General features: G+C 54.5%; 10 protein-coding genes across 16 annotated transcripts in view; 5 read left to right on the top strand and 5 right to left on the bottom strand.

Moving 5' to 3' along the window:
- The first annotated feature begins 7,950 nt into the window (after positions 1 to 7,950).
- Positions 7,951 to 11,667, top strand: CPLX3 (complexin 3). Its single transcript, XM_074837632.1, has 3 exons — positions 7,951 to 8,663; positions 9,009 to 9,096; positions 10,491 to 11,667. The coding sequence occupies exons 1-3, from the start codon at positions 8,503 to 8,505 to the stop codon at positions 10,713 to 10,715; spliced, it is 474 nt and encodes a 157-aa protein (XP_074693733.1). The 5' UTR covers positions 7,951 to 8,502; the 3' UTR covers positions 10,716 to 11,667.
- Positions 11,668 to 16,255: 4,588 nt separating this feature from the next.
- ULK3 (unc-51 like kinase 3) lies at positions 16,256 to 19,886 on the bottom strand. Of its 2 annotated transcripts, XM_074837592.1 has the most exons (16): positions 19,759 to 19,886; positions 19,367 to 19,507; positions 19,045 to 19,165; positions 18,824 to 18,928; positions 18,580 to 18,723; positions 18,406 to 18,488; positions 18,152 to 18,307; positions 17,969 to 18,074; positions 17,789 to 17,829; positions 17,570 to 17,672; positions 17,391 to 17,455; positions 17,194 to 17,272; positions 17,064 to 17,104; positions 16,941 to 16,988; positions 16,804 to 16,858; positions 16,256 to 16,542 (listed from the first exon to the last, which is right to left on the bottom strand). In XM_074837592.1, exons 1-16 carry the CDS (start codon positions 19,858 to 19,860, stop codon positions 16,526 to 16,528), a joined length of 1,407 nt encoding a protein of 468 aa, XP_074693693.1. In that variant the 5' UTR covers positions 19,861 to 19,886; the 3' UTR covers positions 16,256 to 16,525. The 2 variants fall into 2 exon arrangements, with proteins under 2 accessions (XP_074693693.1, XP_074693694.1); XM_074837593.1 differs by lacking the exon at positions 18,824 to 18,928.
- A 1,007-nt stretch (positions 19,887 to 20,893) lies between these two features.
- Positions 20,894 to 34,629, bottom strand: SCAMP2 (secretory carrier membrane protein 2). Its single transcript, XM_074837355.1, has 9 exons — positions 34,487 to 34,629; positions 29,245 to 29,325; positions 28,498 to 28,587; positions 27,380 to 27,497; positions 26,511 to 26,639; positions 25,838 to 25,997; positions 25,190 to 25,291; positions 22,564 to 22,681; positions 20,894 to 21,525 (listed from the first exon to the last, which is right to left on the bottom strand). Exons 1-9 carry the CDS (start codon positions 34,541 to 34,543, stop codon positions 21,379 to 21,381), a joined length of 1,002 nt encoding a protein of 333 aa, XP_074693456.1. The 5' UTR covers positions 34,544 to 34,629; the 3' UTR covers positions 20,894 to 21,378.
- Positions 34,630 to 34,795: 166 nt separating this feature from the next.
- Positions 34,796 to 38,593, top strand: MPI (mannose phosphate isomerase). Of its 2 annotated transcripts, none has more exons than XM_074836832.1 (8): positions 34,796 to 35,047; positions 35,471 to 35,598; positions 35,903 to 36,103; positions 36,187 to 36,328; positions 36,496 to 36,678; positions 36,798 to 36,971; positions 37,120 to 37,328; positions 37,799 to 38,593. In XM_074836832.1, exons 1-8 carry the CDS (start codon positions 35,035 to 35,037, stop codon positions 38,015 to 38,017), a joined length of 1,269 nt encoding a protein of 422 aa, XP_074692933.1. In that variant the 5' UTR covers positions 34,796 to 35,034; the 3' UTR covers positions 38,018 to 38,593. The 2 variants fall into 2 exon arrangements, with proteins under 2 accessions (XP_074692933.1, XP_074692934.1); XM_074836833.1 differs by having other exon boundaries at positions 34,842 to 35,050.
- A 311-nt stretch (positions 38,594 to 38,904) lies between these two features.
- On the bottom strand, positions 38,905 to 43,932 carry FAM219B (family with sequence similarity 219 member B). Of its 2 annotated transcripts, none has more exons than XM_074836835.1 (6): positions 43,321 to 43,932; positions 41,918 to 42,020; positions 41,524 to 41,614; positions 41,037 to 41,114; positions 40,735 to 40,783; positions 38,905 to 40,188 (listed from the first exon to the last, which is right to left on the bottom strand). In XM_074836835.1, the coding sequence occupies exons 1-6, from the start codon at positions 43,681 to 43,683 to the stop codon at positions 40,033 to 40,035; spliced, it is 840 nt and encodes a 279-aa protein (XP_074692936.1). In that variant the 5' UTR covers positions 43,684 to 43,932; the 3' UTR covers positions 38,905 to 40,032. The 2 variants fall into 2 exon arrangements, with proteins under 2 accessions (XP_074692936.1, XP_074692935.1); XM_074836834.1 differs by having other exon boundaries at positions 38,905 to 40,191; positions 43,321 to 43,922.
- Positions 43,933 to 44,064: 132 nt separating this feature from the next.
- COX5A (cytochrome c oxidase subunit 5A) lies at positions 44,065 to 52,650 on the bottom strand. Its single transcript, XM_074836838.1, is given in 6 exon segments — positions 44,065 to 44,227; positions 45,896 to 46,018; positions 47,387 to 47,508; positions 48,590 to 48,706; positions 52,363 to 52,579; positions 52,582 to 52,650. Coding segments are annotated over 5 exon segments (639 nt in total). The 3' UTR covers positions 44,065 to 44,227; positions 45,896 to 45,904.
- Positions 52,651 to 54,439: 1,789 nt separating this feature from the next.
- RPP25 (ribonuclease P/MRP subunit p25) lies at positions 54,440 to 56,512 on the bottom strand. Its single transcript, XM_074836836.1, has one exon. The coding sequence runs from the start codon at positions 56,119 to 56,121 to the stop codon at positions 55,474 to 55,476; it is 648 nt and encodes a 215-aa protein (XP_074692937.1). The 5' UTR covers positions 56,122 to 56,512; the 3' UTR covers positions 54,440 to 55,473.
- Positions 56,513 to 63,230: 6,718 nt separating this feature from the next.
- On the top strand, positions 63,231 to 75,988 carry SCAMP5 (secretory carrier membrane protein 5). The gene is made up of 8 exons (XM_074837339.1): positions 63,231 to 63,355; positions 65,044 to 65,121; positions 65,410 to 65,538; positions 67,884 to 68,040; positions 68,804 to 68,905; positions 69,127 to 69,244; positions 69,363 to 69,553; positions 75,857 to 75,988. The coding sequence occupies exons 2-8, from the start codon at positions 65,115 to 65,117 to the stop codon at positions 75,861 to 75,863; spliced, it is 711 nt and encodes a 236-aa protein (XP_074693440.1). The 5' UTR covers positions 63,231 to 63,355; positions 65,044 to 65,114; the 3' UTR covers positions 75,864 to 75,988.
- PPCDC (phosphopantothenoylcysteine decarboxylase) lies at positions 73,332 to 92,310 on the top strand. 3 transcript variants are annotated; one of them, XM_074837342.1, is made up of 5 exons: positions 73,332 to 73,431; positions 81,414 to 81,509; positions 83,877 to 84,005; positions 86,051 to 86,219; positions 91,035 to 92,310. In XM_074837342.1, the coding sequence occupies exons 3-5, from the start codon at positions 83,937 to 83,939 to the stop codon at positions 91,118 to 91,120; spliced, it is 324 nt and encodes a 107-aa protein (XP_074693443.1). In that variant the 5' UTR covers positions 73,332 to 73,431; positions 81,414 to 81,509; positions 83,877 to 83,936; the 3' UTR covers positions 91,121 to 92,310. The 3 variants fall into 3 exon arrangements, with proteins under 3 accessions (XP_074693443.1, XP_074693441.1, XP_074693442.1); XM_074837340.1 differs by lacking the exon at positions 73,332 to 73,431 and adding an exon at positions 75,871 to 76,023; XM_074837341.1 differs by lacking the exons at positions 73,332 to 73,431; positions 81,414 to 81,509 and adding an exon at positions 75,871 to 76,023.
- Positions 92,311 to 120,470: 28,160 nt separating this feature from the next.
- C12H15orf39 (chromosome 12 C15orf39 homolog) overlaps positions 120,471 to 128,590 on the top strand; it is an 11,429-nt gene continuing 3,309 nt past the window's right edge. The window contains exons 1-2 of one of the 2 annotated variants that reach the window (XM_074837333.1): positions 120,471 to 120,553; positions 126,066 to 128,590. The exon at positions 126,066 to 128,590 is cut by the window's right edge and continues 713 nt beyond it. In XM_074837333.1, coding sequence (XP_074693434.1) covers positions 126,126 to 128,590 — 2,465 coding nt within the window. In that variant the 5' untranslated portion in view covers positions 120,471 to 120,553; positions 126,066 to 126,125. Of the gene's footprint in view, positions 120,554 to 125,390; positions 125,947 to 126,065 lie in introns of those variants that run through there. The other variant, XM_074837334.1, reaches the window with a different exon arrangement.

Consider the following 128,590-nt stretch of genomic DNA (forward strand, 5'->3'; position numbering starts at 1 on the left):
GGCAAAGCTTCCCTTTAAGTCAGGATTTATCTTCCACCCTTGAAGATGCTTGGACCAGGCAGGGGAAGGTCTAGGGGCTGAGCTGTGGACCTTGTCCCTTGCCCTGCTTGACTCAACCAAGGGGCTAAAGACAGGACCCCCCATGTCCTGGACCCCCAACCCCAAAGCAGGTGTCCCCACAGGGTCCCTGCTCTGTTGAAGAGTGTTGGGTGGAGATGATGTCTAGCACACGGGGCTCAGCAGGTTTAAAATAGTTCCCTTCATCCATGGAGAATTATTCAGCGTTAAATGATGAGCAGGGCATCGGCTTTACCGGCTGCCTGGTTTGCAAGCTGGAGTTGGGAGCTTCGGGTCTATTTTGGGCCAGGATTGGGACCGAGACTCCTCTTGGGGGGGTCGAAGGAAAAAGGGGGGGGGGCTCTGGGACAGAGCAGGCACAGCTCAGCTCTGGATGGGATGGAGGATGGAGTGACACAGCCTTCAAGAGCCCGTCGGTGCAGAGGGGAGGTGGCAGTAGCTACAGAAGTTGAATGCTCCAACCCCCTTCCCCTGAGACCTCAGGGTGGCCGATGGCCGGAGGGGACAGGACAGGGATATGATGGGGCTTGATCCACCATAGGATTTTGTTTCCCCTGGACTAACCCCTCCTTCTCTTGTCCACATCCCCCTCCCCATTCCTCCTAGTGCTCTGGCAGGCCCCAGCCATGTAAGCAGCTTTACTTTTCGGGCTTATGAAGATTAAAGTCATTTACAGGCAAAGCCTGCAAGAAACATGGCTTTTGAAATGGCAAAAAATACGCAGCACCTTTGTATGATGGTAGACATCAGTGAGCAGGGAGGAGGTTTGGTCCAGCTCCGCATCACATCCCATCGGGTCCCCTTGCCCTGGGTTACCGCTGGCTGGCAGACCCCTGCCAGCCATCAAAAAAAAGGGAGAAAACCTAACCTGAAACTCATTTAGACCTTTGGTTTTCCTCTAAATGGCACCGTGCTGCCGATCTCTGGGACTGTGCCCAGTCTCATGGGCAAGAGGGGGGCTTTGGGGGTGTTTGATGCCACACCAACATCCTCAGCATCCTCTGGGATGTAGCTGGCGGATGCTGAGGGAGGACGTCTGTAAGAAATCCCATTCTTTACTGCAAAGAGCAGAGCTTAACACTGCCAAGCCCCTCCTGCTGCCAGTGTCCCTGCCTCAGTTTCCCCCATACAGGGCTGTTTGCCCCTGACTCCTGTCTCGGGGTCCCCCCTCCCTGCTTTGGGCTGCTGCCCCATGATGCACAGCCAAGGACAGCCTGTATCCCACCAGGGGATTTCTCCCCAGGGATTTGGGGGGCTGTTTCCATCACTGGCAAACCCATCAGCAGCCCCAGCGTGGGCAGAGGGGACAGGCTGCTGGCTCCCATGTGACACCCAGGGGCTACCGTGGCTTTCAGGGGCTGGCTCACAACATGTCCCCCTCCTCCTCCTCCTCCTCCCATTGGCGATGAGGAGATCGGCACTGGGCCCAGTTGTGTCAGCTCCCATCCTGCCTCAAGTTCGCAGCGTGAATCATCAGCGGCAACAGCAGGCAGGGAGTTATTCCTGCTGCCTGCGAGGCCAGCGCCGCCGAACGCCGGAGAGGCCATGCAAAGGCACAAATGGACCTTGCCTCTCTCCCTAGGCCTTTGCCACATGGCGTGGAAGGAGGGCAGAGTCACAGGGTTTAAATAGCTCCTGAAAATTCAGCCTCTGCTTCTGGTAGTGCCTCTCCTCAGGAGCCCAGCTTGGCCTGGAGCTCAGCGTCCCAGCCAGCTCAGGGTACCTGTGGGCAGGGACCAGCCAGGCCAGCACTGACCTGGTGCTCAGAAGCTGCAGGAAGTGAAAGGACAATCTCTGAAGTCACACGTGCTTTGCTCTTCCTTCCCTATCCATCACCTTGCTGGCTTCTCCATGTGCCCCCCCACACCCCTGGACTCCCTGGGGTCACCCAGGCCAGAGCATCTCTTCCAGCGCCAGCGCTTGCTGCCTCTCGGTGCCTGTCGCTGCCCCCTGCTCCCTGCAGACACCTCTCCCTTCTTCATCACGGCTCTTTCCTTTAGCTTTGGCTCTTCCTGAGCGCCTTCCCCTTGTCCCAGCCCTTGCCTGCCTTCTCCCCTTTATCCTGAGAGCCCCAGAGATGCAGCCAGCCTTCCTCTCCCTAAACAAACAAAAAACCCAGACTCACTTCAAAAGAAACCAGAGCGCCCATCTGTTCTCAGCGCAATTCCAGCTGCAGCAGTCGCTCGCTGCTTCCCATTTCCCAGGGTTGCAAAGCCTCCATCCCAAGAGAAGGGGGTGTAATGCGCCCGGGCAGGCCCCCTCCCAAGCTGCTCACTGCTTAATTCCCTCAGCGCTGCTTGGAGCAAATTACCAGCGCTAATTACGGCCCGACGAGGCTCCTTCTGCTCCATCCTTGCTGCGCAGGTTTCCAAACCCCTGGCAGACCTCGCCAGCATCTGTGCGCTGCCTGCACCTCCTCCCCCTCCGCGACTGACTTTATCACGAGGACTATTTTTAGCGAGATGTACAAAGCCATTCCCGTCACCGTTCGGTGTCGTTCACCTCTCCAGCTCCGCTCTCTGGCTTTTCCTTCTGAGCACTCCAGGAAATGAAGGCAAGGCTGGAAAGATCCCCCGTGGGAAAGCTGTGCGTGTGTGTGACCGTGTGTGCGTTTCGGCTGGCGTGTGCCTTTGCTCCGGGCTTGCTTTCCACCACCGGCAGCGAAGCAGCACATGGTCTCCCCATGTGCCTGTTTACATGCTCTGTGTGTGTCTGTCCGTGTGTATTTGTGTCACCGCTTGGGTGCAGACTCTGCCCTGGGAGCCCCCCCGCACCCCCAACCATCTCCTTCTTCTTCCTCAGCCCCCAACAGCATCTCTCCTCCCAGCACATGTGCCGGCAGGGATTACAACCGCCCCGATCTGTGCTGTGTGACCTGCTCCTCTGCCTGGTTACCCTCCTCTTCTGATAACGCACCCGCAACATCCTCAAACCCCCCCATCCCTTGGGGCAGAGGCTGTATGTCCCCTGCACACAGCTCTGACAGGACCGCTCCCACCCCACCCACCCCAAACCCCCCAAAATCCTCTGCTCAGAAATTATGAATCTGGGCAGCTCCGTGCTCAGCCAGCCGCTGTGATAAGACGAGGGGGTCCAGAGGGAATTGAGGGGACATCTCAGCAGCATCCCCCTCCTGGTTTCCCTTCCCAGGTTCCACCCGGAGTCTCCCAGGGGACGCTCTGCCAGGTCACCCCAGGGCGAGGAGGGGGACGGCCAGCCAGAGGTGCTGGGTTTGTCAGGGCACCTGGCTGTCACATCTCCTCCTGCCTAGAAACAAATGGGGAGGGCCTGAACCTTTCCGTGGGCTGGCACTAAACCTCCCCGGGCAGCGAGGGCTTTGATGCTCTTCGGTTTGCGGGGATCTGAACAGAATAACTTGTAGTGCACGTACATGTGTGTATATACGTGTGCGTACCCACAACAGAGATTTAAGGGAAATATATCACACAGAACCGTATAGGGTATTCACTATCAGAATAATACTAGCATTATAAAACTTTTTAGTTAATACTGGGAAAGAGAAGAGACGGGCACGACCTTGTAAAGGACTTTGCAACTTCTTCCTTCATGCCCCCTCTCACGCTCAGCCTGCGCTGCCACAAGCAGAGGCAGTGACATCCCCGCTGAGGACTGCTCTGCAGGCGCATGGATGCACGAGAGCTCGGGATGCCATGAAACACAAGATTTTCAAAATAATAAAAACTCATTACATGACTCAACACGTGACATACGGCCTATGCGATATAGAGCGCTCTCTGAGTATAATTAAGGCTTAATATCAAATAAGAACAGTAATAACACACACACACACCCTTTGGGATTTCTTCATCCTTAGGTGATGATGACAGATTTTCAGAACGTAACGGCTTGGTTCTATAGGAGTAGGAAGGCTTTACATTGAAATGGCCTCCCTGGGTCATGAAAAGGGAGCTTTGATTTCATTTCCATACAGAGCTGGCTGCTGCGTTGCATTTCATCTTCCTTGGCCAAGACAAACTCCAGACACATTTAGCTTTATTTAATTACATTCAAGTAACATGAAAGGAAGTAATTTTATTTGATAATTTACAACAGCCTTACCTTAAACTTTCTTTATTCACTATGTTAATGGCACGGTGGCACCTTTACCCCAGTGAGTGCTGGGCAGAAGAGAACCCACTGCCCTTTGTAGGGATGTTATGCTCAAGACCTCGGGATATTTTTCTCCTGAACTTTTGACAGCTGAAGCCTGCAGTGGTCCGTAACAGCGTCAGGACCCTGGCCAGGCTGTTCCCCCGAGGTCCCTCTGCATTCTGCCCCCGCCCCAGATCCCAGTGCTTCAGCGCCTCAGCATTTTCTTAATAACTTCTTAGTAGCTGTCACGGAGTCGTAGTTACCTTCTTACAGCTAAGTAGTTTACACAGAGAAGCTGATTGTGCTGGGGAGGATACACAACATACTTTCATCGGCTGCTCTATGGAAAAAAAGATACTTCAGCAGAGATTAATTAGTATTGAGGTTTAATCAGTGGCTGCTCTATTGCTTTTTTGTTGTCAGAGACCTCAAAGAAAGGGGGCAGGTGTCCCCCACTGTCCCCAAGGCAAGAGCCACCCCACCGCTGGCCGTAGCTCTGCTCAGCGTCTGGGTCCATTCCAGAAGCCACCGTCATGGGGCGGATGTCACTGAGCCTTGTCCCCATGTCTGGATCAGGTGGCTGCCCCGGCTGGGTGGCAGCGATGGGCACAGCAGGGTACCCCTGTCCCCATCCAGTTGGGACATCCCCATCCACAGGTGGGACTAGCAAAGGTGACTCTGCTCCTCTGGGTCAGGACTGAGCGCGGAGGTCCCTGTGTTTGCAGTGTCTGTCCCCATCACAAGAAGTGACAATCAACTGCCAAGTGTAAGCCTGACTTATCCCAGCAGAGACGCTGCCTGCTTTGTTTAGCAACGCCTCTCATTTCCTCCCTTGTCACGTCTCCAGCACACACACACGTCTTTCCAGGATTAACTCACCTACTCAGGGCCTTCAAAGGTTTAAACCTTTGTGTTCCCCTGGATTTCAGGCTGACAAGGATCAGGTCACGCTCTTTGACGTCCTTATGGCTACTGCATTGCAACTCAAGGTCACAGACCCTTCCCCTCCCACGCACAATCTACAGGACAACTCTAAGAACCAGACACTCCAGGAAATCCTGACCATTTCTGGTCCCCTTTGGGGGTCTCTGGAGCATCCCTCTGGTTGAGGGAAGGGCTTCCAGGTGTGGCTTTGAAGCCAGTTCTCCCATTACCTGGAAAGAAGAGCTGAAATGATCCTTCTCACCAGGGCAGAGGAAACTGAACTACTTGCATCCTATTCAAATCAGGTGTCAATGCTGAGAGAGGATCCTCTTAACTTCCACTGGCTTGTCTGAGGCTGGCTGCTACTGGGGGACGTTTCATCTCCCTTCCGACTAATCCACGGAGATGTGTGATATAGCATAAGCTAATATAATAGGTCAAGCAAGGATTTACATCTCATTACTGCAGGTTAGAGTCCTGGGAGGAAGGATGAGTCATTCTTACTTGAATATATTTCAGGGATAAGGAACAGTTCAGCTGCCCGAAGAAAAGCAAATGGGAAATCAACCACCTTGAAGCATCACCATGGGCTCGATCACCAGCCCTCTGCACCCTCTGATTTCCATCTCTCCTCTATCTCCAGATGGGACACTGGCCTTTCTGGAAAGAGAGGGGGCCAAAGAGCTAAGAGGATGGGAGAGGTGCCAGCAGCTGCAAGACCTTGCTGGAGACCTCCTTTGCCTTTAGCTCCATCCCTACAAAACCAGTTCCCCAACCACCCTGAGCTGCAAGAGGCTGCAAAGGTCAACCTCATGGTCCCCCTCCGTGGGGCACGTCCATGGTGAGTGAGCATCCCTGTCACGAGTGACTGGGTCCCAGCTGCTGCCGGTAATCGTGTGCTAATTTTCACCCAGCTGCTTTGGCCAAGCATTTCTGCGCATCAGGAGCTGTTTCCTCTTAGTTTCTCAGACAGGGAGGCTACATGGTAGCTGACCCATCTAACCCAGCTGGAAAAAATCGGTCCTGACTTCAAGTCTCTTACTGTTAGTGAATGTTTAGATAGAAATCCGGCCTGAGCAAAGCTCCTAGGACCAGCCACGTCAAAAGTCTGCTCTGAACTGACCCAAGGCTCAAACCTGCCCGGCATCCAAGGGCAAAGCGGCTCTGGGACACAAGCAGGGATGTTTTTCCTTCTCTCTGTCCCTCTTTTCATCCAGTCCTTGTCTAACTGACAGCCAGAACTTGATCACACTGTTGGCAATGGGACGTCTGCCGGGGGCTCTCAGCCTATTTCTAAGCAGGTTGTGAAAGCTCACTGTGGATTAAAACGTGTTTTCCATGGGCTGTCAGTGGGAAAATTCTTAGGGGGTCTGCAGATCGGTGTGAAAAGTGAAAATCATTGCTTCAAACAGTTGGCAGGACTCATGAGCAGACAGCTCCGTGTTGACTCAGGGCAAGCAGCAGCCACACGGCCATCTGAGTCGGGGGGAGGTGATGTGGGTGACGCTGGAGTTGTGCCCAGTGGTGCCTCGGAAGGGTCTCCCTCAGCCCAATGGCTGTGTAGAAAGACGATTTGCACGTTCGAATGAACTCAGGGGAACTGCTGGCATCATTCAGGGGGCTTTTCCAGGATTTAGCCATGGCCCCAGAGAGCCTTCACCGGGGCAAATCCCCTTTTGTCACTTCCAAAAGTGGCCTCCAATCCCTAAGAGCAGCACCTAACTGCTGACCGGATTATTATCCAAGAAAATGCATTATTTTTTTTTTTAAGTTTTCCTTTTAAGACAAATTTTTGCCTGGTGCAACCTTGGGCAAGGGGGGAAGAGAGAAGATGAGCCAGCTCCCCCTCCCTTTTTCACTTTATTGCCTGATGCCTGTTCCATCATTTTAATCTGCGGAGATTGTCTTTAAATTTCAGAAATGAAATGATTTCCCGCAAGCCGGGATTGGGGTTTGGATCCGCACTCATTTTCTGTGAGTGGAGAAGAAAAAAGGGAGAAATGTGTGTTAAAGCCAGGCTGGCCATCTGGAAGGGAGGTACGTTTCTGATGCCATTAATTGCTCGCTCCCCAAGGCCTGCGATACGGCTGCAGCCAAAGGAAATAGCAGGAGTGGGAGTGGGAGTGGGGAGGCAGGAGAGCTGGAGGGGCCGAGGGGATTATGCAGCGAAATCAGTGTCTGCTCTGTCCTCAGCCTCCTGATTTAGGTGACCGATGAACGCGTGGGTCACAGGGCTGGCTCTGGTACATCAGCGAGGCAGTGTTTGTGCAGCTTTTATATCAATTAATATCATTAATACCACTAGGAAAGAGAGGAACAAGCTTCTGGGCACGCCAACCCTTAGATCTACCAGCAAACAACAGTTGCACTGGTGTATGGTCCATATGGCTTTTACAGAGTGCGAAATCCGGTTTTTCTTCCAGCCAGACCCAAAGGATGGGGAATAGAGTGAGGGAAAAAGCTGTTGCTGGGGGTTTGCTCCAGCGCAGCCCCTCGATGGGATAAACCAGCCAGGCTGTTCTATCATCGCTGTCCCCAACAGCAGGAGACGGGGGCACGGTGTCCGGGGGGGGTCGGGCAGGGCTCACGGCGGCCCCCACCGTGCCCTCACCCCCCCCACACTCCGCGGGGCCGGTCGTGCGGGCTGCGCCGGGAGCCGCTGCTTGCGGGGCTGGCGGCTCCGGGGGCTCCGTCCCCGCTGAAGTTTCCCCCCGGGGGTCGCGGGACTCTCCGTGGTCCCGGCGTGGGGTTGGGGGTGGGGGGTGGGGGGGCGGCGGCTCCGCCTCTCGGCCGGGCGGGGACCGGGGCCGGGCGGGAGGCGGTGGCGGGGCCGGGCGGGAGGCGGTGCCGCCGCCGCCGCGCACACACCGGAGCTGTCCGTGTCCCGGTGCTGCAGCGCCCGCCGCTCCGCTGCCCTCCGCTCCGCTCCGCGGCCAGCCCGGCCCCGCCATGGGCGGCGAGGCGGCGCGGCCCCGCTGAGCCCCGGCAGCCCGGACACCCCCGGGAACTCGGCTCCGCTGCATCCCGGCTCCTCCATAACCCGGTGCTCGGGCAGCCCGCGAGCTCGGTGCCACGGCGCCCCGGCAGCCCGGACACCCCCGGCAGCCCGCGACCTCGGCTCTGCTGACCCCGGCTCCTCGACAACCCGGTGCTCCGGCGCCCCGGGAGCTCGCACCCGCAGCACCCCGGTTCCCGGGACCCCCCCACTCCCGGCACCCAGTACTCCGGCTCACTCCTAGCCCGGTCCCGCGGGCTCCCCCATAACTCAGCACCCCCATCTCCCCCGCTCCTCGGTACCCCAGAACTCCATCTCCCCGTTAGCCCCGGTTCTCCCAGCATCCCGGTCCCCCCGCCCCCGGGCTCCCCCGGCCCCCCGGGACCGCGGCCATGGCGTTCATGGTGAAGAGCATGGTGGGGGGGCAGCTGAAGAACCTGACGGGTGGTCTGGGCGGCGAGGAGAAGAGCGAGAGCGAGAAGTCCCCGGCTGAGGCGCAGGGCATGACCCGCGAGGAGTACGAGGAATATCAGCGGCAGCTGGTGGAGGAGAAGTAAGTGAAACCGGCACCGGGTACCGGGGGATCCCGGTGGGGAACGGGGTGCTCCCTCTGCAGCCCCCCGTCCCACCCATGGGAGGCTGGGGGGAGGCAGCGCTGGGGGCCGCAGGGCTGCGAGGGAGTTTAATGAACCCCCTAATCCCTTAATCCGCTTCCTCGCCTGGGAGATGGGATTGTTTTCTTCTTTCAGGCTGCGCTGGGCAGGGGGAGGAAAATCTGGGGAACTGGGACTTTGCAGAGGAGATGGGGGGTACCCGGGTTGGGGGGGTGGGGGGAGAGGTGCTCAAACGCGGGGACTGGGGGCCGCAGCTGCCGGTAACGGCCCTACGTGGTTCACAGGATGGAGAGAGACGCCCAGTTTGCCCAGCGCAAGGCGGAGAGGGCCACGTTCAGGTCCCACTTCCGAGACAAGTACAGGCTCCCCAAGGTACGGCCGTGCCGGGCAGGGTGGGGGGCACACAGGGAGCCAAGCGCCAGCACAGCCCTCAGGGGGGGCTTGGTGATGGAGTCACGGGGGGACAGACAACACCGCTGCTCTGCAGGGAGGGGAAGGGGCACCGGACCCTCTTGCCTGGGCAGGGTTTAGGGCTACAAAGCCCACGTGCAAATCAGTTGCCCTAAAAAGCACCCTTCCACCCAAATCTTGGCCCCTTCCCATCACCCCTGAGCACCACAAGCCACCAGCCCCAAACAGTGGGACCCCCGACACTTATCACACCCCCCCTCTGCCTTGCTTGATCCCACTCTTCCTCTCTTTTGCCCCCTAAATCCAGCTGGATGAGGGAAAGCCGCCTTCGCCCCGGACTCTCAGCGCCGTAGCTGGGAGCGGAGCCCGAGTTACACCTTCCCAGCTGGATTAGCCAGCTCCTTTCCCCGGATTATTTGGCAGACATTTCCTACCTAAACTCCTATTTTGGAATTTCCGCCTGATGAATTATTCACTAGAAACAATTTAATCAAGGGATAATTCAGCCATTCTTGGAATTGCCACAAGCTCTTCTCTCCCCAGCCCACCCTTTATTCAGCAAGAGTCTCTCAGTGGTGAATACTCTAAATTGGAGCTGGGCTAATATTAGTTCAGGAAGGTCAGCTAAGCCAAGTGATATTGTTCAGATTGTTTGATATTGTTCAGCCAGCCTGGATGCACACCCCACTGCTTCTCACACCCCTTTTATTGCCAGGAAATAAACAGCTGGAGAATTAATTTTTCTCCTGCCAAAAGCGAGAAAAGGCAAAAAAAAAAAAAGAAGAGATGGAGATTTTTTTTTTTTCTCCAGGGGAAACGGGGATTTGTTCAGATCTGGCCCCCCGATCCTTTTGCTGCTTTCATGCTTGAGATGTCCCTTCTAATCTTTCGACAAGTTCCTTCTGCTCATCACTGATCCCGCTTGGCAGCCGGCTGCCTCCTGCAGTCTCCCCGTGGCTCTCCAGCGCAGAGCTGACCCTGATCTCCGGTGGGCGCAGTCATTAAGCACACGTATACCTTAATTGGGTGCCTAAACCTCCCCATCCACTCTAATGCGAGCTGAAAGCAATTTATACTGATGCTAGCACACTCGGGGTTCCGTCTCCGCTCTCGCTGTGTCTGTTGGGGTGTGCCCAGGCTCTGCTGAGCCGTGTCCCCTCTGGGTCAGTGTCTGACCCGCAGCACGAGCATGGCTGTGAGCCCCAGGGACCAACCCACGTGGACCTTAAAATGGGAAGAGAGCCCAAAGCCCAAGCAGACACTGCTGTGAACCTTGCACGTGCCTTTAGTGCCTCCAGAAGACCCTCTTCCCACCCGCAACATCCCCCGCCTGACTTTCTCCTGGCCCATTTCAGAACGAAACGGATGACAACCAGATCCAGCTGGTGGGAGGGGACGTGGAGCTGCCCAAAGAGCTGGCCAAGATGATCGAGCAGGACAACGAGGAGGAGGAAGAGAAGAACTCGGTTATCGGCCAGCTCAGCAACATCCAGAACCTGGACCTTGACTCCTTGAAAGACAAAGCTTCGGCCACACTAGAGGACCTGAAGCAATCAGCTGAGAAATGCGCCGTGATGTGACGCGGCTGAATGCCCCCTCCCCGTCAACGTGACGGTGGGGGAGAAGGGAGGGGATGCAGCGAAGGGTCTGGCGGTGGCTGTTGCCTGCAGCGGGGACCCCACTGATGTTGTCACCCTTGCCTTGTGTGAGTCGGGTCCTCCTTCTGAGCCGTGTGAAGCCTCAAGTCCCTGACCCAAATGTCCCTGATGTGTGGTTTTTGTTTTGTTCTCTGGTCTGAGGTTAGAGCAAAGAGCCAGCATGTCCCCCCCGTACCCCAACGCCTCCTCCTGTGCCCGTGGCAGTGAGTGTCTTTAGCGAGAGCTGGGAGGGTTGTAGGGAAGGAAAGCCCCGAGTGACCTCGGAGTGTTACTGAACCACATCAGCACGGGAAGGCAAAGGCTCTCCAGCAGAGCTGTGGCCATACGCCGTGTCTCTGCCTACACACTTCAACCGAGCCTCCTAGAAATGACAGGGAGGCTCCAATTTGCTTTGCAAGGATGAGGCACAATGTGAAATACCCCCCCGCCCCAGCCTGCATCCCATACCCGTCACACAAGAAATGACATCTCGTCCATGCAAGAAATACCAACTGCTTTTTCCTTGAGGACCCCCCCAAAGGAGCCAGCTGGGAAGGATCCCATTTATTCCAGCAGGAAGGGGGTTTTGAGGACCAGAGAGAGAAAACCTGAATTAATGCCAGCGAGGAACAAACCCCCGCCTCGGTGCTCATCTGAACCCACAACAGCCCCTCCCCAGAGTGGCAGTGTCACACCCTCCCTCTCCCGGGGTGGGATCCACTCGTGTCCTTGTTCCTTCCAGGAGAAGAACAAAGTAATAAGGGAAAATCTCCTCCTTTTCTGCCGTGCTGTAGTTGTGTGCTGTGCTCAGTTGAGTGTCTTTCCACCTCCTATGCTGTCCCCGTGCCATGGTACTGTTTAACCGGTGGAATAAATACCAGGAGATGTCTATGCATCTATTTCTCTCCTCGAGCAGTACTTTCCTGATAAAGGTTTTGGGGTGCCCCAAGGTATGAGGGGTGTAGAGAGATCAAGTGCATCCCCTCTACAGGGCAGGGGGGAGCTCAAGGGAGGAATCTCTTGCAGCATCATCCGGAAGAACACATCATGCCTGGTTGTGGTCGGGTGTTTTGCCATGTTTCGAACCGAAGGGATGCTATGAGCGGCTCTTTGTCGGCAGCCAGCTTTAAAAGCAAACAAAACCCCCAGATTTCACAGATTTTTGGCTATTTTAGTAAAAAGCCTCAGAGCACTCACCAGCTCCCCGCCTCAGTCTCATGGGCACTGCAGGGTGTCCACGGCACTGCTCTGAGCAAGGACATGTCTCTGTGGGGATGAGACCGTGATAAGTACAGGTGTGACTTCAAGCCGGAGCAGCTCTGGCCTGCCGACATCCCCGTGGGTGATGGGCTCCTGCAGCGAGGCTTCCTGGAAAAACTTGGCACAGGCTGGGAATTTACTGCTCCAGATCCCAGTGGAGCAGATTAACTGCTATTTGCATTTGCAGGGTAGGTGGGTCATCCGGGAAAAAGCAGGGCAAGGTGCTGGGAAGCTATTATTATTATTATTATTATTATTATTATTATTATTATTATTATTATTATTACAGCAAGGATGCTGGACCAGGCCATGCCTGAGGCTGCTGGGCTGAGCAAAGCTCCCTGGTACAGCCAGGAGATTGGTTCCTGCCCCCAGCCCCCCAGTGATACCATGCTGGGGCCAGGTTGTCCTGAGAAACTCCCGCTACCCTCCAAAGTCAGAGGTTGTCTCACCTCTCAGAGGAAATCAGCCACCGCTCTGGCTGCAGGACAGACAGCCAGAGGTAGCTCAGGCTCCTGGCCGCAGCTCAGGTGTGATGCTCTGCCCACGGGGACACACATCACGTCATCCCATGGGGACACACATCACCACAACCCTCCAGCCCCAGCGACCAGGCTGCTCTCCAGCCCTGCAGGGACCCACCAGCAGCTCCAGGGAGATCTGCCCCGGGCAGAGCCCTGCCCAAGCCCCCCACAGCACTGGAGGCTGGCAAGAAAGGAGAAAGAAGAGGGAAGATTGGCAGAAGCAGCTTTAGCTCTGAAAGGAGATCATACCTGACGAGGCTCAGCCCAAGCTCATCTAATCCCCCACCAGGAAAGGGATAGCAGAGAGCAGGCGCTGACCAAGCCAAGCCCTCCAGCCTGCCTTGGCTTTTAAATCCCCGGCTGATGGCAAGGCCTGATCAATAAAACACCCTGCGGGTGAGCGGGACCCCGACTGCAGCAGAGGGAGGGAGATGGGGCTGGGGGATGCAGCCCTTTGGTTCATCCCCACCCATAACCAGTGTAACCTCACCAGGACACAGCCTGGACCCTCTCCCCCACCTTTTATTTTGCCCCCCTTCCCCGCTCCCCCAGCCGCGGACCTTCGGCTGTGCTCCGTGCTCGCTCCCGGCCCACGTGCCGCCACGCAAAGGCCGCGTGAAGCTCGGCGGGTTTATTTTAGGAGGCACCATGACCCCCAGGCATGTGAAAAGCAAGCAGCACGCGCTCTCCCCGCTTGGCTCCGCGATGTGTTAAGCCTCAGCAAAACGTTCCCGGAAAAGCGTCGTGAGCTCCGAGGATGCTCCGAGCCCGCAGCCCTGCTCCCGTCGCTGGCCCGGTGCCCGTACCGGGGAGGAGAGTTTGGGGTGGGGGGAGCGGGGGCAGGCAGCCCTCCTCCTGCCTGTCCCCTGCCCATCGAGGCATGCAGCCCGTTTGCCAGCAGTCCCCACTGCCAGGTCCCCGGGCATCCCTGCAGCCGAGCACCCCGGCTGCCTGCACACCATACGACTGCTCCGGGCATCAACACACGGGCTAGAAAACCTTAAAGCTAAGATTTAGTGCAGATTAAAGAAGAAAATCTATTTTTTCTCATCTACACTATAAACGCCTATATAATGCCCTCACCTATGGGGCCAGGTTTGGGGTGGATTTGTCCAAGCAAGCCCTTGCTGGCTGCTGGAGGATCTCTGCCAGCAGCAGAATTTATCCATAAATACCCCGTGGGTGGGCAGAGCTCCTGCCCTCCTGCACCGGCGTGGAGCAACCCCCCAGCATACGGCTGCAGGATCAGGCCTCCTGTCTGCTGGCGAGCGCGGGATGACGTGAGTGGTTTCCCCAGTGGAGAAAGCATTAAATGAGCAGTCGTTAAAGCACCGAAACAAATGAACCGGCATCAAAGGATGGGGGATCTCCGCTGAATGCTTTGTTTTTCTTTTTGCAGGCAATTAAATCTCCTTGCAAGCTGCTGCAGGAAGGGATGGCCCCATCCATCCCATGGCAGCATCGCTGTGCTGCTGGGCCAGATAGTGGGATTAATCCGGATTAAAGAGCATGGGGGAGAGCCCGGGATTGGCTCCACACGCTGACCCAGCTTCCCCCAACCCTCTTTCTTTAAAGCCCATTAAGTGAACTCACATCACCGAGTAACCCACGGGGTGGTACAAGGAGGGTGATAAACCCATCTGCCGTCCCTGTGTCCCTCCCCAGGTGACAAGTCAGACCCAAAAGCTGCCCCGTGAGCGATGCCGGGCTGGAAAAGCCCTTTGCAGGGAGGCAGGACCGCTTTGGCATGTGTCCCCACCGGGCTTTGCCATGACACGGATGGGAGAAGGCGGCCGGAGCATGGCAGCGCTCGCTCCTCCCCACTGCGGCCGAAGCCGTGCCCAAGTGACAGAGGCCACCGCCGGAGGTGGCCCCACGCTGCCGGGCTGGGGACTGCTCGCTTCGTGCCTCCCGCCCTCCAGCCTGCGCAGTGACATTTGGGCGAGCCCTGATGCAGAAAAGTCTCCCATCCACCCCGCCACAAAGCCGGGGCACCTCGAGCTCCATCACCCCCAGGGGAGTGGCCGGAGCTTCTCCCCGCTTCAAAAGGTCCCAGATTCGGCCACGTCTTCGACAGAGCGTAAAGACAGATGCGATTATCCGCGCCGGCTGCCGCAGCCAGCCGGTTCAGCCATGCCCGGCAGCTCTGCGCTAGCCACGGGCCGGGGGAGGGCAGGGGCTTTGAAAGCTCTTTAAAGCCTCAGGATATAATCTCTGCTCAGAATAATAATAATAATAAAAAAAAAAAAAAGACATAAAAATGCCTTGCCACATCTGCCCGGGAAGCTCTCCAACAGCTTGGGAATGGAGCAGCTGGCAAAGGACTAAAGGCTGGGGCTGCAGTGGCGGGGGGAAAAACCACGTTACGGGGCAGCATCTGGGGGGAAGGCAGTCTCAGGAGGAGCTTTGCTGGGGCCACGGCTCAGACCATCCCTAGGGCCCCCCAGAAATCACCCCATCATTCGCTCCAACCCCTCTGCCTTTCCCCTACACCCCCTGCCTAGCCCAGCCGTTCCTCACCCACCATAAAAATCTATTGAAGAAAATGTGATTTTACGTAATCTTTCATGTTGTTCTGCTTGATGTTTTACATGCACACACAAAAAAAAAAAAAGAGATCTGAAGCGAAAACAAGGTCAAACCTTGCTTTGGCTGCCTCATGTCCCCAGGGAGGACGGGGAGGTAGGGCGCTCCCAGCGAGTGCTGGCAGAGGGGAGGAGGGGACTCCCCGGCTCCGGTCTTGGGCAGAGGGACAGGGACGAGGGGTCCCCAGCCCTTCTCGATGGCTCCAGGCACCCCAGGCTGGCTCTTGGTCCTAGGCTTGGCTGGAGATCCCTCTTGGGTCTTAAAGCACAAACCCAAGACTGGAGGAGTTGGAGAAACCAAAGTAAGTGTTTATTAAAGACAATAAATTACATTCCCTTAAAATACAGTAGATTTTGAGACAAGTCCCTTGCTTTGCAGGACAGACAGACCTCACCGCCCCAGATAAGTGACTTCTGGAGGGCTGGGGGGGGTTCCTGGGAATATAATTTGGATATTCAGGTTGTCAGAGCCCTGAGGAGCAGAGCAGGCAGGAGGCCGAGGCTCTGCCTTCGGGGAGGTATCGCTGTTTGCAGCCGTGCGACTCTGTCCCTGAAGGTGATTGATTTCTGCTCATCTGTTTTACTCGACCCGCGGAGGAGCATGCACAATCCGTTAGTCCCCGCTGAGCACTGCTAACACCTCATGACACAAATGACACACACAGTCAGTACCTGTCAGACTCCAGTGTTTAGGTTTAGGAAGCAAAAGCCTCGACCCTGACGCTCCAGCAGGGTGCTGGCTGGGCTGGGACAGTGCAATTGGGTGCTCGAGGCTGGATGAGCGGCCGTGGGCGCAGAGAGGTAGTTGCTGGGTGAGAAAGGCACAGCGGAGGGCAGGCGCAGGCAGCGTCCCCGACCCCCTCCTGCCCGCTGCCACCACCAACAGCCTGGAGCTACCGGCCGGGTTTTGTGGGTCTGGGCTGTGCATATGCTCAGGGCTGCCCCAGAAGAATTTGGGAGGTGGAAGAAACATCCAGGCAAAAAGGCAAGAGACGTATGCGACTGGCAGGGGGGATATTCTGCCAGAGCCCGGTGACAGGACAAAAATACCCAGCCCGTCACAGGCAGCAGAGGGAATTAGAGTGGAATAACCTGTCCGCCGCGTCAGGCAAGGCTGCAGCAGCAGACGGTCGAGGCAGGGCTGGGAGGGGACTCTGCCTGTCGGGAAATGAGTGGATGCCAGAGCCCGGGGAGAGGGGCAGATGGTCCTGCGGACCCTCCCGTGGGACTCTCCAGGCGTGGGAGCCCAAGGGTGAGCCCCCGAGGCCGTTACCCCGATGCAGTGGGGACAAAAGCCTCGTCTTTCCTCCACCCCGCCGACGGCATCTCTCTGCACGGCCGTGCCAGGGCGGTGAGCAGCATCCCGCCAGCCGGCTCCGGGGCCTCACTGCAAGGTACAGCCTGTGCCGGGGGGACAGAGGACACTCACTCGGCTGCACACACCCTCATCACCCAGCCAGGGTGGGCACCCGGGTGCAGATGACCCCATGCCGAGGGTGTGTGGGGTGAGGATTACCCACGGGCAGGAACATCCCCGTGGCTGCTGCAGCTGTAGGGACGCTCCCCACTGCAGGACGGCAGCCACGCGGGGGGACGCTTCCCCAGGCCCGTTTCACCAAACCCTGTCTGATGGGACAAGAGGGGACAGAGATGGGGACTCACTGCTCCGGACGGGCTCCGCCAGCGCCTCCTTGCCCATGGACTGCGCCTCCCGCATCTGCCAGGGGAGAGGATCATTTTCCATCCCGCAGACCCCCTCCCTGGCATGCTCCAGAGCCCCCCCCCCCAAGCAGCCATACCTTCATCTGATCTTTGAGGTACTCGGCTCGGGCCATCAGGGTCTGGATCTGGTGGAGAGAGAGGAAAGTCCTTTCAAAGCCACACTAAGGGGGACATGCCGCTGTCCCACGGCTGGCACTCACCTCCGCGTGGAGCAGTTCCCGTCGCCTCCCTGCAGGCTCCGCTGCGGAGGGAAGAGGGATGTGCCCTCAGCTTAGCCACGGGCGCAGGATCCGTCCCTGCCCCACAGCACCCACCACGGCCACAACTCACCGGCCAGGAGGAGCAGCAGCTCCCCCAGACTCTGCTGGTAGAGCTCCAGGGTGTCAGCGTCATCTTTGCCTTCCTCCTCCTGCAAGAGACCCCAGGACCGGGCTGCAGCTGGGAGATACACCGGCTCCCTCCCCACCCGGGTTTGCTCCTTCCCCTTCCACTCGAGGGGAGAGGGGACCCCCAAATCCACGGCTCACCTTAGCGATGGCAGCAGAAGCCATTTCCAGCGCAGCGCAGAGCCGAGGCTTGTCCTTGGCCATCTCTGCAATGGGAAGCACCATGGGGAGGTGGGGTACCCTTCACCCCAAAACCCCACCAGGTGCCCCCTTCCTGTTCTGACAGCGGGGGGGGGGGGGGTGTCCCCAAAAAGTGCTACCTTTAAGGAGCTCTCTGGCCGGGTTCCCTTGCTGCAGGAGGTTCTTGCTGCTGGAGGTGACCAATACCTTCAGCTCCTCTGCTCGGGAGATGTACTGCCCCACCTGCCCACAGTGCGGGGGGTGAGGGGACCCCCACCACAGGGGACAGAGGACAAGGGGGGACATCTTGCTGAGCAGGGGGATGCTGTCCCCTGCCTCCCCAGGGATTTCTGGCTCACCTTGGTCCGGATGGCTTCTTTCCGGCGAGCATCGCTTTCATCTAGGGAGGGGGAAGAGTGATTGAACACTGGGGTGGGTGGGCTGCAAACTGGGCCTCCCCAGGGGTGCTGTCTGCCCCCTCCCCCCAAAATGCACCCAGCACCGCCCAGGACCCCCACAGACCCCCCAGGAGGACTCACAGTGCAGAGCCGGTACAAAATACTCCAGGGCTTTGCAGTAGAGGGAGAGGGCGGCGGAGGCGTCCCCCTCCTGATCTTTCTTCACCGCCTCCACCACCAAGTCAGTCTGGGGGTGACAAGGGGGGTGCTCAGGGCTCGGCCCCGCTGTGTCCCCAAGGACCAGCACCCCAGCACCCCGCTCACCGCCTTGCAGAGGCTCTCGGGGCCGGGGACGTGCTCCATATCCACGAAGGGGTGGGCAAAGAAGCACTCGAAGGAGATGCGTTTCACGGGGTCCCTCTCCAAGAGCTGTCCTAAGAGATCCCGGCACTCCGGGGAGAGCGGGGGCCGGCTGGGCAGCTGGGGAGGGAAGGGGGCTGAGACCCCCGGCCCTGCCATCGCCCTGGCACCAGGATGGGCCGCGGGAACCCACCCAGCTCCGTCCCATCCCACGTTACCTCGACAGCCCGGTTGCTGCGGATCTTCTCCTCCAGCTCAGCGAAGGAGCGGGAGGCAAAGGGCGGCTTCCCAAAAAGTGCTTCTGCAGGGGGGAAAGGAAGCGGCGAGGGGAGATGGAGAGGGGGAAACCCACCCCGAGCCAAGCCCTGGGGCAGATAAAAGCAAAAGCCCACCGTAAAGGATGACGCCCACCGACCACAGGTCCACGCGGGCGTCGTACTGCTGGCGGCACACCATCTCGGGGGCCATGTAGAGCGGGGAGCCCCGCAGAACGTGCTTCTCGTCCCACGGCGACATGTACTGCGCAAACCCGAAATCTGCGGGGGAGAGGGCGAGGAGAGCTCGTGGGGGGCGAGGAGAAGGAATTTTCTCCCCCCCCCCGCCTCACCCAGCTCCTCTGTGGGGACCTGCCCTGACCTGCCAGCTTCAGCTGGGGGTTCTCCGGGGCACTCAGGAGGATGTTCTGAGGCTTGAGGTCCAGGTGGGAGATGTTGTGGTCGTGGAGGAACTTCAGGGCGCAGGCTGGGTGGGCAGACGGGCACGTGGCAGGGGGGACACCACCGCAGCTCTGCCCCCCCAAAATCCCCAGGAAGGGTGCCCGACGGAGCCGGGGCGGGCAGCGGGCAGGGTGCCCTTACCGAGCTGCTGCAGGAAGATGCGTGCCACCTTCTCGGGGAGGATCCTGCGCATCCGGATGAAGCGGGAGAGGTCCCCGCCGGCACAGAACTCCATGATCAGGTAGATGTGGTCGCTGTCCCACTGGGAGGCAAGAGGACCCCGTCACGCCACCCCGGCCGGTCCCAGCGCATATCCCACCCACGCAGGGTCCGCCTCGACTGGTTTGCCCAGTTGCTGGCACGGAGCCCCCACGGATACACCCCTGGGGAGCCAGGATGGACCCTGGGAGCCTAGCCAGATGGGTGCTGGCTCAGTGCCCCCTCGGGAAGCCCCCAGCCCCACCTGGAAGTCCTTGAGCTCCACGATGTGCGGGTGGCGGATGGTCTTCAGGATCTCGATCTCCGTCAGCAGGTTCTCCACCGACGCCCGGTTGAGGCTCCTCTTGTTCACGCACTTGATGGCCACCACCTCACGCGTGTCCCTCTGCCAAGGGGGGGCCAACCCTGGAGCCCCCCCGTACCCCCCCACCTGAACAGCCAACCTCGGGGGTCCATCCCCAGCCTGGCAGCGGGGTCCCGGGTGGGGAGGAAAGGTGGCAAGGGGGTGCCCGGCTGGGGGCAGCGGGTTCCATACAGGGGCTATAGGGATGGTACCTCACACGGAGGGCTCTGAAAAGGGGGGTGCCACGGTGGGGGGCGGCAGGAGGGGGACACCCGCAGCGGGCGCGGCCCTACCTTCCTGTAGGCCTTGTAGACGGTGGCGTAGGTGCCGGCGCCGAGGCGCTCGGTGAGGATGAACTCGTCCAGGCGCGGCGGGGCCCAGCCGGCCCCGGCCATGCCCGCCCCGACCCCGGCCCGGCCCCTTCCGCCTTCCCGGCGCGCCCCGGCCCTGGCCACGCCCCCCGGACACGCCCCCGCTCGGCCCTGGCCACGCCTCCATTGTAAGCCACGCCCCCCGCCCTATCGTGGTCACGCCCCCCGCTCGGCCCTAGCCACGCCCCCCCCCCGGGAGGAGGGGCGGGTGCGTTTTGAGCATATTTACATTTTATTATTAATTTTATCTTTTTGTTTTGTTTTTAAATGAAAAGATCAGACGCGAGGAAAAAATACAGAAGGAAGTGGGTGTAAAAATGGCGATTTCTGGATGAGGAGGCTCCTCTGGCCCCCCCAGCAAAGGATGGGGGCACAAAACACAACGCCCCTCCTGGACAGGAGGAGACAGAAAGCGGCAGCACAAAGTCAAGTCTGCAAGTAAAACCCCCGCCCGGGGCTGGAGGCCACGGCGTGGCAGAGGAAACTGTCCCCATCACGCCCTGCCCCAAGGGACACGTCCCCCTCTGCGCCACATCCGTGGCCAAAGGGACACCCCAGCTCAGGACGCAGCTTCCGAAGCTAAACACACATCAAAGTAGTTCTTTCCCAGCTGAAAAAAGTAACATGTGGGAGGAGGAAGGCAGGGAGGAGCTGTCCCTGGAGAAGAATCCATTCGTGCTCCCGCCTGGCAGGCTCTCAAGGTTAGCTGGAGAGGGACAGCGCGGTGTTTGAGCTGGTGTCTTCAGCGCCACAGCTCCCAAACAGCAGAGATGGCAAGTCAGAAATCACTTTTCCCCTCCTTCCCTCCCTCTCCCTCGTTTAAGGCCACAGTGGAGACTCAGCCCCCTCTGGTCCCTTCGCCCCCTCTCCGTGCCCAGGAGCCCCAATGGCCATCATCTGCAGGATCCATGGAAGCGGAGGTGGGGGGGGGGGGATCTGCCACTGGGGAACAAGGAGAAAGACATTTCCCCTCCTCCCTAATCCCCCCTGCTCCCAGGTTTTCCCTCGTGCCATGTTACCCCAACTCTCAGGAAGCAGAGCAGTTAAGAGGTCAAAATGCAGCATCGTGTAAGTGTAATAAACCAAAAGTACAGTTTCTGCTCTTAAAATTAATGACATAAACTACATGCAAGTTACAAAACCCCCCCAAAACAGCAGATAATCAAATTCTTCATAGCAAAGGCCAACAGAACAGAGTAAAATCAAAACCTGCTTCCCCTCGCCTTCCTGCTACAGACAGGGCGAGGGGAGGAAGAGAGACAAACACTCAGTATGTCCTGGATAGAGAAATATATTTGCTTCAGAGAATGTCTCCCCTATCTCCCCACACCCTAAAACAAGACAGGGAAAACTAAGAGTCATGAACGTAGGCCAGCTGAAGCTAAAAAAACCAGACCTCTTCTCATCTGGAGTCGGCATCACAGAGTTAACATGGTACCCCCGAAAAGTGCATCTTTAGGAAAAAAAAACCAAAAAAAAAAAAAAAAGAAGGTTGGGGTGATGATGGCAGAGGAAGCGAGGGGGAGGCAGCCCCGGGAAGGACTAGTTTCCCCGGAAAGCACTCTGTGCAGCTGAGGAGGCCGCCCCAGCAGCTGCGTTCTGGAAGCTCCGGTTGGTGAGGATGCCTTGGGAAAACTCTTCCTGAGCCCTTTGGAAACTGGCTCCCGTGCGTCGATACAGGGAATGCACCTGGGAAACAGGAGAGGAAAAGAATCAGCGTGCAGTCGTGGGCTTGCTGCGCACACCCTGCTTGCCAGCTTGCTCTTCCTCAGCCCCGTCACTAACCAGCTCTCTTGGCAGCTGGAGAGGATGGGCTGGAGCCACAGGCTCCATCTCACCCGGCACGTGATGCTGCAGATTTCAGGAGACCCTCATTTATTGTAAAATGTGGAGCTCTCAGTAAAATGGACTAAAAACTCCCCTCCCCGTGCTGTGATGGTATGGACACTTAACTCCTGCATTTACAGACACTTGCGGGGCAGGGACCTGAAGGTGCCTGCAACTACAAGCATCAGCTATTTCCTTGAAGACACAATTTCAGAGAAAAGGAGGAGGAAGCAATAGAAACAGGACCCGTTCAGCCTGTCCTTGCCTTCACCAAAGCTACATTCCTGCTGTTAACTGCAGAAACGCAGCCCTCGTGTGGTCGATCAGAAGGAGGAAGGGGGCGCTTGTGTTTGGGAGCCAGCAGGAAGGCACTCGTTTGGATCCCACCAGGCTTTGAAGAGTCCCACAACATTGTGGTAGCAGCAATTGTAAAGCCCTGGATACCCAGCTAAAGCCGCCTCCACTCAGCCAGCTCTGGACTGACTCAAGCTAAAGAGAGGTGCAGGAAATTTGATGTCTGTGTTTGATGAGGGTGACCTTTGGGACCTCGCGGGCCATTTTCTCTGGACAGCAGCCAGTGCAGCAAGCATTACTACACCCTCCTTTATTCTAATGTGCCTGGTTAATGTCGTGCCTTACTGAAGCATCTGTGCCTCTTGTTCCCTCCCCAAAGGCTGCTTTCCCACCTGCAAGTCCCCTTAGTGTTCCAGCGACTTGGCACCGATGCAGGAAGCACAAGCAAAAATACTTCCATTAAAAGCTCTTGACAGTGCCCTGATTACCTCTTCAAAAGCAAGCTAATCCCCAGACAGATGAGAGGAGGTGGCAACCCCGAGGTACCCTGGGAGCAGCCTGACCTGTGGATCAGCCAAGACCTCGCCTCGCCTCCGAGGCACTCACCTGCTTCAGGAGGAAGAGCGAGAGAACCGCGCACAGCGTGAAGAATCCTGCCACCACCATCATGATAACAGCCACGGCCAGGTTCCCGTGCAGCTCCGACAGCGCCGCAATCCATCCGCTGCAAGAGAGAGGCGAGCGGGGTGAGCACGGGGAGCTTTCGACCCTCAGGATGAGATGGAACAGCAGGAGAAGAGGCAACGACAGTTGCACAAGAGCCTTAGGGGGAAGGTTACAGGGAAGTGCAAAACCGAGCATTAACGGCTGTGGAAACAGGGACCCAGAGCTCATCCAGGCACTCGTTTTGGGGCCAGAGTTTCCATTATCATTTTTAGAAGCAATTCACCTCTACACAAGAAAATCAGGCTCACCCCACCCACGTTACAGCCCTGGCCCCTGGCCCACCCCCTTTAAGCAGCAAAGTCAATACCCTTGGCACCGCCATAGATCAAGTCACTTCCACAGGCACCTTCTCAAAATTTGGCCAAGTAGTGTAAAGATAGGCTGGTACATCTAAATTGGAAGAGATCAGCTGGCAGATCTGGAGCCTAGATCTACGTGTCACCGTGACAGCTCTGCGTGGCCAGGGATGTAAGTGTTGGGAGGTGGCAGAAAAAAGGAAGGAAGGGATGAAGTTAGAGCTACAGAAAGGAGGAAACTGGCAGTTGTTGAAGGGAAGGGGCAGGAAGGATGCCAGGAATTATCACTGCCTGGCTGTGGGCAAAAATACCAAGACACCTCACTCAAAACACCTTCCTGGGTGCTGGAGAAAGGAACCTTTCCAACTGCTAAACCAAGCAAACCATGTGCCACCAGGAGAGAGGGAATCAAGTGAGCCAAACCGTCCCATTTGATGTGCTGCACAACTTCTTCCTCATTACAAGGAAGCGGAAAGGCACACCATGCACTACAGCCAAAAATAAACGCGCTGTCTGGCTGGAGGAAACACAGCAGAAAGCTCAACACACGCTCTCCAAAGCCAGACTAAAAACAGAGTGCCCCCTCCCAGTCCCCCATGACTAAGGCAGCACCAGCTAGCAGGGGAGGGAGCAGGACAGCTTTGCCCATGAGCCGTTCTGCAGGCAGCGGGCAAAAATAGACAGCAGTTTCACTGCGCTCATCACCTGAAGACTCCCCCTCAGGAGAAAACCCACTAGCTGTTAACCTTTTCACTGTTCACAGTAACTCCGGAATCTGATCTGCGGCCAACGCAGCAAGGCGAAAAGCAAGCCTCTGCTTCCACTGCAGGGGGCAGCTGCTGACAAGAGGCCTGTTGGACCCACTCCAGAAGCCCAGACTCATCCTTCTGCACAATGCCATGAAGAATGGGTGAGGGTAAAACCCTCTCTGCTTATTTTTTGAAGCACAGCCCACCGACAACACACCTGAGAGAAATTCAGGAAGAGTTTGGGGACCAAATCAGGCTGCTAGCAGCAGTACCAAGTTAAGCCATACCCAGACTCTGGGTCAGAGATCCCTCACCCCCACCCTACAGCCTCCATCAGGAAAGGCTCCATTTTCACAGAATCACAGAATCATCTCAGTTGGAAAAGACCTTGAAGATCATCCAGTCCAACCATTGACCTAACATTGACAGTTCCCAACTACACCAGATCCCTCAGCGCTATGTCAACCCGACTCTTAAACACCCCCAGGGATGGGGACTCCACCACCTCCCTGGGCAGCCCATTCCAATGCCTGACTACCCGTTCTGTAAAGAAATACTTCCTGACATCTAGTCTAAACCTTCCCTGGCGCAACTTGAGGCCATTCCCTCTTGTCCTATCGCTTGTTCCTTGGTTCAAGAGACTCATCCCCCCTCTCTGCACCCTCCTTTCAGGGAGTTGGAGAGGGCCAGGAGGTCTCCCCTCAGCCTCCTCTTCTCCACACTAAACCCCCCCCCGGTCCCTCAGCCGCTCCCCATCAGACCTGTGCTCCAGACCCTGCACCAGCTCCGTTGCCCTTCTCTGGACACGCTCGAGTCATTCAATGGCCTTTTTGGAGTGAGGGGCCCAAAACTGAACCTGCTCATCGAGGTGCGGCCTCACCAGTGCCGAGTACAGGGGTAAGATCCCTTCCCTGTCCCTGCTGGCCACGCTATTTCTGATGCAAGCCAGGATGCCATTGGCCTTCTTGGCCACCTGGGCACACTGCTGGCTCATGTTCAGCCAGCTGTCAATCACCCCCCCAGGTCCCTCTCTGACTGGCAGCTCTCCAGCCACTCCTCCCCAAGCCTGTAGCGCTGCCGGGGGTTGTTGTGGCCCAAGTGCAGCATAAGGCAGATGCGGTCAACACTAGAAGCTCAGCATCAAGAAGGGATAAATATTATGTGTAGTAAGTGATGGGGAAGGCAGCAGAGGAGGCATGGAAGGTTTCACATACTCCTTTCAGCGCTGGCCCGCAACAGCAGCAAAAGTATGTGCCTTTGCTGGGACTAGGATGGGAAAAGCAGAGGAGAGAGGCAGCCCAGCTGGGACCTGCCAAAGCTGTGTCAGAGGAAAACCACGGGAGAAAGAACAGAGAGCTGTCAGAAACGGACCCCAAAGCTCCTGACAGTCACAGCCCTGGTGAGAAAAAGCATCCATGCAGGGCTGTGGGCTGACATGGCAGCCTGTGAAACCAAGCTTACCTGTCTCCCCAGCCAGGAATGCCGACAGCCTGGATGATGTAGATTGCTATTTGGCAGAAGAAGATGAAAAAGAAGACGAAGAAGCTGAAGGAGCTGTCAGACCTGCAGAAGAGACAGCAGGAGTGAAACCCAGGACATGATCCCTGCACAGACTCCCTTCTCTAAGAGGAGGGGAAACAATTTCGGTGAACTCCTTTCTGCTGGGAAAAGCTGCTAAGGGGAGGTGATTCCAGGGGAAAGCTGCTAAGGGGAGGTGATTTCAGGAGGAACTTATGCAGCAACACAACTTACAACATGTCCACTGCGTTATCACAAAACCACCGCTCTGCCCAGTGTAAGGTGGGGTGAAGGCAGCTTCCTTAACACACGCAGCATGCTCAACACATTAATGTGCCAAACAGGTTCTCAGAAATTAATAAAAAAGCAGGACCTGATGACTGGCTAGGCTTGGGGTTCAAGACGAAAAAGGACCACCATAATTAAGTTCCACCAGATACTTCCAGCATGTTTAGGAACAAATGGGTTTGATCTATTTAACAATGCAAAGAGCTGGAAGAACCCTGCAGGCAATATATGATTGGAACAGATAAAACCAAAGCTCCTCCCACTAAAAGATACATCCCCATTACAGAAGAAAACAGTACTTGCCTGAAAGCCTTGTAAATTGGTCGGTACCAACAGAGAAAGGCACAAGGGGTGAATAAAATAAACCACAGGATCGAGAGACCAAAGTCTACTCCTCTTTCTGTCTGGACTGTGAACCACGCCAAGCAAGCAAGCAGGTTTAGGAGCAGGGTAATCGAATGCACTGTTCAGGATGGGGGAGAAAGAAAAAACATCAGTAAGTCCTTGGAAAAGTCAGAAGCAACCCTAATCTCTCACTGAGCGCATGAAGCTCTGCAGAAATTAAGGAGACTTTGGGTCATCTAATTTCCTTGCCTCCCCTGAAAGGAAAACAGAGCTTAACCTAAGAACCTCACCAATCCTGCTGCTTACACCCAAATCTGAAATCTTTTCAGAGCACCAAAATTGACAAATATGGTTGAGAGTGGACGCAGTCTCTGAACTGTGCTATCTCCTGTCTTTCAGTCTCAGGAGAGTTGTTCATGTCTCCACTAAACAATAATCAAAACTGTCATGAATGAGCTATTCCCAAAGCATAAACTTGGAGTCCTTTACATTTGCCTTCATAAAGAAGGAAGAAAGGCATTATTTTACCCTTGCAGACAACACCTACAGAATTTACTGGAGGGCAAAGCTCAGCATTTGATACAGAATCTTCTTAGAAACAATTTTTATTGGAGTTCAAGCTATTACTTACACATCCACAAGTAATACAGCATCTTGCATATCCGCTGGTAGTCAGCTGGGATGTCTGCAGAAAAATCCTGATAAAAACACGGCTTGATCGGACACTTCTTGGGAAGAGGTGGCCAATTGTTCTGCCTCGCTGTGGAAAGGAGAAAGGAGCAGTTCTTCACTTGCTCTTCTCTCAGTGAAAGACTACTTCGCACACCATAATTTGCAATTAGCCATTCATATATGCTGACATTAAAACCTTGGAAGAGGCTAGGTCTTGGTAAGTAACTAGGTTTGAGCAGGCAGCACAGCAAGGATGTGTTAACTCTGCTGGCAGCAGCGAGGCAGACCAGCCTAGTTTGAGGGCTTCCCTCTGTGGGAGGCAGAATTCCCCTGCAACAGCCAAAGGGCCATCACAACTCGGCACAAGCCCAGATTCAGCCATTTAAAACCAAGATTAGGGGAAAATACTGTTTTGCTGTGGTTAACAGAGCCTTGAGACTGGAAAAAAGCTTTATTGCTCTCAGTGAAAAGCCTTAACATGGCAGCATCACACTACAGCTCACACACGGATCCAAAATTGGTGTTTGAGGAACTTAGCGTGGCCAGACGCTGAGAGCACGCTCGAGGGCAAAGACCCATCAAAGCTGGTCTCCAGCACCTCATCTCTGAGCTCATTTCCCACCTTGCAAGCTATGGGATGACAGGTACAGTCCCAGGAGGGTTGCCACAGCTGTGAAGGACTAGAGGAAAGACACATGGCTTCGAAAAAAAAGCTGCCTGCACTTGGACGGGCTGAGCTTTCATCAAATCCTGACAAACCAAGCAGGCCAGGCTTCCCTGGGCATCACGCTCACCCGCGGGCAGGGCATTGCAGGAAGCAGTACTCACGATTAATGCTGGCTGCATTGTTCTGCAATTCCCTTTCCTTCTTCTCCAACTCAGCTGCCTTCCTCTCTAATTCTGCCTGCTGCTGAAGAAGCCCAGCCTGCGCTGCCGCAGCCACAGCCTACAGTAGAGGGAGAAGAAGGTAAGTCCTTCCCTAACCGAGGCAGTGGCAATACCACCAGCAATCACACCGGATGCCAAACTGGAAGGGAAGCAATGGCAGTTCAATAGCAAGGGTTGAGGACGATTTGAAAGCTGAACACCCGTGGCTGATCTGAAACATCTTGATGTTTTCTGCCTTACCTGCTGGAGGATGAAATCAAGATCAATGCAGAACTCCAGACAGATGTTCTTCTCTTACCCCACAGGAAGACAGGGCTGGAAGAGCCCTCAGGAGACTATCCGGTCTGTTGCCCATCCTCTACACCCTTCCCTTTCAGTAAAGCTACGCTTTTCTTGCAGCTTCTTCTACCTCCCAGTTCGCCTCATTGCTCTAAGTGCCTTGCAACAGAGCAGCAAGCAGGACTCCTGAGTTTACCAGGACAATTCTCCTCCCAGCTAGGAGAGGAGGTTCAAAGGCAAGGCAGGACAGCTGTCTACCACAACTCTTCAGCATCTCTTCTACCTGTTTGCTATTCTGAGAACTGATCCTTTCTCCTAGCAGCCTCGGCTTCTCTGCTCCTTGGATGAGGTGATCCTGGCAGTCGGGTACTTGCCAGCCAGTCTAAGCAGTGGCTGCAACATATAGCTAGACTGCATTTACGCTCCTGGAACCGAACATGTCTGACCAGTCACCAGAACTAAGCTAAAAGTATTAGCAGGATACATTTCAGTGTTTGCAGAGGGAAGCCAGAGCAAAAAGGATACAAGGCAAAGCGAGCTCTGCCACCAGAGGGACAGGAAAAAAGGCATAAAAAGAACTGAGTGTACATATTCCCTATAGAGATCTGCTTCACAAGGCAGGTACAAATGCAAGTTTAAAAGACCACCTGCAGCTTCCCACACGCAACTCCAGCAAATCCCATTCCCCTCCTATTCCCACGTGCCTCCCGAGGCCCACGGGAGCTCCTCCACACTCTCCAGCCCACTCTTGGGAGGGCAGCGGTGAGGGGTGGCCATACCTGGGGAGTGGGCTCCACAGATGTCTGCAGGACAGCAGGCTGCGAGGGGCCAGAGGGCTGCGTGGCTGGCGTCGTCCGCGCTGCATTTGTCTTAATATAAATCACAAACAACAGGGCAAAAACATTACACGTTCCTTCTTTTAGTAAAGGATAGTTCAAGTTTTAGTGCTGCTAAACCAGAAAGCACTAGCAGGAAGGAACTCTGTTTTCAAGTTCCTTAATGCACTGGGGAGCAGCGCCTAAGGATTATGGCTGTTAGGCAAACAAGAAACAAAAAGGGATTTTGATCAGTTGTTTAAACCACAAATATTGCTCTACCCTGGTTTCCTGTTCTCCTTTTCCCATCTCACACATGGCAGCAGCCCGGAAATAAGAACTAAATTCTTGCAGCGATCCATCAATGGTATCGCCAGAGCAGTTCAGCTCCCAGCCCAGAGACCAAATACATATTGATGTGTCCTGCCACAAAACATCTTCCCTTTCACACTTCATATAGCTTTACAGCGAGCCAGCAGAGAGTTTGAGAGAAGCTGTTCCACGCGAGGAGAGAGCTCCAGCTGGGAGTTTCTTAGTGCTCCAGTGCAGGAGCAGTTACATGCAGCTTGCCACGCACGCAACAAACTACTGCCCACGGGGAAATCAGCTGCAAACACCTCACTCTTTCTTTTAAGCTGCACCTATCAAGGGACCTTCTGCACTGCTAAAACCACCACCAAGATACCTAGTGCAAAGACACGTGGCACATACCAGCTGGGAGCTCTCAGAAAAGGGGTTGAATTCATCCAAGCCACTCTGGCTAGTGTTTGTGAGCTGTGTCACCGAGGGATCCTGAAAGGAAAGAGCAAAGACAAATCAGCATCCGACACAGGTCATCATTAGCTTCTCTGTTACCCACGCTGCCTGCCTTCCATCCACTTGTTAGCTGGGAACAGGATGGGGTGAAACACACCCCCGCCACAGGCAGATGGCCTTGGCTGGCAATGAATTTAAATAACCAAGGAGATGACTATCAGCAAGGCAAGATTTGTGGGCAGAAGTAATCTCCTGTTCAGCCAAGAGGTACATTTGAAGAACTACAACAAGCTTTTGGCACAGGAGCCCTTTCTGCAGATTACTACCACTTACCTACAGCGAGTTATTCCTGATTTCCAGAGACCTGAAGGGGGACGTGAATTCATTCACCCACAGTCAGAATATTGCTGGAGACCCAGGACTACCTCCCAAACCTCACTCACACCACAAAGCGGGCAAGGATCCACAAAGCACAGCAGAGCCTCACAAAATGAGTTTCCAGGTTCAACTGGTTCTGGCTAATAGGTGTCAGCTGCCACCCAAGGCATTTGGACCAGCAAGTTAAAATGCCAGTGATTGCTCTGAAAAGGCAAGACACCCAGAGGTGTGACACCAATTACTTTTGGAGGTTTTACAGCTGCATTCACCTGTACTCACTGCATCTCCTACTTGTCTCCATCAAATAGTCTGATTGTTTAGAAAAAGGCTCTCAGCACCTCTGCAAAAAAAGCCTTCCTTCCCTCACCTGCAATGCGCTTAGCTATTTTTACTTCTTCCTTTATACACACTACTTTCCATAAAAGATGCCTCTTTAATAGCCAGACTTGGACCTCTGGAGCATTTCTCTCCACAGTTATTAGAGAAACAAGGTACTTTTTGAACTCGGAAGTCCTACTGTGAGAACAGCCTGGCTATCTGATAGCTGGGTGTGGGTGAGAAAATAAATTGGCTTTTCATCCCTCCCTCCCCCAGCAACTCATGTCTCGAGATCAGTCATTTTAATTTTGCGGTTAACGGGGTGAGAAGCAATTGAGGCTGCGACAAGGTGAGAGCAGAGCAACCGAGGTGTGCAGGGCTGACTGAGTCCGTGCGCTGCAGAAAAGTCATGTGGCTTGTCTGAAACCTGCTGGAGCCATTCCCCGGGGTTTTAGCGCAGCCTTCTGCTGAGCAAGATGCATACAGAACAGTTAATGAGTAACTTCACACATCTCCTCGATAGCAGGCACTCCCTACGCAACAGGTTGCACTAGTTTATGAATCACCCTGGGCTGAGGGATCTCAGACAAGGTTTTGGATGCTGCTGGATGGAAGTACAACTCCCCGGCCAGGCAGGGCTATAAAAAATTGGGAGCACCAGCAGAACCGCCACGCTGGAAATAAAGGCTGCAAGGATCAAGGCAGAGGTTTTATTTCACTACTCCTCCTCTGGAGGCTTTAGCTTAACCAGTTTTACAGACACATGAGCTGCCGACACCAGCTTACAAGTCAGTTAATGCACGACAGCTACTGCATGCTAGCACAAGACCCTTTAATCCAGAGCAGGCGAGGTCCCAGCCTGACTAAAGTCCAGCAGAAGACAACTGCACAAGGAAGAGAAACTCCCGTAAAGGTATGGGAAAAGGAAAGCAAAGGTTGCATAACCACTTTAAAAGCCTGAATGGTCAGGCTGGGAGAAAAGGGCTCAGAAATAAGGAGAAACACTAGAATACCGAGGTGAAACACACATTTCTCTCTTGCTGTCGCTCCCTTCCATTCAAGCAGAAAGCCCCTGAATTAAGGGGAGGCTCACCAGCGCAGCACTGCTATCGAAAGGGCAGGCTGCCCTGAGCAGGGCAGGGAGAGCAGCACCACTGTTTCACTGCTTCCAGCTGCAGAACAGTTTGATTTCAAAGGGAGACGACCTCTCATCTTACCGTGTAGCTTAAAAAAAAAATAAATTACTTAATTAGACAGTACAGCAAAGGCAAGGCAGCTCAGCTTAACTCACTTGCTATTGTGCAAGTGCGTCTGTAATAGATATACGAAGAGCAGGGAATTTGCAAGAAAGCTGAAGTGTGTTTGGACATGTGCCTCTGTGCCCTGGATAGGGCAGGAAGGAAAACAGCAGCTGTGAAACAGAGAGTGATAGAAAGGCACCAGCTTCCGCGAGCCTGGACTACACAGCGTGAAGGATGAGTAAGCATGAGAAACAGAGGAGATGAACGAGAAGTTGCCCACAGAATTCATACTTTGGTTATTTTCTGCAAGCTACAAAGGAAAAGGCAGCTGACCCTCCTGAAACAAGCACCAGCCTGAACCTTTATGCTGTGAAACACGGAGAGAGGGACTTAATTCCAGCACTTGTAGCCACATTACCCAGCTCCTCCTCCAAGGAGCTAATAGCACCCTCCTCTGCTCCAAAGGTCCCACACACCTTTCCTTTCAGAGGGTGTAGTTGTCAGGGCCTCCAGTTAAACTCAAGCAATTCTTCTCAACTTCTTTCCTGCTTCAGAGCTAAGGAAAAGCCTGAGCACCTGAAGGCTCTCTTACTTCTCCAGCTATTCCGCTTGACTTAATAAGTACGTCCAGCCACAAACTTCATGCTCACAAATCAGTTGGATTGATCTGCAGAACGCCAGCGAGCAGATCCCCATTTGTTGCCCTTCCTACTATCGCTTCCTCAAGTGACAGGGATGTGTGATGTCATTTGTCATGATTTCACATTCCCCAGTGCAGAGTAATTTCACGTTTCGACCAAATTGCACTGACATGAAGATTAAAACTGTTCTCAAATTGTTTAATACAAATACAAAGTTGCTGTCACACTGTGCCAGCCGACAGAGCTGCTTAAATATTTTGATACAAAAGATTTGTGCAAGAAATTATATTCTTCCATTTCTTTCTGTTCGCACAGGTTAAAGAAACAAAACAAAGAGATGCCTCTAGATGAGATCAAGGCAAGAGAACTCAAATGAGAATCACCTGGAACTTAACACAGCTGTTTAAATACTGCCAGTCCTGCAGTCAGGCCACCAGTGTGGGACCTCAGAGCGCTGCCACTGCCTAGAAGATGCGTTGAGAGAAAGCTCAAGGATTTTATTATCAATATCTCTAAAGAAGATAGAAGTTTCCAGCCCTGCCTGAAGTTGGCGTCAAAGTTTTGGAGGTAGCTGCCACTTATAGTAGGCTACTGAATAAACAAAGGCAGTTAATCATCTCTTGTTAACCAGTTACAATAAGTAACAGAAAGAAGAGCCAGAGATATTTTTAGCAGGGCCAAACTAGCTTATTTTATACCAAGTTTATTGAACATCATGAATAAATTCTCCTTAAAAGGCAAAGATGCCCAGTTATGTCAGGATTCACAGAGTATGAAGCGCTATACTGGGATCCACAACAAGGAAAGACAACCCTGGTGCTCTGCCCGAGAGATAATCATCAGCGTGACAAGGCTGGGAGAGTGAAGATGCTTCTAGTCTTTCAGCAAGACCTCCAGAGCGTGTGGAAGGGGATGTTGGTGCCTGCTGGGTGGGCAAACCGTTCCCCCAGCCCTGCACAGCACCGAGCCAGCAGGTGGATCCAAACCCCAGCAGGGAACGGGCTCGTTTCATCAGATTTACTAGGCTGGGGCAGCGCTGTCCTACATTGCAAGATGCCATTTTCAAATCAGAGACACAGGGCTTTGAGGGTCCAGGCAGCAGCAGTCAGAGATTCCTCGCATCCAGCTGCTGATGACTGGGGGAATTTTTCTTTGAAAAGAAGGGACGAAGGTGAACACAAAACCTCACACTCTCAAAAACAGGCTATAAAACCGGCCACAAAGACCAGCTGTAGCCGCAGAGAGTCACCAGACTATCACAGGGGCATCCGTACATTTGTCCTCATTAAAAAGTAAGGCTGACATCAGAGTTACCTGTTGTAAACTGCATCCAATCTTTTTTGTTTAAACAGTGAGTAAGTGCGAGCACTGCCCTGTTCAGTCTGATACCAGGACAGCTTTAATGTGCATAACACAGCAGAATCTTTACTTCCTCAGTGCCAAAGCAACAAATCCCTACATGAAGAGCAACTGTTCGTGTGAGCCGTGCTACGTTCCCCCCGTGGAAGGAATATTACAGGAATGTGGTCATCCAAGCCCTTTCCATTCCTGAGACACACCAGAGCACGTTAAAATGAAAGTGAGGAAGATAAAGGATTTTTTCCTTCCGATTTCACTTTGATTCCTCCTAACACCGAGCCTGATCAACAAACAGTTTCACTCTGGCTTGGCCATGAAATCAGAGGTCAGGAAATCAGCCCTTCCTGCAGATTACAACCCAGCCAAGCAGCAAAGGTAAGGCAGCGTCCGCAGCCGCTTACTGATGAAAGTGAAATCCCAGACACTCATTTTCACACCCCTGCCACATGAATCAGGTCCAAGAGGCCATTCCCAGCCAACTCCCTGCATAAATGACCCCACGTTTCAGAGCACAGAGATTAATCCCATAGAGGACAAACCCAGTGGAAGTCTCCAAGGCTTTGGCTCCTGAGAACCACAGCCAAAGGATGCATTTTGCCTTGTGGGCTGTTTTAAGAGGACGTTAAAAACAGGCCCCGCAAAGACACAGCAGTCGGTTACACCGCCCTGTGGCACAGCCAAGAGAGGTCCCTCACCGGATTGTTTTTAATACCTCTACAACCCAGGCGTCCACAACTATTTCAGCATCCTCCAAGGCAGGGGCAGACCGCTGGCGGTCAACCCGCCTCTCCAAAGCCTGGAGGGGGGGGGGGCGGGCTGAGGCTTGAAGCCCAGGAGATGTGAGACCCCTCCTCGAAGGGAGGAGCGGCCCGTTCCGGGGAGAAACGGGGGCTTCCAGCAAGCGGCGGCGGGACGGGCTTCCAGCGCCTGCGGGCAGAGCCGGGGCGCACCCCGGCGGGGTCACACCGCTCCCCGGTGAGCCCCGGGCGGCTGGGGAGGGGGGCAGCGTGGCGGGGACCCCCGGACAGAGGGGGATAAGCGAGGCGGGGACAGGACGGCCCCGGGGCGGGGGGGGAGCAGCCGGGGGTCCCGGCGGCAGCACGCCCCCCCTAATCCCGCCCCCTCTCCCCCATTGGCCGCGGCGGGGAGAAGCGGCGCCACTATTGGCCAGCGACGCTTCAGTCAGTGCCACGTCCCGGCGGCAGGCAGGGGAGGGCCGGGGCAGGGGGAGGAAGGGGCCCGCGCGGGCCCCGCGCCCACCTGGAAGGGGTTGATGTCCACCGGGTCGGCGAACGGGTTGGTGTCGAAGCCCGACATGGGCGCGGTCGCCGCTGCTCCGCTCCGCGCTCCCGCCGCCGCCGCGCCAGGCACTTCCGGGGCAGCCGGGGCGCCGCCAGCCACGTGACCCGCCCCGCCAGCCACGTGATCCGCCCCGCCCATCGCGCAGGCGCCTTGACCCCACCGCGACGAGCGGGTCCCGCGGGGCGCGGCCGCGTGACGTCACAGCGGCGACCACCGCCTATGGGAGGGAGCGTTACCCCTATCGGCGGGGGCACGTCTAGCGGGGCCGGGGGGGTGTGGGGGGGGTCAGGCTCTGCAGGGGGTGTCCCCATAGCGCCCGCAGCCCGTTTCCCCGCCCCGACCCCGCGGCCGTTCCTGCGGGCGGTGCCGGGCAGCGCCGCCCGCTCCTGGGTGCGCGTAGGGCGCTGCCCCGCCCAGCCGGGCCGGGGGAGGCGGTGCCGCCGCCGGAGCAGCCACCGCGGGACTACGGCTCCCGGCCTGCCCTGCCCTGCCGCGCCGGCCGAGCCATGGCGGAGATCCGTGGTGAGCGGGGCCCGGGGAGCAGCAGCGGGGCGGGGGGGCACCTTGGGCCTGCAGGCTGTCCCCAGGGGAGTGGGATCTCCCGTGGGGATGGGGACCCTTGGGTGGGCAGAGCACGCCCACGGGGTTAGAGACACACACACACACACCCCCCGGGGACTCCCAGGGCGGTGGGGCAGAGGCACCACGACCCCTGCCCGCAGCCCAGGGACCCCCAAGCCCCCTATAGGATGATTTAAAATTGCTCTCCCCAAATACCCCCTCCCTGTCAAAGCTCTCGGTCCCCACCCTGCCCTGGCGCCCTCTCACCCCGCACCGAAGGGCTTGGAGCTGCCTGCCCCACCACCGGGGTGCCCGGGAGGGTTTTGTGGGGGGCAGAGGGTCATTTCTGGCCCCCCATAAAGTCTGGCTTCCCTCCCGCAGTGTTCCCCCTCTCCTGTGCCGTGCAGAGCTACGCCTGGGGGAAGGTGGGGCTGGAAAGCGAAGTAGCCAAGTTGCTGGCCAGCAGTGACCCCCTGGTCCAGATCCAGCCCAACCAGCCCTACGCGGAGGTGAGTGCCTGGCCACGTGTCCGTATGTCCGTCCCATCTGTGCGCCCGTCCCAACTCTCACCATCCCAGCTCCAGCCGTCTCAGGGAGGGATGTGGACCCCCCACCGGTCCCAGTCCCCTGTAGCCCTGGGGGGCTGCGGGGCTGCCCCAGGGGAGGAGGACAGGAGAAGCCAGGCGTGACTCAGCCCCTGAGGGAGCGGCCTTGGCCGCATCGATCGTCTCTGGGGCCAAGCAGCCTCGAGAAAAGCCCAAGTCATCCCCGTTGGCTGCCCAGCTCAGGGGTCCGTCTGTCTGTCTCCTGCAGCTCTGGATGGGCGCGCACCCCCGGGGTGACGCCATCATCCGGGATAACCGCATCCCCCAAAAGACCCTGGGCCAGTGGATCGCTGACAACCCCGCTTGCCTGGGGGTGAAGGTGAAGGAAGCCTTCCAGGGTCATCTGCCCTTCCTCTTCAAGGTGCTGTCGGTCAACACTGCCCTCTCCATCCAGGCACACCCCAACAAGGTAGGGAGAGCCCCGGGGGGGCAGCCCCAGCCGGACCCTGTGTCCCTGGGGAGGTCACCCAGCTCCTCTGCCTCCCTCCCCAGGAGCTGGCAGCGAAGCTGCACGCCCAGTTCCCCGAGCACTACCCCGATGCCAACCACAAGCCTGAAATGGCCATCGCTCTCACCCCCTTCGAGGGCTTGTGCGGCTTTCGGCCGGTGGAGGAGATCGTCTCCTTCCTCCAGAGTAAGGATGGCGATGGAGGGCGGGCGTGAGGTCAGACCCCGGTGCCACCTTCCCTCCCTGCGGCGGGTTCAGGGTGGGGACAGTGGCTGTGTTACCTCGGGATGGGGGTGCTGGGCTCCCCCGTGGTGGCAGCCACCGGGGGTGACTTGGGCTGGCCACCCTGGCAGGCGTCCCTGAGCTGCGGGCGCTGATCGGGGAGGTGGCGGCGGAGCAGCTGGAGCGCAGCGGCAGTGACGACCCCCGCGGCGTCTCGGCTGCCCTCCGCGTCTGCTTCACCCGCCTGATGAAGAGCGAGAAGAAGTTCTTTGTCGACCAGCTGAACATGCTGGTGAAGAGGATCTCCCAGGAAGGTGGGTCCTGTCTGCCCGCCGCGGCCCCCCCAGAACAGTTTGGGGGGTGCTGTGTTTAGGGGAGGAGATGGGGCACCCCCCCAGCTCCCTCCGCAGCGTTACGCCTGGTTTCTGCGCAGTGGCGGAAGGGAAGGACACGTCGGGAAGCAACGGGGACCTGCTGCTGCGGCTGCACTCCCAGTACCCGGGGGACATCGGCTGCTTCACTATTTATTTCCTCAACCTGGTGAGGCTGGAGCCGGGGGAGGCCATGTTCCTGGGAGCCAACGAGCCCCACGCCTACCTGAACGGAGGTGAGCATTGTGGTGGGCTTTCCTAACCCAGAACCCGGAAGAACTGTCCCCCAGGGTGGCCACGGTCTCCTGCACAAGCTTGGACCACCACCCCCTGGGACACGCAGCAGGGCTGGGGTGGGCTGACAGTGCTGCCTCATCCCTGCAGACTGTGTGGAGTGCATGGCGTGCTCGGATAACACGGTGCGCGCTGGGCTCACCCCCAAATTCATCGACGTCCTCACCTTGTGCGAGATGCTCAACTACACGCCGGCACCCAGCAGCTCCAAGATCTTCCCGGCTGCGCAGAGCCAGCTCGACCCCAGCATCTACCTCTACGACCCACCTGTGCCAGACTTCGCCATCATGAGGATAGAGGTGAGCGGTGACGGGTCTGCTCTGGGGACGTGGCGGGGGGACGCCAGCTTTGTCCTGGCCTGGCTGTGCTCTTAGTAGGACATCTCGGTGTTGGCTGGGGTTTTCTTAGCACAGGTTTGCTCGCCCTTGTAGTTAGTGCCCCAGTGAGGATGGAGGGATCCTTGGGGATGCTTGTGTCACCCCTAGGCTGTGCTGCAGGCTCCTCTCTCTCCCCTGTTCCCCCTGCACAGAGCTCACTCACCTTCTCCAGCAGTTGTGGGCAGGGAGAGGACCAGGAGGAGATCTCAGGGGTGCAGCATGGGTGTCCTCAGCTAAGCTGAGGTCCCTGGGGTTGGGCTGCTGCAAGGTGCAGGGTGGCCAGGGCACAGCAAAGGCTGCAGCAGGGTGGGAATGGGATGACCCCCTTCCACCTCTCCAAAGAGAAGAAAAGCTGGGGAATACTCAAGCCACAGTGACCCTTTCCATTGCAGATCCCCTCCTCCATCAAGCTGTACCTCGTCTCTGCCATGGACTCTGCCAGCATCTTGCTGGTGATCCAAGGGACAGCCGTGGGCACCTCCACAGCCGCAGCCTCCGAAATGACTCTGCGTCGTGGCTCTGTGCTCTTCATCTCCGCTAACGAGAGCATCTCCCTCCACCTCTCCTCGCCGGATGGGATGCTGCTCTTCCGAGCCTGCTGCCTCCTCTGAGCGGGACCCGGGACGCTTCCCCCCAATCACTCCACATTTGAGTAGATAGAAACTGGCCTGGGCAGAGTCATCTTGCTTGGAAGTTTCCCCTCCATCTATTAAACCCCCAAACCAGCCCACACCCAATGTATAGAAAGAGCAATTCCACGAATCAACTCCTTGGACATGGCACGGAGCAGAGCGGGCAGAGGAAGAGCATCTCCCCTTGCAGCTTGTTAGCCATGTCCCTGTAGCATCATACCCTCTGGGTGCTGTCAATACCACACGGCAACTCCTTTTATTTTTTTCCCCCTTCCGTCTCGCCGAGAAGCAGCAGGGAGGCCTGAGGTCTGCACTCCAGGTCTCAAGCATCTCTGCCCGGCTTCTAGGAGCTGCTGCTCCCTCCTGCAAATGTGATGCTGAGGCTTTCTGCTGCTCCTGGGTGCCTGGTGGGCTCTTCCCAAGCCTGGCCGAGGGCAGGCAGTCCTCTGAGCCGTGTCACCCCTTCCCCAGCTGTAAAAGGGAGCTGCCTGGGGTGGGTGACGGAGCTGGAGGGCCTCCAGTGCTGTGAATAAAGTGGTGACTTTGTCCTCGGCACAGGGCAGCGTGGTGTAGGGAGCAGGAGGAGGACGGGGAGAAGCACTGGTGTCTGCAGGGCTCGGGGACCAGAGGAGACTGGGGGCAGCTCCAGCATCCCCCCGGTGCCGGCTGCGACCTTCCCTGCATCGCCCCGTAGCAGCAGCAGCCTGGGCAACATGGCAGCTCCACAGGGAAAGAGGACACAGGGGTAAAATGTGACAAGGGAAACCAGATTGCTCCAAAAATGGGCCAGGGAAAGGAGCCCTCCCGAGGGCTGCTGCGGGGAGCAGGGCTCAGCGCCCTGCCATAGCACCAAAACACCCTCTGAGTAACGAGATCCAGTTTATTGAGTGCTCCCTTTAAGAAGTAAAATACAAAAAAAAAAAAAAAAACCAACCCAAACTGAACAGTTCAGGTCTCTAGACATAAATATTTAAATAAGGTTTCTTTATAAGAAGCTGATTGTCCTCTATATAGTAGAGCAGGACCATGATTTAAGGCAGCTTTTAAGGTTCACAGCAGGGAGACTCCGCAGCCACCCCAAATCCACACCCAAAAGGAACTGTGCAGAGCTGGCACGGGGGGGTCTGGGCTGCCCCGTGCCAGCATCAGCTGGAACAAGCCATTAGCTCCAAACCCAGGACTTACTGGGTCCCTGGAGAGGCAGAAAGCGGGGAGCTCCCAGCCCAAGCAGTAGCTGCTGGTGGATATAACAAATGCAGACACTTAAAGCTCAGCAGCCTGCCCCAATCCGGTCCGTTGGGTTCCTCCCATCTTCTCCATCGCAGCTGCAATCTTTGGTTGAGATCAGCCCAGGCTTTGGGAGGAGGGAACCCAGCAGCAATTAATTGCAAGCAGCATGAGACAGGTAAATGAGGCAGCTCTCTGCCAGCCTGTGCTGACCCCAGCCTCGCTGGCTTGGCCTCAGCCTGCCAGGGAGGAGGGGTGACTGAAGAGAAAATAAATAGAAAAAGGGTCTCAGGGCTTCCCAGCCCAGTCCCACACCACAACAGTTCGACCCCCACCTCTTAGGGAGGGCTGGGAAAGGCAACCTGTGTCCAGGGCCAGTTCGTAATCCTCAGCGTGGCCCGTCAGAGGAAAAGAGGAGGTCAGGCAAACCCAAGAGCATTTGCTGCTGCACCTCCCCAATTCCTTCCCTCTACACTCCCATGGAGGTGCCCAGGCTCTGCCTCTCCTCCCTCCCCACCCCAGCCAGGCGACAGGTCCCATCCAGGCCATCTAAATGTCACCATGCCACCTCTCCCTGATATTGCTGAATGTAAGGAAAAGTCCTTTGGGTTGGTTGGTTGCTGCTGCTCACCACGAGCAGCATCACAGCATCCTTCCGTCCTTGTGTCACCGTCCCAGCGCGGGACACAGACACCAACAGCCATCCCACAGGACAAAGAAAGTGCTGGCTTTTGACCTGTTTTTGCACAGCCCCAGGCGAGCAGCATCTACTGGATCACACAGGAGAGATTTTCTCCAAAACAACAGGGGCAAGAAGAGGAGGCGACAGGTTTCGGGGGGATGAGATCCAGATCTTCGTCATCGGGGACCTCATCGAGGTGGTACCCATCCTGCAGCAGCTGCCGGCTCAGGTCCTGGTTCACCTGCTGGGGGGAGCAAAGGAGGCAGAGCTGGTTAAAATTAGTCCCACTTTAGTTAAAATTCAGGTCTCAGGGCTTACAAAGGGTAAGGCTGCGAGCAAGAAGGGCATCATGTCCTCCCTCCACATGGGGAGGAGCAGCACAACCAGAGCAGAGGAGACATAAGCAAAAGATCAAAGAGCTTTTTCTGGGCTGCAGCACCCTGACACAGACCCCATGCACCCCAAAACACCCCATGGGCTACGACACTCTTGTATATGGAGCTCTTCAGCTGCCCCGCTGCAGGGTCTGGGGGTAGACGATGCTTTAGGTGCAAAGGGTGAAGCTGTGACAGCCAGCTGGGGCCTGCAAAAGGGAGATTTATGGGTGGCTTAAATGTATCAGGCGGCAGAGGCAGCAGTTTGCAAAGCAGAGCTCTGCAGGATGAACACACACATACACACCCCGTAGGGTGATGCTTCATTCCAGCCCCTATACAGAGCCCGAGGTGTAACAGGGCCAAGGGAACCCGCGGGGACCGCGCTGTCGGGGTCAAACCCCTGGACTTGCCTCGGCGGAGGAGTAGCCCGAGGAACATCTGGATCCCAGCTCCCCGTCACTAAGAGAAGGAGGAAACAGTCACAGCCAGCCAGGAAGCAGTGTCCTTGCTTGGGGTGCAGACAAGGGAATCTCAGGGGGGGAAAAGGGAGCCGGCAGCGTAACCCCAAGGGATTTGTCAAATTTGGGACAACAGGAGTGTTTGGCTGCTAAGAGTTCTACAAGTGACAAGGAAAATCAATCCCCCAAAAAAGCCAACTCTGAGCCTGCAACACCCCCCACCCAAAATCCTGGGATATTCGCCCAGTCCCCACCTGTCCGAATCGAGGGAGACCAGGTTTTCATCCACCGTCTGGCTGAGCGCTGTGTAGCCCTTGTTAAACTTCACCGACCTGCCAGAAAGCGGAGGAGTGAGCTGGTGACAGGGGTTTTGATGTGAAAATGCAGCCACAGAGCTGGTGGACTGAGGAGCCAGGGCAGGAATCCCTGTCCTGAATGTCCTCTCCCACCCAGGAATGGTCCAGAGCCACCACCAGCTAAGAATAAACTCCATCTGAGCTCTAGGCTACCCAATTAAATCCTTAACACCAAACCATCCCTAAAACAAAGAGAAGCAGCAGCATGGCCCTTCGCAGAGCAACTCCTAAGTTTTGCAGGAAAAGTGCTATATTTTATTATATTGGATGCTTGCTGGCCGCAACAGAGCCAGCAGACTAAGGTCCCAAACTCATTTTTTAATCCTCCGAGCTCCCCAGTCTCCCTAAGGAATGTGAAAAGAGGAAAAGAAAAACAAGATCAGACCTTTTAGCCGCCGGCTTCGGCTGGTGCAGTGTGGGTGCCCCCAGCAGCCCCTGCCTTCGCAGCGCTGCCTTCGCCAGCTCGCGCTGCCTCTCTGAAAGCCAAGCACAGGGGCAGAGCTAAAAATACCCAAACACTCCCCAAGGGTCTTTTTTTTTTGGGGGGGGGGGGGAGGTGAAGCATTGCAGGTCAGTCCTAAGGAGAGCATGGGGGCATTGCAGTGCTTTCCACAGGCAGCGCCCACAGGTTCTTACGGGGTTTTTTTAATGTGGGTTTTTTATTATTTTATCCCACCAAGGAACAAAAAGGCTTTCGTTCGCTCCGACCCTGGGCGAGAGGCACAGATGTCTCCCCAAATCCCGGCAGAGTCCCTGGGACAACACTGAGCATCACTTACGGAGCTTGGCGTGAATGGAGGGAGGCTTGCTCATGATGTACGGTCCCCTTTTCTCCACCGCATCCGTCGCCTTGTTCAGCTTATTGGTTTCAGCCCAAATCAGCTAAAAAAAAGGAACAAAGCACATTTAGTATCATCTCTCTATGGGGATGAAGTAAAGCAGAGTCATCTCAGAGCATCTAGTCATTCTTGGGAACTCAACGTCAGCTGGGGAGAGCTGGGATGGGACGGCTCCTCCTCCCCAGCCCTGTGCTGCGGCTGGAGGAGGGAGAGGAAAAGGAATAAGCAGATCTATTAGCAGATGAAGGGATTATTTGGGAATGGCGATGCTAAATTAAAAGCGCACGTGGTGACCAGCAGTTTCTTTGCAAGCTTAATGCCAGTAATACTCAGGACAAGATGTGATGGAGGAGATTTAACTAGCAGGTTCATCAAATAAACAATAAGGATACTTTATTTGAACTTCTCCACAGAGTTTGAGTCTTTCAAGCTTCTCCCCATACAATAATAAAACCACATCATTAAAATGAAAGCAGTGTCATATAATCAGGTCTGAGAGTCAGGGCTTTAAGGAAGAGCCTGCCCTGTCTGTAAGGCATTTATCATCAAGGAGAGCCAGCACTACTCAGTGACAACGGGCAGGAAAAAAGTTCTATAAATACAATAATTAATGAAGAAAAGAGAGGAAAATTCAGAAAATGGGAGACAGAGTCAGTGCAGGAAGGACAGGGAATTAGAGAAAGCAGTTAATGAAGAAACAATGCAGAAGACCTGGGGTGGTGATCGGAGAGCACAAGCAGGATTAGCATCAGTGTCTTAAGCCAGAATTAGCAAGGCAGAGCCTTACACACGGGAATAACTCTGTGCACAGGGAGTTGGGGCCGCCTGGGTCAGTGGGGTTAACCAGGCAGGCAGCAAACTTCTGCCCGCTGCTCCCTTGTATCCCCTGTATGTGCTATACCCCTCCCTGTGCAGCCCCTGCACACGCTCTGCTTTACACCGCCCCTGCCCTACCCTGTGCCACCACACGTATAACCCCCTTACAGCCAGATGCACACCCTCTACCCCTATACTGCTCCTCTGCATACGCCCCAGCCAGGCCCCACACAGACCTCAGCCCTACACCACCCCCATGCACACACCCCATACTGCCCCCACACACACCCAGCCCTATACCACCCCATGCACACACCCCATACTGCCCCCACACAGACCCCAGCCCTATACCGCCCCCATGCACACACCCCATACTGCCCCCACACAGACCCCAGCCCTATACCACCCCCATGCACACACCCCGTACTGCCCCCACACAGACCCCAGCCCTATACCACCCCCACGCACACACCCCAGCCCTATATCCCCACGCACACACTCCACAGTGCCCCCGGCCCCGCACGTACCCCCGGTGCCCGCCGCCCGCCGGGCCTGCTCCCAGCGGGACCGGCTCCGGGACCGGCTCCGCCGCCGCCCGTCGCCATGGCCGCCCGTCGCCCCGCCCCCTCGCCTCTCCCGCCAATGGCAGCGCGCGGCGGCGGGATCCAGCCAATAGGAGGCGGGGAGGTGGCGCGCGCCCCCGCCGCGCATGCGTAGTGCGGCCGGCGGGCAGCGGCAGGGGCCGGCGGGACGTCCTGCCCCACACGGGCCTTGCCGCGAGCCCCCTCCGCACCAGGGAACTGCTTCCTGTTTTCCTGAAGAATTTCCCTCTTCCCCTCTTTTTTTTTTTGCCGGAGCCGTGGTGGGAAACAGGCTCTTGAGAGCAGCATCTCTCCTGGCAGGTGCGCAGGCAGGGCAGCGGGAGCGCGGCCCAGCGGACAGGAGCCTCCCACCCACCTCGGACGCTTCGTTAGGCCCCGACTTCGTCACGGTGAACCGACTCCGCCAAGGGCAGGGAGAGCTCTGCAAGCCCTCCTCCTCCTCCCCAAAGCTGTGAGTACAGGAGGGTCACCATGCCCTCCAGACACATCCTTCCTTACCTTTCCCTTCCCGAAGGTGGAGCTAGAAGCCACAGACGCACGCTTTGCCGGGCAAATAATGATTTATAAGCTCTTGCACGTACTCTTTTTTACAGTTATATATTTATAGTTTGTGTCCTTCTTTCCCCGTAAAAACAAAAAGAAATAACCACACAAGCCACCGCTACCACATCAGTCAAACCAGTTTTTCCTTTATTAGGTCCAACTTCACATCACATATATTGTGACTCAATAAAGGAAGAAGTTCTTTCAAATAAGGTAATATTTTAACATTTGTGTCTTCAGGCGACTGTGTACAATCAGGTAGCATCAGTAAAATGCTCGAGTAATGCACCTGGAACAGAAAAGAACAGAAAAGCCATTAAAGGAGCAGCTCAGTATCTCCACAGAGTTTCCATGGTGCCTCAAATGAGTTATTTCACAGAATCATCTCGGTTGGAAAAGCCCTTGAAGCTCCTCCAGTCCAACCATGAACCTCACCCTGACCGTTCCCAACTCCACCAGATCCCTCAGCGCTGAGTCAACCCGACTCTTCAACCCCTCCAGGGATGGGGACTCCCCCCCTGCCCTGGGCAGCCCATTCCAACGCCCAACAACCCCTTCTGCAAAGAAATCCTTCCCAAGAGCCAGTCTGACCCTGCCCTGGCGCAGCTTGAGGCCATTCCCTCTTGTCCTGGCGCTGGTTCCTTGGCTCAAGAGACTCATCCCCCCTCTCTGCACCCTCCTTTCAGGGAGTTGTAGAGGGCCATGAGGTCTCCCTCTTTTTTATTATTTATTTTTATTTACACTCAAAGCCCAGTTTAATCATACTCAGCCCCCAAATGCAGTTACTGCATTGCCAGCACAGCTGTCTCAGTACCCCCCTTGCACCAAGACATCATGTCCCAGGGCAAGGAGGAGGGCAGGGACTTAAAGATCCAGAATTAAGTACTATTTGCAGTCTGACACCTGATACCTCTATTCTAAGCACAATATCAAAAAAAGAATATGACACTGGCCATCTCCTGAAGAAACTGAGTTAACAGACTGTCTTTACATAACTTTACTTCCACAAGGATTTTTATTTAGGGCTTAATTTTAGTCTGGGATTAGAGCACATTAGGTCTTGCCTACACTTAATGACAGATCCTCATTAATCAGAGAAGCTGCTGTTTAGTAACAACACCTTCATGTGTTGCAGCTCATGCAAGAAGCTGGTATTTATGATGATCTAAATGTCATTGTTACAGCTGGTTTCAAGTTTAGAAAGTACTCAGAAGTTCAGCTCTAAAAAGCCAGCAAAACAAGTGGCTTTCCGAGACTTGAGGCCGCTACAATCAGGACAAAATACTACATGCACTGTCCCTGAAATTATCTACTGAGGCTGAAGGATATTCTGCGCACAGATCGGTTAAGCTCTGGCTATGCTACAGCTGATCTGTTCATTCTGTAAGAGAGGAGCCCTCCAAAGTACAGAAAAAAGATGCTATTTTAAGCGTAACATGAAGAAACTTCAGTGTTGTTGGGTGACTACCATCAGTGGGGCCCATTTTCTAGCACAACCTAGTAATTAGTGTCCCAGTTTTCTAAACTGGCCAGACTGTGACAATAGAGTGAAAGTTTGTGCATTTCCAGTGGAAATGATCCTGCCATTTGCTAAAAGTGCTTCTGAGGGACAAGCTGATGAGGAGCAAAGGTCAACGTGCTGCCAACAAAGTGCTGCAATACCCATTGTCGTGGCAACTGCTATGTAGAAACTTCTGGGAGGTTGGGTATGGTTGCCAACCACCCTATCCCTTCTCAAGCAACCACACTGTTCTTGTCCTAAGCCTTATCTGAAAAGGGTTAGTACCTTTTCAAGGAGACCTGTAGTTATAGAGATATCTGGAGAATCACATGACAAGCTTGAACTTCACAGCATTTCAGACCCATGAAGGCAAGGAAGAGGACTCTGTCTTTGCCAGGAGAGTTTTGGGTACAGGAGTCCCATGCCAGGAGTCTCAGAAGCAACGGCATCCCTTACCGATAAGGTTTATGCTTTGTCCAGGCCCAGTTCCTCTGGAGTGGAGATTCCCAGTTCACTCAAAGTTGGTCTAAGTTCCTGGATAACGTAAGGATAGATTTCCTTGTGAGGTCCTGCCTTGTCCTAAATAAAAAGGAATGATGTTATTTTGACAGCAAGCATTTGTCAAGGTCCACCGTACAGCGCTCAGGTCTGCAATCAAGACAAAAGGGTCCGTGGTCTGATCCACCTACTGCAGGACAGGAGAGCACAGCCCAGCTTTAACTGGGCACCAAGTAAACAAGGCTTGTGTACAGCAATACTGGAAAGTTCTCCTACCAATTCACCGTGGCTGCAAAGCACCCCAGAATAATGCTGAACTCCCCTCTGGGGGATCTGCAGATTATTCTTAACACTTGACACCTTTCCCTCACTTAACATCAGGCTGATGTGACCCGTGACGTGTGTGTGTCACCACACAAAACTAAAGGCCAAGCCACGCTCCTTCAATGAGGGATGCTTTGCAAACCAGCCCAAAGACCGCTTAGACCTTAGGAAATGTGACAAAAATGATATCCAATCAGTAAAATGGGAAAAGTAAAATCAGCTTTTGGGCAGACTTTGGAGAAAATTTAACTTGTTTGGAAATCAGGGGAAAAACATCACCGCTTGAGTAATATTTAGGTGGAGCTTCAGGACGAGCAGATACTTGTCCCCAGGTTCTGATAAACTGAGTCGTCCCCTAGGTGATGGGGACAAAAGGATGGGGGGCAGGTGGGGTGGGAAGAGATAAGGAAAACATACAAAGATGCTTCCATTGGTCTTAGTCTCTAAAACCCCTGAAAGTTTCAGTTCTACAGAAGAATGCAGAAAGCAGAAATGGCAGACTGAGAAGCAACTGATTGTGGAGTAAAGTGTGAAGCAAGCGTATCTGACAGCTAGCAGCAAAGACCTCCACACCAGTCCTCACTTGTGGCAAAAAACAGTTGTAAGGGCAGAGCTGCTGGCTTCTGCGACTGAAACAGAACTCCTGCCTCCATCCCCACCCACTTAACTCCCCGTTAAGTGAAGGCTGGACTCAGGTTTCAAGGTGCTGGTTTATGTTGTTTTTCAAGGCTATGCAGCTTCCTGAGTTACTACTCCCAGCCAGCTCAGTATTCAGTCCTTTAAGAAGCCAGTAAGCTGCCTTCACTGGAGATATTTCTAGTAATGCTTATTTTAAAAAAAAGGGCAGAAAAATCCCTAAAGACATTCCCACCTAAGTCAGCATCAGGAAAGGAAATTGTGAACATACGGCTGTTATGCTTGAAGCTGTGCTGTTCAGTAGTCTCACCTCAAAACACTTATTTCCAGCCCCCGAGCACGCGCTCATAATGAAGCTATTGATTCTGGCAGCAGGAAATTGTGGTTTCCCTTTGCACCACTAACAGTAAGCCAAGAAAAACTCTTCTCCTGCTGGGCTCTCAGCAGTGCGAACACAGCAGTCACACCCGAGGCTGCCGTTCCACTCACCTTTACAACCTCTAAGATGCGGACAGCACTGGCAAAGTCATTTAACCGTCTGCATGCCCTCAGAGCTGCATCGATGATTTTTGGTTCCGGAACCAGGTCATAACCCACAAGCGTGTTTATGCCTGTGGATACAAGGAAACACCAAGAGGAACTTGGTATCAGCTCATCATGCTATCAAAAGGAACCTGATGAGCATTATTTCGCTCCACCTCATGAAAGAATTAAGCATTATTGCAACACTAGCTGCCATTAGAAGCTGACTACAATTTTCATTGCGATTTTGGGGAGACGCACACACACAGCCAAGGGTTTTCTTTTGCTCTTCTCCCTCTCGCTGTTGCTCATTACTGTAGATTTTAAAATTTTAAGTGGATTTCATGAAATCCCAGTGGGCCAGTTTCATCCATGCTCCCAAAAGGAGTCAGTGTCTGTACCACAGCCCATCGCTTATGGAATCATTAAGAAATCCAAATGACTTCATTCCTACAGGTGTAATAAAACTAGAACTCTAGCTGCTGTCTATTCCTTTCCTCTCCTTTCCAAAGGAAGAGCCCAACACCTAGTCATCCGGGTGATGCTGGAATGATCCCTCTGGCTGTTATGCAAACACATTTTTGAGCCCTAATTGAGGTAGTTTAATAGGAGCTGGCAACTCCACAGCAAATAACAACTGGAGACAACCAGACAAACAGTGAGTTGTGGCCAAGCCATTAAGTCCAAAGAAAAACATGTGTGGTTATACACTAAGCAACAGTTGAGCTCAAATACACTCTCCTCAGAGCAAACACTTCTCTCCACCCAGGTGTTAAAAATGCATATTCTGGGGCATGAAAACTTACAGAGACTGCACTCCCACCGCCTTGTACCCCTGCTCTCCCTCATTCTGCATGCCATGGTTCCTTCCAACTCACTTGTTTGGTTGCTGAGGTGCCATCGCCTGCTGCAACAGGCTCAGAGCTGAGCAAACAGCAGCACGCCAGCCACAGGCACGCCCGGAGCAGCCAGATAACTCAGAGCAAATAAGGCTCACATAGTGCCTTGCCCCAACTGGGTATTTACAGGATTGCTCTCCTACACCAGCTCCCAGTTTTCACTATTTCTGCTCTCCAATAGCAAAGTGAAAATAAGTTATTTCTGGTCACAAAGCTATTACAAAGCAGCTATAATTACTCCATGTTACTCTTCCCTTTTCACTCAACGTACCTTTCCTGAGCTCCCAGGCATCAATATCTGGCTTGTTGAAATATGTCACCCAGCGAGCATCAAATTCTTCATCTGATTCTTGTGACCCATGAGAGTAGCAGCGGGCATGCAGTACGGCTGAATGCAAAAAGAAAGGAAGAGACTTTGAACAAACAGAAAATAACTGTACAACTGTATTTTAGCCCTGACCAAGAGACCAAAAGCCAAAAAATACATATTTCACACACTACGGTCAGTCCAGATCAGTCCTCAGCCTGGATAAGCACTGGATTAATATAGCTCACTAAATATCGGTTGCTTGTTTTGTGGCAAAATGTGTATTTTCCGTTCTACACCAGACTTCCAAAGTGTTCCCAGACCCTTTGGTCAGAGCAGGATTTAATGAAAGAGAAAACCAATTCTGTATAACCAGTCCTTAAGAGAAGTTTTCTGGGATCCCGGTTTCTGTAAGATACAGGAATCTTCCCTCTTCCCAGAGACAAGCCAGCCAGAGAAACATAACATACATGTACTTCATCAACAGATGTCCTTGCAACCAAGTAGCATGATCATTCTGTTCCCCAGACACAACCCTTCTCAAAACCACAGGACTTGTCTGTGCTGTGAGTTTAGCCCCATGAATCAGTTTTTCCAGTGGCATTCCTGCCAGAAGTAAAACCCTATACCCTATTAGTTATACCACTATCCACTTAAGATGAATATACTGGTTTATTCTGGAGTATCTTCCTACTCCTGAACCGATTCTGTAATCCAGGAAAAGCAGATTTCCCAGCTAACGGACTGTGATGGGTGACTCAATAGCAACAAGCTGCAGGTCTTTGATTCCACCATGAGTTCAGAGCAGATGAAGGCTTGTTTTGAAGTGGTTTTAGGAATCTCTGCAAAATGACCTGAGCCCAACTAGAAAGGCTCTCAAAAGCAAAGGACCGAGAGCTATTTCTTCCAGCAGTCTAGTGAAGGGGTTGAAGGAGGAAAAAAAAAAAAAAAAAAAAAAAAAATCACTGCTGTCTCTGTGTCTATCCAAGATAAAACTCCTGGATCTCAAGGTTGTAATTGCACTAATATTTGATAATTAATAAAGCACAGAAGTGGATTGTAGTCCCATGGACAAATAAGGCTGATACAACTGTGAACTCATTTCTTCCCTCAACAGTACTCTTTATCACAAATTGCCTTTTTTTTTGCAGGTCTTTTTTTTTTTTTTAAGCCAGAAAAGTTGGAACAGTTTTCTAAAAGGCACTAAAACCTAGGGTACAGCCAGCTCCACCCACATCAGAGCTGTACTGGGTCCTCCCCACACAGCCCGAGCACTCTGCCTTACCAGCAGAACAAGGCCCTGCCTAGAGACTGCTTCCCTCCCCACTGGTAATTGCACTCCACTAATATTTGCAGAGAGGTCATACACCAGATATGACCTTGCCAGTTTGAAGCTCCACTTCAGAGGAAGTCAGATATAGCTAGTCACTTTTTCTTTCTTAACCCAGCACAAAGCACTCATGCTGACCAATTAAAAAGTTTTATTTAAAAGAAGAAACTCCCGAACTGGGTTGTGTATTTTTGGCATCCTTCCAGATGCACTTTTCTGCTTTGAAGATCATAGTGAACAACATACTGCAAAGCTGCATCCTAATTCTACATAAAATATACCGGAACAAACCACAACAAGTTCAAGTTCTCATTAAGTGACAGCTCCATCTGAATGCAATCCAGACTTTTAACAAAAGTTAACACGGACTGACATTTCAGCTGCAATTCTGGTGTATGTACTGCTTCTCAAACCATGAAAATATTTTCATTTATCTATGTAATAGGTAAGGGAAAAGTAAATGACAGACCAAGTCAGAATTATAACGCTCTTTTGCCGTTCTGTAAGGACACTCCCCATCCTCCCCCAGCTCCAAAACAGACCTTTGACCCTGCTTTCTCCAATAAATCACATGCACAGCTGAGCTCAAAGCAAGAGCACTCCTCTGTAAATGCTCCTGCATGCAGGCAGGGCGTGAGAGGACAGTGCTGGCCGTTTCAGGGAGAACACTTTTCTCCCCCTAAACACAACGGAAATCCTACAGAGAAACAGCAGATCTCAGTTTGAGAAAAGCCTAGACTGAAGTTCTCGAATGCCATCTTTAAGTCGAAAAACTGAAGTCTCTTTCCACTGAGCCCTGAACGATTCCCTTTAAACAAAGGAACAACTTGGTTAGACTAAAAGGATCCTGAAGAAAAATAAAAAAGACCACAAGAATTTGAACTGTGGATGCGGTTTTTAATTGCTGCTACGTTTCTTTATCACCCTTGGTTTTCCATACTAACGCTTATGTCCATATATTGGAGACCAGACTCTGAACTGCTCCAGCCAAGCAGAAGCACCGCAGGAGCCAGCCGGGTGCCTCACTTTTCAGTGGGGTCCATCAAGGTCACCGTCACACGACATGCGTGACAGTCCAACCACACTGACCCATCCGCGTGGAGATTCCCAACTCAAGGAAGAAGCAAAGGGCAAATATGTTTGCAGAGACGCATTTTCAAGAGAACCCAAGAGAGTCTGAGAGGCCTAAAATCATCTAATATTAAACACGTTGAAGTGCCAGAATTTGTCAGCTTTCCCTGTTAACGAGCACGGAAGAGAAACACGCATCAAGAGAAGCATTAATTTACTGAAAAAGGCAAGACTGGCAACAAGAAGCTCAGGGGTGCATGTGCACTACATACAGAACATTTTGCAGCGTTATATAACACAAACCTAAACCCACGGGCACACAAGATGAACACAAAGCATTACATCTGTCGAAACACAACCCCCCGAGGCCACCGGCCAAGCAGAATCGGGTCAGAAGGGCTAAGCGGGGCGTTTGTAATACAAGACCTTGGAAAAGCAGAACATGGAGCCTGCTCGTTAGCAAAGGCGTGGAGAAGCGACGGCCACGAGCAGCCAGGGTTCAGCAGGGTACAAAGGCACTGCGAGCAAAGAATCTTAATGGATTTTTTTAATAAAAAAGTTTAAGAAGCATCCAAGAAATCCCAGCGTGCAAACAGAACGACCAGCACTTATTACTCTGCATTTTTTTTTTTTTTTAAATGCTGCAGTACACTCCCTAGGGCAACTGTTTAATGCACACGTGCTATAGGAGAGGCGCACACAGGCCTCCGAGCGCGTTAAACACGGTCACCATCTGTTAATTAGCTATTAATTGAGATACACAGGCAGTGCCTTCGCTACAGTCTCGGTATTGGAGCTCTGGTTCCCCGGCCAGCATTCACGCCGCACCGTCTGTGGCTGCTTTTCCTCCTGTTAATTGGGGTGTTAATAAGGAAAGCGACAGGAGGCCGCCAGTGGAGCAGGGCTGGCCCGCTCCCGGGGCCGGGGGGGGGCTCGGTGCCCCCGGGGCCGGGGATGAGCTGCCCGGCGGCGGAGGTCACCTCCGACCTCCCTCAATGTCACCTTCGCGGGAGGCCCGGGGAAAGCGCCGCCGCCCCCGCTACAGCGTCCGGGACGGGGCCCGGCGTCCCCCAGGAGGCGGCGGGGCCGGTAACAACGGCGGGGGGGCCAGCGGGGGCGGCGGGAGCGGGGCAGCGGCAGGGCTCGGCGGAGGCGGCGCGCACTAGGCCGCAGGCGCGGCCTGCCCTCGAGTGACGCCAGCGGGTCATTGCAAGGACACGGCGCCGCCGGCCGGGCCTCGCCGCCTCCCACCGGCCGGGGCCCTCGAGGCCGAGCCGAACCGGGCTGGGGTCGGCGCAGGCGGCGGCGGGCGGGAAGGACGCGGGCGGCCGCTCACCTGCGGGGCCGGCAGGCCGGCGGACGGCGGTACGAAGGCCGGAGACGGCGCAGCGGCGGAGGAGCGCGGCGGCAGCCAGCATGGCGGCGGGGAGGCGGCACCGGGCAGCGGGGGCGCGCGCCGCTCGCTCCTGGCACCGGACGGCGCGCGGCGGGGCGGGCAAGGGAGGGGGGAAGGGGCGGCAGCTACGGCGGCGCCGCGGGGACACACCGCGCCGTCGCGTAAGGGCGGGAAGGCCGCAGGGGGCGGGGCTTAGGGCGTCGCCCGCGGGGCGGGGCTGGCCGCCATTTTGTGGCGGGGACGGCGAGGTGCGATCCCGCTGTCAGCCGCTGCCGCCGGGCGAGCGGGCGCCCTCGGTGAGCCTTGGGGGCCGGTGTCTGTCCCGCTGCTCGTCCCGCTCCCGCACAGCGCAGGGGGGACCACAGGGAAGCGAGGGGGCCCTTCCCGGGCCCGGCTCGTGCGGCTGCGTGCTGCCAGCTCTGGCAAGGGAGAATCGCCTGACTTGGAAGAGGGGACAGTGGGGCCCAGCCTGGCTCTGGCTGCAGTACCCAGCAGCTCTCCAAGGCTCTCTGGGGCTCTGCCCCGCTGCCAGACCTGGCAGCCTCCCTCACAAACCCCAAACCTCACAGACCCTGCGGGCAGGGTGCTGCCCTCAGCCCCCTGTCACCCCATGTGCCTAGAGGGCTGACCCAGCCCTAGCTCTCGGTGGGTCTCAGGGCGCCACTGGGCTCCCAAAATCACCCCAAAAATTCCTCTTTGCTGGTGCCTGGGGTTGTGCCTCGGCAGTGCAGCACAAGATCATCGTGATAATTTTGCTTGCGGTGTTCCTTTAGGACTCTGTGGAGCCAGATGTCATCGTGCTATTTAAAATGCTTCATATTTTGGGTTAGTCTTTTTTTTCTTTTAATCATTTTTTTCATGCAGGAAATCCTTGGTCCATAGCCAGCAAAGTGAGAACTGCAAAATCCCCAGGCTCCTATTGCCTCCAAGATTGGAAATTGCCTGCATATAAAATCAATTAAAAAGAATTTTGCACATTAACAAAATAATGAGAAATGAATGATTTTTTTTTTTTTTTTTTTTTTTCCCCCTCTCCTTGCTGGGAGCAATGTGAGACAGCAGCAGTGGGGCATGGTTGGGGAAGTGAAGGGCTGTTAGTTCTCAGCATAGCTGTGACAGTCTTTAGTGTTTACGGAGGGTTTTATTTATTAGCATGATTTTTAAGTACATTTGGAGTAGGAGCCCATACCCGGTGCTCTGGCTCGTGTGTGGGGCGGAAGGTTGAACCTGAACCAGAGAGAGGAGTCTGGGAAGAGCGATCGCTGGGATGGAACCCAAAGCTTTCCCAGCCCCAAACCCGCAAAAAATAATCATAAAAATACAACAGTTGGAAATGACTGTTCAACTACACGGTGGCAGATAAGCGAAGTGAATCAATCTGTGGCAGGGCAGATAAGCACGAGCCTCTGGCCGGGAGGAGCAGCTGCCTGCTGAGGGAGATAACAAGGTCATTGCTAAACAAAACAGACCCCTGCTTCCTCCTCCTCCTCCTCGCTCCCCTGGTTCTCTTTTCATTCCCACTCCCAGCCAAGCAAAGCGCTTGCCAAGCAAGCCCTTGACAAAAGAGGGGCTGCTTGCCATCCCCGGAGAGCAGGAGCGAGGCGGGGAGATAAGGCGGCTGGCTGCAGCTGGAGCATCCCTCCCCGCTGGCTTTTGGGAAGGGTACGCTCCTTAATACCGATTTAATTCATCCCGTGGTGTACCCGGGGGCTGCCTGAGCTGGGTCAAGGGGAACCGGGTGGATTGGGGCTTGCTTGGCCTCCCATAACCCATCCCCTGCCCTCCCCGCATTGCCTTGGTCCCCGTGTGCCAGCCAGGGGGGCTGGCAGGGGGCTTTGCCAGGCTCTGCCGTGCCGGTGGGTCCGGGCTGCTGCCAGGGCACGCAGGCGGCCCCGGTCCCACCGAGGGATGGGTTTTGGCTGGGATCCCCTCGTCCTGGGTTGGCCGCAGCCCTTGCTGTGCTGATTGGTGCCGTGGTCAGCAGCCATCATGATCCCCCCATTTTCCCATAGACATATTTCAACTGTTTCTAAAGAGCTTTTATTTTCCATCCATTTCCCTTTCCCGCCTGGAAGAAGCTCCAAAGGGCTTCCGCAGGGAGGCAGCCCGCGGTGAGGGCTCTGCAGCCAAGCCCATGACCCCAAAACCTCCCCATCCCGCATCAGGCACCACATCCAGCCACCACAACAGCCCACCTAATGCTCCCACCACCACCAGCTCCCGACATCGGGGCTTCACCCCAGCTCCAGACCCTACAAACACCTCCAGGAGAGCAAAGACCTGAATATCTGATGAGGGAAGAAGGAGAAGGATTGCTTTATTTTCCTCTGCTGTCCCACAGGTAAGCAGTGCAGCGCTCAGCTCCATGGGCACGGGGAGGGAGCGACCCGTCTGCTTGTTTTTGTGTTTTATTCGGGATGAATCGCGGCGCTGCGGGGTGCTGAGCCTGGCATTAATAAACCTGACGGTTCCTCGCCGGGTGTAATTGCAGCGGTTTTGATAATGAAGGCATTACTCCAATGGGCTTGGGGCAAAACCGTCACCTGATGGTTGAGACATCGCAATGGGGAGCGATGATGTGCAGCCGAATTCCCCGGTCCGGGCACCCCTCGGTGAAAGGTGACGGGTGCTCTGCCTCCGTGGGAGTCACTGCAGAAACGGGGCTGGTGGTGGCATTGCCCCTGGGTGGCCGAATGCGGGGTCAGCAGCTCCCCCCAACACATCCTCCCCTGCTTCAATCCATAACCAAGAGCTGGCAGGTTTAACCCTTTAAGCCTCACCCCAAATCTGGCGACAAGGTGTGTCCCCCCCCAGCAGCAAGTCCTCAGGCATGGGGATCAGCTGGTGCAGTTGCAGCGAGCGGGGATGTGTTGGGGGGACCCTGCAGCACACCGCTGACCCCGGAGCAAGCATGACGCACTGCCTTTATCCACAGCAAAGCAACTAAAATACCCCCAGAGCTTCTCCAGCGTACAATCTCCTGCCTATGTAGAGGGCATATTCCTGCCTATATACCCGGCGCACGGCTGGCCAGGGTGGGAGGCGGTGGGCTCAGTGGTGGTGGTCCAGCTGGCGGTCGGTGGTCCCCGAGCCCCTCGGGTTGTCGGGTACCTGTACCTGGAACTTCTTGGTCAGCAGCTCCTCGTGGGGAGGTGGCAGGGGGCGCTTCAGCCCCTTGGCGGAGGAGCCCGACGTGTCTTCTGCATCGCAGAGCTGCGTCCCCGGCCCGTGCTGGGGCTCCGGGGGCTGGTAGCCCGTCTGGTTGGGATCCAGGGGGTCTCGGGAGAGCAGGATGCAGATGGAGGGGACGTTCTTGTGGACGGTCAGGTTCTGCGCTGGGCCACCGGGCAGCGGGTCCTGGTTCTCCCAGACCTCCAGCAAGGTTTTGTAGCGTACCTTGGTGACCTGGTGAAGACCTCCCAGCTTCCGCTTCATGATCTCCACGCAGGTGATGGTCTTGGTGACTGCCCTGCCACAACCGCTGAAGACGATCTGCCGACTGCCCTTCAGCTCCATCTGGGCCATGGCAAAGTTCATCAGGTTCCTGATCTTGCTGCCCTCCTTCACCTTCATCTCCACCACGTCTGGGGGCAGGTCGGGGAAGGGCAGTGGGCTCTCCTCCTCCGACGTCCTCACCTTTCGGAAGTTCTCCATCCTGGACTGGGTGACGGGCTTGGCTCTCTCTCCTTCAGCAGCCATCCTTCACCCCTTGCCGGTGGATCCGCTCAGGCTCCTAGCCCCCCAGGACCATGGCAGGGCTGACTCCGCTGCCCTCCAGCTCAGCCCGCAGGAGGACTGAGTTTAACCCTGCGTCCCTGGGACCACCAGCCCCTTCCCCTCTCTTCGCCCAGGGCTGGCTGGAGAGGAGCCGGCAGCAGGCTCGGTGGCTGTGCCAGAGGCTGTCCCCCGGTGGGGACGGGGCTGCAGGATCCCCTGGGTGCCCCCGGTTGCTGCCGGTGGGGACAACGGCCGGCTCTGGCTCTTGGGGGTGCTTGGGCTCCTCCGCTCCCGCTGCAGCACTCGCTTCTGCTGCTCTTTGCTTCATTCTGGACTTCAGCAGCCCCCAGAGCTGTTCTGTGTAATTAGCAGATCCTCCCCCTCTCCCTCCCCTTCCTCCCCTCCTCCTCCTCCTCCTCCTCCCCTCCTCGCTCAGCCTCCCATCCCAGCGCCCAGCTTCTGCCTTCATCCCTGCCCAGCACCGAGAGCCAGGGAAGGTGGAGGGGTGGGCAGGGAGCCCTGGTCCCCGGCCGGGAGCATGCAGGCAGGGAAGCAGCAGGCAGGGAAGGGAAGGGAAGGTGGAAGGCAGAGGGAGCAGCTCACTCTTGCCTTCATGATGCTGCCGGAGTCCTGCCCCCTTAAAGAGAACCTGGTCCCTTCTCTCGGTGTTTGCTCCGCTCAAGGACGCCAACTGCTAACTGGGAATGTCAGCAGAGTGCGGGCAGCCGGCCTGCCTGCCTCCCTGCCTGCCTGCCTGCCTCCCTGCCTGCCTGCCTGCCTCCCCTGCACCCTCTCGCCGACAGCATCCCCAGAGGGATGAGGAGTCCCGGCCACGCAGCGCCCGGGGATGGCACGGAGATGCAGGAGGTACTTCGGGAAAGCTGGCAGCCTCACCTCAATCCTTATGAGCCATCAGAGAAGCTACTTCAGCCCTGGGACCCGCAGGCAGGAGAAGCCCTGGCAGATGGCATCGCGTGCGCGGCTGCCTGCCCAGCGGCTGTGGGGCTGAGGCGTGCACCGAGCATGCCGGGGCTCTGCTCCCCCCGATACCCCACAGCCTCAGCCCTGGCTCTCCCCGCAGGAAAACCTCTCGGTCCCAAAAGCCCCGAGGAGCAGATGTCACGGCAGAGCCGGTTTTCACGGGTGATTTCTCTCCCCACTCCTCCTTCCCCATCCCTCCCTCTCCCTGCTGCTCACCCAGACCCTGTCTCTTGCTCATCTCCATGTCCCCAACAGGGACCTGCCCGCCATGGGATCACCGTTGTATTTACTGCCTGAGCCCCTGGCAATACACCCCAGGAGACACCTATTGCAGGCCAGAAAATCTCCCCTTTCTGCCCCCAATCCCTTCCCCGTGGCAGAGGCGATGTCCCTGCCCCAGGCTGGCCCTCTGCCTGCCCCTGTCACCTGCCTGTCCCCTGCCCGCCCCCGGCACCCCCAGCCTCCCGCCCAGCTGGCTGGGGGATCATTGCACAGTGGAAAGACATGCCGAGTATTGACTTGCAGTCAAATCTTATCGGCCTCTGGAGGCCCCTGGATTGTTTTCACTCCGAGCAGGGCTTGAAAAAATACATAAATAAATAAATCAATCGATCCGATGCCCACGGAGGTGAAGGCTATGGCAAGGCAGGATGCAGCCGTCCCCTCCCGGCCAGGGCGAACCCCTGCATCCCTGAGGTCCCCAAAGCAGCTTTCTCTGGGTACCACTGCCCTAAGTAGGGGGTGGGCATGGGACACCCCCTGATCCAGCCACCAGACTGGAGTCCGGGTGGGTCTGTGGGTGACGGGAGGACAGCCGCGGTGTCTCACCCACATGGGGTGAGTTGCTCCATCAAAGAGCAGTGCCCCACTACGCTGGAAAACCCAAGGGGATGGAGAGCACCTTTTCCTGATCCAGCTAACAGCCCATGAGGCCCCTTCGGTGCAGAGGGAGAAACGGAGGCAGGGCATGCGACGCTCCCAGGCTCACCCCCAGCACCGGCGGTGGATTCAGGCTTTGAGCATCCCCCAAGTCCCGCCCGGTGCTCTGCGGTAGCGAGCATGCCTCGTTGCTGTGCTTCCACCATGAATCCCTCGCTTGTACGAGACAAAACGACATCATTTTTCCCCCTTTCCGCTTGAGGACTATTTGTGGCATCCTTGCAGAAGGCCCTTGGCTCCTTCCTCAGGCAGGCAGGGACAGATTAAGCATCTCAGGGAAACTGCTGCCTTCAAAAGATGCTAAAACCCTGGGAAAATAATCAGGAAGGATTGTAGCAACCATTTGCAGAGCGTGTGCAGTCGAGGGAGCTGAGAAACCCCTCCGAGTCGTTATTCAGGTGTGCAAACAGCCACGGGCAGCACAGGAGGGTTATGTGGCCACCACGGGCCGACAGTGCCAGGGCTCCAGGTGAGCCAGGGCTGCTCGGTGCCAAGCCTGCAGCCCGATGAATCCCTGGTGCTGGGTGAACCATCGAGCCCTTCTTTCCTGGCCCAGGAACAGCTCCTGCCTCCCGTGGCCCATTTTTCGCGGCGTCAGACGATAGAAGCGGCAGCGGTTTCTCCCCAGCTGCCTCTAATTGCTGCTTAACAAACTCTGCTTATTGCAGCCTCCAAAATGGAGGCAGACGAGGTGCAATCACAGCCAAGGCTTTCTGCAGCCCTCAAAGGGCTGCGGAGGGTGCGCTCCCCCCAAGGCAAAGGCTGCAGCAGCTGGGGAGAGGGAGGGGGGCGTTAATGACAGGGTCTTGCTTTCCCTTTGCAGTGCTTAAAATGTAAATGAAATGCATCATTAGCAACTCCATTGCTAATTACCATCTGAAGCCATTGTCAGCGTATTTGTTGGAGCACAACAGAGTGGATCGTTATTCCAAGCAAAGGAATAGCTGAAATGAGCTCAGCGGCAGTGAACGGTGGGGTGGGAGGGGCGGGGGAGTGGGGATGGGGCACAGACAGCCCCAGCTGTGGGGGCACCACTGGGAAAGGGGATAGGGAGCTGTTTAAAATGGAGAAGAGGCAAGCTGTAAAGGCAGGAATGGAGGAAAAAATAGGAATAAAGTAATTACACCCTGCCTATCATCTGTCTGTCCTCCCTGAGCATCCACTCTGGTCACGCTGGGACTCAGGGACTGGTTTCTTCCTCCCTTTCCTCATTACAGTCTCTCTCTGAGCATCCCATGTCCCAGTGCCATGGGCTGCCAGCACCCCACAGGGCTGGGGGTCCAAACCCTGGGGGGTTCCCCATCCCTGTGGGACCATCTTGCCTGGCCCTGACCCCACAGGAGGTGTGAGCTTGGAAAGGCCATTTGGCAGAGAAAAGAGAGGAGTGGAGAGGGCTGCAGGGGCTGGCACAGAGGCAAAGCTGACAGCAGCCATGCCCAGCCTAGGAAAGGGGGAGAAAACCCCAGAAACATATTCCTAATGGAGAGGGCAGCTGGAGAGGAGCAGTAACCCGAGCCCCTGTCCTCTACCTGTGCTCTCCATATTTTCTTTCATCCAAGGTGACCCTGCATGGGAGTGGGTCGGAAAGTCAAAGCATCCGATACAAGGAAAGTCTTGGTGCCGCCATCCATCTCTGCGTCACATCGGCCCGGCTCAGGTCTCAGGCACTCATCACGTTGCACTCAGCAGCAGGCTGATGCCCGAGCTGATTGCAGCCCTGGCAGGGGGTGGGTGCAGAGGGACCCCCAGGGTGCCACAGCTGCAGGGATCCCCTGCCCTGATCCTAAACAGGGTCCAGGAGCCACCGCTTCCCAGGGCCAGCACCAGAGGATGTGACCCCAGGCTCTCTGGGGTGCAGGAGCTATCTTGAGATGCCAGAAGAAGCCCAGGAGCATCCTAGGGTGGCACCAGCTCTCCACTAACTGAACCAGCAAGAGAAACCCCTTGTCCCTACCATAGGCAGAAAATGACAGAGCTCAGGACAATCCTTATTATGAGCAGACAGACAATAAAAGGAAAAAAATAAAAAAACCTTTTATAGGACAAGTCCCTTTGCAAAGCTCCAGCACAATGAGCGGGGGGACATTAATGCCCTCAGGGCATTAATAAACCCTAACGGTGCTGATCAGCCCCACCTGGGACCCCCCACCCACATTCTGCCCATGGCCAGGAGCTCAAAGCTCAGATGAGGCCTCTTGGCCCTAGTCTGAGCTATGTTGTGGCTGGTCTTTAGATCAGCTGCAGCTATTTTTGTCTGGTCTCTGCTGGTCTGGACTCCAACCCATGGACTGACCCTGACCCTGACCCTGACCTGCAGATTAACTTCATGGCTTGGCTTTGAACCTGTCTGCTTGCTGTGAACTTGCTGGTTGATCTGGTTTCTTGGTTGAACCTGACCATCCTCCCCAGCCTGCCCTGCTCAGGTAGTGTGGGATGGGCAGCGAGGCTCTTACCCTGCCCCCGTGTTATCGCCTTGGCTCCCCAGACATCCCCCGTGATCAAGGGGAGCAGGTACCCGTTTGATTTCTGAATACCTCTTCTTGTGAAGCCTACGGGCAGATGGAAATGTGCTGCCGAGGGCAAGGAACAGCTCTGCAGTTTGCCATCCCAAAAGTCTCAATGAGGTGGGAAGGTGCTGGGGGACTTGAGGCAGGCAGAGAAGCGGGTAGGGAGCAAATCCAGATAAAAGAAAGCTCAGGAGACAAAAAATAAGGGACACAAAGCAGTTCCCATGGTCCTGGGCCCAAGGGTGGGATCCCACAGCAGATCTGTGGTGAAATGGGGACTGAGCTGAGTCTGCCAGGAGATCCTCCCTGGGGAGCGGGGCTGGGGCTTGCGGCCAGCCCCCCACCCCCGGGGTGCTCCCTGCCTGCAGGCAGGGCGGTGCAGGCAGGGTGCTGCAGGCAGAGCCAGCGCAGCACTCCAGGTCTCAGAGCACCCCCGTGAGGTCTCACACATGGGCAAGCAGCAGCGCTTGGCAAGAGTGGGGATCCACCACCACGTCCCCTTCTCCCCTGGCTGTTCGTGTTCCTCCCCTCGCTCCCCTGCTGTCCTGCAGGGGATGGAGATGGGTGCCCGGGGGTCCCACGCTCTGCAGGGAACAACAGCTCAGAGGCCAAGACCCAGAAGGTGCTTAGAGGGGACAGCTGGGTCCTCAGATATGGGGTCATCTGTGGCACGCTTATTTTCCTGCTTCCCTCTATTTTACCATCTGTGAAGTAGGTGTTTTCCCCGATTCTGGCAGGTTTCCTTCCTGGCCTGCCCACAGAGCGATGCTGTTCATCTGCCGAGGGTGCTTAGCGACCAGGACTCACCGGCACACAGAGGGATTTAGCTGCTCCCCTGCCCTGCTCTTCACACCTTCCCATGGGGGGACACTCTCCTTGCTGACAGTCCGTGCCCGACACTCGAGGTTGGATCTCAGGAAGGGAGGGCGATTTAGTTGTCAAATAAAACCAGTTTCGTGACATTGCACCAACATGCTCACAAGCGCAGAGGTCCAAGTGGTCTGCACAGGGCTCCTTGCGATGACACTGAGGACAAGGAACGCTGCCTACAGAATCCTCCTCGTGTTGCTTGGAGTCCTCAGGCTGATTTGGGATTTATGTTCCCTTTAGGAGCTTTTTGTCCCTGTCCTAGACCACCTGTGAGTCAATCCACCCCCTTCCCCTGCCCTTTGCATCCCAATCTCAACATCTCTAGCGAAAGCAATCATCATACCCTCTGTCCTTCGTGCAAGCCATTAATTACTGCGGGGAGCAGCACTGGGTGTGCAGCAGGCCACCACGGGAACCCCGGCAGGGTGATGGGGACGGTGCCTTCAGTCCTGCCTGGGACAGTGGGAAATTTCCTGCTCTCAGGAAAAGTGACGTGGGATTTCTGATGCCGCGGTGGGCACCCTGCACGGCTGAGCTGGGAGATGGGGACAACCAGCAGCACGGCAGCTCCTCCAGCAGCCCTGGGAGTGGGACTGGTGGTGACCCAGAGGGAGAAATAACTCCTGTTGTATCACCAGCACGCTCGCGGCAGCGCCTGGCTTTTCTTAAAGTATTTCTCCTTAAAATACCAACTTCCTCATCCTGGCTTGCAGACAATGGCAAACAGCTTGCGCCCTGCAAGAGCAGCTCCTGTGCTTTGGGCAGGGTGAATGCCACAAAGCCCCCAGGCACACGCACACGCGTGTGAGCTGCGTGTGGGTGTGTTACGGGCTGCTGCAGCAGCTCCGTTGTGCTTGGTTAAAGGATGAATAAGGTGGTTTAAAAAGTAGTAATAGTCCCAAAATGCTGGAGAGTGTGACAGCTGTGACACAGAGCTGAGAGCGGGGCAGGGTGGGCAGACACTGGCCCTGCAGGACCCTGGCCTGGAGCGCAGCAGGGTGTGGATGTGGGGTGCTCTCAATTTGGTCCTGCCGGTGGGATCTGCAGGCTCTGCTTAGCCTCTGGGGTACAGTCAGGCTGCGCTGACCCGGGCCTGCCTGCCCTGCCAGGCTCTGTCCCCCAGGGCCCCCGCCCCATGGAGGGTCTCCCCTGCCCCGTTATGGGTCTCCTCTGCCCCATGGAGGGTCTCCCCTGCCCCATTATGAGTCTCCTCTGCCCCATAGAGGGTCTCCCCTGCCCCATGGAGGGTCTCCCCTGCCCATGTGGAGCTTACCATGCCCATGCCCCATGGAGGGTCTCCCCTGCCCCATGATGTGTCTCCCCTGCCCCATGGAGGGTCTCCCCTGCCCCATAGAGGATCTCCCCTGCCCCATGGAGGGTCTCCCCTGCCCAATAGAGGGTCTCCTCTGCCCCATGGAGGGTCTCCCTTGCCCCATGATGGGTTTTCTCTGCCCTATGTTGTGTCTCCCCTGCCCCATAGAGGGTCTCCCCTGCCCCATGGAGGGTCTCCCCTGCCCCATAGAGGATCTCCCCTGCCCCATGGAGGGTCTCCTCTGCCCCATGAAGGATCTCCCCTGCCCTATGATGGGTCTCCCCTGCCCATGTGGAGCTTACCATGCCCATGCCCGATGGAGGACCTGTCCCGCCTCAGGTAGGAATTACTGCACCCCTGCCCCGGGGCGACCCCCCCACCCCACAGAGCCCCCCGCCCCTCCGAAGCCCCGCCCCTCCCCGCCGGCGGCAGCAGGACCCTGGACAGCGGCGGCGGCGGCTCTCGCGAGATCTCGGGGCGTCCCGGCGGCGGCGGCGGCGGAGCCTCGCGAGAGCGCGGCCGCTGCGGCAGGAGCAGCGCCAGGCGGGGGGCGGCCGCCGCCACCCGCCGCGGGACGGCTCTGCCCACGCCGCCACACGCCACGGGGGTGAGTCCCGGGGCCCTGGGGAGGGGGCGCCGCTCGTGGGGGGACCGCTCGGGTGCTTCCCTCGGAGGGGGGCGACCGCCCTCTGAACCGACTCCCCCCCCGCCCCCCGTTGCGCCCGGTGCGTGGGGTGCGCGGCCCTTCGCCCGTGGAAACCCACGGGCAGCAATCCCCGCCGGGGACGGGCATCGCCCCGCGGGGCTGGCACCCCCGGCACCCGGAGAGGATGTTGGGGTTTCTTGCTCGGTGTTTTCACGCGTGTGGTTCGTTGCAAAAGCCTCCCCCCCCCCCCCCCCCCCCCCGTTTTGCAAAGCCTTCCCCCAATTTGCGGCCCTCCTCCGATTTTGCAAAAGCTCCCCGGATTTTACAAAAGCCCCTCGTTTTTGCGAAGCTCTTGCAGCGCCAGGGCAGGTGTCGGATCGGGGGGCACGCCCGGCCGCGTGTCCCCGCTGCCGGCACACGTGCGTGGGGGCCGCGTCGCCGAGCCGCTGCCTGCGGAGACGTCAGCCGCGCAGGCAGGAGCGCAGGCAGGAGCGCAGGCAGGAGCGCAGGCAGGCAGGCAGCTCGTATTTATAGCGCCGGGGGGATGGAGCCGTCTGTGGGCTGCCATCGGATGTCGGTAGACAGCACGCCGGCGGAGCCGTGGGGGTTTGCTTTGCCTGGGCTTTGGTGCTGGTTGGGATGGAGAGCGGGGGGCTGCCCTGGCAGAGACCCCCAAATCCTCCAGAGAGCCCAAAGCTCTGACCCCTGGGACCCCGTGGCATGAGAAATGTGTTCGCTGCTGCCGTTCCTCTGCCCGGGGTAGCCTGGGAAAGGGCAAAACCTGCAGGCAGCACCTGGCAGAGCCACGCAGGCAGGTGGGGATATGCAGAGTGACCATCTTCACGCTTATATTTAAAACCTCAGCTCTTCATTTTTTGCTTTAATTTTGCTTAATTTTCGCTGCTGGGATAGGGGTGAGCATGGCATGGTCTGGGACCATCCTGGGATGCTGAGCTTCCCCCTCCTCCCACCTGCAAGATACCGTACAAGGTGCCAAATGACATGAGTAATCATTAAGCCGGCACTCAAGTGACTCATTAGTGACAATCACCACTGATTTATTTTTTTTTTTCCAGCTGATATTTTCAGCTGATTTCCCTGCTCCCTTTTGTCCTGGTTTCTGGCTTGGGCTTGCAGAGATGGGAGCTGCGATGTTATCAGGAGACAGCCAGGTAGTTCCCTGTGCTGGAACTCTTTGCAAAAAGAAAAATTAAAAAAAAAAAAACAAATTGGTTTTGGGCCAAGTAATGAACCTGAAGATTTCAAACTGCACACAGCTGCCTCATCACTCGTGGGGCCGTGTCCCTTCCCCTGCCATCCAGCCTGGCCCCTCTCCCGGGGCTGGATGTAGGTCAGTCGGGAGTGGGAGGTTAAGCCCGCGCCCTGCCCCACATCTCTGGATGTTCTCCTAATCTTCCGCCTTAACTGGTGCATAAGCCTGGGGCTGGAGGAGCTGGGATTTGTTCTGCTGCCAGCCAGGTGCCAGCAGTAAGCCTGGATGTGTGAACAATGTAGAGTGTCTGTGTAAATAAAGCAAACTGCCTTCTTGCAGCGCGGTCCTTGAGCTATGTGGAAGGGAGGGAAAGGTGGAGGCTTTTCAGGGAGGTACCTGACCACTTCACATCACTTTTTCTCTCGTTTTCCTCCAGCTTTGGTAAAGCTCCCAGGGTTTTTTTTCCCTACTTTTCCTGTGGAACGGAGAGGCTGAGCGTGTGCCAGCATGGCAGGTACGGGGGGGTCTCTGGCAGGGCTGCCCCTCACCTCTGAGGCCCATCTGGGGCTTTACTGGCTATAATGTCCCCTTGTTAGTCCCCAGTGGGGTTCCGGGTGTCCACGCTTGCAGGATCCACGTGGCCACCGGGGGCTAAATTTGTCTTGATGCTTATGGGTGGGTGGTTGGTGATTACAAGGGGAAATCCTTAATTCCTGCGTGAAACTCCTCAGTTCTTGGGGCTGAACAAGTTTTGCATTCAGCTCCATGCAGTGCCCAATGCTGGTGAAACTTTTTATTGCAGAAAAAGTGAACAACTTCCCTCCCCTGCCGAGGTTCATCCCCTTGAAGCCATGTTTCTACCAGGACTTCGACGCGGAGATCCCACCACAGCACCGTACCATGGCCAAGCGGCTTTACTACCTCTGGATGCGTGAGTCGCTGGGCGGGGAAGGGCTCGGGCGGGTTTGCCTCCCCAAAGGCTGCTCCTCTGGAAGTCACTGGTTGAAAAAGCAGAGCAAGGTCAGGGGAAGTCCTTCTGCCCCTCCAGGCCTCGGTGTCTCCTGTTAAAACCCACTGGGGATGGGATGGGGGCTGCAGCATCCCGTGGGCTTCAGCCCTTCCAGCCTCCAGGATGGAGGCGTGGAGCTGGCTCGGTGTTGAAGGGCCATTGGTGACCTTGACGTCCCGCTGAAGCCCGCTGCGAGGAGGAGACGGCTCAGCACCCGCGTGTCCTGCTGCCGAAGGATTTACTCCCCTCTTTGTCTTGCTCAGCTGCTGGCCTTGCCCCACCAGAGAGCTGCCAAGCCTCCGCTGGCTTTCTTTGGCAGCGGGGCTGGGGAAGGGATTTCTCTGCCACCCCAAGCTCCTCGTGAGCCCTTCGGCAGCGGACCGAGGCTGAGATGCCACTTGGACTGGAGGGCCAGGGTACCTGCTCCCCAAAACAGGGGAGCCCAGGGCTTCCCCCAAAGCTGGGTCTTGCCTGTTCTTCTTGCATGCCTCTGTGTGCCGTGCTGTGCTAACAGAGCTGTCACGATCTTCTAACTCTTTGAACTAGCCTGGATCTCTCTTCACACAAGCACAGAATCATCAAGGTTGGAAAAGCCCTTGAAGCTCCTCCAGTCCAACCATGAACCTCACCCTGACCGTTCCCAACTCCACCAGATCCCTCAGCGCTGGGTCAACCCGACTCTTCAACCCCTCCAGGGATGGGGACTCCCCCCCTGCCCTGGGCAGCCCATTCCAACGCCCAACAACCCCTTCTGCAAAGAAATCCTTCCTAAGAGCCAGTCTGACCCTGCCCTGGCGCAGCTTGAGGCCATTCCCTCTTGTCCCCTGGGTGGGGAGAAGAGCTGGAGGGACAGATTGCACCCCAACATACATGAAAATGTTACTGAAGATGATGCTAATTGCTGTGTGCAGCTCGGAGCAAGCTGGCACCATCGGGTTGTTTTGGGGTTTTTTTTATAAGAACTTAAGTTCCTTAATCAGGTGTTTTCCCTGAACTTTGGAAGCATATCAGTGCCAGGAAGTGCCTTGTGCTTTGGAGGCAGGTTATGAGGAGCTGAGCTGGCACCAGAGAAGTTTCTGCTTTTGGCACAGCTCCAGGCTGGCACCCCTGGGGCGGTGCCTCGCTCTGGCTTTTGGGGGCTGCATCCCATTGGGAAGGTGACCCTGGGGTGACTTCCCCCGTCATGTCAGGAGGTAGCTTTTCTATGAAGGGGTAGAAAAAAAAGGTTGTGCTTCCCTGGAGAAGCTGTCTTGGGGGTGTTAAATTCCCTCCTCATCTCAATCTGGCTGTTCTTGCTCTGCTTAATTTAATAGAGCTTGGTTCTTGCTCCAGTCTCCCACAGCACAAGCACCAGCTCTCTGAGCCAGTCGCTTGTCTGTTGGTTTCTGTCTCTGGAGCTTCTCTCTGGATCATTTTCTCCCCAACTCCCCTGCAAACACCCAGCCAGACGCAAGCGCAGAGAGGCTGAAAGATCCCTTCAGTGTCCTTGGGGGCTTTAGGGAGCAGCGAGCGCCCGGTCAGCCTGGCCAACTGAGCTCCCTTTCTTGCCAGCTGCAGCTCTCTTGCGGGTGGCGGTGGGAGGGTTTTAATTCTCGTCGAAATAATGAATCATTCTCAAAAATCGGAGGCGTCAGAATGCAAATGAGCCTTCTCTGCTTTGTCCTGTGTCTGCTAAGCTGGGCTTCATAGTAATAGCCCTTGTATCACTTAACCCCGAGCAGGGGTGGGAGAAGCAACCACCCCCCTGAACTGGTGAGGTGGGGGCTGGGAGTTCAGGGCTTCGGCTCTCAGCTCAGGGAGTGTTAGCTCAGGGGACTCCAGCTACAGTTTCACTGAAGAAGCTTGTGCTAAAGGCAAGTGAAAAAGCTTCACTTCCATTCCTCCAGTTTCCTTCTGTTGGTGGAAACATGCCCTGACTTTCCGGCAGTGGGAGGATACAGCTCTTCCCCGTCCTCGGAGCCCCACAAGCCCTGGGCCTGCTTAAGACATTACAACTCTGAGCAACGTATTTTTTTTCCTCCTGTTCCTCAGCTGAGGTTAGAGCCCCTTTGGCTGAGCCAGTCTGGGGATGCTCCCTGGACTCAGCCAGCTGAATTTAGGTTAAGTTAAGGGAAATCCAGCTAGGGTAACACACTGCTGGCCAAACCCACTGGAGGCCAGCCCCGCATGGGCATCCCTGGGGTCGGGGATATCTCTCGTATCACACCGACGTCCTTGCGTACGCGCTACTGTGCTCCCTCTGTGTGTGTGTGTGTGTGTGTTTGCAGTGAACAGCATCACCTTGGCGGTGAATCTCGTTGGCTGCCTCGCATGGCTGATTGGAGGCGGTGGAGCTGTTAATTTTGGACTGGCAATTCTCTGGCTCATTCTCTTTACGCCCTGCTCCTATGTCTGCTGGTTTAGACCTATTTACAAAGCTTTCAAGTAAGTGGTCACACCTGAGCCTGGCTTCTCATGGTCTTTTTTTTTTTGTTTTGTTTTCCTTCCTAAACAGTTAGTGCTTAGCTTGGGGCATTGCCTGAATACATGGGGGAGTTTCTGCTCTTTCTGTCCAACCCTTTAGCTTTATTTTCTAACCTTCAAAGCAAGGGTTTTGGGGATTTCCCGAGGGTCAAAACCCTAACCATGCCAAAGACACCCTACGTGTGCCTCTGTGCAGCGTCAAGGGGGAGTGGTGAGGATGCAGTTGGGGTGCCAACTTTCCTTCCCCTCCCACCCATCCTTGAGGCTTCTTTTGTATTTTTTCATGAGTCCTTGAGGTGCTTGTATTGATTATCCATGCTGCTGAGGTTGGTCCCCAGTGCAGTACCCCCAAATCTAGAGAACCGGGGGTGCATTTATTCCCCATGAGGGATGGTTGAGTCTGACGGTAGGGTGGTGTGAGCTGAGGCCCGTGTCCAAACACAGATGCCCTCTCACCTGATGCCCAGAGCTGGCCAAGCTGTGGGGAGGGTCTGATTCCCCGTGGCTTTCCCAGGTGCCCCTTCACCACCTTCAGCCTCTCGCAGATTCTCCCTTTTGTTTTGCTCTGGTGCCTGCTGTCTGCAGGCAGCTCTGCTTCTCCCCACCCTCTCGCTAAACCACAGCTGCTTCTGCCCCGGAAGGGTCTGAGATGTGGGAGCATCTCCTTTCCCTTGCAGTGCAGCGGGGATGGAGGCAGAAGGAGTGACCGAGCCTTCTCTTGCAGGACAGACAGTTCCTTCAGCTTCATGGCCTTCTTCTTCACCTTCATGGCCCAGCTGGTGATCAGCATTATCCAGGCGGTGGGAATCCCTGGCTGGGGCGTCTGGTAAGGAAGATGCTGCTCTCGTGTTGGGTGCAAGGGCAGTCACCGTTGTGCTGGTGCTGTGGCCTCGTGGTGTTTTAACATCCTCAGTGCTTCGGTAGCTTCTCTCCTTGTGGATGATGGATCGAGGAGCTGGGAGGGGTGCTGGCAGGCTGCGCCGTGCAGAGCCAGCTGGGAAAGCCCCAGGCTGCTGAATTGAACCGGTTGTTTTCATCTCCTTGCAGCGGCTGGATTGCAGCGATTTCCTTCTTTGGGACCAACGTGGGGTCGGCCGTGGTGATGCTGATCCCCACCGTCCTGTTCACGGGGATGGCAGTCTTCTCCTTCATCGCTCTCACTATGGTACGGGAGGAGAGGGGGTGCCGCATTGCTTCGGGGAGCCCTTGCCGCTACCCTGGAAGGTCAGCCTGAGCTGCAGTTGCTCAATGCCTCTGGATTTTCTCTCTCCAACCTGCTCCAGGTACATAAGTTTTACCGGGGGAGCGGCGGGAGCTTCAGCAAAGCCCAGGAGGAGTGGACCACGGGGGCGTGGAAGAACCCCCACGTCCAGCAGGCAGCACAGAGCGCGGCGATGGGGGCGGCGCAGGGGGCCATGATGCAGCACGAGACGCAGTACTCGGCCACCCCAAACTACACCTACTCCAACGAGATGTGAGCGGCAGGACACTGTCCTCGGGCGAAAGATCTGGGGGGGAAGGGAGGAGGAGGAGGAGGAAGGCTGAGCCAAGTTTCTGCAGCTATTTCAGAAAGTAGGAGTGTACCATAACGGTTCTTATTTTCCCGTTCTTTGTAATGAGATAGTTTTGGATTTTTTTTCTTTTTTTTTTTTTTTCCCCTGTTGTTGTCTCGAGCTCTTCTTTTCTCCTTTATTTTTCATTTTGAAGAGGCCGTTGAGCTGACCTGCAGGGCTCTTGTCATGTGTGGTAGTAAGTGTACGTTCACGTGTCTTCTTTTTCCCTGTGAAATAGTGTATGGTGGTGGTTTTTTAATTACTGTGGTGATAGGTGTACGTTAGAACTACATCAGCCAAAAGCCCCCCACCCACCCCCAAAAAGGAAAGATAAAAATAGCAACCAGCACCCATCTCCCCTCTTGAAATAAGCCCAACGTGTGTGAGTTTTCTCCTTCAGTGGTTGTGTCCAGCCACTTGCCATGTCTCAGCAAGGGCAAGCAATCCAGGGAATTCTCCCTTTTCTTCTGCTTTTTAACTAGCAGGTGGCTGGCTGATTTAGCATTTGAAAAACGAGGGGCGGGGGGGAAAGAAACCCTCAATCCTGCTGTTGATATGCTGGAAGCCAAGAGATTCCTATCTACACCCTGGCTCAGGATCTACAACTTCTCTCAGTGTGTGGTGTTGTAAATGAGTAGTTTACATTTTGATGTGGAAGACCAGTATTTGTGCGTGACTGTGGGCAGGAGCCCCGGCGCACTGTGTGTGCGTGCGTGTGTGCATGTGTGGGGCGTGTTGGGGAGCAAGGACGGGTTTTCCCTGCGGGATACAACTGTCCCGTTCCAGATTCTGCATCCTGAGTCCGTTTTTTTTAAAGGCTTCTGTTTTGAAAAGCGGCTATAAAATTGGCAGAGCGTTTCTCAGAGGACCTATTCTTGGGTAAGGTTTGCCAGCCTGTATGCAAGCACATACAACCAGACTATGTAAATAGCGAGGCCAAGATTTGTCCCTCTTAGCTTTTGAGGTGTGCACTAATTTAAGGCTCTTTAGGAAACCTCCAGGCTGGCGGGAAGGATTCCTGCTCACTTGCGCTTCTAAAAAGCGCAGTGAAATGTGGCCATGTATTTTCCTGGTGCAGAAATCCCTCCTCCTGTCAGCCCTGAATCCCTGCCCGGTTAGGGGAGGTCGGGCTTTAAATAATGATTTTGTACCTTAGTGGGAGGCAGCTGAGCTCAGACTAACACCTCTTGGGCTGTGGCAGACGGGGAAGGTGACCAGTAGACCCTGGAAAGGGTGGGTTTGTAAATGGGAGCTGATGGACGCTGCAGGGCAGGAGTAGGGAAAGCTCCTTTTTAGAGATGCTTTTCAGACTCTAAATGCACTTTAAATAAGCCAGATTTTTCTCCAAGTCCTAGAAAAGCAGCCCAAACAGAATCTAATCCGGCCCCTTGGCTCAAGTATCTCTTGCCTGCTGCAGGCAACAAGCTCGGTGTGCCAGTGCTTATGCCCACAGCCAGCCAGAGCTGTGCGAGTCCTCAGCCCCTGGTCCCCTGTCCCCTCTAGCTGTCCGGTGATGCTTGTCTGTGACTCCTACCCACGAGAATCACCCCGAAGAGGAACTTCTCCTTTCCAGCAAAGCACACCAAGAATAGTTTCCTTTTTAAGGATATCACTTCAGTCACTCTGCAGTAGGCAGTCGTTTCTTGACAAGACTAAAATGCAGCTAATGATAAAATGCCTGTCTCTGTGTGTGTGTTTGTATATATATATATGTATAAAATGTAAGGAGAAAAGTAATCCTTTGCTGAGCCTATTATGTACTTAATCAGGTTTAAATATTGTGCAATTCATTTATAGCTAGCCTAAAACTTAACTATGCCAAATCACATGCTCTGTCATCCATGTCTGAGAAATGATGAATTAAGTGACTTCACCTTTTGCATTCACAATAAGATGCATAAATAACTGTAACGAGCTATAACAGACATTGCTTCAGCATCTAACCCTCCTCTCTGGTGTGTCTCCTGAATGTGCGAGTGCCCCTGTGGCTCCAGCCTTCCTGCTCGGCCCGCAGAAGCCAGGCAGGATACCGTATCCCCGCTCTCATTTGGAATCTGTGACCGCTTTAGGTGGGGACTACCTCAGTTGTGAAACCTGCAGACCCGCAGGGTGGGAGAGCCGATGCCGGGTGTTTCCGTGGCAGGGTGAGGAGGCAGCTCCGCTCTAGAGCACGCTTGAGGTTTTACTGACGGCCTCTGCTGCTTTAGCGAGGTCTTGCTGTTGCTCTTCACATCCCAGAGTTGGTGAGGCAGAGCTCTCTGCCTTTCTTGCTGATTATTTGTAGGTGACTACATTGGGGGGATGCCCAGGGAGCATCCTGGGAAGGGTCGGGGACCGCCCACCATGCGCTGCCCCAGATCTGTCATGTTTCTGCTTCAGATAATAAACCAGCGGTCCTCTAACCCACTTCCCCCCTGCCAGCTCTCTGCAGCTGCGCCGAATTGTGTCGGAAAGGTTTCACTCCTGGTCTGTAATGCCTCCCTGGGCTCATCTGTCACCAGGAGCTGCCCCCTGCCTCCGGCGGGGATCCGGACACTGCACCTCTGCACAATCTCCGCTTCTCAACCCTGTTCCCCCCACATGCTTTTTTTCCCCCCCTAGCAGTGAGTTTTCTGCTGCCCTCCACCATTGCTAAAACCTTGCCATAAGCTGGAACCCTCCCTTCAGCAGCTTTCTGAGCAGCTTGAAACCACCTGCCTGCCCTTGCAGAGCTCCCTTGCGGGGGCTTTCACAGAATCATCTAGGCTGGAAGGGATCTTGAAGATCATCTAGTCCAACCGTTAACCCAGCACTGACAGATCCCAACTACACCAGATCCCTCAGCGCTATGTCAACCCGCCTCTTGAACACCTCCAGGGATGGGGACTCCACCACCTCCCTGGGCAGCCCCTTCCAATGCCTGACTACCCGTTCTGTAAAGAAATGCTTCCTAAGAGCCAGTCTGACCCTGCCCTGGCACAGCTTGAGGCCATTCCCTCTTGTCCTGTCGCTTGTTCCTTGGTTCAAGAGACTCATCCCCCCTCTCTGCACCCTCCTTTCAGGGAGTTGTAGAGGGCCAGGAGGTCTCCCCTCAGCCTCCTCTTCTCCAGACTAAACCCCCCCAGTTCCCTCAGCCGCTCCCCATCAGACCTGTGCTCCAGACCCTGCACCAGCTCCGTTGCCCTTCTCTGGACACGCTCGAGTCATTCAATGGCCTTTTTGGAGTGAGGGGCCCAAAACTGAACCCACTCATCGAGGTGCGGCCTCACCAGTGCTGAGCACAGGGGTAAGATCCCTTCCCTGTCCCTGCTGGCCACACTATTGCTGATACAGGCCAGGATGCCATTGGCCTTCTTGGCCACCTGGGCACACTGCTGGCTCATGTTCAGCCGGCTGTCAATCACCCCCCCAGGTCCCTCTCTGACTGGCAGCTCTCCAACCACTCCTCTCGCCGATATAAGGCCGAAAAGCCCCCCTCGGGCTGCCTGGGTGAGCTTGAGGCGCGGCCAGCGGACCCGGCCGCACGCAGCGCCCCGGGGGTGGCGGGGAGCGGGGCGCTGAGGGGCCGCCATTGCAGCGCGCGAGGGCCGCCCCGCCCCGCCCCACCAATCAGCGCCGGGCGCGCGGGGCAGCACTTCCCAGCGTGCCCTTCGCCTTCCGGGGCGCGGCGGGGTCGCGCCCCCGTTGCTGGGCGACGGCGGGCGGTGAGGCGGGGCGGGGCTTCCGCTGGAGCAAGGCCGCGGCCCGGGCCCGGCGGGCGCCGAGGCTGGAGCTCAGGGGGTTGTCGCTCTCCCGCCTCGGCTCCGTCGTGCCTCTACCGGTATATAAACGCTGTTTGTTTACGGTTTGTAAATCCTCGGGGTTTCTCGGTTCTGTGCCTCGGCCGCTTTTTGAAGCTGTTCTCAGCGTAGCTGCGGCATTAAAGAGCTAATAAAATAACTGAGTAGGCCTGTAAACTGCTTGCTTTCTAATGGCTTCTGAGCTGATTCCCCAGAGCTGTGTTTGGGTAAGAGGAAAGCATGGCCCAGCACATCGCGCTCGTGTTTTATCGCTAATAGCCCTTTTCAAAAGCTGCCTATTAAAATATTATGTCTTACTCCCCAGGCTTTAAGATGTGGATGCTTCAGTGAATTAATTGTCATTTAGTCATCACAAGGGAAGTGGATGTTTTCCTTGCTGTGACAGCATTAATTTTAATTAGATATAGATAAACATGTGAAATGTTGCAGTAGCATTGAATTCACATACCAATGTGCATGCTGGATTTCCTTGCCTCTAATTACTCTTGCTAATCAGTGCCTAGAAGCTCAAGCTGAAATCGTGCTCTTATTCTAGCAAATTCATTTTATAAACGCACTGAGAAACCTCAGGGGCTCGAGTTAAACACGTTGATTCCAAGCAGAGCGTGGAAAAAGGAGATGTTATTGCTGTTGTGTTGCAGCGCGTGGGTGCGAGGAGGTTGGTTGGAAAGGAGGTTTGTGCTCGTGTGTCTTGGTGGCTGGGTGTGGAGGTCAGGCTTCCGTGTAACTGCTGCACAAGTGTGATCTGAATCACCTTGTGAAGGATCCTAAATTAAACCTGCAGCTGAATCTGCTAATCACTGGTGAGGCCTCACGTCGGTGAGTGGGTTCAGTTTTGGGCCCCTCACTCCAAAAAGGCCATTGAATGACTCGAGCGTGTCCAGAGAAGGGCAACGGAGCTGGTGCAGGGTCTGGAGCACAGGTCTGATGGGGAGCGGCTGAGGGAACTGGGGGGGTTTAGTGTGGAGAAGAGGAGGCTGGGGGAGACCTCATGGCCCTCTGCAACTCCCTGAAAGGAGGGTGCAGAGAGGGGGGATGAGTCTCTTGAACCAAGGAACAAGCGATAGGACAAGAGGGAATGGCCTCAAGCTGTGCCAGGGCAGGGTCAGACTGGCTCTTAGGAAGGATTTCTTTACAGAACAGGTAGTCAGGCATTGGAAGGGGCTGCCCAGGGCAGGGGGGGAGTCCCCATCCCTGGAGGGGTTGAAGAGTCGGGTTGACCCAGCGCTGAGGGATCTGGTGGAGTTGGGAACGGTCAGTGCTGGGTTAACGGTTGGACTGGATGATCTTCAAGATCCCTTCCAACCTAGATGATTCTGTGAATCGTCCAGGGAGTGACTGAAGGGTAAAATTCCTCTCTCAGGAATCCAGCCCCCTCACTCCACCGTCTCAGTTGGTACGGAAAATAAGGGCAGTGTAAACATCTCTTTCTTCCTTTTTGTTCTACCCAAAATGCTTCCAAGTAACTTCCTCTCAATAACAAGGATGTCACTAACATGGAACAAACTTTACTAAATCCCAGTGTAACGTCTTCACTAGAAACACGTTTTTCAGATTTTTCAAGAAGCGAATTCACTCTTTGCTAATTACTCATTAAGCAGAGGTATTCGCGTCGATTCTGCGGAGGAGTGCTTTTCCTCACCAGAACAGTCACTGGTGATGTAGTGGTGTGGCAGCAGCGCAGGGCAGCTGGGAGGAGGCAGGAGACCTGAATTAAAGCTGCTGGCTCAGCCTGCCTTCCGGACTGTCCGCACTGGCCTGCAGATCGCTTTGCTTGGCGCCGGGGCGGGAGCAAGCGGTTCTGGTGTTCACGTCTCTGAGAAGGCGTTTCCACTCGCTGGGCTGTTGTGTTCTACCTCTTAGTTTTGCTTTCTCCCTGTCTGCTAGGGAGTAATTTCCAGCGCTACTGTAAATATGTAGTGATACAATAGGAAGTAAGATGATAATGCTTGCCTCAGGGCCCCAAAATTTTTAATTATTAAAATGCCTCCCTGCATTTATTACTCACCAGAGAGTGCGAAGGGAAGCTGACTCAGCTGGGGGTTGCGTGTCTTCCCAGCAGTCAGTGTGAAAGGTACATTTGTTGTAAATTCTGGGCCATGTTCAACACATGAGGGTGTCTCTTTGTTTTGGGGGGCATGGGCTTTAACAGAATGCTCTTGTGGCCTGCCTGCGCAGGTTTTAGCGTTCTGTTTACCAGTATCTGAGAGAAGATTGTAATTAAACAGGAGGATTATGCTACTGCCATGCTTAAAGGTCTGCTGATGCTTGAAAGCTTTGCGGATTGGGGGCTGAGTGTTCATCCTTAGAATGAATTACTCTGGGTCCTACATAGGCCAGGCTTAGATCTGTGCCCTCAGGAATAGGTCGGTGTTGGAGCCCTGCTGTGCTAGCCTCACTTGGAGGCACTGTTAGTCAAGTGTCTTGGTTTTTCTGTGCTTGTAGAGTCTGATCGGGGCATGGAGCCCTTCTCTCCGCCAGAACCAGGGTTTCCTGCAGAAAAGAGCTCATCTGTGCCACAGAAAAAATACCGTGTCTTGGTGGGTGTGACTGGAAGTGTGGCTGCCCTGAAGCTGCCTCTCCTCATTGCCGAATTGTTGAAAATCACTGGGGTGAGTAAATCTGTGAGGTAGAGTATTGTAAAGTTGGTGTTACTCTGTTTCTCTTTTTGAGGAGAGATTACACGGCTTCTGTTGAAATGAAAATTTCCTTCTAGCTTTGAGCCATTTAGTTTGAAAATTTGTTGGGGGAAGATTGATTTGTTTTTAAAAAATGGATTAATACTTTTCCCTATCATTTCTTACTTCTCTACACCTAAGAGTTAGCTTTACATCAGGCTTAAAGAGCAGTAACTATTCCTGGATATTTGCATAGGCAGACATGTAGATTCTGGAATATGAAATTACTGTTGTTCAGCTCAGCTTGCTTAATTCTCCCCAGAATTATTGAATAGGTCCTTGCTGGGGGATTTTTTTTCTGGAATATGTCTTTATCAGTCAAATTATCGGATCTGGCTACAGACACAAGTGATGCTTTCTGGAACTTGAAATCTTTAATTAGGATTTGCAGTTTTCCATAGGGTGAGATGTGGAGTTTGCAAAGATGGATGCTGCTGTCTGACCACCAAAGGGAAACCAGGCCTTGTAAAAACAGAAAGTACAAGCTGCTATATGTGTCTGTGCATTTCTTTTTTGCTAGTTTATTGTCTGAAGTAACAGAGGTGTCCAGCAGAGGCCACTAGTGACTAGAATCAGGGAGGGAAAAGTTCTAACTTTTGCTGTAGAATAAAGTTAGAGAAAAACATAGAAAACCTTTAGCTTTGGAGAAACGGAGCAAATGTTTTGGAGCAGTGAAATGAAAGAGTGGTAGGAGCAAGAGGGTGCGCTTAAATATGCAGATATATTGGTTAGATTGCTTAATGAATATCCTTTTGGATGGTTTGGGAGGCTTTACCTTGTAGGTATATTCATTACCACAGAGTCAGAAGAGGTGCAGTCCCCGAGTAGCTCTGACCTATCTGGTTGATGCTGATCTCCAAGCTGGAAAGGGCACTGAAGATGTGGTGAGCTGTTGGGCACCGGTTCTGCCAGTTGGGCTGGCACTGTGTGTTGCAAAGAGGGGCCTCAGTTAATTTATTACTTGACCTGAAATGACAAGTGAGGCCAAAGGTCCTAGCCTGAAGTAAGAGGGCCAAAGAAAAATGATACCAAGGAAGGGGGGTGACCAGACCAGAGCCAGGGATATTCATCTTCTAATCCTCTGTCTCTTGGATTGCCTTCGCTGTTGTCTCCTTTCCTTCACTCCTGGTGCTTAGAACATCCTTCTTTGCAGGTGACAGGAAGAATGCAAATGATCCATTGTAGGTATCTAGGTCAAATGCGTTCCTTCTCTCTGAGCATTTGATTCATAATTAAAAACTGCAGATGGCTGGACCTAAATTCTCTGTGAAGGCCTGTAGGTTCTGTGACATCTGTTGCAGGCTTTGTGGCCGCTGGTTTTAGGCTTTAGTTACATAAAAAGCGAAAGTGAAGCATCAAGTCCAGGAGCTTCTGGTACTTAATTTATTAATTAAAATTATTTACTCATTTCTGATGTGATTTCAAGACCTGATCCAAAGCCTGCTGTGTCAGTGTAACTTTTTCATTGAGTTTGTTAAGTCCTGCACAAGCCTGTTGCATCAATTTGTTTACTGATGGAACAGAACTTTAAAAAGTCATCGGTGGAAGCAGGGCAGGAGCAGAGGAGGGTTTTGATACCAAAGGAGATGTGGTCAGAGTCTTGAAACCGGAGTGGTTAGTTTAAATTGATGTTTTGGCTAAAATGATCCTTGGTGAACGACTTGACAGTGTGATTTTGTACTCATTAAACTTTAACAACTCCTTGAGGGTGATAATGGATGTGACTCCATCTTACTGCCTTTTGTTTAACCTCTTTGAAGATCTAGGAAGTTTAGACGGCATCAGCTTACACCTTTCAGGTTATTACCTTTGCACCTGGTGTTGTGGGGAGACAGCACATAGTGTCTCATCTGTGGGTGACTCTCGTGGTTGTGCTACTCACACACATTGTCTCAGGCTGATTCCTAGAATTTTTGAATGGCCTGGCAGGAATATGATGACAAAAATCATATTGGCAGGATACTGGTTAGTCATAAAGAAAGGTTATGACTTTTCTGTGGGTGAAATGTATTGCTCTTGAAGCTACAGGATGTCATTTGGACTTCTAGGTTTAAATCACGTCATGTCACTTCTTTGTGCTCCTGTAAGGTAGCCTCTATGGCAGCTGGTAGGTGCCATTTAACAGAGGAGCTACTCGTTCTCTTCTGCAGCAGTTGTTAATCAAGCTCAGTCTGTCTGTAAAGATTTTGCTGTCAAAACTGAGAAAGTCATGAAAAAAAATCGGACGCACCCTTACCCCAAGCAAAAATGGCTGTGACAGAAGAATTCTCTGGCAGAGGCCAACAATATTGCATGAACAGAGGAGAGCAGGCTTGCAGTGAAGTTTATTCTGAAGAATTGGCTTAAGTGGTCCAAGTAAAAGAACTCTAACTAGTCTAAACCAACTCCAGTAAAGGAGTTTCTGAGTGTGGCTAGACTGCCTTTACTGTTTAAGCAGACAGATATCCACAGGCAAACAGAGGGTGTGCCAGGTAAATAGAAAGAAAAAACTATGTAGGCTAAAGTGATCTTGAGAACACTGATCTCTTTCCAGTGTAGCTGGAGGGACTTGAAGGACTTGCTCACAACAAGGGAACCAGGAGCCCACCCCAGCAGAAAACCTTAATTAGGGGAGAATATTTAACTAATAGAGTAACTTTTGTGGGGAAATGGTGGCGTTGCCACCACTCGGAGTCCTTGAACATCCCTCTGGTATGCTCTAGCTTGTAGTGGGTTGGATGCAGTACTTGATAGACAGCTATTCCCTATTCCTGGGTTATGCTTTGAAGAAATATGTGTTTTTTTAAGACTGGAGATGGTTATGAAACTCTTTTTAAAAAAAGCAGAGTGTCTTTTGGGGATTTTTCTATGTCCTTTAGCCTTAGAGGGGTATTTCTGGTCTAGAAAATTTTGAATTATGACGCAATTGAAGTAGCAAGTGACAAAATATGTCATGCAGCAGATTGAGTTGTATCACCTAAAAATCCTTATACCATTATGGCTAACTGTAAAATAAGAGTACTACTAACAAACATTGCTGCTGAAAACTTAGTGCAGACCTGGCCTACTGGTACCATTTCAGCGAGCAGGCATGCCCCTTTAAACTGCACTTTGCTCTTTAAAATCACCAAATAACTAGTATCTTGCAGACTGGGAGGTTAACACCTCCCTGAAGCCCATGGCATAGCAGAGAGCAGCCTTAGCACCTTTGTGGGTGTTGCTGCTTGGCTCCGAACAGCTTCCTGTGAGGTGAGGTGAATATGGAAACAATATGGTTGATTGCTGTCAATATGATTTTCACACTCTAAAGCAGAAATGCAGCTGTGATTCCAAGTTAGGGTCACTTGAAAAAGAGCAGACATTTAGAAGAGATGAAGAACCAAACATACAGCACCAAATACTGGTGTTATGTGCAGCTATATTTTCCTGTTACTTTTTCTTCAGGAAATGGGAAAAATTACCAAAGACCATGATATTACAAAGGTCAGGATTTTCCGTTGCTCCGAGCTGTTATTCTAGTCATGTAGGGTGCGGATAATCAACACTGCTCCATTCCCAGCTGAACAGATCGTGTTGGGGAGATAGGTTAACATGTTTTGTCACTTCAACCACTGCTGTTGAAGATGGCTTCTTGGAGGTTGGAGGTTTTCAGCAGTCTGTTTTAGCGCAGTCTGTTCTAGCAAGAGTGCGCAGACAGAGTGCTTCACCAGTTTCGTACACCTCAGGGCAATTTTTTCTAGTGGGATGGAGTTGATGATGAGGCTGGTTTCTCCTCATCTCACTGTTGCACCAATAGAACCACACAGTGGGTTGCACTGTGAACTGCTTGAAGGAGCAGAGAGTGGTTGAAAGTGACCAATAACAAGGAAAAGGGTTATTTTTCACTGTAATCGGTGGCCTGAGGTGCATCTTCTACATTACCAGTCTTTCTGGAACGCTCCCTCCATGCGTTGGCTGGTTATAAAGGGCATCCTTGGGAGGAATTACAGATGGAAATACAGTTGTGTGTCCCGCACGGGTGATCAGCGCACAGAGAGCTGCTCCAGCACAGCTTTGCGGCTGGTCCCGGTGTGTGCAGAGCACCTCTGGTTCACGGCGTGTGGCAGGCAGCTGCTTGCGACATTTGTCAGAGCTACAGCTTTGAGCAGGTCAAGAGACATGTAGAAACCAGGGGGGGGAAAAAAAAAAACCTTTCTCCACTTGTTAAGATTTCTGAAGGAGGAAATGAAAGGATCTCATGTTGTAGGGCACCTTAACACCTCGTAAGTGTGCGTGTCAAACAGCCAAGGGACATGACAGAGTTTCCCCAGTATATACCATATAACAGCAGGTTCTGCTGGCTTTCAACAAGGCAGGCAAGTTTATCTAAGATTTTGGAGAGAACCTTCGTACGCTTTCACCCAGTCTCTCTTCCCATGGTGGAAGCCCCTGGTTTACTGTTTTGGCTGCACAGAAACCCGGTGCTATGAACATACCTACACAGAGGTTTTCCTCTTTCCAGCATCTTACCTTGATAGGAAGGATAGCTGGAAGACACAACTCCAACTTGCTTCTAGTATTTTTACCCCTGGCTGGAGCAAGTCTGATTAACACCGTTTTAAAAAGTAGTATCCAGTAGTCTGTAGCTACCTCCTCACTTTTGGCACCAGATCATCGAGAGAGAGAGAAGCAGGAGCAGAGAGAGGCGCATGATGTGGTTCATTCGACCGAGAAATCATACTCTGCCTTCCAAAGCCACTCTTTCTTGTGAACCTTGCACAGCAGAGGTGGGCTTGCTTTGCACTGGTGGTGCTGAGCCCCAGCTAACCTACTTGTCCCTCAGCAGTTCTTTTGATCACTCAGCACTGTGCTTTCTCTTGGCACAGAGCTTCCTCTTGGCTCCAAGTGTGGGAAGAGTGATCCTGCAAGTGCCCTGTGGGCATGTCACCCCTCTGCAGTCCTCTGTGCTGTGGTTAAGGGAATCCACTGAGGCAAGATGCTCTCCTACTCCCTTTGGCAGGCGTATTTTGAGATTAAAGGGCATCTTTCACAGAGCTTTGGTTTGCTGCTGCTTAATGTCTCTTTGAAGTTCTGTGCAGAGCTGCATCTCATTGTGACCTGCTCTGTTCTCTCTGCTGTCCCCGCTGTGAACTGGCCACGTGAACATGTTTGGCAGGTGGTGACTAATCACCTGCCTGTTTTAGGGTGGCATGAAATGAGTCTTTGGCTCCCGTGAATACCTGTTGTGGCCTGGCCTTTCCACTGTGAATAGGGGAAGGTCCTCTGAGAATCCACATAGCTTCCAAAATCTCCTCTATCCAGCTTTACAGGATTGTCCTCAAGTCTAACCATTGGTCTTTCTTTAGCTCGAAGTGAAGGTGGTCACTACTGAGAGAGCAAAGCATTTCTACAATGCCCAGGAGATTCCTGTCACGCTCTACAGCGATGAGGATGAGTGGCAGGTGAGTTGTTCTTCCTTTGGAGACTAGAAGGGCTTCTGTCGTGTCCCTACTAGCCACATGTTTTGTAATCCAAGTAGTTTTGTCATGCACTCGTGCCTTCTACTTCCAGAAGGCCAATGGGTCACGCTTCAGAAAAAAAGCAGGCTCCCTGGGAGATTCACTTAATTGTTCAAGTGCTGAACAGCAAATAGAAGCGTTCCTCCAAGTTTCTTTGCAAGAGACCACATTTATTTATTTTTTAATCCTGGGCCAAGACTCACTTCTTTGTTGTACCAATGTGTGCTTTGGAATGTGGCTTTCAAAGAACGTGGTTCCAACCATGCTGTAAATGAGGAAGAAAAGAAAGGCTGCCCTGAGTGTACCGGAGGATTTTGTACCACCCTCGGAGACTTGCAGCAGGCAATGAGGGTAGAAGTGGTTTTCGCACCACCCTGGGCTCAGCCGCTATCTGCAGCTCTGAGAAGAGTATCAGGAAACGTCAAGAAAGCCACTGCAGAGTCGCGGTGAGGGTGTTTGGTGCTTGTCATGAGTCATACTTGTCATGAAGGCAACAGATTAATTCTCCTTAACACTACGTATTCTGAATCTATGGGCATCGCTGACATTTCACAAAACTACCCACACTGCTGTAAAACTCAGCCTGGTGTCTGACTGGCCACCTTGGTGTAGCGGAACAGAGGAAGGCCAGTACCTGGAGATGTTGTGCCCCGGTGCGATAGGTGGCTGGAAGTTAGAGAGGCTCTCCTGGTGGAAGTAGTGTTTATCTCAGAGGTGTCCACCTGCATCTGTGCTCGTGCGCGTACATGGAAGAGCCATTCCAGTTGGGGATAGCTCAGTTGTCAGGGCTGTGAACATCTGACCCTGTAAAATGACTTTTTCTCTTGACTATAGTTTGCTGACATGCTTTGAGAGTCCCTGAGTATGAAGAGGTTCATTGTGTAAACGTCAACATTTGCTTTTCTATACATTTTATCTCTACCTTTCAGTACAATCTGAGTACAAGGTGATCTACTCTTTACCAGTACTCTTGCTAAGACGCTCACACGTGAGCATCACTTCTACGTGGAGAGAGGCTTGCTAATGGCAATGGCCAGGAAGCTTTCTGGCCGGTCTAGGAGATCGATGGAGATCATCTGTGTCCCAGGGTGCTACAGCTCAGGCAGTTATTTCTGAGGAACCCTCGTTGGGGTGATAGAAGAGGTGCAGGTCAGGCTTTGAGGTCTGCTGGCACACTGGAAAGCAGGCATGGAGCCCTTATAACATGCTGTTCTGACAGCGGGGTGGGAAATAAGCCTGCTCAGCATCTGTTTGTGAGATATTTTACTCTGAAAAGAAAACTACAATTTTCAGTGCTTCTAGAGAAAAACAGAAGTGAGTGGAGGAGCTGGGAAAGGTGTCAGGAAGCGCCAGCTTTCTGGATGCTGTCTTTTTGTTGCGGTTTCCAGTGACTCAGAGAAGGAACAGTTTGTGGCCCTAATGCACCTCTTGCTGGCCTGTGGCTGTGTGTGTCCTCTGGGGATTAAGCACCTGATAGTGTTTGCTGCTTCTCTTGACACTTTCCCAGTTAACTGTGCTCTTAAGAAAAGGCCAGGACTCTCTTGAGCAACTCAGAGCTTTAGTGAAAATGGAAATACTCAATTAAGAGTCAAGAGAGGAGGAAAGTGCCCAGTTGGCTAAACCTCATCCATCCTAGAGAAGGCCAACAGGACTGTTCCCTCCTGTATTTATGAGGGTTTACGTTGCTGCTGTGAGTATGCGTAGGGGCGTGCATCCTAACTGTGACTTGTGCAGTTAGGGGTCTATACCTTGTTAAAAGCCAGTGGACAGCTTCACTTCAAAGAAAGGTGAAGCTTATAAATCACACAGATTTCTCAGGAAATGTGACCCCTGGTTTGGTCTTGTCTGGCTTCAGTTGGCTGATAGGATGGAGCTCTCTTCTCCGCTCAGATATGCTCCATGTTGAGGGAGCTCTTATGAACAATTCTGAAGCTGAGGGATGATGTGAATGGGAAGTGGATGGGGAAAGCTCTTTGCTGTGAGTTGAAATCTGTGGTTGGTGGACGTGTGAATTGTCTCTGTGGGGAAAGGATACCCATTTGTAGAGCACTGATCACATCAGTGCTGTCCCTTAACTGTGCTTCCTAAACGTAGCTGCAACATGGCCTTCACTGGAGGAGGAGCAATCAGAAAATTGAGGGCTGTGGCTGCACTCCCTAGTTCCCCACGCTGTCAGATCTTGCTTGGTGTGAGAGTAATTCTTTCCACTTAAGTTTACATGGTGGTTACTAATGTGGGATTGATAAAGTGCCTATTGTTCACAGCGTTCGTCTTGAGTGTTCAGTAATCTGCATCTTGTCTCATCCACAGCTGTGGAAAAGTCGTTCAGACCCAGTCCTGCACATCGAGCTCAGACGGTGGGCTGACCTCATGTTGGTGGCACCTCTTGATGCAAACACCCTGGCAAAGCTCGCGAATGGCATCTGTGACAACCTGCTGGTGAGTAAGTGGAGCTCTGCCTGAGAGTCCTCTCACCTCCCAGCGTTAGGCTGTCTGACCTTTCTTTCATGGAAACTCTTGTGCTTCTGCAGCCTCGAGAACAGTGAGATTTGCATGGTCTGCTTCCACCTCATATGCTTGTCTCTCTCCCTCCAGTATGGTTCCCCTATTCCTTCTGAAACAGTTGTTCTTTCCTTCCCTGACCTACATCCCTTTCCACTCCTTGGCTCTGTCAGTCTCTTCCATTATTTCCCAGACCCTGCTTTGTGCCTTTCCTGCTTTTTCTAACAGGTGGTATTTCTCTCTTTCTACTTCCACCCTCTCTCCATCACGCATGTACACACACACACATGTGTGCGCATACACACTTGCACTTACTTTTGGGTTCCTCTCTGCATTTTTCAGATGCAATCTGGAAAGACACCTGTGAGATCAGATAAAATTGTTTACTTCCTGCTACCTCACCTCCTCCCTCACCTAACTGCATAGCACAGAAATTCAAACATGCTCACACTTACTTAACTTTCAGTTTCAGCTACAGGGGATATTGCTTGTTTAGGCTTGTTTTTCTGGTGTTAAAAGTGCTCTGGCTCAAAGGCTGATCAGAAAGTGTATTAAAAGAGAGTGTGCTTCTCTGTTGGGTGATGGGGACCTTCAGCGGGGCTGAATGCTTTGTGTCGAGGCATTAGGTCTTCATTAGGAGTAATCATAAGAATTAACTACTCAAAAGATCTGCCAGGAAGCTGCAGGTCTGCCAATGTTGCTGTGGTGCATCACCTTTCAGTAGTGCAAGGAGGCTAGAACTAGGAACGGAGGGCAGTGCATCAGCTCTGGCCGGGGACCCCTGCATGACCAACTTAGCCGTTCAGGTAAGAGGAAGTGCATATAAATGATCAAAACGTACCCAGAGCAACAGCCCTCATTTGTATGAATAGATCACTGGAGATCTGAGAGAAGCCAGAAAGAGCTGTGGGAGGGACAAGCAATGTCTCGTCCTTCTGGATCCCCTTGGTAGTGTAGATGTGATGGTGGTGGCAGAGGGAAGAGCTCAGGAAGGCTGTTAGGACTGCAAGGCTTCACAAACTCCTGCCAGTCTTTTTGGAGAGCCTCGTGGAGGGAAGAGTTAGCTCCAGCAAAGGAAAGCAAATGCTGGTTGGCAAGTTAGAACAGATTCTAGCAGACTTCCCTGTGCTGGGAAGGGTTCAAATCACAGGGCATGAAAAAGGATGGGCAGGGTTCTTGTAAGTACTCAGTTGTCTGAGCAGAGACCCTGCACCAGGGACTGTTGCTACCTGGGAAGCTCCCTTTGCGTGATTTAAATGCTGCCAGGCCTAGGGAAACTGGTGGACGTTGCGTTAAGAGCAACCAGCATTTATCTTTTTAAGGAGATGAGGTAATACTGGGTTATCTGGAAGTTCTGTGTTACTGCGGAGTCAGATATGATTCCCTGTAGCTAGATGGTTTGTGATCTGCCAGCATCTTCTGCAACAGCCCAGATGTGTTCATGTTATCCTCTGTTTGCATCCTGGAAGCAGCAGTGCTTCCCTTGTGAGGAGTTATGGATCCAGTTGGCATCTCATTTAAAAAAAACTCGCTTGCCAACTTTTTGTGTTTAGCTCTACAGCTGGCTTATCTGAAGTGTTGCCTGGGGATTTCTCTACAGCTGATACAATCTGTGGCCACCCTTCAGCTTCGCTCGGTCTCCCACAGGGGCTGGCAGTCTTCACGCATCGTGTTCCAGCTTGGTTTGCTCCAGCGATTGGGCTGCTTGCTTGGCCCCGAGCTGGAGTAGGATGGGATCTATCCTCTTTGTAGCCTCCCTCATCTTTGCTGCCTGTCAGAGATGAGCTTTGCTGGAACATAGTACAAATCAGTGTCAGCCCTGTCGATCTGCCTGTGGCTTAGTCCAGCTGCACTGACAGATTGAGGCTTTTGGCCCTCTAATGACACCCAGGCTGGGAAAGCGCTTCTGTGCAGCAAAGCGATGAGGAGGAATGAGGAAAGACAACCCATCTCAGAGCGGAACCTCTTGGCTTCTCTTTCAGACTTGTGTCATCCGTGCTTGGGATCTGAGCAAACCTCTGCTCTTCTGCCCGGCTATGAACACGGCCATGTGGGAACATCCCATCACAGCTCAGCAGGTGGAGCAGCTGAAAGGCTTTGGCTACACAGAGATCCCCTGTGTGGTGAAGAAACTAGTGTGTGGAGATGAAGGTCAGTCCTTTTGCATGTCTTCTGACTGTTTTCCTGCACAGAGTGCTGCTCTTACCCTGAAGGGACATGCGTTCTTTTGCTGGGTGACCTTCAAGATGTTGAACTGCGGGGAGCAGGTGCTCACTGCCAGGGTTTGTACAAACAAACTGAAGCTTGGCCCTGTGCTAGCTGATATCTATTATTCTTGTTCATTAATTTTTAAATAGTCTTAAGAGACCATCCAAGCCAGGCTTTCAAATGAGCCATTAGATAGGCCTGATATTTAAAAGAAATACTCATTCAAGAAGAGAGTAGATCAAAGAGAAGGAAGGCTTTGCGGTGAGTGTTATCAGCCTGGGATTTGGGTGTCCTGACCTTGCCCTCTACTGTGACTGTGGGCTCTTTTCATCGTGCCTCAGTTCCTCATCTCTAATATAGGGATAATATCTTATCCCAGAGAGCAGACAGTGAGAATAAGTGCTTTGCAGACGTGGCTGAGGGTGTAGCTGGACGTGCATTTAACATTTGTTATTGTTTGTTGCCTGGGTTACTTTTCAGCTTCCCAATCAAGTTTTGATTTGGGGTTTTGACATCAGACTTATCTGTGGAGTGAAAGAAGTGGTTAGGGCAAGTTGTCACGCTTAGTTTCAAAAGACTTAATTTGCAGTGCTAAGAAATACTACTAAAATGGTCTCATTTGTTTTTTAGGAAATGCTTTAAATGGAGGTATTTTGACTTTTGGGAGGTTTTGAGAAGGATTTTTATACAAGCAATTTGAATGAATGGATTCACTTTTTATCAAAATTAACTCGGACAAATTGTCTGTAAAATGTCATCCAATTCTAGCCATAATAGCAAACGTGCTACTACCTGCACAGTAGTATACTCATAGTTTTGTTTCGCATCCCCAACTCTAGCAAGATTTTAACTGCTTTGTCAGAGAGTTCAGTGAACAGTCTGTAGTGAAGACAGGATGTCAAAATGTTCTTCATGGTTAAATTCTAGGGCTGGCGTAGTTTCTGAATTCTTAGGTAGGTGCAGTGCTTCTAGAGAGTGGTTTTTTGGAGCTGAAGACTAAGAAATATTTACAGTTAGGTAAGTGTAGTCAAGTAACTCAAGCATCAGTTGAAATATCCTGGACAGTTATGCTTCCGCTGGGATTTTAGACCTGATTACATCAAATTTCTTACGTACTTATAATAAAGTTAAGGGAAAACGCCCAAAAGAGGTCATTCTGCGCAGACATTTTGGCAGAAGTGGAAAGGCCCTCTGGCATAGCTTCTTTGTCCTTTATTTTTTCCCTTCATCTTTTTTAGTACATATATAGGACCTCTATTGCCGTAGTAAGCAACTGAGTGCCTCCTAATGGGTCACATGCTTATTCTTGCAGGTTCACGCACCTGAGGCAGAGCTGTGTTGTTGTCATCCCTGTTTCACAGACGGGGATCTGAGATGCAAAAGGGCCATGTGAGTTGACTCACCGGCCCTAATGGATTAAGGTTGGATGGTGAACATGATTTTCACCTTCTGCTGCTCTGCTCTGCCCTGCCCCTTTCCTGGGGGTTGCCGCCCTTGTGAGAGGGGTGTGTGAGCCACACGAGAAGCAGCATGTGAATTGCTGTGGTTTGTAGCTCAGAATGGCAAAGTCAAACCAGCACGGATCGGGAGTTACCTCATTCCACCAGTGGTCGTTTGGGAGCTGCTTCATACTGACTTCAGCTGTGTCTACTGCGAGAACAACCTCCTGAAAGAGCTTGTAGGAGAGGGGTGGTATGGACAGCTGGGGCAGTAATAGCCACATCTGACTTGACTCTGCTTGTGTTTGTGAGTCAGTTCACAACAAGATTTTCCTGTTGGCATAAACCAGGATTTTCCTGGCTGTACGTAGGAAAATTATGGCAAAGCAGTTGTCGTGGTTAAACCCCACCTGGCAACTAAGCACCACAGAGCTGCTCGCTCACCCCCCCTCAGTGGGATGAGGGAGAGAATCGGAAGGGTAAAAGTGGGAGAACTCATGAGTTGAGATAAAGACAGATTAGTAATTGTAATAAAATAAAATAATAATAAATGGTAATGGAAAGGAAAATAACAGAGAGAGAACTAAAACCCAGGAAAGACAAGTGATGCAAATGAAAACAATTGCTCACCACCAACTGACCAATGCCCAGCATCGGGCAGCAACCTCTCTGGCAACCTCCCCCCTAGTTTTATTGCTGAGCGTGACACCATATGGTCTGGGACATCCCTTGGGTCAGGCGGGGTCAGCTGTCCCGGCTCTGTCCCCTCCCAGCTCCTCGCTGGTGGGGTGGGGTGAGAAGCTGAAAAGGCCTTGACTCTGTGTAAGCCCTGCTCAGCAGTAACTAAAACATCCCCGTGTTATCAACACTGTTTCCAGCACAAATCCAAAACATAGCCCTGTACTAGCTACTGTGAAGAAAATTAACTCTATCCCAGCCAAAACCAGCACAGCAGTAATGGATTCCAGGTCTCTGAAGACCCAAGAGAGTCTCCAGCACTGACTTTTTCCTCTCTTCCTCTCTTTTCAGTCCTTTCACCCCAAGGCCTCTTCTTCCGCACTAATTTCAGTTTTGTGGGTTTCATCCACAAAAGGGTTTGCCCAGATTCCACCCAAGCAGCAGGTAGCAACGCTCACACATCTGGTGCAGAAGAAAAGAGATTCAGTTTGCACCAGTTTTGTCTGTTGACGTTGTGGTTTGTCTTGCTGTAAAAGAGGTTTGTCTTTCTCAACTCATGTGGCTGGTCTCACCTGAAGTGGGCCAGATCCTGCCTGCCACCAAGTTTCTGCATTACAAGCTTTACCTGATTAATTTTTCTTCCTTAGTAAATGGGTGGTTTTAGACATAGAGTCCAGCAAAAGGAGAGTTAAAATAACAATGAAACTGAGTTGACAATTGAAATGTTTTTTTGATTGAATAGTTAAATGTAAGCTACCAGCTGTTGGCCTTGACGATATCCATGTGCCACGATATAAAGAGCTTTGAGAGATGCTGGACCACACATGGGCCTGCAGCAATTTGCCTTGGCAAAAACGTTTCCAAACTGCTGTATCTTCATCACCCTTGGCTGGATTTCCAGAGCCTGGCACATGGGAAGATTTCTACCTGTAGGCATGAGCTGTGCTATCAGACAGGCTGCTTAGCAAGATTTTGCTATGCTAAACCTAAAAGTCCAGCTGTGAATTGCCAAAGATGTTGAGGAAGTGGGTGGTGTAGGACAAAGGCAGGCCTTGAAAATGTTCTTGGAGGGTGTAGCTCTGCCAAACCATGCAGAGGCAGTCAGGGAATTTCTCTTGTTTAGCAGGACCTGTCAGCTGCAGCTCCTCTCCTCGAAGTTAAGAGATCAGAAGGGCCCAACTCTGCCCGCAGCTTGCCCACGGAATGCTTCAGACCTCCTGGGATTTACGGGTTTGAAAAAGGCGTAGTGGAGAATGAGTCTTACTTTGCAGAGAAACCCAATTTTCTTGGCCTTCCGAAAGTATCATTCTTCATGCCAAATCCTCAGTTATATCCAATTACACCCCTGTCCCAGAGAGGGCTCGGGTGGCTCACCTGTACTGGACAACTGAGGGTCCGGCAGATTCAGGGCTGTGATCTACCCACAAGAGAGCACCTCTCCCTTTCCCCTTCCCCTCCCGTCTCTTGCCTGCCCTCAGGTTGTTACTGTTCTTTGGATGCTGCTGGTTTAGCTGTTCATCTGTGCGCTCGCTAACCCAGCTGTGGAAGCAGACCAGAAAAAAAGAGGAAAACCAAACCTCCCCGAAGTAATTTCTGATGACCAATAAGGCACTTATTTTAAATTATTAGAGCAATTAGCCAGCAGGACAAACGATCAATAGAGATTCCATCTTCTCAGTCTTCCAATGGAGACAAATGCTGGTGGGAGAAGTATCTTTCCTCAGCCCCAAGCAAATTACAGGAGTGAATGGACTGAGCTCTCAGTGCTGAGTTCAGTACACGAGGTTGGACAAGATGATTTAATGATCTCTGGCCTTAAAATTCTGAACCTAACGTTTAAAAAGTATTTCAGGGGGAAGCAACAGCACAGTGTAGATTAAATGTTCATCTGGCAACTAGCCAGTCCAAAAGGAAAAGCTTTTACATTTTGTTCTGTCCAGCACTCAGTCTTCTCCAAGAATTACTCCCAAGATTAAAGCTGGTGCGAATCCAGGACAGCTTTCTCTAATGTGGGTCTAACTGCAGAGTCATGGGAATGGTATGAATTCAGCAAGTCGTCTTTATAGGCAAAGGACATTTCAAAAAGATACTGAACACACACAATGTTTACACTGGAGAAAGGAGGTGAAATAGGGTGTTTTGCTACCCACAGACATTTTGGGGGCACTTTTACACACTCGCTCCCAGGGCCACCTGAGCTAAAATAGTAAATCCCTGTGCGGCCAAGGGTTAGATGCAGACACCTCTGGAGATGATCCAGAACATGAGGTACTTATTAAGGTCATATGAGTTGCCTTCTGAGGTTTCCTGCCTCTCTCCATTGACTGTCTGAGAAGCTTGTGCTCCTCCTTAGACTTCTGAGTTACGAGCCAAACTAAGTTAGCATGAACATTCCTCTCGCCCTCCTCCCCTGATGGCATTCAACCATGCCCCAAAACCCCTGCAGAACCAGGTGGACTGAGCAGATCCTCTGCCTTCCACGGTTGCTTTCTGTTGGGCAACTCATGAGGAAACACGTGGGAATGCTTGGTGAGCTTTGCGGTGTGTGGAGGAGAGAGGTGGTGGGACAGGGGAAGCACGTGCCCTGTGCTGTCTCTGTGGGACCTGGATTTCACCGTGTGGTTTTGCTCTTACCCTGCAGGTCGAGGTGCCATGGCAGAAGTGTGGACCATTGTGGAGAGCGTGAAAAGGATCCTTGAGGAACGGGACTTGCCAACACAGAGCTGATGGTTTGGCATGTGAATTGTATTTGTGTGCCTCCCTGATGATCTGAAGATAAAACCAACAGGAAGCTGAGTCGAGATGGCATGCACACCTATAGCATGTTCTTCAACCGAAGGGGTGAAACGGTTGTCTTCCAGCTGGTGCCAAACTGAAATGCGGTACATCACTGCAGACTTTCAGAAACCAAAGCCAAGAACATGCTTCTTTAGTGTGGGAAAACTCTGTGGTATCTCGCAGAGAGGGAGTAACGTTCCGCTAGGCCACTCGGCCCCCAGTATTTCACATGTGCTCCTTTCTGAGGAGGCTGCAGGAGGATTTGCCAGCAGATTTCAGGTCCAGTGGTTCCCCCCAAGAGCTGCTAGAGAGGAAAGTGCTGTGCAAGTCCTGGTGATGGGGATAATGCCAGCCCCTTCCAGCATGTTGGTGTGGGGACATCCCTGTAGCTGTGCTGGCTTCACCTTTCCAGCAGGAGTCACTGTCCAAAAAGCATTTCCTCTCTGGGAACTTAATAAAAGAGAGCTTTTAATTATGCCTCTGAAGAGTTGCCTCTTGTAGCTGCTTGGGGGGTGTTTGCACCTCACGTCGTTGCTAAATCGTTGCATCTGCATGTGGTTTTTATCAGAGATGGGAAAAAAATTGACTGAGAGAAGCTATCTAGGCCCTGAATTAGCCTTTGCCCTTTTGTATCTGTTGACTGGATGGGGATGAAGACGTCAGCTCTGAACCAAAATGACACCTGCCCATCTGGGTGCTCTGGTCAGGAAATAAACAGGCTGGGCCCTTGTGGAAAGCCAAGGTGGGTGTTTTCCAAGGGAGTGAACTCAAACTTCATCTATGACGATCCTTTTCAGCTTGAAAATTAACCGACTGGCATGAAGAAATTGGGAAATCCTGTGACCCCATGGGCCAGACCGTCCTGGGCTCCCCCAGTCCAGCCTTTCCTTGGGAACAAGATCCCGTTCCTGAGAGGAACGGGAGCAAACTGGGGCTGTCGAACATGTCGCTGTAGCAGAGCACCGCTGACCCAGAGAGTTTATTTTTAACTAGACCCAGTCAAATTTAAGGCCTTGGTACAGAATGTGCATCCTGCCCATGGGGGCAACCTTCAGACTGCTGCGCACGAGGGAAGGGGTTATCGGGGTATGTTTGCTTTCCTTATCTTTTCCACACAAATAAAAACCTCTGAACTTTCACATTTTTGGCTCTTTCACTGACAGAGATCTGGGGATGCAGAGCTTCTGGGGATCAACTCAGAAGGATCCTCGTGTGAGCAGAGCAGGTGGCTTACACGAAGGGCTGTAGTGGTACCGTGGTCGTGGGCTTTGCATTTTGCTGGTGAAGTCTTTGTGGTGTGACCTGCATTGTTTGTTCATGTTCTTGGCATGGTGAAAGCTATCCACCTATCAGGATCTTTCTTGAAGCGTATTGAAGGCAGCAGAAGAGGTGCTGCTTGGTTTCCAAGAGTTTTGTAGTGAACGTTGCTTCTTGGTTTCCATGAGTTTTGTGCTGAACGTTGTTTCTCCTGCTTGTAGAGAAATATGTGTTCTGACAGTTCCAACTGTAACTCGACCTTGGGGCCCTGCTCTGGCTCTGCCGTGGGTATCTTGTGCGGTTGGTGTTGCTTATCCTTCCTCCTAGGCCATGACAGAATGCAGAAAATCTGACAGTAAGGTTCCTCATACCAGATCAAAACACCATGTCCTTGATAAGAGCGTTCATCTGTTACCAGCCGCCTTTGCTGGCTTAAGCTGCTCCAGAAACATTGATAGCTATCGTCTGGTTTCTGGCACAGGAGGGTGGGCAAGAAGGTGTACAGCGTACGCTGCGGAGCGCAGGCTCTGAGAATTCAGCAGAAAGGGGCATTTTTAGATCCAGAACTTACAGCGGGTCCCCTGAGACCACACGGAGCTGACACCAGTCTTAGTGGGCTGATCTGTAAGGCAGAAACTGCTAAGACTAGGGAATTGTCTCTCAGGCTTGTCAAGAGGCTTAAATTAAGGCTTGCAAAGAACTTACAGATCCCTGAATAAAGGGAGCTAATTTTTTGTCCTGTGGATATATAGGGCAGCAATAGAAATGTGTAGCTGGGCAGAGCCTGTGGGAATGAGGGGAGCACTTCACAGCGGCTGAAAAGCCCACAAAGAAAACTCTGCAGAGGACACCACCCTGGTCTGTCTCCAGCTGCTGCAGGAACAGCCTAATTGTGCCGTTAAGTGATCCTCTGCATAATTGCTGTGATTTCTAATTGGAGGCAGGTCATGATAGTGTTACAGGTTGGGATAAACCCAAACCGCCTTTCCTTCAGGGCAAATAGAAGAAACAGTTAAGTTCCCTTTGGGAGGCAGAGAGCTGAAGCAAGAGCAGCTTCCACCCCTCGCCCAGGCACGCGTCCCCACCCACGGCGAGGTAGGTGCAGGCAGCCTGCGGGCAGGAGCGCCTCGCTGGCTGCCCGCGCTGGGAGAGCAGCAGAAAGAGAAGCCCCGTGCATCTTCGCACGAGTCGTTCGGCTTTAGGAGGGGACTTTGGGACAAAGCCTTTCTGGGACGAGGAGCGAAGGACCCCATTCAAAACCAGGGCTTTGTGCAGGGCTGGGTAAATAGGCGCTGCCAGCCTCGCTGCTGAACCGGCACAGCCGGGCTCCGCTTAGCCACCCAGGTCACCAAGAGGTGCTGAGCGATGAATTCCTCCAGGCAGACAGACTGACATCTCCGTTCCTTGCTGTTTTGTGTGTGTTTCTTGCTCTCAGGAGAGGCCTGAGACGCTGCCTGCGTGCTTTTTCTTCTCCTTCGGCTCTTTTTAAGCCGCGTGCTCATTTTTTGTTTCATTTTCCTGCGAAACTCTCTGATGACCGAGGCAGCATCCCCACGAAACCCACCGCGTTGCAATTTCATTCATGCTGCTTAAAACTGTTTCCCTCAGCACTTGCCTGGGAGCGATAAACAGCTGGGACAAAAGCTGGGCTAAGGCAGCAGCCCTCCTCCTTTCCTGCGCTTAGACCCGGCCTCGCCTGGGCTCGGACGTGACTCTGAGCGTCCATTTCTCCAGCTGCTCCCCTCCATCCCAAACGTGACGTGGTCCCTTTGCTGCTTGGCTTCCTGGAGGAGGCACTGGCGGAGGATGGAGGTGCCGGGGTGCTCCGGACGGTCTGGCTCCGCGCGCGGTGCTTTGGTCAGGAGTTGGCTCCCTGGATGTCGAGTCCCTCCGCTGTCACTTGGGATGGGAGGTGTGTCATCCCACGCCTTTGTCCTGGGAGCCTGCAGCAAGAGTAAAGGCACATGAACAGATTGCAGGAAAAAATTCAAATTAAAAAAAAAAAAAAAAGTGATAAAACCTCCCTACTTTTAGACTTTAAGTTGTCCCGTTTCCGCGATGCGCCTGGTTTCGAGAGCTTGTGTGCAGCGGCTTGGCACGCCGGGGCTCCGGATTTGACACCTGCCTGCAGCGAGCCAGGTGGTGGGGTTCACACCTCGGCGGCGCTGCCGGCCGCCCTGCCCGCTCGGCGAGGGGCACGCCGCCTGCTTCGCCTCTTCGAAAGCGCGGGGCGGCAGGAAGCGTGTTTTTTTTCTTCCCCAGCTGCAGCGGGGCTGGGTGCTGGGAGAGGGCGAGGGCTGCCAAGGGGTGATGAATTGGTGGTGGCAAGTGAGAACGTGGAGGGGCTCGTACAGGTGGGTTTTCCCTGCTCTGGCAGGATTAGAGCTATCCAAATAAAGCCCTGAGAAGCAAATCTTCCTGCTGTAAGGTTTACATGGCAATTGCCAGACTAGTCAGTGATTATACAGATTGCAAGACTACGGCAGCGTGGGATGACGCTTCTGCTCTCGCAGAGCTGGACCCTGGTGAGCTTGGTGAGCTGTGGGATGCGCTGGTGCTGCAGCCCCCCGCCCTGCCCTACGCCTCGTCCTCAGCCCAGCGACTCGCAACCTTTCTTCGAGTGATGGGCAAGTACTTTTTTAGTGGAAAAGGAAGGTGGTTCCTAGATCTCAGGCTCCAAACCGCTGCTGTTAGCAAAGGAACTGCTGATCCACCCATTTGTGACCCACCGTGTTGTAGAAAGCTCGCTTTGGGTTTTACCCCGTCCACCCCGAGCTCGCAGCGTGTCCGTTCAAAGCCACCCCATTATGCCCTGAGAAAGATGCAGGGTGAGCACCAGGCGTGGGAGAGGTCCTTATAAAATCATATGTATTTAATTTTAACCTGCCCATTGGTGAGTCAGGGCCTCTGCAGGGTGTTGCTCCCCCATTAACCCTCCTCGCTTCCGACATACAGCAGCGCTGTCGCATCGAACGGGGGAATGATGCCCCCATCTCCCTGCCATCTCTTTTCCTAGACTAAACGTGGGATCCTGCTCCCTGCGAGTCTCTGGTCGCATTCAGCAGGTCCTGTAGCCCCGCGGGTGCCATGGGCAGCCCTGAGCCAGGCTCTCTGAGGGAGGGGTCAGCGCTGTATCTCTGCTGGGGAGATGGTTTGAGATTTTCGGGTTTGGTCTCCTTTCTGCTGGCTCATCGAGGCTCCTGCTCTTCTTCCCCTTGGGTGTTTCTGCTGCGAGCAGAGCCGGAGGAAGGGAACCAAAGGGATTGTGGCAGTCCTGACCTCTGCCCTCGTGGTTTTGCTTTCCATCTGCATCAGTTTTTCTGTCTCGCCAGTCCTCTCGTCTCGGGAGACGTTAGAAAGCAGCCGAGCCGCCCCAGCCTGCGATAAGGCCGGTGCCAAAGGACCCGGCACCGCTCGGCACAGACTCCTTGGCACCAACTGCACTGATAGCTTGGCTTCGGCGGTGACAACCTTGCAATTAAAACTTGCAGGTGCAGTGTTCTAGCCCTGGCCAGCAGCCTCGGTGGATAGTTTAAAAATTGTTTCCAGGAGTAATTGAGCTTAATTAGAAGCTTAAATTCCCCGGGGCTGTGCTGCTCAGGGTTTCTGTACTTGTTGGGAGTCGTGCAGGGGCTGAAGATGCTCAGAGGTGCACGGAGAGGGGAGAGAAAGAATCCAATTGGGGCAGTTCCCTGCCTGGGTTTTTGTTCATGGGTTGTCATGTCCTTCAGATGGAGACTGGGATTTGTTTCTCTGGGAATCTTGGCTTTGGCCTTGAACCTCACTTTTCTGACTCTCTGGGGAGAAAAGAGAGGATAAAGGGGGCAGAACCAGCAGATAGCCTTCATGCTGGCCAAGGAGATGAAGAATAAAGGCAACTTTTAGGCGTTTAGTCATTGCAGTTAAGATGAAATCAATCTGCTCCTAACCGCAGGCTCCTGGGCTCTCTGGAGGGAGTACAGAGAGATGGGCTCTGTCGTGGAGACTCGTAACGTCAGGCTCCATCAAGTGTGGTCGCAAAGACACCTCAGTCTGAAAGCCGGGAGAACCTGGCGTGCTCCTAACCCTGCGCAGCCTCTGGCAAGTTATCAATGACTGGTGCCAGCTCCGGGCTGCCCGCACGGGGCTGCGGAGGGATGAGCATCCCAGGAGCCCGCTCAGCCCGCCAGCACCAGCCCTGCTGACAGCAGACGTAGCCAGAAAACCCCCCCACCATCCTCCCTCCAGCACCGCTGGCGCTGCGGACAAGCGTGCCAGGACAGGCAGCGTGCCGCCCCATCTTCCCACTGCCAGAACAAGGGAAAGCAGAACGCATGGCCTTGGGGGGGACCGAGCACAGCGATAAAAGCTTTAGAAAAGGGATTTATTTTTGCACAGCTCCTTGCATGGCTGGAAGAGCCTTTCCCCAGGAGAGCTGTGCCCCCGGAGTGGCCCGAACCCCCCGCGCCTGGCTCTGTTTTCTGTCTTGCTTGATTTACACAGGTCGCTTGGGTGGTTTATAGCTTTGGAGAACTATGATTCATGAACTCGAGCGTGATAAGGATGGGGGAAGAAAGAAAAGCCACGTCAACCTGAAGGAATGCAGCCGGTAGAGAGCCCAGCCTGTGGCTGGCAGAAGCCCCGGGAGGGGGGATCAAGCGTAAAAAGGGGCAAAACGGTAACATGTGCCCCAAAAAATAGCTGGAAACCACCCACCCTGCTGCAGGAAAGCACAGCTCACTTTGCCCGGGCTCTCCTTCCCCAAATCTGCTGCAGCTCCGAGGCTGTGGGACGGCTCCAGGCAAACTCCATGGGCATGGGTCAGCCAAGCTTCGTAGCTGGAAATAATTTACGACCTGAACTGTTGTGTTTGTGCAGTGCTGACTGTGCTCTGCAGACCCTCCCGGAGCTGCAGCCGCCCTCCAGACAGACCACTGCACTGCTTCCCCAAGGATAAGGAGCTGGTGTGGGGTCTGGGAGCCATCCCAGCCCGCGAGGGAGCAGCCCCAGATGGCTGCAAGCTCTTGCATGAGTGGCAAGCGTGGGAAGCATCGTCCCTTCGTCCCCTCGCTCTGCTGGGCAGAGCCATGTGCCTGCTGGACGTGTGGAGGGGGAAGCCTATGCTGTGCCAAGGCTTCCTTTAACGATGGGGGGGTGGTGAGGAAAGCCCTGACCCTGTGGCAGCCCGCGGGCAAGTTCCCGCTGCCCTCACGTACAACAACCCCTGTGCAAACACGTCTCCACCTGGCAAATACAACCCCTTTATAAAGGCAGCAAAATCTGGCTGCTCACCACTGCGAGGGAAGACCAAGGCCAATAAAGTCATGGGCTTGCAGAGGGGGGTTTGTGTATCGAAGAGACCTTCAGCTGCAGGATGAGGGTGCTGAGGGGCAGGCAGACCTCAGCCCCTTACCCCACTCAGGGATAACCTCTCGGGAGGGAGCTCCTGCCTGCAGCCTGCCCTCGCAGCATCCCCGGGGAACCCCCTGCATCCCACACACCCCCCGGGGCAAGTTTGGCTTCTCAGATGCCCTGGGTGGATGTTATTCACAGCAGCGTTTTTGCATTGATCCGAAATTGCTCTTAGCTGGAAGGATTTTCACAGCGAGGGCAAAAGCTCTTGCGGTGCAGGCAGGGTGCAGGCAGGGTGCAGGCAGGGTGCGGCCCGGAGTGAGGTTGGTGCAGCTGGAGCACCCGTACGCCTCCAGTCAATGAACCCTGCCGGTTGCTTCAGCAGAAAGTCAATATTGACCCTTCGCCAGTGTTTGCATGCGTCGGCACTGAAATTACCAAAAGCAGAACAAAGCCCCACGTTTCCCTCCAGTGCCAGCTTTGTTCGCTGATTCTTTAAAAAATCATAACAATATAGTTGTATTTATTGGGGTTTTATTGGAAGTCAAAGATCTGGGAAAGGCCATGGCAGAAGAGAGCTCCACCTTCTGCTCTGCTGCTTATTTCTCCCCCCTCTCTTCCTACATCCAGCATCCATCCTCCCCCAGAGCATCCATCCGAGCTGGACCACCGCAGCAGGAGAGGTCCTGGCACGGCTGCAGCACCACCCCCCCATCCCCACCTCCTCGGAGGGGACTGGGGCTCAGGAGCTGGGCAGAGACCAGCGCGGGACGTGGAAATGGGCAGCACCCCTGCGGTTTAGGAACTGGAAATTAAAGCTGAAGTGGTTTGAAGGCTTGGCCTCGACAGGGGGAAGGTGGTGGGGAAGCAGAGAGGAACCAAAACCCACCGGTGGCGGAACAGGCGGAGGGTCGAAGCAGAAGTGAAAGCAGCTGTGATTACTGAAAGCCCCGATGTGAAAGAGTGGGAGCACTATCTTTGGGGTTTTCACTTCCCTGTCTGGGCAGGTTTTCTTGGCTTCGGTGTATTTTTCCCCCTCCCCTGTCTCCACTCATAAATTCCTCCCTGGGGTGGGTGGGGTTGGTGCTGCCAGAGGTGGGTGCCCCATCGCCGTGGGGGCTTGAAGAAGACTGAAGCCAGGGATTGCTGAGCACCCCTGCTGCCGTGGGGTTTGGGGGTACCGCTGAGCATCCTTGCTGCCGTGGGGTTTGGGGGTACCACTGAGCACCCCTGCTGCCATGGGGTTTGGGGGTGCTGCTGAGCACCCCTGTCACAGTGGGATTTGGGGGTACCGCTGAGCACCCCTGCTGCCATGGGGTTTGGGGGTGCTGCTGAGCACCCCTGTCACAGTGGGATTTGGGGGTACCGCTGAGCACCCCTGCTGCCATGGGGTTTGGGGGTGCTGCTGAGCACCCCTGTCACAGTGGGATTTGGGGGTACCGCTGAGCACCCCTGCTGCCATGGGGTTTGGGGGTACCGCTGAGCATCCTTGCTGCTGTGGGGTTTGGGGGTGCCGCTGAGCACCCCTGTCACAGTGGGATTTGGGGGTACCACTGAGCATCCCTGTCACAGTGGGATTTGGGGGTACCTGCTCCCTGCCAGGGGTGTAGACATGTCCAAGCTGCATCACCCTCTTCCATCCCCACTCCAGAAGGGAACAGCCATGGTGCATGGGCTGCATCTGTGTGTTTGGCCTCTGAATAAAGAGATATTTTAATCTTTTAAGCAGACTGCGTCTCCCATCGATCTCTGCCCCCAAATATTTCATGCAGGACTGGAGGCCTGGTAGCGGGGCAGAGCAGGGTGCTTTGGTACATCAAGCACCTCAGTAAAAGCTATTTCTGTTAAAGATGAAACTCCATCACTAAGGGTTGAAAGAGCTTCTAGTTTGGTGTCAAGCAAGTGTTTTCTTTCTCCAAAAATAAAAAGAGATGAGGGATGGCCAAGAGCTGATGTGCTGGCAGTGTGAGGAGGCTCTGGCATCACGCTGATGTGGAAAATAAGTGTTCAGCCATGAAAAGCAGCAATGTTCCCCGGCTCCCCCTGAGCAGTCCTTATCACTACAGTCTCCACACTTAGTTTTGGGCAACAAAAGCCTGCAGGTGCATGGATTTAAGCCTATTTAGCAACTCTAATTAAAACAGTGTATTCCCCCCCACCCCCACCAGCCCTGGAAAGGGCTGGTGTAACTCAGCCATGACCTCAGCTGGGGTGTCTGACTGCTTCGTGCTGGGGGAGAAGCCTGCTGTCCTCTGTGGGACCCAGACCTGGGTTTAAAGTTAAGCCTGAGATTAGAGGCTGTGCTGAAGCTGTCCGGGGTGAGTCTCCTGCTGTCCTGAATCAGCGGAGCGGCTGCACAGGGAAGACTGAGAGCAGATGAGGGGTCTGGCAGCTCATGGGGAGCACGGTGTCGGATGCTGAAGGGAGGGATCTGGCTGTGGGGCTCCATGATCAGCCATGAGCTGGTCCCCTGCATCCATCAGCTGAGCTGTAGGGGACAGAAACCATGGGCAGATCCTTAGGGCAAATCTTTAGTGGTGTCACTGTTCACAGAGGGCTGGACTGAGTCCTCGGTGATGGAGGATGCGGCCCCCCAGCCAGTCAGGTTTGTTTTCTCTCCTGGGTGCTGGGGAATTATTATGTATTTATTATTAAATACACCCAGAAGCATCAGGGCAGCGCCTTGGAGTGGGTCAGAAGCCTTGAGCCTGGACCCTACCCCTCACCTCCCAGCACATGGCTACTGAGCATCGCCTTTGGCTACCAACTAAGCAGCCAGTGTTTATCTGGTCCTGCTGTGCTGGGGGCTGTTTCCAGGCTGCTCACACCAGCCCTGTGATTACAGACAGGGACGTGTTGAGGGGTGAGCAGCTCTGGTGAGGGTGCTCCAGGACAGCACAGCCATGAAGCTGTGCTCCTGTCTCGCCCTGCCTAAAGGTGAGTTTTGCAAAGCGCATTGCTTTTCCTGGATGTTTTTCCTGGCTCCCATCTTACACAACGGCTCCTTGCTCGCTCTGTCCTGCTAGTGTAAGGTGTGAAGGCCAAACCACCCCAAATCTTTAAGGCAAGGTTAAGCGTTCCCCAAACACAGGGCTTGGACGGGGGGAAAAAAAAGCACCATATACTTGTTGGTTTTAGCCTACTGCAGGATTTCTGACTTTAAAACGCTCAGGGCCTGTCCTGCCATGGAAGGAACATCCTCATCCTCGCAAAACCTCACGCTGAGCTCTCCCCAGGGCTGTCTGCCCTCCATTTAAAGCCTTGCTCTTCTCCTCCCACTCCTCCATTAAAGCTGCTGGGTTAATTTGCCCCCTACGTTTTCTATATACCAGCCTTAATTTCCATAATTAACAGGTCAGCACAGTCAATCTTATTTCAGAGGTGGAGGAATTGGGACGGGGAGGGAGACAGTGACTTGCCAGGTCCTGCTCCGCACAGGGAAGGAGATGCAGAAGGAAAGGGGCTGGGGGGTTTCCCTCTGAATTAAACCAACATAAGAAAGAAAGAATAATATAATTAGGAGGGAAAATGGTAGAAAAGTTAAAGCCACTCCCTGAAACTCAAGCCACGGGAGCTCGGCAGATAGATCACAGGCGTCGCTGGGTCAGATGCTCTGGAGCTGTTCCAGGCCTGGCCAGTGTTTAAATAGAAAGGTTATGTACCTGGGAGATTTATTTCATCTTTTAATTGGTTGTTTGTTTACATGACTCGGGAGCTCTTTGCTAATGTTTGCTTTGCTGGCTCACTCAGCTGCTGAAAATCCCGGCCGGCCGCGTCCCAGCCCGGCCGGTGTGCCGGAGGAGGCTGCCTTTCGGCTCCGGCTCCTTGGCTTCACCTGGTGAGCCCCGGTGTTTCTCCGTGAGCCTTTCCCAGCCCCACTCCACAGGGGTCACCAACTCCCCCTGGAGCCAGCATCTCTCCCATCACACCCTCGCAGGCGTGCGGGTGGGATGGTCCAGATGAAGGACCACCAGCCCAACATCTCCCCTTCCCTTCCCTCCTGCTCAAGCTCATGGAAAACAGGAGCAGGGTCCCTCTTGACCACGGAGGTGGTGGAGATGGACCCCCTCAGCTCAACTTTAGGGCTTCCCCTCTCCCAAGCCCAGCGGAGGATGAGATGCAAAACACCACAGTTATGGTTGTTCCCAAGCGTGTGGTAAGGTTTTGGCTCTCGGCTGTTCTCAATCTGCACAAAGCTTTGGAGGAAAATCGGCTTTCTCCCACTGCAGCTCTAGAGAAAAGGGCTTTGGAAACGGCTGACAAAGTGCAACACTTCTCTCGTACCTCCTCTCTTGGTTTTATCTCATTTTATGTTAATTTTCGCCTTTCCACCAGCCGTGGGACTGCCTTCGCAGGCATGCCCAGGCGACGGGCGCCCGACAGCCACGTAGGCGGATGGCTGCGGTGCGAGGTGCCCTCCGGCTCTTTGGCAGAGCGGGCGTCTGATGGCAGATGGTCTCCTCCACCTCGTTCCTGGGGGGCACTCGTGTGGTTTGGGGGAGCCTCTTTCCCTCCCTGCCCCAGCGTTGGAGCCAGTGGATCCTTATCTTGGCTCAGCATGCCTCCCTGGAGGGGAGAAGGGAAGCGAAGCTCCCGGACCCGTGTTGATAAGGAGCAGCCACCCAGCCAGATCAGTGGGGTGAGCTTGGAAGGAGCAGCCTCAGGGGTGATGGGGAAGCCGCAGATAAAGGGGGGGCGTCACGCCCAAGATGAGCTGGCATTGGCAAGAGCCCCTTAAAATTAGGAAGGCCAAGGCAGGTGTTTCCAAGGCGGGCAAGTTTGCTCCAAAAAAACTCCCAGCTTCTGTGGCTGATGGGCATCTTCCCAGCGGGGCAGCTTGCCCACTCCTCTTGCAGCTTGCCAGTTCCTGCCCGTGCTCACTGAACCGATGTCAACAGCGGCCACGTGTGTTTGGGAGGAGCTGATAGGTGTCACTGCAGGAATGTGGGGGTTTGGGATTTTTTTTTTCGTGTTTTTGGGGTTACAAATGTGTTAACGTCTGTTTTGCGCAATCAATCTGTTTCTCAATCTTTGCTTCCTGCAAACAACTGGAGACGAACGCGCGTTGCTTAACCGGGTAAATCAGAGCTGCCTCTGCTCCTCCAGCCTCACCAGACACACGTGGCCAGCTCTTCTCTCCTTCCTCCCATCAAAGTCTGCATTAATAATGATAATTAAATCCATGTTTGGGAGAGTTTATTGACTTATCTCCTGGGACTTCTTTTTTTCTCCTGGACTTCTGAACTGCTTCTGACAGGTGGTACCAAGATGTGTTTCCAGGTGACATGGAGAAGGACCTCCCCAGGTGCTGTCCACATTTTCTGAGGGGGAGGAAGATGATGGGGATATTGTGGGTGGCACCATCTTATGACCATCCCATGCCTAGCATGGAGGCCATGATGGTGTCTCCAAGCTTTGGTCTGTATAGCCATGAGGTTGGCCACAGGGCATCCTGTGCTATCTCCCCGGCCTGTCCCAAATCCCTCAGAGGCAAAGCCAGCAGGGCTTGGCAGCCCAGCCCCAGGTCACCCACTGACCCACTTGGCTTGGCATGAGTGGAGGAAATGTCTGGAGCAGCAAGGAGGTCAGACTGGCGATCCAGGAAGCTTCCAAAGTGGTGCTGCCCTAAGGTAGGATGGGAAGACCAAAGGCTATGGGGAATTTTGCCCTCTTGCTGCAGGGTGTTGGGGAAAAAATGAATCATGAAGTGGTGGTGGGATGGCCACTGCTATGCTGGGCAATGGAGCCTTCTCCAAAAACATCATCATCACTTGGGGCTGAAAGGTCCTGTTGGGGTTAGGAGGTTCCATGGAGGCCAAGGTGGGCCCCTGAGATGGGAATCACATTCTGGAGAGCAGATGGGACCACAGACTGAGTGTAGCTTTTCTGCTGGTGCTGAGCTTTGATGGGAAAGTGCTGCATTTCTGTGACTGTAAAGAACAAGGAGAGCTCACCCAAGATTTCCCTGGGCTGGGGTTTACATGTGCCACCAGCCAGTTGATGAAAGGTCTGGAAAACCCAGGGCCTGCCATGTCGTGCAGAGCCACCAGGCTTCTCCAAGCAGCATAAGAAAAGCCCAGCCCACTAATTGCCTGCCTAAGGACAAAGCTTGTGCATTTGGGTTTTGTTAACACCTGGTCCATGAAGGTCCCCATCCGGGGTGGTGCCATGGTACCCAGGAGTGTCTCTGGTGGCAGAGAGGGCTTCTGATCTCTGTTTTAGCAGGCAGAGACCAGGGGCTGGGTGTACACCATCTCTGCAAGGCTTTTCACCTGATTTCTTGAGTCAAAGACCTCTGTGTAGCCATATTATCAGTGTGCCCCAACAGCTTTCAAACCATCATCCAGGCTGACCAAGTGCCCAGGGGTGATAGGGATGAAGCTCTCGATGTTGATAGCTGCTGGCCATGGGTGAGAGCACAGGCAGCTGCTGCTCCACTGACAGCACTTGGTGCATCTCCCATGGCTTTGCCTGCGTGCTTCCTGGGGTGCCCACAATGTGCCCTGACACCCTCGTGGGGCATCAAAACAGCCAGCTGTGGTCCCACGGCGTTTGGCCCTAGGTGACATCTTGCCAGGACCTGCACACAGCTCCTCATCAAGGCTGTAGGTAATTCCAGTGCAGACCTCCTGCCTGCCCGGTGTGATCGGGTCATGGGGATGATGAGCATGTGGGTGCATCCACAGGGACACTGAGCACGCCAGCAGCTTGTCAGGAATATAGAATGGAAGAAACAAAGAGCGAAGTCAGGGCTGGTCAAAACTTGCCCTCTCCAGTACATCCCTCCAGCAGCTTCTTAATACCAGTAGTCATTGGGATGGTGCAATCAAAGTCTTTGACCAATAAAATACCTGGTAAGTGGGTTTACTTTGCAGCAAAAATCAAAGGAAATGTGTAACTGCAGGTGATGCGCAATGGCAAAGAGAGAGAATAAATAAATAGGGGAGGTAATTAGAGATCAGGCGTTCTTGAGTGCTTTTAACATGTGGCGCTCACCTTGATGGTGGGAACATCACAAGTTCCAGCTTTTACAGGTGCAATCACGTTGCTTGCCCTGCTGCAGGGCTGGCTTAGCTGCACCTCGGAGGGCACAGCTTTGGGATGGTCTCCATGTTTCTGACTGCTGAACGGGACTAAATGAGAACAGGCAAAGGAGGAAAAGCTCGTAAGGAAACAAGAGAAAGAGGAGGAGATCCCTGGGTGTCATCGGGGCAGCTTCTCCCAGCCTGACCGATGCAACGTGAGCCTTTTCAAAGGTTGCCCAGCCCCAGCTGGCTGCTCTTGCTCAGTCCCGACCCCAGCGGGGCTGGGTGCAGCTGGGCCAGCCCTGGGAAGTCCCCGAGGACTCTGGTGGCATCGAGGCTGGCTGCCAGCTGGGTCCGGGGAGTCCCCCAGCCCGGGGGTAGATGCTGAGCCGGGGCCAAGCTGTAGCTCCCTGAGGGCATCAGGTGGGAAGGGCTGATCCAGCTGCTGAGGATTAGACGGTAGCAGGTATCCCTGAGGGAGGGCTCAGCCAGGGGTAAGCCTCCTTGTAACAGGTTTCATGACCTGTAAGATGATAAGAACAGGGGTACCAGGAGGAGGAGGTGCAAGGCAGAGAGTCATTTCATCCCTAAGCCCTGAGCAGTTGTCTTTCTCCACTACCTGGGATAGTAAAGCCATCCTGGCACCAGGAGCATGGCTTGTCCCACCACCACCTCATTTCTAGCCATCTTCACTGAGGGTTTTTGCAATAAAAGCTCTACTGAGGGAATTTGGGGACCAGCAGGTGAGCCCTAAGGTCCCCATCCCAGTAACAGAGGGATGGAAAAGGAAGGCTTGAACTTCAAAGCAGTTGGCTGGTGGGACCTCCTCTCCTGTACCAGGCTGGAGAAGGTCCCACAGCCCCAGCTTTGGGCCTGCATCCAGAAACACTGTGGCGGACCCAGCCAAGAGCTTCACTCATTTATTTTGCTTTTTTTTTTCCTTTCCAGGCACTGAAAATTGCTGTGTGGGAAGAAAGGGATTTGGAGGTGATGAATGGCTTTACCGTGTTTGCCAAACAGATGTTTTCTTTTTATGGGCACCAAACACCTGGGCTTGTCCTTCCTGGCTGGAAGACTGAAATTCCCCAAAACTGTTCACAAATACTATCAAAATTGGTCGTTTCAGAAGAAAACTAGGAAGGCTGGAGGTGCAGAGCCATGGGGGCGAAGAGGAAAGGCTGGGCTCAGCACTCCAAGGTACATGATGTCCATGTGCTGCTTCTGTCCCAGCCAAGGGGATTTTCCAGTGACCTGGATATAAGCAGGGCACACTCCATCCCTCCCACCAGTCCTGGCTCAGCCGACCCAGAGCCCAGCGACATGGGAACTGGGTCGGGCAAGCATCCCTGAGCCTGGAGGCACCGCTCAGCCCTTGCAAAGAGCCCAAGGGGGTCCCACACCTTCCCTGCTGCACCCTCTAATGAGAAAAATGCTCACAGAGAGGCGTTGGGAGGCATCAAAGGACGCGGGAGCAGGTCCCGCGGGAAACCACAGCGGGATGGATGCTCCCAGGTCACAGGGGTGCTGCACCCGAGCTGAGAGCAGCACCCAGGCCTCGACTCCTTGGTTTGCATGTTGAAATCAGGGGTTTCCCATAGCAGGAGGATTGTGACGTTCCCCTCTGCGTCCTTGGAGGAGCAGCGTATTGGCTGGCTGGCCTTGTGGTCTGTGATTCACGCCCTGGTTAGCAGAAAGGGGATCTTCAGGGCTTGCTCCCTGCTCCTCTAACCATCCATCCATCCATCCATCCATCCATCCATCCACCCACCCACTCATTCCTGAGTCATTCCACTGAACCCGAGTGGTCCCTGTCGCCCCCAGTTCTCTGCCAATGCTGCCTTCCTCCCTCTGGGTGGGGTATTTTATTTTATTTCCCAGCATATATGCCCCCTTCCCTGCAGCAACACCAGCCATGCACTCGCTTGGAAAGCCTCTTGTAAACCTGAGATCACAGGTTGAAACTTGACGGTTTGTTTGCTCCTCGGCTTCGAAGCATTTCTTTACTGTTGCTGTTTGCAGGCCCTGGGTTGTGTTTGCAGGCCGTCGATGTTGGTGCATATCCTTTATCTCGGTTTATCTGCTTCTTTGTGCCATTTGGGATGTATTTGTAGTTTCTCGTGACACTTCTGAGGAGCAAACCCCAGGCAGCTGTTGGGCTGCAAAAACCCTTCTACCATGGGCTGCAATGTACAGATCTCTCCAGAGGAATATTTCTAAGCAAAAATGGATTTGTTTTTAAGAGCTTTCTGGTTCTTTTCTTAAATGATCTAGCTGTTCCTTCAAGGCATTTCAGCCCCAGCAGCATCCCGTGGCAAGGAGTTCCCCAGCTGAACACGCAGCCTTAGCTCACCTCTGCCGGGGCAGGAACCTGGCACCGGAGCATCACCAGTAATTTTCCACCCAACTCCGCGCTGTGGAAATACACCCAGGCATGGAAAAAGCCTGGAAGGGAATAAAGAAGACACTTGGCCAATACAGCTTGGCCAGCTCCCAAGTCAAGGAACAGCTTCAGGTTCATCTCCAGCTCCCCGGCAGCTTGGCAGGCTCAGCTGCCTCAGCTCTGCGTGGGCTGCGGGCTCCCCGGGGCCGGATCCTGCCGCACCCCCACGCTATATATGGGACGGGCCAGCTGCATTTTGCCAGGCAGTTGCTGTGCCAAAATCCTGGGTGCTCCTGCTCCGACAGCTCCCTGTGCCCATGGGTTCAGTGCAAGACAAAAAGGGGGAAAAATGGCCTTTTTGTGGGTTTGGGGTTTTTTTTCTTCGTTCTTGCTGCAGAGCAAATGGGCTCGAAGGCTGCCTTGGGAATGAGAAGAAAAAACCTGACTCTTCTTCTCCCAACCAAGCCCCACCAAAGGCTGTGGTGAAGGCAGAGCGTGCAGAAGGCTGGGGGCAGCGAGGATGTGGTGGTGGGAGGAAGGTGGTGAGCAGTCCCTTTATGAGACTGTAATTGCCCCAGCCAAAAAACGCATTAGCCCGATGAGTGAAATGAGGTTTTTATGAGAGCAATAAGAGGTTCCAGCACACCAGGGTGGTAATTGCCTGCCTGCAGCCTCAAGGCTCTGCAAGGAGCCGCTCATGCTCCTGCTGCAATACAGTCCCAGCCCGGGCAAGAGGGTCCAGAGCGTTTCCCAACCTCCCCACACTAATCCAGCTTACCTCACCGGGATGGCAATAACCATCAGGAGCCATCTCCACCTCCCATTGCCAGCAGCTGGAGAGCACAAGATGTTCCCAGGCAAGCCTCCCCACACCCTGGTGTGGCCCTGGCAAACAAGGGAGGCTTCCCAAATCCCACGAGCATCCTTCCCCCGGCAGCTCCCTGTGGCAAACGCCCTTGGAGAACCGCTGTCCCCTGCTCGCCTCCATGCAAACTGTGCAAAGGGTGATGAAACAGGCTGGGAAAGAGGCACCAGGGGCAGACGTGACCGAGGTCTGTAATATCACAATGAGTCCAGAGAAGATAAATGAGGGGGTGATTACTCACTGCCTCTTGTGTAAAAACTAGGGCCATCAAATGCATCCAGCAACTGGCAGGTTCAAAGCAACCCAAAGGAGGTGCTTCTCCATACAATTAAACTGTGGAGCCCTTTACCATAGGGCAGCAGGGTGCAGAAGGCTGAGGGTGGCTTCAAAAAGCAATTCTTGGAAGAGAAAGCCACCCAGGACAGAAAGAACCATCTTTGGCTCACTCTTCTGGGTGCTACAGGGGGTGTAGAAGTAACTTACTTCTGTTTTCCCTTGGTCATCTGCTCCAGTTGATGGTTGGGGGGCAAAAAAACCCCACCTGTGAGGTGGGTGGCAAATCTGCTCACCCATGCTGATACCATGGTCCAAGACACAGAGCAGTCCCTGGGGACACGTTGGTAAGGGTGGGCTAAGCCCCGGGTCAGGGATTGCAGCCTTGAGCAGGACTGGGAGCAGGGGAGGGTTCTTTGCTGCTGGTGGAGATGAGGGAAAGAAGATACCCCCGTTCCCAAGGTGGACGGAGGGAGCTGGAACCACCAGGATTCTGCCCTATGGGAGGAATGACTCAGTAGGAGCCAGTCAAAGGAGCAACCACAAGAATCGGTTATCAGTGGAAAATCTCTCTCGTGAGGGCATTAAAGTAGCTCCTTGTGTGCCAAAACAAAGGGGGAGGGAGAGGAAAAGAGGACAAAGAGCTTCTGTGAGGGGCAAGGAAGGTTTTGTGGCCACCAGCCCCCCAACTGGGATGGTGCAGAAGGGGGTTGAAAGCCCCATGTCCTTCCACTTAAGAGGTTCTTCTGCTCATCCTGACAACCCAAGGGCTGGGTGAGCCAGGAGAGGAAGGTCTCACTCTCTGATAGCCCCACCGAAGTAAAGCCAGAGCCAGGCTACGTGTGTGTTATTCACCTTGAAACTATGTGAGTAAACAGAGAAGTCTCCTCTTCCTGGTCCCACCTTGGCAATTAAGCTGCATTTCTGAAGGCTGGAGGAGATGAGCCCTAATCCACCCTGGCAGATAAAGGGGATGGTCTTGCTCTCTTCTCTGGTGAGACCTCAAGCCAAACCACCAAGAAGAGGAAAAACTTGTAGCTCCAGTTATTCTCCTGTGACATCCCCTCCTGTGTGGAGCTCCTTGAAGATGTCCCACCAGGCAGCCCTTTCCTACTACTTCTGACGCTTTTATCACCTGTATCACACTCAGTTTGGTCACTCAGCAGCAACGACGCTCATGACTTGCTCAGTGGCATGGGGGAAGTGGAGCAAACCAGTAAGAGCCCAACTGAGAGGTCCAGCACCAGCTGGGAGAAAGAAGAGAGGATCTCCACAAGAGAGGGACCTTCCTGCTAGCACAACAAAAGCCTCTGAGCTCCGGGGACTTGGTGGCCACCACCACAGCTGTAAGTCCCATTGGATGTTGTACCCTGACACCTTCCACCCTGGTCCTTGGGGTTCCTGCAAGAGCTCTTGGGAGACCACCAGGTCTGTGGCTCAGTGTCACTGGGAGCAGCTGAGCTTGGCTCTTCTCTAGAAAACCTCCATCCATCTTGGTGTCCTCTTCCCCATCAGTGCCATGTGCTGAGGATTCCCAGTGGAAGAGGAGAAACCACCCTGCACAGTCCTAGAGGGAAGAGAGCAACCTTCAGAGCAGGACCAGAGCCAGCCCGGAGCTGGGAAGGCTTGCAGAAGACTTTGAAGGGATTCCAGCTGTCTGGAGACTGTGGTTTCTCCAGGCAAAAGTGGAGAATATAATGACCAAACACACCATGAAGCCATGCAGCTGCCTGTCCTCCCACGCTGGGTAAAGGATGGTTGGAGACACTGCAGCAGTGCCATGTGAACACCCTGGAGAGATGAACCCCCCTCTGACCCCAGCCAGGGGGAACCAAAAACAGATTAAAGACTCTGGGAGTATCTCAGTGCGTCCGTGGGAGACCTGTGTAGGCTGGATGGGTGGGAGGCAGCTCACAGGTCGATAGCTGCAGGGTGGGCTGGATGAGCACCGAAGCACAGGGATATCAGAGATAACTGATGGAGAACGGAGTCCAGAGGTTACAGAGTCTTGTAGCCGTTCCCACACTAGAACCACACAGAAATAAAGAAATTAACCATTCCTGAGCTTTAGCTGTACGCTCCAGCACATGTGTCACCTCCACGGACCGACACAACTTGGCATCCTCAGCGTTTGCTGCTGGAAACCACTTCCAAACCAAACCAAACCCATTGAACGCGTCCCACCTTGCAGGTCTGCTGTGCTGGCTGCAGATTGCTCCAGAGCTGGAAACTGTGTGGAGTTAGAAATCAGCCCTTCAGCCAGATCAGTTCCTGGGCATCTTCACCCCTTAATCTCACCAATAATTGCCAGTGGAAGGGAAAGGGCAGGAGCAGATGGATAAAGGCAGGTTGGAGGTGGGAACAAGGCAGATGGGTCTGGGATAGTCTGGAGCTACTGGGGATCAGCTCCTGGGCTGGGGAGCGTAATGCCCAGACTGCTGGTAAGCCCCCAGGGGCTGTATTCTGCCCGATTGATTTCTGCCTTCCTCCCCCTGTCCCCTGGTTCTCGATCAGTGGCTCCATGCGTGGTACCATCCTCTGCTTGCCCTGGCTCTGTAAGCCAGGCTGCTGGGGTGCAGAAGGCATCTATGATCCTTCTGCTGGTTGGGAAGTGCCAGAGATGCTCCCAGCTCCTCCGTGCCCCTCTGCCTGCCTTCCTAGAGGAGGGATCACCATCCCCAGTGCCCTGAAAGCAACTGAGGAGCTGAAAAATCTCCCACCCAGCTGGCAGAGGCCACCTCCATCCTCCACAATCTCAGAGCCCATGGAGAAAGCAAATGACTGCTTGCTCTGGACCCTTGTGAGCCCGTTTCTCCATGCACTGGGCAGCAGTCCTGCCTGGGGTGAAGGAGCCTTTGTTCCTGGTGAGGACATTTTGTACCATGTTGTGCCACTGACTCCGGGGTCTGGTCCAGGTAAAGGGAGGATGTTCAGCTCCATCAGTTTCATGGAGAGGCCAGTCCCTCTGTCACCCATCCTCTCCCAGCTCCTTCGACAGCAAAAAAAGCCCAGGGGCTGTGGAAGCCAGAGCTGCCTCCTTAGTCATCGCATCAAGTTCATTTGTGGCTATAGGTGGCATTTCCGAGGCAGCCAAACCACAAGTTTAGCAAGAAATGCAACCCCCATTTGCTCTTGAGAGTGCAGAAAACGTCAGAGAGGTCGAGGGTTTCTCTTTGGGAGTGAGCTGGGCGAGCACGGGTGGGGGGAGGAAGGGAGGAAGGTCCACGTGTTGCTGAGGTTCAAACCGGGTGACCTCAACCAGAGCAGAAAAAAAAAGGAGAAAAAAAAAAAAGAGGTAAACAAATCTGACAAAGAAACTGCAGCTTCCTCAGGCTGATCTCTTGCAAGGCTTACCCAGAGTTACATCATGGTGCTCATTAGGTGCTGGCAGCAGGAGCCCACAGCCGAGCCCAGCCAGCTCCAGCATCACCCCTGGGACCTCCCCAGCCTCCTGGGGTGTTTTCCCTGCCGCCTCTCGTGCTTCCCCTGCCCGGGTGGGCTGCAGCCACAGGAGATCCCATAGGTACTGGTCTTCACCTGAACACTTGGGGATCCCACGGAGGGAACCCCCAGCTCCTTTGCCCCATGACACAGCACCCCATAGCCCCTGCACATTGCCTCGTGGCCCCCCACATGGCCTGGCCACTGGTGCACACTGGTAACACGGCCACCTCCCCGCCAGGACAGCAGGTCTCTGGGGATGGGTGTTGCTGTGAGAGGATGGGGCGGGTCTCCACACCACTGTCTCTGGTGGAGAGCCTGGCACTGGGGCAGCTCCTGAGTATCACCGTGACCCTAAACCACTGACATGGAGAGTGCTGTGGGGTAAGGGATGGTGACTGGAAGAGCCTTCGAAGGTCTGCACCTTCAAAGGATGCAGTTTCTTATCTGGCCACCAGCCTCCCTGACAGCTATGGCTCCACAGCCCTCTGCCGTGTAGAGGGAAGGAGCTGGGCAGTACCGTCCCCGGGGACGTGGGGACCCCCTGGCCAGCCGCCAGGCCAGGAGAGGATGGCACCCCAATCTCAGCAGGCTCCTGCAAGTGAACAGCAATCACACCCACACCAGCGAGGCCAGCTTCCCAAGAAGCTGGAAAGCCTGGAACCCCTTGTCCCTGCCTAGACCCTGGGTGCCCATCCCAGGCAGCCCCAGACCAGCCTGGCTTGGGCATGTGAGCAGCCAAACGCCGTGCCAGCTGATGAAGGGTTACCGAGGTGCCCTGCCCTGTGCCACCTGTGTGATGATGTTAGGAATTGAGACCAAACGGGGCAGATAAAAGACCAGAGCGGTGCTGGGGGAGGATGGGGAGGTGGTTCCATTGATTTGAAGGGTGCAGCAGAGAAGGGGCAGGGTGGTGGACTGAGCTCTGGAGGGGCTCATCTTGCCTGGCTGGGGGATCAGGGCTTTGGGAGGCTGTACTGCCCAGGCTGCTCCCTGCTATGGGAGGAGGAGAGAGGTATCCTGCTTTCTGGGGCCTTTAGGACACGAGCTCTGGTGCTGTCCTGGAGGGACACCATGCTGGTGCATGGGAGAGTGGTGGGAGCAGGTCCCACAGAGGGACCTGGCTTGATTTTGGAGCCCAGGGAGGTGAGGGGTGCTTGGGCATGGGCCTGGCTCCTGCATGTGTGTGCTCATCCTGGTGCTCCCATGGCCAGGAGCTGCACAGCCTCTGCTATCCGGAGCAGAGGGCAGCTCGCCAGCTTCCCCAGGCTCGCTTGCTGCCACATCCAAGCCTTTTTCAAGACCACAGGTCTATTCCTCACCACAAAGCACTGAGCAAGGTAGTTTCCCTGCCCTCCTGCTCTCCTTCTCTTCCTCCAAAACAGGCTTTGGGGAATGCTGGGGGTGTCCCCAGAGGAGATGGGAGCTGGGTGCCCAGGGAACAAACCCGGGCAGGGGGCTGCACCTCCAGGCTGGAAGGGCAGGATGTAGAGGCAGTGAGAGGAGAAGCAGCTCCCAGGGGAACCCGGGCATGGGGATCTCTGCCTCTGGGCGTGGGATTCCTGTGAAAGCCCTTTTCTCACAGCCTGGGAGGCTCCTTCGCTCAGTGCCTGCCCTGGTGCTGGAGAGAAGCTGTGCCACGGGGCTGCCTTGCATATTGAGTCGGTCGCTGGGTTTGGGGTCGTTTCCTTCCCGCAGGCAGGGAGCGGGTGAGCCACCCCAGTGCCCGCGTCCTGCCCACTGAAGGAGCAGGGAGTGTGTCTGGAGCATTCCTGAGGCCACCCCAGTCCCGGGACTTTCCGCGGTCGAAGCATCCAAACATGCTGAGGCTGAGGGAGTCCAGCCCATGGCATGAAACAAGAGTGGTTTTCCTCAGCTTTGGATGGGTTTCATCAACTTGTGAGCCACTCCAAGGGGTGAGCAGCAGCTCAGCTGCTCTGGCCGCCTCCTGGGACTCGCCTGGGAACATCCCAGTGGGAGGATTTGGGCATGGCCTCGAAGTAGGGCGCTTGGCAGCCTCACCCTATCACGGATGTGGCCGGGCTCCTGCCAGCCCCACTCCAGGAAGCCTCCCCTCCACCAAGGGTGCAGGGAGCTGTCAAGAACCCTAATTCATCGCGTCCCCAACTGCCAAATGGTGGCTTTGTTTTTGCACTTGAGAAAGAAAAGAATAAAGAAGGCGAGAGGCTGTGTTTTGCAGGACGATAAAAGAATCCCACTGCAACTCCATCACCCAGGGAAAGGTAACATCGGTAGGACCAGGTGCCCCGGGGGCTGCTCAGCTTCTCCCTCCCCAAGGATTTTCCAGGGCAAAACCTCCTGCAGGAGCTCCCTAACTGGGAGAAAAAAGAGAAAAGAAACACCAGGGCGCTTTTTTTTTTTTTTTTTTTTTAAGTGGAGGAACAGTCTGTGAATGCAGAAGCAATAATTCAAGCAGGAACATGGAGCTGGAGAGCTTTCAGCTCCCAAACTCTACCCGAGCCTCAGCAGTTTGCTTTGTGCTGCTCATTCATCCGCAGGGTTATTTTCGTTTTCTTCCCTCTGGGAGAACAGGATTGGTTTTGTTTTCAGTGTCCCTTTGAGAGCAGGTTGCTGAGGATATGGTTTAGCAGAGAAAAACCCTCTTGGCCGTTCAGGTTTGCTCCCACCCTGTCTGGGGCAGAGAAGCAACAGCACTTCCACTGCCATCATGTAGGTGTTGCCCATCTTCTGGGTGAGAAGGTGATGTTTTATGTCCCTTGGGAATTTATACCCACTCCACTGTTGCTGGGGGTTGGATAACTCATTATCTGCAGATAATTATCTAGATATAATGAGATACCTGCACCTATGGTTTACTGGGTCTTGTCTTTATTGCTGTCCTGGGGCAGTGAGTTGTGCAGGTTGGTTTTTTATTTATTTACAAATAACTGTAGGCCCTGATGTGATGTAAATCCAAGTTGTGAAGGCAATGAAGCTGGCACAATGTTGGGCAAGCCACCAGGCCTGCCTGTGCCATATTTTTTCCTAATTCATTCTAAAAGGTCATCTCACCTTGGGTGAAAGGAGCTCCAGAGCAACTGTGCAGGGGTGGGAGAAGCTGTAAAGCTGTCCCCTGCCACCAAACAATCACCCCGGGGTATTCCCAAAAAAATCTCAGCCCTCAGAGCACAGGGGCTGACTTCCAGAACTGAGAGAGTGTCGCAGATGAAAGTATTAACACGGCAATGATTTAGCAGCAAATCAAGATTTATTAATGACTAGCAGCACTTAATCATCAACAAATTTAAAGATTTACAAAATAATTCAGTAAAATATAATTAAAATAGCGACTTAACTACAGATTTGAAGATGACAAGATTCACACTAATTTACTGCTTGGTACCTTAAATACATATATACATGCACATTCACAAATACAAGACGTACAAACACACAGACAGACAGAAGTATTTGGATCCAGAGGAATAAGTATGTACCCACACTCGTGGAAATAACCGTGTCTACCCAAACACGTCGGTAAGCAGAGAGAGGGTGAAAGAGAAGCTAGCTCAAAGTTAAAATTTCCCTCTTCTTCAGTTTAAATTCTCACAAGGCATCGGCCTTCCTCGACAGGTGATAATTGAGACTGGAGCAGGTTGACTTCCCCCTGGCCTCCCGGCGGCTCTAACAGCAGACGACACCTTAAGGGTTTTGGTACCTGAGAGGCGTCCCAGCTCAGGGGAAATGCTGGTCACAGCCCCACTGCGATCCAGGAAAGCTCAAAGGGTCTCACTCAGGGTCGCTCTTTATACAGCCCAAGATAATTGACTTTGGTCAGGTAGTTTTCACTCTGGCCCAGTTCGAACAATGAAGTATTCTGGTGTCTTCCACCAGTTGCACAAGAACTTGATGGATGTGCAATTCTGTTATTGTTCTCCCTTGACCACATCTCAGGTACAGGTGTAACAGGCTGTTAGGAGGTGATGGGCTGTTATAACCATTCCTCAAACTATAGGAAGAGCAGGAGCCAGGCTAGACAAAGGGGCTCTGAACACTGGTTTACGGTCATTAGCAGCCCAGCAAGGAGAGGGGGCGGGGGGAAGAATTGCACCACCAGAGATGTGGGTCTAGGTGCCGGATGATGCTTGGTGGTTCCCCTCGTGCTGCCAGTGTTTGCTGGAGGCTTGGAGGGAGACTTCAACCCCATCTTGTCACTGAAAGAAATGCGTAGGAGGGGGGAACCTTGACCTCTCTCTTTTCTCAGTAAGTGTATTTTAAACTCAAGTGCCCTGGAAGCTGTTGGGAGCCCTCCCTTATAACCCTCCATCCTCCTCCTTCTGGGTCCCCCACCACTGCTCCATCCTTTCATCCCTGTTTTCCCTTGCTTGCCAGCGTCATCCAAGACTCAACCCCTCTCCTCCAGCCAGCCTGAGCGTGGGGAACAGGCAAAGTGGGAATTAAGGCTGTCTGTACAGCTCTCTTACTCCAATTAGCTCAATAATTAGAGCCTCATCAAGGACTCTGCTGCCTCCAGGGATGTCTGCAAGGCAAGAGATGCTAACAAGGCTGGGAAGTCCCCTGTGGGAGACCTGGGTGTGGTGGGGTGGGGTTGAAGCCACTTCTTGTCCTCTTGGACAAAATGATGGGTGCCGGTGTCCCAAATCCCCCATGGCACCCAGGGGATTTACCTCCATTCCATACGGGACATGCTCCAGATGCAGAAGAGGACCCCATCATCTGCTCCCCTCCGAAACAGCTCCCAAGCCAAAGAAGCCATTGTGTCCTGCGGCGGGGGAGGCCGTGCAGCTGCACAAACCAAAACCTCACCCGGGAGCCCCCCAGGCTGCCACAGCCCCGCTCCTGGCAGGCAGGCTGCCCCCGGGCAGGGGGGGCTGCCCCCAGGCAGGGCAGGCAGCTGCCCGTGAGAAAGACCCTGGTGGGGGGCAAACCGCCCACCACCTTCCCACGCTTGCTTCAGTTGACACCAAGAAGAAATCAAAGAAGTTTCCAGGAAACCTCCTCGGGCTCTTGAGGAAGCCAGGGACAGCTGCTGGTGAGAGCCTAACACGGTCGTGAGCTCCTTTGCAGACCCCACAGCTGCTTCCCAGCGTCTCCCGTGAAAGCATCCGCGGGGACACGGGTCCCGCAGGCATTTTTTGTTCTCTGCTTGTGCTTCATCTGGATAATCTGGGGGCTGCTAGACGACTTGAGGAGGGGAGGGGGATTTTCTCATCCCCACATAAGCAGCTGGTCCCACTCCAAAGCCTGCTCAGGTACTAAGAACAAACCCAAGGCCTTTTTGTAAGGATGCTGTATTTAAAAACCTGGTAGCTGTGGAGTCTGTGGACAGTGGATGACCTTTAAATCTCACTTCTCCTTGTCGCCAGGACATCAGCTAGAGCCTACCAGCTCTCCAGAAGCTAGAGCACAACTTTATGGGGAAGCAAATTAAAGAGAAGAGGAAAAAGAAAAAGAAAAAGGAATAAAGATGCTCCTGGACCAATCTGCCACAGAAAGAGGAGATGGGCGGGGATCTGTCCCCTGGCCACGTCTTTGCCGTGTCCGGGAGACAGAGACACCCCCCCACCCATCCTTCCCCATCACGTGGACCCCTGGCCTGCATCACTCTGGGTACTGCCCTCCTAAAGGGGATTAACTCCCCCCAAGGGGTTTAATTAGCACAAGGACCAATTGGGGAGCACACTCTGGGACAAGAACCAACCCTTTTTGTGGTACGGGAGAAGTGACATGGCTGGGGAACAGCGGTAACTTGAACTCAAAATGCTGCCTGGAGCAGGGAGCCTGATGCCCACGCTCCCACCCTGAGCCTCCTCATCCCCGTGCCTGCGAGAGGTGAACCCCGGGAGTGGGTGCTCCCCCTCAGACGTGGCATTTGGGGACCCGTCCCAGGAGCCCGAGCGCTGGAGGCAGCAGCAATCTGAAGGCAGCAGGTTTCCTGAGCGCCGGGAGGGAGCCCGAGCACGGCAAACCACAGATCAAATCGCCCAGGCGATGAACCCGAAGATAGACACCATCGCTGCCGAGGCTGAGAAGCCTCAAAAAGAAAACTGAAAACCACACGGCCAAAATTTGAGTAATTCAGTCAAACCCTCACCTCCCCAGGCTCACATCAACCCTGCAGGGCTGCCTGGACTGCTTCCCCATCAGCGGGGTCCCCGAGCCCCCCGGGTGCTCCCCCTCCACGGAGGATGCTGGTGGCTGGAGGGGCAAAGAGTTTCAGCCATGCCCTGGGTGTATCAAAACTGGGCATCACCACCCACCTTTCCCCAGAGGCCATTTCCCCAAGGGTTAATGTCTTAAAATATTTTTTAAAAAATATATGAAATGATAAAACAGTGGTTTGTTTTGAGGCTGGTGTCTACTGTGCTCATGGTGCCGGCAGGTTTGGTGCCTCAGCAAGGAGCAGGTTTGTCGCGACTCAGACGATTTCAGTTGGTAATGAAGAGATGAATCATGCAGGAAGTTGAGAGAGTAAGAAATTCACAGCAAAAAAGATGAAAACAGAGCAGGTATTTGCTTAGAGGACAGGTAGAAACCCCCCTCTCTGCTCTAGAAAAATGTAAGACACTGAGTTATTTCAAGAGGGAGATTATATAGGAAATAATGTGTGTTTTAGAATAAGTCATCATAAAAACAAAACGCCCTCTAGAAATTAGAGGAGGCTGCTGTGAAAAACCTTGTGCCACGCATCACAGCATTTAGAAGTCTTTTTAGGAGGAAAAGGATATTACAGAGATTACGGATTAAAAAGAAAAGCCCCATCATACCGAACACCAGGGAGAAGATTTCGGTGAATTTAGTTTTAAGAGTTCAGCTGAATGACTGGCAGAAGAGACGTGTCCAAATACGGGTGAGGAAGGGTGTTTCTGGCGTAAAGTTAAGCAAGTGTATTAACCAGCCCAAGCTTAAAGGGATTATCTGCCACGTCGAGGGAATTGCAATTCTGTCCAGCGAGGTAAAACTTAACACTGATATTTTTAATGACCATAACTCCAAATAATAAGCTGTACTATCCCCCCATTAGTTCATTTCAATGTATAATAACTATTATCTATTACATACTAATACAAAACATCCAATAATTAAATCTATAATAATAATTATATAATTGCATTACAATTTGACCAAAAAAAATATTACAGCAGCACATGATCAATGAACTCTAGGCAAGGCAATCATGTGCAAACATCAGAGCTAAGGGACTGGAAATTCACAGCCGGCTCCTCCCAGCTACTTATTTTCTTTGCAGGAATCAACTGCCGCTGCCACAAAACTGCTATAAATTAAATAAAGCCGTAAGGGAAAAATAATGGTCATGAGGCCAAGGAGAGGAGAATTCAACACTGGCTTCTCGGTCTTTGTTTAATAAGGTCCTTAATCACCTGTATTAATAATTAGGCACATTCCTAAGCCCTGGGCTGAACTGGGGCCAAAGAGTGTGAGCGGCTTCATACATCTCGGTGAGCTGGGACTGGAGTAGATCCCTTGCTGAAATAATCCATATAGCCCGCTCCCCATCCATAATCATTGTGTTGCCTTTATATTTAGTAAATGTAAAGCTCATTCTCTCGGGAAACCTGCAAGGGAACCATTTCCCTCCCCTTTCTCCTGTCATCTGAAGATGCTTGGAGGTTTTGGTTTCCAGTAAAGCCACGCTCAGATGATGGCGTTTTGAGGCACCTCCATGCTGCGTAAGGAGCAACTATATCGGAAGAAAAGACCATTTGAAAAGTAGAAATCTTTATTTCTCACTTAGAAATCTTTATGTCTCTCTCCTGGTGGGAGCTGAGCCTCTGCCACAGCTTCAGTCTGTGGCCTTGGGCAACTCACTTAATCTCAGAGCATCCGTGTCACTGGGTTAATCGTGTTTACGGGCCTTTTGTGAGGGTTAATTATTAGTTGGGGAATGTTTGCGTGGACCTCTTCAGACACTACTCCTTGGATAAACGCTAAATGTCAATACGGCATTAGACTTGGGGCTCGACCCTTTGTGCCGGGGCGGGGGTGTTAAATCCAGGAGGAGACTCTTTCCTTTGGGGCTGGAGGTGACCGTGAGGGGGGGCTGAGAAACCACCCCCAGCCCACCCCAGAGCCTCAGCGGATCCCTCAGCTTCCCTCTGTCCCTGCAGCCGAGATGGGGCAGCGCTTGTGTGCGGATGGCGGGCCCGCGCTGGGGGGGCACCCCTGCGCCGGGGGTCCTCTGCAAGGGGGTCACCCTGTAACGGGGGGTCCTCTTTAACAGGGGCTCCCCGCAATGCAGAGACTGCCTGCAACGGGGGCTACCCTTAATGGGGGGCCCTGCCTGATGGGGACTGCCTGCAAGGGGGGCTCCTCCCTAATGGGGGGTCCCTACGGGGGGGGGGGGGGTGTCCCCTTAATGGTGGCTTCCCCCCGGTGTAGGCTCCCCATACGGCTACTCCGCCATAACGGGGGGCTTGCTGCAACGAGGACCCTTCTATAACGGGGGTTCCCCTCTGCGGGGGTTCCCCGTAACGGGGGAGGGGGTTACCCTGCACCGAGAGTCCCCGCTCGCAGCGCGCCGGGCAGAGCGGGGCAGAGCCCCGACCAGCTCAGCGCACATGTGGCGGGCTGGGCTGGGCTGGCCCGGCCCGGCCCGGCCCGTCCCCTCCTCCGGCCGGCCCACACGCACACCCAGCCCTCCTCCTTCTCCTCCTCCTCCTCCTCCTCCTCCTCCTCCCACTTCCTCCGCACAATGCAGGCTGCCGGCCGAGCGGGGCAGCGGCAGCAGGCGCCCCCCCCCCGCCGCCGAGCCCCCCGCCCGGCCCCGTAGCGATGCTCCGGGGGGAGGCACCGCGTCGCCGCCGCAGGTGAGTGCGGGGCCGGATTCGGTCCCCGCTGCGCGGTGGCCTTGGGGGAGGACACCGGGGACGTGCCGGTGCGGCAGCCGGGGGGACGGGGAGCGGCAGCTGGGGGGGGCGCTCCCGGCCGGGGGGATGCGCTGCGGGGAGGGGGGGGGGGGCTTCCCCCCGCATTAACGCTTCCTGCGATGCGGGGGATAATGGGCTGGGGGCTCCCGTTCCAGCGGCTTCACCCGTTTAGGGGCACTTTAGTTCATGCGGGGGATGCGCGGCGGGTACCGGGGGCAAAGGCGCCCGGCGGCTCCCTGCCAGGACGGACGCCCCCGGGGGCTGCCCGGGGGGGGGGTCGCGGGAGCACAAACGCCGGGGCTGTGGGTGTGCGGAGGGACAGAAGGACGGAGGGCGGCGGGGCAGGAGCGGGCGGTGCTGCCAGGCCGGGCTCTGCGAGCGGGGGGGGTCCAACCCGGACCTGACACGGATGGGTCGAGGCGTTTGTGCCCGCGTATCGGACGGGTTTTAATCCCCTAAATATCCGGATGTCATTCTGGAGGCAGTTGCTCTGCCCTTCTGGTGGCTGCTGCGTGCTTCATTAAGTTGGGTTTTTTTTTACAAAAGTGAATACTGCTGGGTTTTTTTCAGGAATAGCAAGCTAATTTGCAGTACACGCAATGGCTTGCGGTGTGTGTTCGGTGAGGATACTGCCTTAGAAAGCAGCTGGCTTGGTCCGAGTCAAAGCTCCGGCTGGGCTTTTGCCTGCCTGGGAGAAGCTCGGGAGCTGCGAACTTTTTGGAAAAGGGATAATAAGGTAGGAAATGAGAGAGCTGGGACCGCCGAGGCCTCTTGTTTGCTCCCCCAAATGACCTCAACGGGGGGAGCCTTGCCAGCGATCTCATCCAAACCCACCGGAGAGATGGGAAAGGTGACCTCCTCGGCAGGGACCCAAAGTCCCTGCGATTGTGAAACCGGTATTGCAGCCGGACAGGAAACCGCCTTCTTACTGGGGGACAAGTCCACCCGCTTTGGGGTGACACGGGGAAAGCCCCCTCCGCCGCGGGACCCCGGGGCGGTGTCTGAGAGGGGGCTGCCGGACGGCTGGGGATGCCCAACGCCAGCAGGTTTAGGAGATTTGGGGGTTTATTTCTAGATTCCTGTGGGCTGGCTGGAAGTTGGCGGCTGTTTCTCCGCATCACGTGGCGATGGAGGAGGCGGGAGGCCCCGATGAGAGGCTCCCGCTTATTACTGCCGCGTTAGGGCATCGCAGCCCGCGGAGGAAATGCCGGGGAGCCGTGTGCTGCGCCCGACTGCCCCGGCGATAACAGACACGGCCGTGCTTGTTCGGAGCCGTCGGAGCAAAAGGAGACGTCTGAGCCATCCCCGGCAGCCTCGGCAGGCCAAGGAGCCCTCCCGTGCCCTTTTGACATCCAAAAGGCGGCAGATAAAGCTGGCTGTGGCCCGTGAGCGCTTATCGGGGAGGTTTCGCCTGCACGCAGCGGGGTGGCACGTGCTCCTTTTCATTTGGTTTTACTTTTCTCCCTCCCGGCCAAACAGCCCCTTCTGGGAAAAACCCCTGCAAAGAAGAAGGAGGGGAAAAAAAAAAATTAAAAAAAAAAAAAAAAAAAAGAGGAATAAATCCGTGGTGTGTAATCCACCCACTGCTTTCCCCAGCTGTGAGGTTTTGGTATCACGAGCGCTGGCCGCATGTGTTAGTGTTGGCCCGGGCTTCCCCCCCAGCCCCGATTCCCACATGCCTCTCTCCTCCCCACGGACCCCGGCCCCGGCAGCTCTGCTGAGGCTGGGGGAAAGGGAAGGAGGGCATCACCACGCCGGCTGCAAGGGGATAGTCCCGGAGGGGAAGGGCTGATGGTGACAGCAAGAGCAGGGCTGTTTTCTTAGGTCTGAAATGGCACAGGTGTAGGGACGGCGCTGGCTGGGGCAAAGCCCCAGTGTATTTCATGGAAAGAGGGAGCCCATTAGTGCCCTCACCCTAATGAGATTAATGAGCTCAGACCCTATCAGACATCGGAGAATCCCCGCGCCTGGCTCTGGCTGCCACCGTGGGACGGGCTTGCTCTGTTCTGCATCCCTCCAGCAAGGCTGGAAGTTGGAGCCGGCCACCCGCTTTCCCACTGAATCGGTGGGAAGGGGTTGGGGTGTTCCCGAGGGGAAAGGTCTCCTTGTAACGGGGTTACGCGGTTCCTCCCCTTGCGGAAGAGGGGTCTCCGCTGCTGCGGTTGCAGGCGATTTGGAAATGGGACGATTGCGTCGGCACAGCCCATGTGCCCGGCGGCGTAACCCCGTCCCACGGTGATGTCAGGGCCGGTTGTACAACATCCCCAACGCCGCGGGTTTTGTGCACTGGTGAGTTTCAGGGAAAGGGAAAGAAGCAGCAGGGAAATGTCAGAAATCACAAGATTTCTGTCCCAGCTTGTCCACCCTGAGCATCGTCACTGTGTGGAAGGGATCCCACGCCTGCATCTCCCTCCCACGCAGCATCTCTCAGGGAGACAGATTTAAACACCACCCTCCCCAGAGATCCCTCTCAGGCTGCTGGTGGGTGGGGAGAGCGATCGGCTGGAAAGGAAAATAACCCAGTTTGGGACCCCCTGCCCACCCGGCTGAGCCCCCTCCTGCTTCACACCCTCCCCGTCAGGGTGTAAGGAAAGCCCGTGGCTTGTTTTGGGGTGGGAGGGGGGGGCATGCAGCCGACTTGTCCTCCTGGGCACGGGCCCCAGAACATCTCAGCCAGCCTGTGGTGATGGAGGAGCCTGCAGCAACGCTGCTGGGCCAGGGCAAGGAGGGACTGGACAGGGTGACCCCCACCTCGGGCCAGGGTCTTGTGTGGAAAGCAGAGGTTTGGGGTTTTTGGGGGTTTTCTTCAATCTTTCTCAATTTGAGGGGAGCATTTTCCCTGGATCTAAGTGACAGGAAATGTAATTGGTACTGGATGTCTTGGAGATTACCATGAGGCTCCTGAGGATAAAGCTGTTGGAAATGATGCGGTCGCTCCACGACCCCTTATCTTTGGGGAGCTGCTTCTGAGGGTGCAAGGAGGGAGATGAGCTTCCTTCTCCACTGCAGGGGAGCACCGACCCTCCAAAGAGGTTTTCAGAGGAGTCCAAGGAAGCAGCATCCTCCCTGGAAAGCGAGAAATTGTTGAAGTTTGGAAAAGAAACCCAACCTGAATGAACGGCAGAGGGGTGCTGCCTGCTTGGTTGTACCAGAGCAGCTGTTTTGGGGAGAAACGCTGGGTTTGAGCTGGAGTTGGGGAGAAGCAGGTCTACATGGGGCTGTTCCCCAGTCCCCCCCGAGCTGCTGCTGGGCAGGGGCGCCTGTGCTCATGGCGGGGTGGCCGGTGGACCTGTGATCCTTGTTTCTGCCTGTAAGTGGTCTGGCAGGGTTCTGCCTGCACGGCAGGGAGAGCTGGCAGGGCGTCGTGTGTGGTTTGCCAGAGCGGGCTGTGTGCGGCTTGGCTCTGGACTCCAGCCGCGCTGCAGAGCGGAGCCACCACCTCAGGTCCCTTATCTGCCCTCACAAGTCCCCCCAGTTATCTGCTCCATTTCCCCTTCTGTGGACAAGGCTTTCACCTTATCTCCACGCTCTCTTCCTCCATTTCCTTCTTTGCTTCTCTGCTAACTTTTGCCACAAAAAGAAAAAATAACACAGTGGGGTGAAGAACAGACATGACATCCTACTGCAGTCCTTCTGTGGGCTTGGGGGATGCTGGGTCATGCTGGGAGGATGCTGGGTGATGTTTGCCCATGCTGGGAGGATGCTGGGTGATGTTTGCCCATGCTTGGGAGATGCTGGGTGATGTTTGGCCCTGCTGGGAGGATGCTGAGCCACGGTCCAGCAATGCTCAGGCAGGTCTTGGACTTGCTTGGGTGATGTACGCGATGCTCAGGTGATGCCAGGGGATGCTGGGGGGATGCTGGGTGCAGGTCCAGTGATGTTCTTGGGGCTGAAGCGATGCTCAGATGTCTCAGTGCGATGCTCAGGAGATGCTGGGCAGTACTGGGGGGATGCTGGGTGATGCCAGGAGATACTGGGAGGATACTTGCCGGTGATGCCCGGCAAGGCTGGGTGCTGCTGGGATGGTCTGCCAGCTCCACCTGCTGGCTTGCACTGCCTGACACTGCGGGCCAGCACCCGGGCCCCACCGCAGCAGCAGCCCCAAATCAGAAGAGCCTATATGGGAGAGGGTCCCCCTGAGCTGCCGGCTGCTGTGCTGGGGGAGAAACCTCAAATTAACTTGAAAGGTGAAGCTGAGGGAATTGTGGGCACTCTGTGTTTGTGCCTCGCCATAGTCTGCTGGCTCTTCACCTGAGCTGACCCAGCTTTGCTCCCTGCTGCCTGCAACAGACGCTCATTGAGGCTCCGAAACCAAAGCGGCGAGAGCTTTTTCAGGGCTTTTCCAAGGAGACGGAGGGAGAAATGCTCAGCCAGCCTACCAGGATCCCCCACCCCCCGCCAGCTTCGGGCTCCCACCCTGGCTCAGGCTCCCACCCTGGCTCATGCAGTGCTGCCCCAGCCAGCACCGAGGGAGGGGAGTGCCTGACCGGATCCCTGGCTTCCACGCTGAACATCAAATGTTGCTTCTCAATTGGGGTGGGTTGGGGGTTTTTTAAGGATCTCTGCCAGCTGCCAGGAGGATGGGAGAAAGGAAGCAAGTCCCTGTTGCCCTTGGCGGAGGCTGACTGTGAGCAGGGCTTTCCACAGCTCCTCTCCTCTCCTTTAGCCTTCCAGTATGATGCTGAGCACCACAAATGAATGTGTCCTGGTTTTGGCTGGGATAGAGTTAATTTTCTTCCAGTAGCTGGTACAATGCTGTGTTTTAGATTTAGTATGAGATTAATGTTAACACACTGATGTTTTAATTGTTGCTAAGTAGTGCTTATCGTCAGTCAAGGGTTTTTCAGTTTCCTGTGCTCTGCCAGCGAGGAGGTGCACAAGAGGCTGGGAGTGAGCATGGCCAGGACAGCTGACCCCAACTAGCCAAAGGGCTAATCCAGACCACAGGACGTCGTGCTCAGTGTATAAACTGGGGGGAGTTGGCCGAGGGGGGGATCGCTGCTTGGGGCCTGGCTGGGCATCGGTCAGCGGGTGGGGGGCATTGTGCATCACTTGTCTTTCTTGAGTTTCTTTTCTCTCTCTTTTTGTTAGCTTACTTTTCATTACAACTATTATTATTAAATTTTATTTTATTTCAATTATTAAACTGTTCTTAACCCACAAGTTTTTTCTGATTTTTTTTTCCAACTCTCCTCCCCATCCCACTGGGGCGGGAGGGAGAAGGGAGTGAGTGGCTGTGTGGTGCTTAGCTGCCAGCTGGGGTTAAACTGCAGCAATGAGGAAAAGCTACACGTGAAAACCAACATGCTTTCTCCAGCCAGCGTGTGGGCAAGGTGACTTCTGGGGAGCTCTTGATGGACCCAGTCACCCCGTGCCATCCCACCGCAGGCTGAGTGCTTGCCATGGGGACTTGCTTTGCCTCTGATTTATTTTCTCTCTCTCTCCCATTCAGGAAGGCCAGCTCACCTCTCCCATTGCATGCCCTGGTCAGGACACCAGCAGCAACGTATAAATGGCCTCGAAACGGCACTTGGAGTCTTTGGACCCCGTGATTTTCAACAAGCTACCTCGGCTGGAGACGGAGCCCGCTGCTGGCTTCCCTGCCAGCCTCTGCAAATCCATCCCTGTGCCCAACCCCGGCTCTGAAAACCATTTCAACTACAAGGGCTCCTACTTTGCCTGCCCGCTGCAAAGCTCCGATGGCCCCGAGCAGCCCCTGGCGCGCTGGAGCCCGGCGGCTGCCTACCCACACTACGGCACCGGTGCCAGCAGCCAGCCCGTGCCGGCGGAGGGGCCGCTGGCGAGCTGCCTGCTCTACCGACCCGAGAGCCTGGGGACTGGGCTGCAGCCCCTGGGCACCGAAAAGGGCAAGGACAGCCTGATGCGAGAGCTGCTGATGGCGAGGGAGAAGTGGACCAGCCTGCCACCGGCTCCGGGACACCCCTTCCCGGTGAAGAAGCCGGTGGCAGTGAACAAGGCGGCCCCCCTGGCTGTCCCCAAGCCGGTGTACAGAGCCCCCGCGTGCTTCGTGGACCCCAGGATGGCTCTGCCACTGGGACCCCGGGCTGAGACCCTGCAGCGGAGACCGGGGGATGCAGACTGGGCTCTGCCTGCCACCACCCCCGCCAGCCACCCTCTCCACCCTGGCGAGCCGCATGGCAGCACCGGGCTGCACAAGAAGGGTCCCCACGCCGACCCCAGCCTCCCGCCGCTGCACCCCAGCCTGGTGCTGCCCACCAAGGAGAAGGTGGGCTCCCCCATCACCTTCTCCCCCTACTACACCGCCTTTGAGAAATACAGGGGCCCCCCTGGCACCCCCTTTCTGGAAGCCAGCTGCCCTGCTGCCCACAGCCAGAGGAAGGTGCCTGAGGTCCCCAACCTCAGCCCGGACCCCTGGCCCAAGCTCCAGCCGCCCGCCACCAGCCCGGCATACCGGGAGAGGCCGACAGTGTGCTACCCACACACCCACTACCCGCTGTCCCTCCATAAAGCTGCCCTCCTCTACCACCCCCCGGCTCCCACCATGGACGCGCAGCCCAGCACCCTGCCCAGCGCCTACAAAGGCTTCGGCTTTGCGGGCAGCGAGGAGCCTTTTCCAGGCTCTTATCTTAAGCCCCAAGCACCAAGGAGCTACTTTCCCAGCCCCTTGGACTCCTACGTGCCGAGGGCAGCCGGCGCCAGCGCGGTGGCATCACCGCCTGCCAAGTCGGCAGCACTGCCGAGGGATGCTGAGCCGCCGCGGCGAGCCGGCTACTTGCCAAGCCCCGGCTTTGCCTTCAGCCCCGGCGACCCGGCTGTATTTGGCAGCTCCTTTGCTGGCACGAAGCTGGGCTACGAGCAGCACCAGGCAGAAAGTCCCCGGCGGCAAGCGATGGCGAGACACAACAGTGCTTTCCAACCTGTCTGCGCCCCAGAGAAGGTGCCTGGGGGCTCCGGTGGGCTCGCACAGATGTTTCCCAAAGGAGAAGGGGGCTGGGAGAAACCCAGCCATGGGGAGCAGGAGCCCCCGTACCCAGGGAGGAGAAGGGCCAGCCCAGCCCCCCAGGAGACCCCCCGTGGGGGACCACTGGCTCCCATTATCGTAGGGAAGGGAGATGCCTGCAAGGCCAAGGAAGAAGCGAAGGAGCTCATCCCCTCTTCTCCATCTGCCTCCCCCACGGAGAGGCTGAAAGACCTGAGGAACGGCGAGGTTTCTTCTTCCTCCCCACCCATGCCAGTGATCAACAATGTCTTCAGCCTGGCACCTTACCGAGACTACCTGGAGGGGACCGAGGGCCCAGCCCAGGTCCCCTTCTGCAGGGAGCATCTGCGAGGGGACACCCCACCCCAAAACATGGGGGGCAGCCAGGAGACCGCTGCCCTCGGAGATGTCTTGACGACGTCCAGCCTGCTGCCGGTGGGGACAGCGGCTGGCCAGGCGCTGAAGATGGGCAGCACTGCAGTCCAGAGCCAAGGGGAAAGCTGTTACAGAAGGGTCCCCAAAAAGCCAAAGCTTGTGCCCCAAGAGCCGGGGTCTCAGGATGGCAACCCTGGTGGGGTGGGGAGTGGGGATCCGGCCCCCGAGGACATGGTGCTGGACCTCAGCTTGAAGAAGAGACTGGTGAAAGCTGGGGAGACCCGGGGACCCATCGGCTGTGCAGAGGGGACACCAGAGAGGGAGGACGTGGAGGAGAAAGAAGGTCCAGGGGAGAAGGTGGGGGTGGGAGAGGGGGCCAAGCCCCAGGCGCTGCCCTTGCTGCTCGAGGTGGGCTCTGGGGACAAGAGCCACTTCCAGAGCTCAGCCACCTTCATGTTCAAAAAATACAAGATCCTGCGCTCCCTCCCGCCCAGCACCATGCCCCCCCAGCAGCCCGGCAGCCCCTGCGCCCCCCAGCCCAGCCCGCCGCCACCAGCCCCCTCCAGCAGCATCCCCATGCCGCCGCTGCCACGGACCCCCCCCACCTCCCCGCCGGCCAGCAGCCCCCCGGTCCCGCAGCC

Source organism: Strix aluco, chromosome 12, assembly GCF_031877795.1.
Source record: "Strix aluco isolate bStrAlu1 chromosome 12, bStrAlu1.hap1, whole genome shotgun sequence".
Lineage (NCBI taxonomy): Eukaryota > Metazoa > Chordata > Aves > Strigiformes > Strigidae > Strix > Strix aluco.

Excerpts from the sequence above, each read along its gene's own strand:
- CPLX3 (XM_074837632.1), top strand. The coding sequence starts at position 8,503 with ATGGCGTTCATGGTGAAGAGCATGGTGGGGGGGCAGCTGAAGAACCTG. Across the intron at positions 8,664-9,008 it reads CGGCAGCTGGTGGAGGAGAA|GATGGAGAGAGACGCCCAGT; the intron begins GTAAGTGAAACC and ends CGTGGTTCACAG. Across the intron at positions 9,097-10,490 it reads ACAAGTACAGGCTCCCCAAG|AACGAAACGGATGACAACCA; the intron begins GTACGGCCGTGC and ends GGCCCATTTCAG.
- ULK3 (XM_074837592.1), bottom strand. The coding sequence starts at position 19,860 with ATGGCCGGGGCCGGCTGGGCCCCGCCGCGCCTGGACGAGTTCATCCTC. Across the intron at positions 17,830-17,968 it reads TTTTGTACCGGCTCTGCACT|ATGAAAGCGATGCTCGCCGG; the intron begins GTGAGTCCTCCT and ends CCCCCTCCCTAG. Across the intron at positions 17,105-17,193 it reads GCTGCTGCTCCTCCTGGCCG|CGGAGCCTGCAGGGAGGCGA; the intron begins GTGAGTTGTGGC and ends TTCCCTCCGCAG.
- SCAMP2 (XM_074837355.1), bottom strand. The coding sequence starts at position 34,543 with ATGTCGGGCTTCGACACCAACCCGTTCGCCGACCCGGTGGACATCAAC. Across the intron at positions 27,498-28,497 it reads CTGTGGAGCCCACTCCCCAG|GCTGTGGCTGCGGCAGCGCA; the intron begins GTATGGCCACCC and ends CCTCTACTGTAG. Across the intron at positions 22,682-25,189 it reads ATTCCTGGCTGGGGAGACAG|CGGATGGATTGCGGCGCTGT; the intron begins GTAAGCTTGGTT and ends TCTCTCTTGCAG.
- MPI (XM_074836833.1), top strand. Across the intron at positions 35,599-35,902 it reads CCAACCAGCCCTACGCGGAG|CTCTGGATGGGCGCGCACCC; the intron begins GTGAGTGCCTGG and ends TGTCTCCTGCAG. Across the intron at positions 36,679-36,797 it reads GAAGAGGATCTCCCAGGAAG|TGGCGGAAGGGAAGGACACG; the intron begins GTGGGTCCTGTC and ends GTTTCTGCGCAG.
- FAM219B (XM_074836834.1), bottom strand. The coding sequence starts at position 43,683 with ATGCTGCTCTCAAGAGCCTGTTTCCCACCACGGCTCCGGCAAAAAAAA. Across the intron at positions 42,021-43,320 it reads GCGGGCGGCGGGCACCGGGG|CTGATTTGGGCTGAAACCAA; the intron begins GTACGTGCGGGG and ends CCTTTTTTTTAG. Across the intron at positions 40,192-40,734 it reads CGGGCTACTCCTCCGCCGAG|CAGGTGAACCAGGACCTGAG; the intron begins GCAAGTCCAGGG and ends TGCTCCCCCCAG.
- RPP25 (XM_074836836.1), bottom strand. The coding sequence starts at position 56,121 with ATGGCTGCTGAAGGAGAGAGAGCCAAGCCCGTCACCCAGTCCAGGATG.
- SCAMP5 (XM_074837339.1), top strand. Across the intron at positions 65,539-67,883 it reads GCTTTACTACCTCTGGATGC|TGAACAGCATCACCTTGGCG; the intron begins GTGAGTCGCTGG and ends GTGTGTTTGCAG. Across the intron at positions 68,906-69,126 it reads ATCCCTGGCTGGGGCGTCTG|CGGCTGGATTGCAGCGATTT; the intron begins GTAAGGAAGATG and ends ATCTCCTTGCAG.
- PPCDC (XM_074837340.1), top strand. The coding sequence starts at position 75,871 with ATGGAGCCCTTCTCTCCGCCAGAACCAGGGTTTCCTGCAGAAAAGAGC. Across the intron at positions 76,024-81,413 it reads AATTGTTGAAAATCACTGGG|CTCGAAGTGAAGGTGGTCAC; the intron begins GTGAGTAAATCT and ends GTCTTTCTTTAG. Across the intron at positions 84,006-86,050 it reads GCATCTGTGACAACCTGCTG|ACTTGTGTCATCCGTGCTTG; the intron begins GTGAGTAAGTGG and ends CTTCTCTTTCAG.